Source organism: Bemisia tabaci, chromosome 2 (genome assembly GCF_918797505.1).
Source record: "Bemisia tabaci chromosome 2, PGI_BMITA_v3".
NCBI lineage: Eukaryota > Metazoa > Arthropoda > Insecta > Hemiptera > Aleyrodidae > Bemisia > Bemisia tabaci.
This window is the reverse complement of record NC_092794.1, coordinates 56,843,284-56,987,462: the sequence shown is the minus strand read 5'-3', so window position 1 is coordinate 56,987,462 and position 144,179 is coordinate 56,843,284. Positions and strand designations below refer to the sequence as shown.

The 144,179-nt window shown below is 38.3% G+C and overlaps 6 protein-coding genes and 1 long non-coding RNA gene across 11 annotated transcripts in view; 4 read left to right on the top strand and 3 right to left on the bottom strand.

Moving 5' to 3' along the window:
* The window catches only part of kat-60L1 (katanin p60 ATPase-containing subunit A-like 1), a 27,024-nt gene extending 15,650 nt beyond the window's left edge, over window positions 1–11,374 (top strand). For both annotated transcript variants that reach the window (XM_019040736.2, XM_019040735.2), the window contains exons 3-9: window positions 310–457; window positions 1,845–2,238; window positions 3,532–3,711; window positions 5,694–5,836; window positions 6,658–6,767; window positions 7,810–7,936; window positions 9,055–11,374. In XM_019040736.2, coding sequence (XP_018896281.2) covers window positions 310–457; window positions 1,845–2,238; window positions 3,532–3,711; window positions 5,694–5,836; window positions 6,658–6,767; window positions 7,810–7,936; window positions 9,055–9,253 — 1,301 coding nt within the window. In that variant the 3' untranslated portion in view covers window positions 9,254–11,374. The remainder of the gene's footprint in view (window positions 1–309; window positions 458–1,844; window positions 2,239–3,531; window positions 3,712–5,693; window positions 5,837–6,657; window positions 6,768–7,809; window positions 7,937–9,054) is intronic.
* Window positions 11,375–12,858: 1,484 nt separating this feature from the next.
* Window positions 12,859–18,720, bottom strand: jagn (jagunal). The gene is made up of 4 exons (XM_019041002.2): window positions 18,328–18,720; window positions 17,022–17,163; window positions 16,176–16,391; window positions 12,859–15,333 (listed from the first exon to the last, which is right to left on the bottom strand). Exons 1-4 carry the CDS (start codon window positions 18,414–18,416, stop codon window positions 15,205–15,207), a joined length of 576 nt encoding a protein of 191 aa, XP_018896547.1. The 5' UTR covers window positions 18,417–18,720; the 3' UTR covers window positions 12,859–15,204.
* Window positions 18,721–20,776: 2,056 nt separating this feature from the next.
* Window positions 20,777–48,100, top strand: Rop (Syntaxin-binding protein Rop). Of its 3 annotated transcripts, XM_072295911.1 has the most exons (13): window positions 20,778–20,942; window positions 26,680–26,820; window positions 27,747–27,902; window positions 29,429–29,532; window positions 37,279–37,427; window positions 38,058–38,273; window positions 38,952–39,053; window positions 39,712–39,919; window positions 40,833–41,081; window positions 41,669–41,859; window positions 42,524–42,678; window positions 43,243–43,324; window positions 46,003–48,100. In XM_072295911.1, exons 1-12 carry the CDS (start codon window positions 20,915–20,917, stop codon window positions 43,302–43,304), a joined length of 1,761 nt encoding a protein of 586 aa, XP_072152012.1. In that variant the 5' UTR covers window positions 20,778–20,914; the 3' UTR covers window positions 43,305–43,324; window positions 46,003–48,100. The 3 variants fall into 3 exon arrangements, with proteins under 3 accessions (XP_018896429.1, XP_072152012.1, XP_018896428.1); XM_019040884.2 differs by lacking the exon at window positions 29,429–29,532 and adding an exon at window positions 33,231–33,334 and having other exon boundaries at window positions 20,777–20,942; window positions 43,243–48,100; XM_019040883.2 differs by having other exon boundaries at window positions 43,243–48,100.
* Window positions 23,132–25,552, bottom strand: LOC109030094 (gastrulation defective protein 1 homolog). The gene has a single exon (XM_019040885.2). The coding sequence runs from the start codon at window positions 25,422–25,424 to the stop codon at window positions 23,844–23,846; it is 1,581 nt and encodes a 526-aa protein (XP_018896430.2). The 5' UTR covers window positions 25,425–25,552; the 3' UTR covers window positions 23,132–23,843.
* Window positions 48,101–59,562: 11,462 nt separating the features above from the next.
* Window positions 59,563–102,957, top strand: LOC109030116 (uncharacterized). 2 transcript variants are annotated; one of them, XM_019040918.2, is made up of 14 exons: window positions 59,563–59,700; window positions 65,855–67,850; window positions 76,050–76,201; window positions 86,946–87,074; window positions 87,538–87,728; window positions 88,753–89,004; window positions 90,463–90,645; window positions 91,495–91,578; window positions 92,183–92,350; window positions 92,913–93,090; window positions 94,291–94,586; window positions 95,537–95,712; window positions 96,540–96,692; window positions 101,513–102,957. In XM_019040918.2, the coding sequence occupies exons 2-14, from the start codon at window positions 66,010–66,012 to the stop codon at window positions 101,637–101,639; spliced, it is 3,930 nt and encodes a 1,309-aa protein (XP_018896463.2). In that variant the 5' UTR covers window positions 59,563–59,700; window positions 65,855–66,009; the 3' UTR covers window positions 101,640–102,957. The 2 variants fall into 2 exon arrangements, with proteins under 2 accessions (XP_018896463.2, XP_018896465.2); XM_019040920.2 differs by lacking the exon at window positions 96,540–96,692.
* A 9,361-nt stretch (window positions 102,958–112,318) lies between these two features.
* On the top strand, window positions 112,319–131,177 carry LOC109030036 (serine protease 27). The gene is made up of 8 exons (XM_019040782.2): window positions 112,319–112,500; window positions 116,654–116,852; window positions 121,039–121,241; window positions 122,429–122,637; window positions 125,529–125,583; window positions 127,170–127,269; window positions 129,804–129,993; window positions 130,559–131,177. The coding sequence occupies exons 1-7, from the start codon at window positions 112,446–112,448 to the stop codon at window positions 129,955–129,957; spliced, it is 975 nt and encodes a 324-aa protein (XP_018896327.2). The 5' UTR covers window positions 112,319–112,445; the 3' UTR covers window positions 129,958–129,993; window positions 130,559–131,177.
* Window positions 131,178–136,588: 5,411 nt separating this feature from the next.
* Window positions 136,589–137,888, bottom strand: LOC109030186 (uncharacterized). Its single transcript, XR_011899116.1, has 2 exons — window positions 137,647–137,888; window positions 136,589–136,886 (listed from the first exon to the last, which is right to left on the bottom strand). It is a non-coding gene; the product is annotated as an uncharacterized lncRNA (long non-coding RNA).
* Window positions 137,889–144,179: the final 6,291 nt, after the last annotated feature.

Here is a 144,179-nt window from a genome sequence, read left to right as displayed (position 1 = left end):
TATTAATATATAAAATGAAAAAATAATCGTTATGGTGTTGAATCAACATGACACTGAGAGGTCACCCATACAGAGATAATTATTTTCTCTCCGGGACAATTACTTAGTGCTCCGGAGAAAACTATTTTCTCTTCGCAACGATAGGTTATTGCTGGGAAGAGAAAATCTTTTTCTCCAGAACACTAACTAATCGCTCCGTAGAGAAAAAGTATTTTATAGTATTTTACAGTATTTAAAAGTATTTTGGGGCTACATAAGCTGAATCACTGGGTAGTGAATCCCGTGTTACCGCAGTGGCTCTTTTTTCAGATTACAGTGCTCAGCCAAACAACGCAAAAGAGGACTTGAAAAAACCAACACATTCGCCAGATGCTACCAATGATCGGTGGGTTGCTTCTTTGAGGAGACGAGATCCTGAAATTCAACCAGTCTTGCCTGCTATTGGCAGTAGAAACAGGTAACCTCGCACGTTAAATCATAAATTTGGATCCTTGCTTAGTGATTGATACAAATCCCACAAGTTTCAATAATTTCTACAAGGACTTTTGAAAAATAACTTTCTGTGAAATTGTTGAAAACAGTTGACCACTAGACAGAGTAAGCGTGAGCAAAGCATCACAAAAGGAATTTGTCCTCTCGTCATTAGTTGAAAAAAAGCACGCTGAACTTGTTGAAAATTTCCATAAGTAACTCGTTCATACGTATATTATCCTTTATTATTTACATTAAAATTAGCTGAACCTCCCTCTAGTGAGAAAATATAGATCTACATTGAAACATGCTGGACACTTTTCAATTATATACAAAATTGTCAAATCAGCAATCCATTTTTCTGCGAATTCCAAAGAAAAATGTTGTCATGATTCCAAAGACTTTGCCTAGAATCTGATGAGAGTTTCATACAAATTCTTAAAATATTACTGCTACATACTTGGCGATCAAATTTTGTTGCACTTTTTGATAAAAAATTTAAAGGGAGTTTGTTGAGTTTATTGGGAGTTTTGATAAGTACTTCATGGACACAAATCTGATGAAAGTTCAATAAGAATTTATGTAAGTATGATAAGATTTTGACGAAAATTTTATCGAAGTTCGATGAAAGTTTGATTAGAATTTCAAGAGAATGTGACACGAATTCATGAAAATTTATCTAGACCTGCTCCGTAGCCATACTTTTATGGACTCTTTGACGAAAATTCGATGAAGGTCTCTAAAAAATTTTGAACAGTATTTTATACAAGTTGAATGAGAGTATGGTCAGAATTTGATGAAAGTTTCACCTAAACTTGATGAAAGTTTGATCAGGACTTGATGAAAGTTTGATCTGACTTGATGAAAGTTTGATCTGAATTTTTAATTAAAAAAAAAAAAATATATAGTAACGAATAAAAGCACTATGAAAATTGCTCCATCTGTTACTGATCCATGAAACTATCTTACCGTGAAAAACTTAAATCAGTAATTGAGGAGCTTCCCGGAAAAAGGGCACATAGCAAAAAAATGCGTTTGAGAGAAATGCATTGGAAATTTTATCATTACTCTATGGCCACTGACAGTGACTCTCGTTCGAAATCGGGAGTCTAAGCTGCGATGAAAGGTACCATCGGTGGCCAGAAATTAATGATGGAAACTTAAAATGCATTTTTCTCAAACGCTATTTTTTGCTATGTGCCCTTTTTCCGGAAAGCTCCTCAATTTGATTTTTTTCCGTGCTGTGTTTTCACAGATCCCGATCCCACCCTAACGTCTCGAAGCGAAATTGTTCTCAAACGCCATGTTTTGCTATGTGCCCTTTTCCCGGAAATCTCCTCAATTTGATTTTTTTCCGTGCTGTGTTTTCACAGATCTCGATCCCACCCGAACGTCTCGAAGCGGCCGCGAATCAACAGCTCCCTGGACGGGCTGGCGGTGAGCGGGCGGAAGGAGCGAGAGAGGCGGGTCGTGAACATCCGGCCGATCGTGAAGAAGCTCCTGGCCGGCGCCGACGCCGAGAATCGGGACAAGGAGGCCGACGGGAGCGCCTCCCCCAAGGACTCGATCGCCGGATCGGCCGAGAAGGAGGACCAAAGGGTGTTCAACCCCTCCGGCTACGAGCTCCACCTCGTCGAGACACTCGAGAAGGACATCCTCCAGCGGCACCCCAACGTCCAGTGGAACAAGGTGGCCGGCCTCAACGAAGCCAAGGCCATCCTCCAGGAAGCCGTCGTTCTCCCCATGATCATGCCTGACTTCTTTAAGGTTCGTTCATCTCCACCAACGGGCTGACTATTGAAATCGATAGACAAAGCTATAGTCAAAGAAGACAAAAGAGGTATGGAGGGATCCTATTGGTGGAAGCGGGTGGTTGCAATGGACGGAGGCAGTAGGTAATAGACTAACTAAAGACAGCCCACGAGAAACCCGACAGTTGGTCCATCATTTTCTCCCCTAGTCCATGGGAACCACACATTTCAACCAATAGGATCGCTCCATACTCCCTGTGTCCTTTTTGTCCATCGCTTTGTCTATTAATTTCAATAATCAACCCGCAGCGGGCTGATTATTGAAATTGATAGACAAAGCTACAAGCAAAGAAGACATAGGGGGTATGGAACGATCCTCTTGGTTGAAATGTGTGGTTCTCATAGACTAAGGGAGAAAATGATGGACTAATAGCTGTCGAGTTCCTCGTGGATTGCCGTTAATTAGTCTATTACTTGCCTCTTTTGTCCATTGCAACCACCAGCTTCCACCAATAGGTTCCCTCCATATCCGATTTGTCATCTATGTCTATAGCTTCGTCTATCAATTTCAATAATCGGCCCGCAGACGAGTTCTAGGCATAAGCATATCGTCACCTTCCGAGCAAAGTATCAAAAGCGCCGTGGGACGTTTCAAAATTTCCGCCGCCATTTTATTTTTTTTAACGAAGCTGTCTGAAAATTCACTGAATTTTCATCGTGCTGCCGCTAAAATTCAGTGAAATTTTTAAACAGATTTAACCAACAATTTTTCTGTAAAAAAAAAAAAAAAATAAATAAATAAAATGACGGCGGAAACGTCGCAAGGCGCTTGTGATACTTTGGTTGGAGGGTGACGATATAACACAATCTATATAGACTGCGCATTAGAATCTTTCGCCGAGACGATAGGTAGGCAGCCCGGATTGCATGTGGCACCGGAAAATTCGAGGAATCAGAGGCACCCTCGGGCAAGTACGAACTGGAAGTTGGGCAAAACCTATAAAAAAATAACACAATTTTTGGATTTCTATTACTGCAGAAAATTTAAATGACACTGATTTTTTTTTTTTTTAATTTATTTTAAAGAATCTGCCTAAACCCAATAACACACGTATCGTATGTGCTTGGATTACACTCTCTGATTAGTTTGCTTTAAGTTATCAACCTTGCAAAATAGTTGAAACAAGACTCATGGCGCAAGTTATTTTCGCCTTCTTAGTTTTTTGGGCCATGAGATCACCACTCAAAGTTTTGGAATATTCTTGAGTAATTATTTCACCAGCGAGGGTTGTCTTTTTCTTTTGTTCAGGGAATAAGGCGACCATGGAAAGGCGTATTGATGGTGGGCCCTCCGGGAACCGGGAAAACAATGCTCGCTAAAGCTGTCGCCACAGAGTGCGGCACCACCTTCTTCAACGTGTCCTCCTCCACACTAACCTCCAAGTACCGAGGTGAATCGGAAAAATTGGTACGCCTTCTATTTGAAATGGTGAGTCAGCACAGACATGGACAGCATTTTATTATATAGATCAGCCCGCCATAACATTTTAAAGCGCCCGTTATTATGGGTTAAAATAAGCACGCCTTCACTTCCATCGAAAGAAGAAATATCGACGGTGAAACTACCAAACCACGTATCTCGGTTTGCGACGTCGCAGACTTCCTGTCATACTTTATTTTTTAAATGAAAAACTATTTAACGTCCAGTCTTGAAAATTTCTGTGATTTTTCCTCTTCGCGCGGAGAAAATTCTGTGAAAATTTCAAGGAATGATATTGATTTGGTCTACTTCCAAAAAATAAAATGTGAGCGTAGATTTTTAAACACCGCAAACGAGATACGTGGTTTGGTAGTTTCACCGTCGATATGTAATAAGTGAGCGTTGCATTGCGAAACGCCTTCAATTTTTTGCGTATGCACCAATGGAATCCGTCGAGCTGGAATAGTTGTATCCAACCCCTGGGATCGACAATCGTCCATTCGTGCGTTCGCTTTGGTCGTGTTATGAACCCGACTGCTACGCTAAAGAAGAACACAGTAAGAGCCGTTGGACGATGCCAGATTTCCTTCGATAAATGGTATTTTCCTGGGAGACTTGTGAGTATCTGCAAAATCTAGGAATAGATACTCACAAATTTCTTAATCGGTAACTATTTTACGGGTGACTTTGAAACGTTTGAATATTTATTCAAAATTCTCCCCTAAGGGACGTGGCTTGACGTTTTGTCTTCTTATTCCGGGTCTTTAATTTGCAAATATTGTGAAGTTGTAATTTTTCTTTCGACCTATCTTTTAAGCAAAATAGTTCGAAGAAGGCAATTTTTAGACAGTTCAAATCAGTCATTAGAAAATGTCAAGCAAATTTCAAGAGGGCTCATCATGTTCAAAAAGGAAAATGTGTCGACGATGAAACTCCCAAACCACGTATTTCAGTTTGCGACGTTGCAGACTTCTCGTCATACTTTATTTTATCCATTGGAAAACTATACTCAACGGTCATTCTTAAAAAATGTCGAAATTTTTCTACTCTGTGCGAGGACGATTCTGTGAAAACTTCAGAGAATCATGTCTATTTCTTCTTATTTTAGAGAATAAGTTTGGAGTGGAGATTTTAAAACACAGCAAACGAGATACGTGGTTTGGAGTTTCACCGTCGTTGTGTGTGGTTGACCAAAAGAGACGGAAACTTTTCTCTGCTAACGCTTTCTAGAAAAGGAGAACGCGAAGCGTGTAGTGAATAAAAAGCTTCTCCTGATTTTGAAACAAAGTAGACAAAGAACTTGGTGTACACTGTACACTCGTTTTTTGACGCCTGACAACTCAAGCAACTTCTGCTGCGCTGCCGTGTTAGGGAAGAACGCCGTATGAACATTCGAGAGTTGCCAAATTTCCCTTGATAAAACATGTATTTTTGACAACATTCATGCATACTTTTCATTGAAATTTTCAGATATTTTTGCGCACAATATTATCGCGTACAAAATTTTCGAAAATAATATTCGCAATTTTCTTAGTAATTTCGGTTTTTATCGGATGAAACTTGACAACCTCTGCAGGCTCATACGGCGTTCTTCCTTAGCACGGCAGAATACCAGGGTTGCCTTAGAACTTAGAAAATTAAATTCCCTGACATTTCTCGGATTTTCCTGACACATTTTGGTGAAATTCCCTGCCAATTGACGATACGCTAGATGGTAAAAAGACATAATTATATAATTAGTTTTCAGGCAAAATTTGTCGGTCTAAACTTTAAACCCGCATTCTAAAAAAACAAATAAAGGCAATTTGATAATTATTTCCCTGACATTTTCGTCATTTTCCCTGACCTTTCCCGGTTTTTCCTGACTTTTTAAAAGTCCCTGACGTTTACCAGTTTTCCCGGTACATCTGTAGGCTCATACGGCGTTCTTCATTAGCACGGTAGAGCGGAATAATCAAATGACTGATGTGGTTTCTTTTGTTGGTTGGCAGGCCCGTTTTTACGCTCCTAGCACAATTTTCATCGATGAAGTGGACTCGTTGTGTTCTCAAAGAGGAACGGATTCGGAGCATGAGGCCTCGAGACGATTCAAGGCGGAACTTCTTATTCACATGGATGGCCTCAACTCAGCAGGGTAACTACCATAAAATCATAGAAACCACCATACAGACATTCATTGGATGATTCAATTAAAAAAACACGCTAAGCTGCACGTATTTCTCATTCTGCACACTATAAATTCTGTCTACAAGCCATTCAATTTTTCAATGGATACTTAGCCACCCCTAGCAGTGATTGGGTGAAACTGACGAGTGCTGTAACGCCCACATTTTTGAAATCGGGTTTCCTTAAAAATTTGACTGTTCTAATGTAACTGAACAGACTGATTCAGTTAAAGCAGCAAATTTTGTCTATTTTTAAATAACATGAGTTATGGGAGACCTGGGTAAGGAGTGGGAAATAGCAGGTAAAAAAGGAAATTAATATTTCCGAAATTACAAAAATAGATAATTACACTCACTGTAAAAGTCTCCTCTTGAGATATTACGTAATTTTACTTAGAGCGTTGTTTCTTGTAGACAAAATTTGGTTTTCTTGAATTAAATCGGTGCGATTTTAACATTAAGTCAGATTTTTTGAGTTAAAGAAACGTTGCTCTGTTGTCGTTTTTCAACCTAAACTTAACGATGACAAAAGGACGCCTCTGGGACTCAAAAAAACTGATGTTGAGTTAAATCCGCACGGATTTAACTAAAAAAAGAAAAAAAAACAACCAAATTTTTTCTTGCTCGGAATTACTCCCGACTCATTTTTTTCCTAATATTGTTGTCGGAAAGCATAAAGCTTTTTTTAAAATGGTCCAAATGGTTCATCACTCCAATATTGTACGTAAATAACTTATTTTTCTTAGGCTGGATTCTTCAAATTTGTTTTTTTTTTTTATTTTATTTTCAGGGATGATAATAAAATAATAATGGTGCTAGCGGCAACAAATCACCCATGGGATATAGATGAGGCTTTCAGAAGACGATTTGAGAAGCGTGTTTATATTCCTTTACCTGACAGTAAGTTATATAAAAAATAAAACTAACGTAGCTTTTGTAAGTTCTGAAAGTTGCTAGAAGCTCTCCTTCGTAGTATCTTGAAGTTTGAGCGTTCTTTAGCAAAATCACCAACTGTTTCAACTCGCGTTGATGACGGCGGAGAGATACAACTATTCGTGCTTGATGGATGCCCGTGTTGCGTTTCCAAAATTGAAGGCGCGATGGCGCGAGGCGTCAACTCGCAATGCCCCACGATATCCTGTTAATAAAATGTAGCTCAAATTCGGGAGAAAAGTCAGAAAACGAAGCCCGATTACGTCTCTCCGCATATCCTCTGTTGTGTTGCCCATTACTCTTGATGTACCTCTAAAAATTAAACAAACGGAACCAACACAATATAGAAATGGAGCAAGTGAAAGGGCTCCCTTTGATGACGGCCGAGAGATACAACTATTCGTGCTTGATGGATGCCCGTGTTGCGTCTGCAAAATTGAAGGCGCCATGGCGCGAGGCGTCACGTCGACTCGCAATGCTCCGCGCTATGCTGCCAATGACGTGTCCTGGTGTCACTCATATTCGGCAGAAAAGTTAAAAAATGAGACCTGAGCACGTCTCTCCTATCTTCTAGTCTCTGTGTGGACACTCAATTTTTTTCTTTTTTTTTGATGTGTTATTCTTATTTGTGTATATCTAAATTTTGCGAGTGGGTCACGTGTTTTTAGCAAGCCTTGGGTCAATTTGACCCGGCTTGGTATCGAAGGCGGGTTAAAAAAAAAAAAAAATGCTACATGCATGATATCTACAAAAAGTGCGCTAAACCTTATGAGCCTAGTTTATAACCATCAAGTTTGCTGTTTCCACTGATCAAATTACAAAGCACAGTATGTCGACCGGTGCATTGACACAATAAATCCACTGAAAGAGAAAATGATCGTAGGAGCAAGGAGCGCGGATCGCCCTCAAAGACGATCGGCTGATCAGGGTATTTCCTATTTTTCTCCTCGGCCAACTGCCCCTATTTACAGTTAGATTATATTGTTGCTTTCATATTTACTCTATTCAGATCAAACAAGACTGGCCTTGTTAAATCTTTGCATGGAAACTGTGACACTGGACCCGAACTTGGACTGCACGAAAGTTGCTGCCCAGCTTGATGGATACACCGGTTCAGACATTGCCAACGTTTGTCGGTAAGATCCCTGAGTAAAGAGTACTAAGATTTGCGTTATAGTCACTCTGAGGCGAAATCCAACCCAAAATCAACATGAGTGACAAGCGCGCGAAATTATCATGTGCCTACACGGGAAAAAAAAATTGCTTATTCAATCATTCAATTGCTAAAAGCAGTGAGTGCAATGTTTCATCGCAATTTTTACAATAAAAAAATGCTACTTTAACCACATTGTAAACTAATTTAACTACGGGGGTGGTTAAAGTAGCATTTTTTTATTGTAAAATCTGCGTTGAAACATTGCACTCACTGTTTTTAGCAATTGAATTGTTGAATCAGCAACTTTTTTCCCGTGTAGTATATTCCAGAAAATCTAGATGCTAGAACGAGATTTCTGACATTGCTCGGCGCAGGGTTGGTAAACGTAGCGAGAAACATGATCACCATCGAAAAACATACAATTGACGGTGAAACTTCCAAACCACGAACCTCGTTAGCGATGTTTAAAAAACTCCGCTCTTGTATTTTTTTTATTTATCTTGTATTATTTATACTGTGCAACACCTCTGTTGTGAAATAGTTGCTTCAGGCGCCGCCGCACGGCGGGCAGGCGGCCAGCGCGAAACGCGCTTTGGCGCCTACAAACCTAAGTGGATACTTCAAGCATCATGCAATGCGTGAAGTATCCACTTAGGTTTGTAGGCGCCAGTGAGTCTCTCGCGCTGGCAGCACGCCGCTCCGCTCTGTTAGGCTTTAATTTCTCATTTCCATATTGTCAATATAATTTTACATACCGACTAAAATATAACGCTTGGACCAAGTCACCGTTGCTTATTTTACGTGTGGGCGTGAACTACTGGACAAAAAAGGTGCCCGGACAAAAAATCGTTGACAAAATGTCCTGAAACCGTTGCCTTTAGTTAGTCTATTACCCACCTCCTTTGTCCATTGCAGCCACCCGCCTCCACCAGTAGGATCTCTCCACATCCGTTTTGTCTTCTTTGTCTTAGAGCTTTGCCCATCAATTTCAACAATCCGCCTGATAGCCCATGAAAGTGCTACAACGATCCCTTGATCCCTCTCCTTTATTCCGCCAGTAGAAACTATTAATAACTGAGTTCATGTGTAAATTTTCAGGGACGCAGCCATGATGTGTATGAGACGGAAGATCAGCGGTCAGTCGCCAGAGAAGATCAAACAGATCAAGAAGTCGGACGTGGATCTACCCGTGACGGAGCAGGACTTCGAGGAGGCCATTGCGCGATGTAAGAAGAGCGTCAGCACCGCCGACGTCGCCAACTACGAGGCTTGGAGCAAGGAGTTCGGATCCTTCTAACATTCCGTCAACCACCCTCAATCATCATCAGCTCCCCCGCTTTTGAACTGAAGCCGTGCGAAACGTAACCTCGTCAGCGGGCCGATTATTGAAATTGATAGGCAAAGCTATAGACAAAGAAGACGTAGGGAGTATTGAGCGATCCTATTGTTTGAGGTTGGTGGTTCCTATAGACTAAGGGAGAAAATTATTGACTATTTGTAGGGTTTCACGTGGGTTGCCGTTCGTTAGTCTATTACCTACCTCCTATGTCCACTGCAACCACCCGCTTCCACCAATAGGATCCCTCCATACCACTTTTGTCCTCTTTGTCTATGGCTTTGTATTTCAATTTCAATAATCGGCCCGCTGAAAATGCTAGAGGAACACCGGACTTCTGTGTTCCGAATTCTGACGTGGTCGAACTAGCGTGCGATATATCGTATTGGATCAGTTGAAAAATCTCGGTGGAATTTGAATTTTTCTCCAAAAAAAGGACGAAAGCCCCTCAGCATGAACTCCAAGAATCATTCATTCTCCACTGAAAAAAATCGCAAAATTCTGAAAAATGAAGGAAGAATTCCTTTTGGAAAAAACCTAGCATTCAGCACGGAGCAAGATTACTGTATCTGTCGCAGGCAATTAACAATCGCCGACAGCTAGCAAGCCAATTGATGTCTGCGACTTATCGAATGCAAGGTTCTTTCTAAAGAAGAATCCTGCTTTCATTTTTCAGTCATTCGTTGAGAATGACTCCTTGGGCTCATAGGCAGGGAATATCGTCCTTTTTTGGCCGAGATCAAAATCTGCCGAGCGATTTTTAACTTAATCGAAACGATATATCGCACGCCAGTTCGACCATGCCAGAATCCGAGACTAATCACCCTACATCATTAATTGCGTCTGGATTCAACCCACAGTTGCTGTACGAGTGCTAGCTGCTCTAAAAAAGCTAGAAGAAGACAGCAGGTTGCCACACATTGCGATTACTCGGTAAATTTACTACAGCCATGAGTGTTGTGTATGTTGCGTATCCACTAATTGAAGGGGTCTTTTAAAAGATCAGATACCCATTGCAGTAAAATCAAAGTAGGTTGCAATTTTTCTCTGCATTAGGAGTTGCTTACTTTTCTGACACGTATCCCCTCTTGGCGCCCACAACACAGTTGGTTCAATCACTGCCAGGAGGGACGAAATTGATCACGGCGTAATTGAAACTCGGTCAATCGGCCATGCCTTTTTGTTAAGTGTCTTCTTATGTATTGAGCAGTGCCTAGGCATAAATGGTGTACATTTTTATTTAGAGTCTTATGAAATAATTATTTGTTCCAAAATTTTTAAACTTTATATTCAAGTTGACTGATTTATTTTAATGTTCGCACTAAGTACCAAACCCTTCAAAAGTCTGACATTCCAAATATGCACTGGGAACGGTGAAGAAAATACCAAAACTGCCGACAATGAAAGCAATTCTAAGCTGTAAGTTGCTTTTAAAAACAGGAACACTTACCTAGTCTCAAAAACTACGGGCTTGCAGCGGTTGCCTATACTTAAAATCAGGTATTCGGAGTGCATTGTCTTCATAATTTCGTAAAAAAAATATACTACGGCTTGTAAGGATCTATTTTTATTTTTAGTAGTCACTTTGTTTAAAAGAATCAGCTCTGACGGCAGGACTGAACAGATACAGCTAGATGTATGAATTTTGTAAAAAGTCAGTGAATGCATGTTATCAATTGAAGCAATTATTTTATAACCTTTGTACTTTATATCATAAAAAAAATAAACTATCTTCCACGTGAGGAACTATGCAGAGTATTTTTTGTCCGTTTATTTGTTTCTCCAGACCACCGTTGACAGATTATAGGCCATCCGCCACGGGACACAATGGAAAAGTCGAGCATGAAATTTTGGACTTAAACCGCTTTTGATGTTAATTTTGTCACATTATTTTAAGATATGCCTTGAAAGGTAAATTTTGCGGAGAAACCGATGAAATCACATGTAAACTTCTACATTTCATATTGACGAAGATATAAAAGCTTTTAAGTTTCCATTTCATGTCCGACTTTTCCGCTCTCCCACTGACTCGGCCCACCTGCGCTGCCGTGCTAAGGAAAAACGCCGTATGAACCTTCAAGCGTTGCCAAATTTCCCTTTATATAACACGATTTTCCTGGTAAACATATGAATATTTCCCTTCCAATTTTTCAGATAATATATTGTTTGCAATTTCTTCTAAAGCTCATGAAAATTGTAAGGAAAAACATTCATAACTTATTTCCTCAAAAAGAAACATTTTATTAAAAGAATTTGGCAACTCTCGAATGTTCATACGGAGTTTTTCCTTAGCACGGACGGGTGCCCGACCTATATTAGGTTCCCTTCAATTCAGAGGGTATGCAATTTGAGATACCATCGTATCACGTATTTTAATTCGAGTTTCGAGTCATCGTATTTTTCCCGTAATGTAATTTTTTTATCCTTTTCAGTCACTAAAAGGCCCCAAAATCCCTGGAAATTTGTCTTTTGAGACATGGAAGGTCGCCTAAAGCTTAGGTATGTGATGAAAGGACAGCCGATGAATCCTGAGAATGGGTTATTTTGAAGTTCAAGCACTGAAGATGGAGAATCCAACTCGAAAAATGCCTAAAATTGCGCTTAAAAAGTGTGAAATTTTCAAAATTTACCGGGGGAGGGGCCCTTACATTTAGATCTCCTCCTAACTTTTCGACAACCAGTTCGCCCCTGTGTGCCGCCACTGCAGTTTCGACGGTTCAGGCCGTAGTTTAAGGGCGCTAAAGCCAGGATTGTATTTCGCAAAAAGATAATTTTACCAGAATAATTAAAAATTAAGACGCAGGAATAAATTAACTAAATAATAAAAGGAACTCAAATCTACAATATAATGCAAACAAATTTGGAGAATCTCGTCATTTAAATACGGAAGATTCGAAAACGCCTTCAATTTAAGCGTGATACCTCACGCGTTCCGGAGAGTTCAAATAGTTGTATCCCTGCGCCTTAGCAAGGCGATGGAAGTTTAATATTGAAGCAGCGTCCCCGCTTGGTTTTCTGGCTTTCCTGTGCCGCTACTGCAGTTTCGACCGTTCAGGCCGTAGTTTAAGTACGGTAAAGCCAGGATTGTATTTCGCAAAAAAATAATTTTACCAGAATAATTAAAAAATTAAGAAGCAGGATCTTGCAGTATCTTACTGAGGTATTTTAATAATTTAATGATTTGTAGACAAGACTTACAAAAGGAAAAAAAATTATATTATAAAATAAAAACCAATGAAGTGTCAAGTCCACTGATATCGAGGGCAAGACTGTCGAAACATTTTCTAAATTGTTTTCACATTTTTGCACTGATGAGTCAATGTGGGGAATGTTCTAACACATCCTTAAAAAACACAAGCAAAAGACTGGGACTTAGCTGGAGCATTATTTTGAACTTGCATGACCTGAATGTCGGAAGTTGCCTTCTTGCGAATTGTATTTTACATACATCGAAACTGCTGATGCAATGCATTTCAAAACTCACCAGTAGAAAGAAATGAGCATTTTTATAACTGCACAAAGGTGTTAATTTTATTGAAAGGAAAGACAAATGATAAAAGAGGAGATGAAAACCAAGAAAATTTAATCAACAGAAACTCATTTGAATAATATGCACTTAATGAAAATATTTTAACAATCCATGGGATAAAACACATTATTACAGAGACACTTCATGAAAATACTACTTATGTAAATTCACTACAAAGTAGTATACTTAATTGGTGTATCAAAATTTGGTTCTATCAAATAAAAAAGTTCATATTTACCAGGAGTGTTAGGTAATTAAGAAACGAAACAAGAAATATATCACCAAACTTTTCCTTAATTTAGAAAAAAGTTAAGTTCCTGATCATCAGGAAATTTTTCGGATAGAAAACTCTGTTTAGTTCAAAGCTGACTATGACGAAGATTAAAAAATTTTCTTTGTCATGGACTCTTTAGAAGAAAAAAGTTTCAATAGTCACTTTTACGGCACAATCATCAAGCATTAAAGCATCAGTTTTCGGTGAAAGAACAGAGGAAACTTGCATATGATGGGAGAAGTAAAAATTTACTTTCAATCCACAAGTTAGGAGAGAACTTAACAATTCTTCGAAAAACTTATACCGTTTTCATTCCGAAATTAGTCAAAAATATTCTCAAAGTAAAAAAACTACACAGGTACTGTAAACGCACAAAATATTAAATATTTTTCAATTTTAGATATAATCCTGGATCTTTTTCTGAACGTTTTCAACTGATAAAATGTACTCAAAGGTAAAGTTTCCAATTGCTGGACTCTCTTTTACTGAGCAGTTAATGGCTATAAAAAGTAAAATTTTAGGATGTAAAGAGAGAACAAAACCTTGTCTTTAAACAATTTCTTTGGGTTTCATTAAAAAGGTTTACTAGGAGACTGTTTTGAGAGCCAGACTCATCCTCAGCATTTTTTAAAATTTAGGGTAGGTAAATAAATATTGGGCAAAAAATTTGAAAAAATGTCTATACAAAGGCAAGTCCATAGAAGTGTATTTGTAGAGGGCAAATACAGACTTTTTTATGTTTTACTGATGCAAGTTCATTTCAAACGCGTAGGTTGCGTTTTCATTTTTTGGATGTTTAATCGAATTCTTTGAAATATTTGCATGTTTGTTCAAAAATAAATTGGAAAGAGAGTAGGATTGAAATAGTAAAAAGGCATAAGAAGAAAAAAACAATGAATACTTTAAAGGTTAGAGTTTAAAGGAAAATATACATGTCATTTTTTGGGGCTACAAATGACCGCAATGTTAATTGCGCAGTCAAAATTTATCAAGTTTTACATAAAAATCATTCACATTGATTTACCTAAGACTCCAAAGGAGCAACTAGCATTTATCTCAAAGAGATAATTTGAGTCAGTACCTATTATTAGAAATTAGGAACACTTTTGTGCGTAAAAAAGTACTGTCAGATCTTAGTTCATTTATAACTGACAAAAACGACCCAATAGCCGATGAATTAAGTACATGTTATAATGATTCATGCTTGATAAAAAATAGCTTTTGCCTTACATAATACCCATATGCCTAGGCATTTGAAAAAATGACTAATTTGATTATTGGCCTAAGACATGAATATGATTATGTACATACTTTTAATCGACACTGTCCAGGCTTTCAGTATTTCAATCTTCATTAAACATGTTCTTTAATGGGATGAAAATTGTTGAATACCAAAGGACCATTTCCGATTCAGCAATTTTAGCAGAGAGACTGGTTCACCACTAAGAAAGAAAAACTAAAAATGTTTGGGTGATGAAAATCTGTATTGAATAACCATTTTCTTTCACTGATATTGTTTCTCCTGGACATAGCACGCTCCTAGTGAGGTCCATGGTGACTGATGTTAGATGTAAAATTATAAATTGTTATTATTTTGGTTCAATAAGAACCCTTACTGCTGTTTGGGACACATCATGCATTATAGAACTGCTATTTCTAGCTCATCCACAACACCTATCTGCAAGGGAAAACCAATAGCACATAAGTCGTTTCTGAAATGAACCAGAAATAGTTGTTCTTTATTGCAGAATATGGTCCATCTGTCAGCAGCTAACATTTAGCATTTTGATCTTGGTCCACACCTTGATCAAGGTGTGTGAATTTTTGAACAATAATTGCACATAATGGAAGAATTTTTCAGTCGTCTGAAGTCAAGAGAAGTTCTCAAATTGAAAAACAAATTAAAATTCCAAGTGGATTTTACTCCCACTGCATACTAGTATCCACAGAAAAAAGTACAAAAATCTGTCTTACAAAATTTGTCAACAATTAACTGAACTCATTATTTTAGTAACAGAGACAACTGAACACAAATTTGGTAAGTTAATAAGTATTTTGTTGGAAAAAAAGAGAAAAAAAAGAAAAACAACAACAAGTTCAGACTATTTCCTATTGAGCTTTTTTGGTGCCTCTCGATGTCCAGGCTGTGAGAAGATTTCTTGCGAAAAAGAGAGAGAACAAGTGAACTTGTAGAGCTAGAAGAATAAACGCGTACCAGAGAAGTCCATATGGGTACCCCTGTAACAGTGGTAAAATGAAAAGTTAGGATCAAGTAACTTTCAGAGGAATTACTGAGTATCCAAATAAATGTTGCAGTTTCAAAATATTTTGCTGACAACTTCAATTTTAACCAAAAACAGAATGATTACATCCAAGAGCACATTGCAGCTGTCTACATATTTCTAAAAAGCTTTTCAGAAAACCCTTAAGGTAAATACAAAAAATAATTTATCTAATTAATTGAATGTAATTTTTTTCTTCAGGATGCATAATTTTAACTTTCATCAAAAGGATTTAAAAAAAAACAGCTTGATGTACTACTAAAAGTGATGGTTCCATTTTTCCGTAGAATTAAAAAAAAACCAGAATTTTATCACAATTTGTCAGTCCATTTGTTCTTCTGTCCAAATCTTCAATGCATACATACGCTCTTATGACTCTCATAAACTAAAAGTAGTATTTTGGATAGATGAGCAACCTATTTCTTGAGATACTAGCTGAAATGCTTGTCAGTGCCGACTCAAATAACAAGTTCTCCATTCAATTTGACAAAAACTGGCTATCTTGTAAGAGTTTCAATACTGAGACTGGGGAAAAAATCATAGGAGCATCTAGATGTTGCCAAATATCTGCTGTTATAAATGAAAGTGCCGAGATCTTTTCAATCGAAATGTTCAAAGAATTTTTATTGTAATTTACTTCAGTGCAACTAAAAATTCGAACGAAAAGTTTTTCTTTCTCCTCTTAAAAATAAATACTATAGCAATCGACATTTGACAATGTTTGAATGTTCATTCAGCATTTTTCCTGGGCACAGCAAAATTAAAAAGAAGGTCACATTTGTTCTTTAGGAATATTACCTGCCAAGTTTCAATGTGTTTTGTGTCTCCTCTATTGACGTACGCCCAGACATCCGAAAAATAGTAAATTATGGCATATAGCAAAGGACAAAATCCAAAAACACCTATGCCCATCATGTAGCGCTCCATCATTTTGATTTTGTTTTTCTTCACAGCCGACAGCCCTAGAAATGAGAGGAGTAGACTTATACACCAAGTGTACTCCCACCATAATGGCTGAAATAATAAAATGAACAAAACTATTAGCTGATTCTTCAAGAAACCACGAGTTCAGTAAAAAGATTGAGGTCTCAAATTTTAAATGAAGTATTTAGTGACGGATGCAATACTCTGATTATACCCAATATAAAGACGGTAATTTTGGAAAAGAATCGCAAGGATAAGCTTCACAACTCTAGCAAGGGTAATACTGTCCATCAGGTTAGTAGTATTTTTAATTTTGGGATGGCGTCACAAACCGTTTTGACTCAGCTCCAACCTCGGTGTCTTTCTGAGTGAGAAATGAGTTCAAAGGGTAATAATTACAAGATCCTTTAATTCAGTTTGCAATGTTGCAAATTATGTCATACTTTGTACTGAATTGTTTAAAACAGGAATTCGTTTTCAATGTGTAGAATTTCACAAAACTTTGTAATTTTGCCTATCTGAAAACAGTTTCAAGCAAAATACTTTTTGGTAACCTTTTTTTGGAAAAGTAAAATCAGGAGAGAAATTCTGAGACATCACTATTCAGAGAGAGATGATTTTTCAGTCGCACCACCTATGTCATGCTCAACTCCAATGACCCTTTTTGATTCCACCCTAAGAACTTCCAAGTAAATGGCTGATGCAAATGAAAGTACTCACTTTGGGTATTTCCAGTTCTTCTATTTCAAGGATGAAAATATCTAATTTATCTAAAATATCTGCTGACAGTTTTGCTAGCATGACAAAGAATAAAAGATAATGGAAAAATATACACCATTTCAATCTTGACTTGTTTTGAGCACTGAAACAGAAAGAAAATAAGTATGCTTCATAAGACAATACTCAATTGAGCTACAATTGATTACGGTACGTAAATTAGAAGAAAGAAATTTTAGGTTTAATTTTTTTTTAGAAAAGAAATCTTAGGCCCTCATCAGTCAAAAATATTTCATGATAAACACAGTTGCGAACAGTTTGTTTGCTTTCGTATTCACCCACATGATAGGGAAGTGTTTGCCATGTTGGTATTCTTTAATATTATGACTTTTTTTTTTACTTTTCAAAAGAATCTATTCAATCTAAAGGACTACAAAGAGAATACCTACCAAGAAATTTGGCGCTTGCTAAATTTTAAGATTATTAGATGTGATGTTCCTGACACTCTCCAGAGTAACATGAGCTTCTAAAATTGAATTTCGAAAAAATTGGGTCTAAGAAGTGCATTATTTAGCTGTTAGATACGCATAATCAAGTATAAAAATGTAGATGATAGAAACGCGATCAAGATAAGATAGTGCCAAATTTCTTAGCATTCTGTATTTACTCAGTCTTTTGATCTGAGCTCTAGAACTGGAATGCCCCATTGATCGATTATTTTCGATCATGAATGTCTGTTACAAAGAAAATAAGGGGGATAGTTCCTCTTCAGCTCTAATAAATGACAGCAATGAGGTTGAAGAAATGCTACAGCGTAAAGGTTGCGTTATCTGGTAGTCTCCGCTTAGCAAATATCAAATGGTCTTAAAATCTCCTTAAGAGTAAAAAGTCAAACTTATGAGCTGGGTAAGACACTTTTTTAAACTTCGTCAATTCCCTGGATACAAGCAGTAGACAGATGTGCTGATAAAAGAACACCATTTCATCAATATTTGTAAGACCTTAAGTAAGGATAAGGGTTGCGGGCACATCATTCAAATGTGACTGGTGTTCCTGATCCACATCATTATTCTATATGCCAAAATGCCAAACTGAAAATTACATCGCTGACTTCAAGGCTCTTAAACTAGTGTGGATTCTGGCCTTACCTAGCACACAGAAACGCAATAGCACTGAGCTGAGAGACACATGTTACCTCGCTGCATGTGATAACCAATGAGTATCATCTGCATGGGCACCATGTACTGCAAAAGTATTGGGGTGCTAGATGAATGAGGGCAGACGATAATAAAAGGAAGGATGGTCTCACCTAATTTGGTACTGAGCAGCTACTCTCTGCCTGTGAGCAAAATCTGCACCATCAGTGCCAACTACGTACGGTCCTCCTCTTGAAGCCATCACTAATTAAAACTTAGGAAAAAAGATTAATTTTGAAAACTAAAGAAAGGATGTGCTGAAAGGGTGACCACTGAGAATGGAGATGAAGGGAAGAGGATGGTGCATTTAAAATTTCATAACATCAATCATTATAAAATATCTTATTTAAACTAATAATTCAACAGAACATCCGCATCATATCACTAGAAAACACACACAAAAATAAGAATACCGAGGAAATGATCAGCGAGGTAATAAAAATTGACTGTTCCACATCCACATCCACAGTGTTTTGATTTTAGGTTAGGTGTAGGTTAAGGTGCGTTCACACTGACACTGTTCGCATGAGACGATAGACTGCCGAAGTGCCAAACGGCTTGCGTGTTTGTTGGAAGTTGGCTGAGGCAGTCGTTGAGACTTTCATTTAGATCTTGCAAAGCAATTGAAGAAGATTTCTTCTCCTTTCAATCGAATTTATATGCTTTAAACTAAACGAGTGCTATTAAGAAAAAAATGACTGCTATTATCCTGCGAACCGCTCAAAGAAAGTCTCAGTGCGGAAAGGGTTGAGGTAATCTTTCTGCTTTTATACAGTGTCGCAGAACACCCAACCAAATATAGTCTATAGGTAATCTATTGCACCCAATAATATAAGTATATAAGAAGAGCTGACAGCGTTGAAATATTAGGGAGGTAAATATCTCTGAACCGCATGAATTGAGATAGCCCATAAATCGCCTTCAAAAGAGTGGGTATGCAATTGCGCGACGGCAGTGTTCGAATATTTATCGCTCAAAATACAGTCAGGCGCCGATTGAGATTCTCGCTTGAATGGTAACTTTTTCTCGCTACAATCTTACATTTGGATCGTGTTAAGCAGAAAGGATCCAAGCCACATCAGCTATTGTCAAATTTAACTAAGTAATTTCATTTTTCAAAGTAGAACGTCTGTACGGATTTCTTTGAAAATTTTGAGGAATTTGCTTTGCACTCTACAAAAAATTTACCGAAATTTTCAGAAAAATTCGCACAACCATTTCCATGTAAAAAATGAAATTGCCCAAGTAAATTTGGCAATAGGTGATGTTGCTTGGTTCCTTTCTACTTAACATAGTTCGTTTATCACTAAAGCCCCATGTAGGATTGAAGCACGTTCAGAGAATGCTAGAGATTCGTCTGCAAAAATTTCTCAAAAATATTTTGATTTCCATAGTATATCTCAATCCCATTGCAAAATCGTAATATTTTGATTAAATCGACAACAGCCTGACATGCGGCTGTAACAATCGCTCATTATTCCCTTCGCGTGCAATCTTGCGTATGATGAAATGTGTCCAATGCAGCCAAGAATTTTCTCTGACAAGCCGCAAGAATGGGAGACAAGACAAAGTGCACCATTCTCAGCTGGCTAAGTGCCAGTTTCTCGTCTTAACTCATCGGCACTTTGACAGGATTCCAAACAATTTTTTTAAAGTTTTATTTGTTTATGCGTAACATGTGCACCTATGTCGATGACAGCCCTGGAAACTCTCGTTCAATCGCAGCAGCATTTCAAAACTGCAACGCTATTTCATTTTTTACATACAATGGGAAAAATATTCCTTCGAATTTTCATAGAAGTTCAAGCAATAGAAAAAATCAAAATGTTTCAGGAATTAAAGTTTTCGTGAGAAAAGCAAAAAAAAAAAAAAAAAAAAAAAAATTATTACAATTTGTTTTTTTATTTATAGATATTACCATCACCCACGGTCAAGCGTGCAAAACCTTTTTGATCACCGGAAAAGTGGGTTGGAGGGAAACTTTGTAAGATTTTCCGTTTTTACAGCGTTTTAGCGTCGAGGAGGTCCAGGCAGTAAGAAGTTTTCCTACAAAAATTGATGGTTTCTTGAAATTAGGCGTAGATTTTAGGGATTCTATATATAGGACCTGTTTCAGGTAACTTTATTTGCTTGTGCTTTGCACATAGCAATAAGTTTACAAGTAGATGTAAAAGACTTCAGTTGAAATCATTAGTTTTGCCTTCAATATCAAGATAGGCAACGGCGGTTGCACATACGTTTACACAGGGCTGGGCAGACAGCATAATAAAATAAGTTTTCAGTTGATTTCGCTTCTTGATAGTTTCTGTGAAAACCACTGCAATTTTTAGGGAGCATAATATGTGGGAAGGCACTCATAATTTAAAAAAATGAAATGAGGGGGAGAAAGAACGGATTTATGACTCACGCTTCACCTGCGTAGGAGGGACGGGTAGACGGGATGACGACAAAGTTTCGATTTTTCCCCGTAGGTGTGACGTCAGTAGAAAGCTTTTACCGTACGGTAGTTAGAAAATACCGTACATGCCCAGTTCAGCTGATAATACCTCCCCCTCCCTTCTTCCCCTTTCATGTTTTCTTATCGTTTGATTGGTGGTAAAACAAACAAACGTCTGGTCGTTCTCACCTGTCTGTTAAAATTAATATTGTGAAATTTCTGTTTACTGCAGTGATTGTGAATAGTGAACCCCAATCATCAAGATGGCTTTGAAAACGCTCGTCGGGCAAAGTAAGAAACTTTTCCTCCGTTCCTCTGTATCTTGTAGCCAAGTTGATGGTTAGAACTCTGCCCTAGTTGCTCATCCCTTATCATTCATGGCAACTTCTCATTATTTAGTCTCACTACTTCTTTTTTCATTGAATCAATGTGAATCATGGTATAAATACGGCTGATACGAAGTGTGGCTGAATGGTATTTTAAATCTGCATTCATGTAGGTCAGGTTTTCTCTACTCTGCTTACGGACCTAGTTCGACGGACAACCCGTCTCTATCGTAAGCTTCAAAGAGAATCTTACTTAACTGGAGAGCAAAGCACACAAACTCAACCACATGTATGTTAAGGGATTTGGTGTATGGTCTCTTTCGGATGAGTTTGTGAATTGTTGGTTGATAAATAAAGGGCTGTTACATAGCTTGCGCTGTTTTCAAAGGACCAACGTAACCGAGAATCAAAGCAAGCACTTGGATAGTGTCCTATTGTAGAAACAGATCGGGTCTTATGAGGCCCTAATGGTTGCTTAATCAATGCTGAAGTAAGTACAAGAAGGAGAGTATTGGGATATCTAGTAGGTTTCCCTTCTAAACAAAGTATGTAAGATTTTACCTTGCAAAAACTATGTGAAGTGAACTTTTAACCACTGATAGGCTGACACAGTTTTCAAGATTGGTCATCGATTTGTGGGATATATGCTCAGTTTTAAATACTCAAAAGACTGCAAAGATCCATCTCAATTTTTCTAGCCGTATTGCATCGGTCTTTCATCATCATATCCATGGTGAAAGCACCGAACTAGGTATCTCGGTTCTCATGTCGTAAATCTCTCGATATGTTTCAGTTTTCCAATGATGACAAGATTCATATTGTCACACAATTTTTTGAACACTCTCCTTTGTTCTTTCAGCATTTTCCAGGTGCTCACTTGGGGGGGGGGGGGGGGGGAAATATTACACTATGACATAGCTGAAAGGAATCAAGTTGCATCAGCCATCTCCAAAGTTCATCAGATGATCTAATTTTTAATGGAGAACAATAGTGCAGACTCTTTTAAAACTGTCCGAGAATTTCCTGTGACATTATGCAAATTCCCTGAAATTTCCAAAGGAATTTGCTCGACTGCTCTCCTGTAAAGGCATAAAATGGACCGCATTTAGGAGAAAGGAACCAAACCACATCCGCTCTTGCCAATTTTAATGAGGCAATTTAATTTTTTTCAAGAGAACATTTAAGCTAATTTCGAAAATTTTCCGATTTTTGCCTTGTACTTGGCAAAAAAAATCCGCACAACCGTATTCATGCAAAAAATTAAATTGTCTGATTAAATTTGGCAATAGCTGATGTGGCTTGGTTCCTTTCTGCCTTTCTGCTTAACACAGTCCAATTTTTCAATGAAGTTTGGCAGTGGCTGATATTACTTGGATCCTTTCTGCTTATTGCAGTCCATTTTTTATCTCATCCATAAGAATATTTACTCCTACCTAAAATAGTCTACAAACAATGTCTAGGATGTGAGAATTTGGTTTTATGTTTGTTTTTAATTTTTAGCCATATGGTGTGACTAGACTCAAAATGATTTTCCTCATTTTCAATCATTCTATTTTGATTTTCAATTATTTCAAAGTTTTTCCAAGGGGCTTTATTAGTCCTCTAACAATTATTTTTCTAGAAATCTTGCTATAATTCCAATGAAATACGTATACTTAATTATGAAATACAATTTTTTCACACTCTTTTAATCGAAAGTTCAACAACACAAACAACCTCTCAAATTTTTCTACCTACAAAAATAAATGCTTGGTCCTCAAACATTTTTTGTTGGATTGATTTAAGTGTGAAGTTTCAGAAATTTAAGACAGATTGCATTCAGGTTGTTTTTGTGATCATAAGTTCCAGAGTGATTTATGACTTTTTACACTGTTTACTGTAAAAGACAAGATGTCACTTTCATTTCATCAGAGTCAACTCTTGATTTTCACACAAAGCAGTAACAAAAAATCTCTTGCAAATATATTCATTCAAGCCTGAATTCTCAATTTCTCTTAAAAAATTGCTGCTTTTGAGAACTATTACGCTTCTTCAGAGTATTGAGTACTCCACACCTTAAAGTAGATGATGTTAATGAAAGCAAAAAGAGTAATCAAAAATGACCTCTGCCTCAGATAAGATCTAGGTGGCTACATATTGAATGATAAAACTATGGAAGGTGAAAATTACAAAGTTTATTTCAACTAAAATGTACAATAAAATTGGTGGCCTTTAAACAGTGCCCTAGAGAAGTGATAAAATTACTTCAGAATCTCTCCCTTCTTCAGGATTTATCTCACTGCTCAGGCTTTAAACTTGGATCATTTTAAGTCAAATCTTCTTTTACAAAATCAAAAGTTATGAAACAACTTTCGTCAAACAAACTCTGTGAATAGTGGTGTAGTTCTAGCTTCGTCTACAGGTAGATCAGTAGATATGTAACTAATTGTTTAATATCTACTGAAATTGCCTGATCTCACATCAATGGTCAAAGTGCAAAACCATGTATCTCCATTACGATGTTTTCAAATGTCCGTTCCTTTTTTAAGATAAACAAGCCAACGTTATAGTTTGAAATTCTTGCAGAATACTCCGTTAGCATAGAGATAAATTCAGGAAGCCTTCAAGAAATTATGTTGCCTTAGTTTATCAATGAAAAAATATAAAAGGACAGCAACTACAACATCGCAAAGGGAGGTACCTGGTTTTACACTTTGGCCATCGACATTCAGAAAATTCAATATTAGATAGGAAATTGGAATATGTGTAAATATGCAGACATTTTTTCAAATTAATACACTAGTCTCCAAAAGAAGTCCACCTTTGAACGATATACACAATTTGCCGTCGAAGGTCCTACAGCTTGATTTATCTCATAGATACACTTTCATTGAGACTTCATCTTTTTGTTTGAAGGTTCATCCTCGTTTTCCTCTCCTTCCTCACTTCGGAAAATAGGTTTGGGCTGCGTCTGTGAATAAGCAGGTGCAACCCAGTATGGATTTTCAGCTGCCTCTTTAGCATACTTTAAAATTGCCTCCCTAGGATCTTGATCATCCTCCACCTTCTTACTCAAACCTAAATTACGAATAACATATGAGCTGAGAGTGCTTCCACTTGCAGCGACTCGACCGCCTTGACCAGATTTGATCGGCAAATCCGGACGATGAGATTTAATAGGATCCAGCCTGTCTTTTTCCATCTTCTTACGCATAGATTTTGACCGCTCTTGTTTGAAGGCAGGTAACGCATGAGGTGTGATAATCTGTGTGGCTGCAACCACTTCAACCTGCTTCGTTTTGGTCCGAACTTTCCCTGCGCATAGTTTCGCTCCTCGCATACTTTTGGCTTCATCGTAAAATACTTTGACTATACCATTGCCGCAACTGACGAAAATTTGATGCAACCGTGGATGCCACACTGTTTTAATCACATGGGCGTCCGCCACTATAATTTCTTTGACTGTCTCAAACGTTGTAGTATCGAAGAAGTAGAGTTTTCCTTCAGTTTCACCCTTGTTCAACGAGACTCCTGTTGTCAAAACTGTATCGTCAGGACTGAATGCGCAATCTGTGCTGCCATATCGGGAGAACAAATCATGTTTTACCTGCAAAGGTTTTTTAAATGCCCGCAAGTCCCAAAGTTTCACAGTATCATCTCCACCGCGTGATGCTATCCAATTGTGCAAGTAAGCAAAAGCGACACAGGATGTTTCACTTCCTTGTTGATGAGCTTCACGATTATGTAATGTTGGACTTGTGATGATTCTCCTTGGATCCCAAAGCTGAATTGATCCGTCAACGCATGCCGCAGCCACTAAACTGGCATCACGGTTGTAATTACATGCGGTGGGGTTTGTTTTTAGTCCGTTTTTCGATCGACATTTGATTATCTTGAGGTGGTTGTAAGGCTTATCTACTGTCCAGATTCGACAAGTTCCATCTTCAGCACTGGTCAAGAATTCTTCACGATTGCGAGGATGCCAACAACCAGAAGTCAGAGGTGCTGTGTGTCCTTTAGTTCGCGCCATATCTACAACGTATTGGTCACCTTTTACGCACTCCATTATTTCATGGCCGTCTCTGTCTAGCACTTTAGCTTGTGCCATTCCTGACACTATTAGAACAGAATCGCCAGTCGCTGTGTAAGCTATGGCTTTGATTGGATTATTTCCGCACGGGTAAAGTGAACGGAAACTTTGCAATGTGTTGTCCATTCCAGCAAAGTCCCAGAATTTCACTTGGTAATCGACTGACCCCGAGGCAAGTCTAGCCCCAGCAGGGTCTATAGCCAAAGCGGCGACTGCTTTGGAGCCATGATTCAAAGATATATTCAATTCTGTTGGGATAACCAGTTTCGTTTCCTCTTCACCCTCCTCATCACTAACATCACTGTCACTATCACTGTCTTTTTTGTCCTGTTCATTTATTTTCAAGGTTTCCAAACCACTGTCTCCGATTTCCGACATTGCTTCACTCAATTATAGTATTATTATCACTGTAATTAAAATTTATTCTACTGAAAAATCGATGAACGTTTGGTAAAACGGCAGATCTGCACTTGTGTTTGTTTACAAATGAGCATAACCTACATTTGTTATGGATTAGCAGGGCTACCGCTATTTCAATTTATCGAGACGTAATTACCGTATTCATCGTACCGTATTATTGTACGCTGCATCTGCCACCATTCCGCACACGTAGCACAAATTGCATACTTGAAGGGGCGTCGAGACTTCGACACGACTATTTGTCATGTTTTCGAAAAATTATCCGTTTTCCATTATTTGTTTATTTTATTTTATTTTTTTCACCACCCGATTTACAAGTAGTATTCATATGTGATCGTCGACGGGAAAAGAGCTAGCTTGATAGGTACTTCCATAATATCTGAGCAAATGACAATTATTTGGTTTGAAATTTTTGGGAATGTGCCTGATTCCCAAAATGTCCTTGAAGTACTCCTGCCTCGAGTTCAAATTACTCAATTTTGAGTTTATGTGAATGAAGGTCCTTTTCTCCGTGGGCGGTCACAACAAAATAAGTGCTCTTTTTGATGTTATATTCAGATTTTAAATATTTTCAACAGTCATTAAAAAAGAACAAAATAGTCAAGGTCCGGGGCATCCCCCTCCCTCCCTTTTCTCGTATCCTATTTCCTCTCCCCTCTCCGGCCCTATCTAGGGCTTTTCCATGGTTATTTTTTGACCCTAATCATTTTAATTTACGTTCAGTACATAATCCAATCCGATTATTCTATACCTCTAAAATTATATTTTTTTGATTGGCAAGTTCGCAAATTTTGCCATTGAAGTACATAATATGGATTGCATTTTGCATAAAGGAACCACTAGCATTGCAATGTTGCCAAGATTGTGCAACTTCTTTTGTCTTGGAGGAAAAACCCGATTATCCATTAATAGTTTCTATTTTACTCTTACTGTAAATTTAAGACAAAAATTACCATCTAAATTTCATAGTTTTTCACGATTTCCGCAATTTGACTGCAAAAGATGAAGTTGCACAATCTTAGCATCATTGCAATGCTAGTGGTTCCTTTTTGCAAAATGCAATCCACATGTACTTTACCTACTTATTCTTGTTAAGATTTTTCTTATTGCTATTTCCTAGTCAATTACTTATTTCTCGTGACCTGAAATTCAGAGGTTCATCCAATAAATTATTTAATATTTGCAATTAATCGTACATTGTATCTTAATCCAGAAATTATGAATGAAGCTATCAAGCAGAAGAAGAAGACTGGGAAAGATGTTGAGTGGCGGGTGCTAGTGGTCGACCAGCTCGCCATGAGGATGGTCTCAGCTTGCTGTAAAATGCATGAAATCTCCGCCGAAGGAATCACCAGTAAGTGATGTCTGAACTGAATATTGGTTTTGAAACTAGAATAATACGCATTGCCGTTGCAATTTTTCAAAATTTCCACTCTAGCTTTATTTTTTTCCGAAAAAAAAAAGACCCTATCTTTATTTGTCAACTGAAATATCAGGTAATTACTTGATAGATTAAGGGAGAAAATGAAGAATTGAAAATAAATGAATTAAAATAATATTTGGCAGAAAGTTTGTAATGTTTGAATTTCCAAAGAAATTTAAAATTGTCGAGTCTTGAAAATTAGTTTTAATACTTGATTAATTCTGAGTAAAAGTAACGAATGTTTTCACTTTTTCAAGTTTGTAGAGATTGCCTCGAAGTTATGTACGTTAATATAATTTTTCTTTAACAACAGTATCATGTTCAGAATTTCCTAATTATGGATCATAGGGAAAACTGGAAAAATATCTCCTCTTTATTTACATAAGCATGGATTGATTATTTTTATTTTCTGTGTAAGTTGAGGGAAAAAATCAGTCCCATTGAGGCACTGGATGCGAAAAGGGCACTTCTCGGTTGCAGTGTTTCAGAGTCTCGTCTAATATTTTATTCATTGTAAAGAATGTGAATGAATCCATTTCACCAAAAATTTTACCGAATATTCCTCATGCTCCTACAATTTTCTATGGAAGAATTTTAGAAAAATCACTCATTAAATTCTTCTCCAAGGGATTAATTAGCAACAGAAATTCTGAAACACTGCAATCAAGAAGTGCCCTTTTCGCAACCAGTGCCTCAACGTATAAGGTGTATCTTCTGCAAAATCAAGTTTGATCAATTTTGGCGCTTATTTTTTTTGCACAAACAGTTCGCTCCAGTTTTGTGATAATCTAAAATTAAGAAAAAATTTAAGTTTTCCTAGCTCAGAAATTAATCATTATTTCCTCTTGTTTTTCTAGTTGTAGAAGATTTAAATAAGAAGCGGGAGCCTCTACCAACAATGGAAGCAGTTTACCTAATTAGTCCTTGCGAGAAATCAGTACATGCCCTGATGAATGATTTTAATTATGGTAGCCGTACTATGTACAAAGCTGCTCATGTTTACTTCACTGAAGGTAAATTTGTTACTCTGATTAACTTGTCTGTGCTCTGGATAACATTTTTGTGTGATTAAAACGTATTTCAATGCAGGTACATTTTTTCAGAGGAAGCTGAAGCTGCCAATTTTTAAGTACATACTTTATTTTTGATCAAAATTGCCCTCCCACATCAGGTCAGTAGGGTTGAGTAATTTGACCTTAAACTATAATATCTCAAGATTAAAGTAGGACTCCCTATAACCTGGAAAACTGTTAAGGTTATGAAAAGCCAAAGAATTTTCGGTGGCCAGGAATAGTCAGGGAACCTTGTGAGTAGCGCACCAGCTACCGAAAGTCCTTTTGAATAACTTTTGAAATAAATACTGACTGTCTGTCTCTACAGTTCGAATCTTCAAAGTATAATGTTGTCCAACTTTGAGGAAAAATCAGTGTTCTTTTTAATATGGAATTAATACGGAAGTTCTGTCCGAAGGTGAAGAAAAGTCAGCAAATGTGAACATTTTGGAGTCAAGGAACAACAAGAAAAAAAAATTGGAGAAAAAGCAGAGAAAGTCAGGGAACCCGAAAATGAAGGGCTAGTAGAAACTCTGCTGAAATGTAAATACTGAAAATTGTGGAATTAAATTAATCCAAATCGGTACGCCTGAGGGAGAAATATTTGCTTTCATAATTTCAGCCAAAAAATCCCAAGTTTTTTTAAGGTCATGCCTCGAAGTTCACCCAACTAAACCTTTCTCCACTCTGCTCCCTGTCTGCCCCCAATGACTTTCATTGAGATGTTAAATTTCCACCAAAGAGTAGCTCAGATGGTCACCAAATAATATGAGAAATTTAATCAGTTAATGAATTTGTAAAACTATTATATACATTCAGGCCTTTTTTACTTTTAATGATTGTGGATTTTTCTGAATTCCTCATTGAAACTTTTTCCAGCATCTGAAAATGAAGAATTTCTACCAGACATCCCAGGATTTGAAGACAATGTATTTTTTTCCGATTGTTTTCATTTAGCAAGAAAGAATTTTTATAGCTGTAGTTAGTTAAGTCAGGGCGGGTTTGAAGGAAAATAATCCAAGAATTACTGATCTTAAAAATTCACACTGCGACACCAGAAAAGCGAGCTTATAAACCTTCCAGCCATTTTTTTTTTAAATACAATAAAAGAAGTCAATTTTCTAAAATATCAGATTACTATTAAATTAAATCTGGATAATGATTCACAAATTTCAACAGAGCACCAATTTATTGTTGTTTTTTCTCCGCTCTTAATCCATGACATTAATTTCTGCTCACTGCTATTTCAGTTGATTCCTCAAGGAAAATACTACGATGTTTTTCTGAAATGACTTTTTAGCACTGAAACTGACTCTGCGCCAAGAATGGTGACGAAAGCCAAGCTCTACTTTTATCAAGTTTTATTTGGTCCTTGAGTACCTCTCATACTTTTTATTTAGCCCTTTCTGTTTTTGTTTTATTATCGGATGAAACCTGTTTTGAGTTTTATTAATTTTGTTTGTATTTTTTGAAAAATCACTTTTCAGCTTGCCAAGAAGAGCGCTTTAACAAACTTTGCCATGCCCCAGTTGCCAAATATATTAAAACATGTAAAGAAATTAATATTGCATTTATCGCGTATGAGCAGAAGGTATTTTAATTTCCGTTTCATTTTCATTTTCCTTCTTTTCTGTTTGTCTTTGATATATCTGTCTTGGATTAACTGTTCCGGTGTGATCTCTTGACGTTTGAATCTGTTAAATTAAGTCCCTCACTCTAATCGTTGCTCTGGTTTTGTATAGCTGTAATTATGTGTGTCAGTGTAAATTAAATGTTTCTCCAAATTTAAGGGTGATCCTCCTCCCCCCACCCCCTCATCTTTAAAAGGAGGAACACCTCTTATTACAACAATTCTGTGATCCCCCAATTGTGAATGGTTCAGTGTTGATTAATGCTTAAAAAATCGTGTTTAGTTTACAAAAATTGTGTCATGATGGAGAAATACGAGATGCTGACAGGAATGACAAGTTTCAACTTCAAAAATTTAAGTCTCAAAATTCAATTTCAAAACTACACTATTAAGAAGTTTTGAAGATTCTCAGTCATTATTTTAAAGGAAAGGCTACTGCTTCAATCTTTTTTCTTACTATACGAACCAGTCCTTACAGGAAGACAACAACCAATAAAAAAACATAAAAATGTTCCTCTGACCTAACATTTAACATTTCTTATATTTATTTTTTTCTTTAAAAACTGAGGGAAATCAGTCTCCAGCTAAATTCTATGTTGTGCTATAAAAGTTTCTGTACAGGTAGTTTTGTCAGCTCAGTGTTGTTGCTACATATGCAGCTGGCGCTATTCTTTGTGTATTCATATTTCTCATCCAAGATCGGCTCTCAGTATATAACTCTCTTCACCTTTTTCTTCATGGCTGTATTCACCGGTGATGATATAAAGTATTTTGGAAATTCTGAAATGGAAAGCAATATAGTATGCAGGAGGGGTATCAGTTTTCGTTATAGTCAAAACAATTTTTTTTGGAAGTGTAATATCAATACAAGGTTTCATGTGTTCAGCCAAATATTTTTTTGTATTGGATGGCAACCAAAATTAGCCTAATTGCACTTAATGTTGCAAAATTTCCCCTCTTGGTCAATTCTTTGACAGATAACTAAGGAAAATTGTACCTTGCACCTTCTCTAATTTTTTCCGAGAGCATGAGTTGTATCCAATGTTAGGGAGCTATGCCCCTGACCAATATGTGGCCCAACTCTCATAAGATGAATAGAGGTATAAAGAACTGCTAGGTACTTGTTCATTGAAGGAAGATAAATTGACAGATCAAAAGAAAATACAACAATTGCAGGAAGTGAGGGGAAAAGGTGGTCCTGAAACTTGTTTTTCATCGTAATAAACTTGTTTTATCCGATAAATAAGGTTCCTTTGCAGGGACATTTGTGAGAAAGGTTTGAAGAATTTTTCTTATAATATCATGGCCTTGAAAAGCATCAATGTGTGTTCCAGGCATCTACATGTTTAAAGTTCTCGGGGTAATGCCTCCCAGGTTACAATTTGGAGACAAATATAAATTTTCCACATTGGACATGCTAGGGATGACTGTGTTTAAATACCATTAAATAAATGTTGTCTGAACATTTGAAGTCTTGATGTACATATCGTTAAGGAATCTTTATTGAGGGGAACGTTCCCAAGCAGAAAGGATCTATCTACGAAAAGGGATCAACGGAAACAGCGATCAGTCTGTAATAACGTTTTTCAAGATTCTTATGGTAGATAGGTCCTTTTTTTCTTAGGAACGTCTAAGTAACAATGCTGTGGCATGAAAATTGCTTGGTGTAAAAAGTGAAGCTCGTGTAAATAAATGCATCGGATAGTATTTTCATCCCAAGAATAGAGTACCCTTCACTGTTCTCCCCCGAGTACAAGAAATGAAAATCTAAACAAAGTACCTAAGTGTCTTTAATGTTATAGCATAACTGCTGCTCAAAATTCATCTCTCTGTGCTTTAATTATTTTTCACATTTCAGGAATCCTTCAAACTAATGGATGCACACATCATCGCCTTCCAGTCGAAGTATTACAAGCGCCATTTGTGACATTAAATTGAGATATTTTATATGAGTTTAAATGAAGGATAGTGCCGAGCACAAGTTTTCAGCAGTATCTGGCATCAGTGAAGGCACTATGTTGCCAAACTTCCCAAATTGTTCAATTTTTTTACGAAAAAGCTAACTAGCTTTCAAAGTTTTCCCTTAAATTAATTTTTTTCATTTTCCCTTAATGTCATTAAGATTAATCCTCGACATTTTCATGAAAGTCTGTGCAAAATTTTTAAAGAAAAAATCAAAATAATATTGAGATGTCCAGCAGTATAGTGGCGAATGGTGCTTTTGGTACTTCATGCGAAAAGTGATGACATTGTATACCTTCACTCCAATTCTGCCCATTTTAGCTTTAATCGATCCTTTTATATGGACACTTGTATGCAACAAATGGGCGGGTAATTTCTCATCAATTCTCATGAATCGTTGGTGAAAATGAAAAACCTTAAATCTGGATAATAGTACCTTGAACTTTTTTTTATCTTGCTTCGATTTCTCTGGAAAAAACTCACCATTGGATTTTCTTATACAAGCAAAGCAACATGATGTCAAATTTCCCGAATCAAAGGCAGTTGGTTTTCTTTTGTAAAACTAAAATATGACTGAAGCCAGTAATGACTTCTTTTCCACTGCTGGTTGATGCTGTCTATCTATCGATCGCTAAAGTGCAACATGTATTTCAAAATTTTTGTTCCTATATTATTTTTTTAAAGAAAAATGAGCCAACTTGGTAGCTTGAAATTTTTACAGAATATTTTACTTGTAGAGGAGAAAAATCAAGCTTTCAAGAAATTACGTTGACTAGTTTTTCAAAGGAAAAACAATGTATGTCAGAAAGTTTCCAACATTGCAAACGATGATACATGGTTCTGCCTTTTGGCTATTAGTATGTAAAATCACACTCTTGAGCAGTCAGTACTTAGGCATCGATTCACAAAAAGAGGATAATAACAAACATGCACTTACAATTAAGAAAATCAGAAAGTTGTATTTTTACTGGCTCTGTAAAGTGGAGTGCAAAGCTAATAATGGCAAAATTAGAATGCTGTTGTACTAATGATGCATCCAATGATTCCCTTATGTCACTACGAGAAATTTTGTTCAAAAACATTGAGTTGCTCTGATTCATCGATTTTAGGACTTCATTCTTCTTCTTCTTTAGCCCAGAATTTTGATGTCAATGCAAAGAAAATAACTTAACCCGAGTAAAAGAGTTGTCTCCATAACAAAATTTTACAAGAACTTGAAGAGTTGCAAATATATTTAGTTTCATATACAGTAGAACCTCAATTTCACAGCCGAAATATTGGTTTTTCTGCACATAACTATAATGTAAAGCTGCAATTTCTATCCAATGACTTGGCTGTACGCAAGGTTTGAGTAAAGGAATATCACTACTTTAATACAAACATTGAAGTAGTGCCGCTAGCGACTAATAAACTGAGCTCTATTCCACTGAATTAAAGTAAAACGCAGGAACATAATATGGAGCTGGAATCATGACTCCATTGTATGGTGTCTTTCCATGAAGTACAACTGTCTGCTTTATTAGGTCAGGCAATTGAGGTTTTACTGTATCTTCAAATACAATCTGTAGCTCGTTTTGAAATTTCTTGGCTGAAGAAGTAAATGCTCTGTCCACTACCTTGAAATTCGATCAGCATGATAACTGTGGAATGGTTTTCTGGATGTCTTTCTTCTTTCTTGTGTTTTCGCTCTCGCAAAGTTTGCCAAGAGGAATTATTCAATGAACTGTGCAAGTCCTGCGTAGCTAGATCAATAAAAACTCTAAAAGAGATAAATATTGCTTTTCTTCCGTATGAGTGTCAGGTGCGTTCTAACTTATAATCTAATCTTAACTTAACATCACAGACTAATTTGATTTTTTATCCCTCGTTCGTTAGCTATTCTCTATTTTAGCCCTCTATTCCTTCAGGGTGTGTGCAAATATTTTCCTGTCCTGGAAACTCAGAACTTTGAAATGCCTAACTTAAAATTTACCTGCTAATCAGTTTAATAAAGAGGAAATTTGTATTCCTTGCTTGCTGTAAGGCTGAGTCAGATTCTATTGTGTCAAAATTATGTACGTAATAATTCTCGTTTCCCAAGACCAGGCCACAAACATATCCGAACATTTCTGTGAGTTCTGGTTACTGTAGAATTGGAAAAAAAGTCCCTTATATCTTCAGAAATACTAGTTCCCTGCAACTTTGAACCGGAATAGCAGACAAAATTATTCATCCCAAGCTTCTGAGATCACATTAGCATTCAACGTGTCGTATCAGTAAAGTTTTGACACACAAGCTTTAATGTAAAAATTTCCCAAATTTTGTTCTCAACAGATGCAAAAATTCAAATACCAGTTAGACTTCAACTAGACCCTGGGAGAACCATCCTATGATGTGAACATTATATATTACTTCAACATTCATGAAAATTTTGATCTCATGTATTTGTTCTGAATTTTGGTCAACACCTTGGAGGAATTCTTTGCTTGGCTATTTGATTCTCTCCTATTGCTAGCATTCCTTAACTTAGACAATCTCATCTTTAGCTCTTTTCCACTACATACATTCATAATACATGCACACATTTACCAGCAAACCTCGAATTCCATGCAATTCTTGTTGGTGTAACAAGCGATTAAGGATTGCAGAGTAACCACCTTTGCAAATCTTAGATTCTTGCTTTGGCAACTTTTGAACTTAGTTCACTCAAGCAGTTGTTGGGCAATCCTTGCTTTACATGGTGGTTGCTGAGCAATTCTGGATTGCAATTTGCAATTAACATGTATTTGATGGTGTTTGTTTTGGTGCTACTTAATTCTTATCCAAAGCACTAGATATTTTCGGAAGCCTGGATTGTAGATCAGGTCCTGAAATTTAGAGAAGACATTTGATTTCCGCAACCTTTTGTTTCTAAAATTGGCTTTTAAATGATTATTTATCCATTTATTTATTTTTCATTTTCCTGATTAGTTTTAATTTGGGAACACTATGATTAATTCTCTTTTGGGTTTTGTAGTCATAAGCCTAAAACTTAGCATTTTTGTGCTCCCTAAAAATAACCAATAGAAATAGCTTTAAGTTACTGCCTAGAAATTCAATTTTTTTCCCCTTACTTTTCACTCTTAAGGCTTTTTTTATATTTGTGTTGTCTTTGCCCTTTTCAAAGCCACCATCCTTTTTGTTCTAGAAGTACAGTAGAATAAAATACAAACAGGTATTTAGGACTGTATTTGTAGTTGTTCCTGGATCAGCGAGCCCGGTATGGTTTATAGTGATTAAGGAAGGCCGAAAGAGATACTTACCGTTGCATCATAGATAGGACAATCTCAACAAATCTCAAGTAAAATTCATTGTTAGTCTAGTCCCTCACCTCCACGAATGAACAACCCCATATAGTTCTTCATCTGTTTTGCAACTTTTCACCGAAGTCTTAACTAGTATATTTACATTATAGTGTCGCCGAAATACGTCTCAAGCTGTATAACAAATTGTGGGGCCAGCTAGAAAAGTTGTAATGACTATCGAGAATATTTTTAAAAAAATTGAGAAGTTCGATCTCATAGGACGTATATATTTTCAAATGTTTCTAGTATCAATGCACTGGTTCATCAGTCAGAAGGACTTTAAAATATAGGCGGATATCATATCAGTCAGACAGTCGGTGTAGAATTCTCTGGAAATGGTTTTTCCTTGATAGTTTCTTTTTTTCTTTTATTTTTTATTTTTTAATTTTATGTGTGACCCTGTTGTAGACTTATGCATGCTCTGATTCGGTAGAGTGTGTGCTGTGTTGAGTAGAGGCATTCTCCTTTGTAGATTTATTTTGGTTGTATATTTTACTCAGAGGCTCAAATTACAATTCATGTTTTGTTTTACTCATCTTTCTCTAATTTTCTGAAACATTTACTCAAATTTTTGATAGACAGGTGCGTTTATTCTGACTATCAACCAGAGTAATGATCACCAGATCTTGCAAATTTATGAGCAAAAATAAGGGATAAATAATTTTTGGCACTTGTTGGGCTATTTGCTGAACGAATGGAAATGCTTTAAGGTTTGATATTACTTAATCGTGCTCTGGCTCTAAGGTACTTTCTTACATGTTAAACTTACAAACCTGAAAAAAAGTAGGGCCATTAAAGTCATAGTTTAATTTTTAGATTTAACAAGCATGTAATTTGCTGCCAGGGGAATTTTTATCATTTTATGCTACACCTGTTTATGTTACATGTATATATTTGTAATTTGTAATTCAGCCAATAGTCAAAATCTCAAAATAAAGTAATCAAGTACAAAGTTAGAGCAACTCAGTGCCTACCGATTTTTCCAAGACTGAAGCCTCCAAGTGCCGCACCTGTTTATCATGAATTTATGTTCATCAGTAACCATATATGTGGTCTCTTGTATCATGAAAACATTTTTTATGCAAAAATTCAGCAATTCAAGATTGCAAATTTTGGATTCTCAAGTTTAAATTGAAATCGACTTTTCTTAATAAACCAATGGGCCACCAGACAAGGTACAAAATTAAGTATTCTGATGTACATTTTGTCTCCAAAATTTTATGTAAAACACGATTTGCGCAACAGAAATTATTGAAATTAACGTTTACCAGTCTTGACACAGATATCAACGTGTTTATTTAGCACTGATCATGGAACATTTGAATTTTTCGCTCCCAAGAAAAACGAGCATCCACAGAAGTCAAATCTTGCAATAAACGGTTGGCAAACTTCTTACCCTACCTATGTTGTTCAAGTGTTTACAACGTGCAACAGCTGAGCCGAAGCCTTGAGATTGAGGTCACCATAATTTTATACCCTAGGGACTATTGTGGTAACGTCCATGGCACGACTTAACTTTGGTGGATTATCGTTTTTTTTATGAGCAAGAAGTTGAAATTAATGGATTTAAACACGTTAATATCTTGATTACGAGTTACTTCCAAAAATTTTTATTGTATAAATTGTGTTCCATAGAAAATTTTGATGAGGAAACATGTATCATAATGCTCAAATTTGAGCGTTGTCAAGTGGTCGAAGGTGGAGAAAAATTGAATTATTCTTCAGTAGGAGTTGGGCTGCACTTATTCTCGTGGACATTTTATACCTTTGACGTTTCTTTATTGAAAATACTTTTTGTTCCAATTAATTAAGGAAATAATGAGGATTCTGAGGTATATCATGTATGCAATTTTATGTGCAGTCTTACCAAATTTTTACCCTTGAACCTTAGTAATGTTGAATATTATTACTAGCTGGTCTGTTTGATAGACATTCAATAATGTGGTTTATTCACTTGTTTCATCAAACTCTGTTGTGATGAACAGATGAATTTAACCAAGAAACTTATAAGCTTCGTTTTTTAAAAAAAATTTTGGAATTTAATGGAAGTAATATGTATGAGTAGGAATAGGTCAATGAAAATTTTGTGAGCTCCTGTCATCATGTAACCCATAGAATGAAGTACTTCAAATGGAAAATGTTTAAAATAAAATCTTTTTTAAAAAAAAAACAAATGAATAAAAATGAAAGATTACCTCACTGAATGAGGAGTCAGGAAGAAATTTCAATTCGTGATTCACGCACTTATTGACAAGCATTTCTCTTGTTTTTATCAATTTAAATTGGAATATCTAGTTTGGAATTTTAATTTCTTCAAGTCATGCAATAGATTTCTTTAACAAGAATTTTGGAATTACTGAACTGTGGGAAAATTCTATTGGCATCTCAAATTTCAAATCAAATGTTTCTCCTTCTCTCATAGGTGTTCTCACTTGATACTCCAGAAACATTCCAGTGCTTTTACAATCCTGCATATTCCAGCAACCGCAATGCCAATATGGAACGTATCGCAGAGCAAATCGCAACATTATGTGCAACTTTGGGCGAGTATCCCTCAGTAAGATATCGCAGGTTTGTATTTATGATTTATACTACATAATATTTTAAGCGCAGCTTATCTGTAATCAGTGGGTTTGAATATTATAGAGAAAGCCATTAGCCAAAAAAAACAAACAAACAAAAACCTTAGGCTCGGTTTTCTGATCAGTTTCAGCTGAGATAAAACTAGTTTGTAAAACTGACAATAGGGGCTAAGCTATATTGGATAAATTGTAGGGCAAGTTTGCCCTCTTAGTCAAGAAAAAAAAAATAAATTTGTCATCTTACAAACAATTGTAGGTAACTGCACTTATCTGTTACTTTTTTCAGGCAAATCAGTCTCTAGTCTCTGTTCACTTTATAGTAAAGAAATTTGCAGAAGATTTTTGTTGACTTGGAATCTCTTGAATTAGTTTTTGATAACCATCACTGTCAAGTACAAAAAAGTTCATCACTCATCATAATATCTCTCCAACAAAGTGAATTATTATATGAATTTTTTGTTCCGAGTTTTTTCATTATCCATAATTCTCAAGAATTAATTTTTCATTCAAGTCTAATCCTCCAGATTTTAGTAGTTTATACTTAGATATCCAATTAGATAGGATAAAAGCCTTGCTTCGCTCCTCAGTTTTCCATAAGCCCTTCTGTTCTATTGTTCAGTGACTTCGACAAGAATTTGGAATTGGCGCATGTGATCCAGCAGAAATTAGATGCATACAAAGCTGACGAACCAACAATGGGAGAGGGACCAGAGAAAGCTCGCTCTCAGCTCTTGATTCTAGACAGAGGCTTTGATTGCGTTTCACCGGTTCTCCATGAGCTTACTCTTCAAGCTATGGCCTATGATTTGTTGCCAATTGAAAATGACGTTTACAAGTAAGTAACTCCTCTCTCTTCTTCATCGCAAACCTCATTTTGTTACGGAAAAGTTCAAGAGGTAGAAACATCATGTACAGTAGAGTTGCCATGAAGTGGCTGTCTTGTAAAAGGTTGTTGGTAGGCTGTTTAAAGACTGTTTTGTACTTTTAAGACTAGGGTGCAACAACTGGTGTTGACGCATATGCAAGTTCCCAGCTCCTGAGTTCCGAAGGGCTTCCTTCTATATGTTTAAGTAGGAGACCTGTATAGTTTCTAATTTATTATGGCATAAGTTAGCATTATTTTCCTACATGAGTTGGACTATTTTAAGAGGTGAATTTCTAAAAAACGGACCACTAAATCTCCTTGAAACTTTTTTGATACCAAGTTGCATCAAGTTTGAACTGAGAAAAGGAGGTTTCAAGTTTTATTTCTCCGTAGAACTCAATTTTAAGGACAAAGTTGAACGTATTTTCATGTTCAGAATATTTTCTCTCGCCACTGAATTTTTGAGTGGGTAAAATTTACAACTAGTTAAATTCAAAACTGTGACCAGCTGTTATTTTTTTTTTTTTTTCAAAATGTGACTTGGGGTGCGTTGTTGTTAAATGTAGTCCAAACATTGTTGCACCAAAGCTAAAGCTCTACCGTCTAGCCCCATCCATGTCACAATTTTAATTCTCTTTTCTTTTGCAGGTATGAAGCTACCGCTGGGGCTCCAGAGAAAGAAGTTCTTCTGGATGAAAATGATGAGTTGTGGGTTGAATTGAGACACCAACATATTGCTGTTGTCTCTCAGTACGTATAGTATCTTTTCTTGTTTTAATGTATGAGCGCTTGATTTGATGATTCACCACACCGTATGATGATATTTGACGCGTCTAGCAAACAGGATTATTAGAAGATTTTCTTTACATTATCAGGGATGATGGAAGGGGGAAAATTGTTGTCGAGGCAACTTTCTCCCGGAAGTCAAATTTTCACTCTTATTTTTTTAATTATAGTAAGGCAGTATGTGAGTCTTACATTAAACGTGGTACGCAAAAGCTTTTGCTAATATAACATATTTGTATTGTAAAATTAAAAGCTAGAGCATTTAAAAAAACATTTAAGAGTTATTAAGCAGTTTTTTAATATTCAGAATGTCAGTGGAACATCTTCTTTTTACTTTTAAATTTAAATCAAGTAGATTTCAGCATTTCTGGGTTTTAATGTTTGGACACAAAATATGCCTCATCAATGGGTCCAATTAAGCAATTTACAATGTATCTGTTGCATCCTACCTAACATTTTGATGATGAAATATGGATTGCGGTGCCTTGCTTTTTACCTCTTTGGTGGTTTATTTTGCTAACTTTTCAAATTTTTGAAACTGAATAATTGTTACCTCCCAGAAAGGTACATGATGAAACTTTCTTGATAGCATGACTCAAGATTTGTTAAATTTGTTTTGAAGGAATGTTACCAAAAATCTCAAGAAGTTTATCGACTCAAAACGAATGCCCCAAGGCGACAAGCAATCAATGCGTGACCTCTCACAAATGATCAAGAAAATGCCTCAGTATCAGAAAGAGCTGAGTAAATATTCAACTCACTTGCATCTTGCTGAGGATTGTATGAAGGCATACCAAGGATACGTTGATAAATTGTGCAAAGTAGAACAGGTACCTCTTCTTGATTTTTTGTTCCTTGCATTTTATGTTAAATCGTTCTCAGACTATTTTTTGTATCTGTTTTCTCTTGTTTGTATTTTTTTTTTAAATGTGTATGTATCCTAAAAATCTTTGACTTTTAACGAATTTGTAGGGTGGGAGAAAAATGCACGGATTTGACAAGATGATAAAAATTGTTTAAAAATGTTATCACTCGTACGTGTTAAATAGTTCTGGTTTTCGAAGTGTTTCGGTCGTTCATCCCCTGGCCATCATCAGGATTGGCTGACTGATGATGGTGGCGAACGGCTGAAAAGCATCTAAAACGAGAACTTTTTAATGCAAGTAAATTTCCATCATCTTTGATTTTTGCACATAAATTGACTTTTCAGTTTAAGGAAATATTTAGAAAATCTTTAGAGATATCAATTGGATGTTGATACTTTATGTGTGATTTTTTTTTTTTTTTTTTTTTTTTTTTTTACCAAAACTCTAATGAAAAACTTTTGATGTCCCATTTGTTTTACCGTGTATTTGGTTGATATTATGAAAAAGGAGCAAATCATACATCGAACATTAGTTTCACGGTATGATTATCATTTTTGTAGTGAGTTTTGTGGGCCTCTTGCCTTATCTTTCTCATGAGTCTGACGTTTAATGATACAGGACGAATGTTCGCTTTTTCAAGCGGACATTGTGTAGAAACCAGGGCAATGATTTGCAATTAATTTTTCCAGAGTAGCGGCTAAAGAAAAGACAAGGATAATACCGTGACCAGTACACTTCAATAGAGATGTTAAGGATTTGGATGAACAAAATCTGCTCCAAAACTGGGATTGAAAAAATTAGGATTTTAAAATATTTCCAAAATCCGTGAAACCTTCAATACAGAGCACCTTAATAGCTTAAAATTTGACTTTTTCAGGATCTAGCCATGGGCACAGATGCTGAAGGTGAGCGCATCAAGGATCATATGAGAAACATTGTGCCCGTTCTTCTCGACAAAGCTGTGTCAAATTATGATAAGTTGAGGATTATTATTCTGTACATCTTATCGAAGAATGGTATATCAGAAGAGAATTTGAATAAACTTATTCAGCACACGCAAATTTCACCGCAAGAAAAACAGGCCATTGTAAATCTAGCCAATCTGGGAGTCAACGTTGTAACAGATGTAAGAGCTTTTACTATGATTTCGTTTGTTTGTTCAAAAGACAATTAATATTTCCCATTCATATGATAGGCTTAGATGGTTAAAAATGGCTGCTCAAATTTTCAGAATCTTTAACTTTATCTGTTTGCATGTACAGCTTTTCATTCATGAGCCTCCTTTAACTTTCAATATCTAAAACTACTTCACTAGCTGTCTTAGAAGAAACATATGTAATATGGTTTTGGAACATGGTTTGGCAACTTCGGACTATTGCAAAAAAAAAGTTCAAGAGAAAACACTGGATTGTATTTCCTGGAGAAAATTAAATATAAATTGAATTTTTGAAAAACTGTCAGGGAGACATGAGTGAGTTTTATAATTGGCGAATGTAATTACTTAATATGCTAAAGTGTTTTGAATCCCATCATAGAAGTGAAAAATTAAAATAGTGAATATTTTCAATCACATATGTCTGAATTAATGATGGTTCAAGATAGATACAGCTGATAATGTTTTATGTCAAAAAGTGAAATTAATATAGGTTCAAAAGCAATGAGATTAATAATAGAATTTGAGATGTATGCGTAACTCCCTTATTACCTTTCTAGGGTGGGCGCAAAGTAAAAGTCTACCAACCACCTCGCAAAGAACGGATTACTGAGCAGACCTACCAGATGTCTCGTTGGACACCAGTCGTCAAGGACTTGATGGAAGATTGCATTGAGGATAAGTTAGACCTGAAACATTTTCCATTCCTTGGTGGCCGCGCAGCCTCCTCTGGCTACCATGCACCTACCAGGTAATATTTCAACTGTACATCATTCGAAGGGTATCAAGAATGAATGAGATAAATAATTTTTGTAATCTCAAGAAAAACATAACGGGCTCATCTCCGAATGATTTTGCCTCTAATGAAGCTAGTGCAGTCAGGGGCCGTTCGTTAAATGCGTAACACTCTAGGGAGAATGGATGAGAGAATTACGCCAATTTGTTTTTATTTATTAAAAAATAGGGACCTTTGTCACAAAAGCGTTACAGACAGGGAGGGGGAGGGGTTTGAAAAATTCGAAATTTAGCGTTATGTATTTCCCTCAACTCAAAGAATTTTTATCTCTAAAAAGTTTTTTGACTAAATCCGGCAGAAAAGAACCTTATCGCATTAAGTTAAAACAGAGTCAAAGAAGTGTGAAGGTTTCTTAGAATGAATTTCATGTCTCATTCTTGGGATACTAATTATTCGTTATCGCCCTCGATTTTTTGATTTTTTAAGATATGTACCCATTAATTAAGTTCTAAAATACTCAAGACGCAATTTTGTTGAATTATGACCGGCCTCTTTTTGTCAACGTAGTCTATACGTAGTCTCTTTAGGAACTCTTTTTCAAAAATATGATTTATCTCTGGTAATATTAACCACCATGATGGCTGAAGAATTTTGTTGATTTTGAATGCTCTTATTACAGTGCCAGATATGGACATTGGCACAAGGACAAAGGACAACAGACGGTGAAAAACGTTCCACGCCTAATAGTTTTCATTGTTGGAGGTGTCTCATATTCTGAGATCCGATGTGCATATGAAGTCACCAATGCCATCAAGACATGGGAAGTCATCATAGGTAAGGCTGTGAAGGTTTCACTTTCTTGCTCGTTTTATCTTTTTGTAAAGCCCAACAAGTGTGATTCAGCATTATTACGTATCGGCAGACTTTGGATGTTGGGCAGTAGGGATCTTTCTGCATGCAACATGTTTTGTTCCCACTAGAAATTAGATATTTGCCGAGTGATTAGCAAATTTTGACATTGGCCAGCAGCATTGAGAAAAACATTCAGGGACGCGCTTGCCACTTACTAAACCCAGAATGTTTGTCTTTTAACTTTTAATTTGGCAAAAACTATGCAGTATAGTGCCACTTGTAGTGGCTTCCAAATTATTAATGGTTGTTTCAATTTTAGTATAAAAATTGGACTAATTTAACTGGGTTAATATACCAAGATTTTTTTGGTGGGCGTTTATGACACTGTTAAATCCAATACAGTGTGAACCAATCGTCAAAATCTCTTTTTTTCCCCCTCTTTGATGGAAAATTTCTTTAATATTTTCCATAAACTTTGTTTAAGTTGTATTCCAATTCATTAATGACTTGATATTAATAACTTTCATTTTGACTTGATTTTGACAGGATCCTCTCACATACTAACGCCCGAAGATTTCCTAAACAACCTTGCAAATCTCAGTGCATAAGTAAATTCCTTGGAGACCGAGTAAGTATCGCTTCTCTGTGATAAAGTTCTAATGTCGCAATAGTCCGGAACCGCCGTTCAAGTGTATTCAAGTTACTTTGATGATTTGATGCAAATCCATTGTTTTTACAATATTCAGTGTTGTTATTGTTAATCTATTCATTTTATTATTTATTGTATACTTCATTTATATTTATTTATTTATTCAAATTTTATCATAATTGCACGGACCTAGATCCTAAGTATCGGCAATGTGGATAGGGAGTCAAAGGAAACAAGCGCTTGGAAACTACCAAAACTTCTCGTAAGTAAATTATTCCAGTTGTGTCTATAAAGTTAAATTTGCATTCAAATGCTAAAAAAAATATTTCATGGATTTCAAAAAAAAAAAAAAAACCGAAGTGCAGAAAATTGATTGAGTCAGGTGAGAAATGATTGATCTGTTAGTCTCCCATTGTTTGTTTCCCAGGCTTTTATTCACCTACCTCCACAGCTGCTGATCATTAGTTTAGGTTTTAGGTACTTTAATATTATTCTAATACCATTAAGTTGGTTTTGTTCAAAACCTAGCTTTTGTAACTATCCGTAACGATTAAGTTAATTACCGAGTACCTTAGGTAGTAGCTTTTGTTATTTGCCGTAATCTCATTCATTTTCATGTTAATATCAGCGTACACCCTGTCATCAGTTAACATTTGTCTACTATTTTCTTCTTTTTCAACATAGTAACCAGTTCTGAGGAAAAATAGCCGAAATTAGAATTAAATTAGTTCGCAAATCAGAGAAATGCATACTGTTTCAGTCAAATTACATCTCATATTCTAGTTATGTGCGATCCTACTAGATAAGTTAATTTTCAGCTAAACGTTTTGATAAATTTTTAGTTTTCCACAATATAGTGAAGCCTTTTTCTTCTTGAACGATAACTTTTCGTTGGTTTTATCTGATATATTTTCAGTTAAATCCATTAGATTTAAATATTCCTTCAAGCTATGGACGTTAAGATGTGTAAAAGAGACAAAATAGTTTATCTAGGAAGGCCTGAGAATTTTTAGAAAATCGTAGTGCCTCTGTTAATGCTGATCATTACTTTTTTCTCAGTTGCTGGTGCAGCCCTCATAATTCACCCTGTTCCCAAGAAGTTGTTTCAATTCTTCTTGGGCTTATAACCAATGACATGCTTCATTTCATGATATGCACTTGACACTGAGTTTAAGCAAATGCCTTAGCTTTTCAGTTACACACATGTAATGCACTTAATGATTGATTCACACTTAAGGAAACGCTATAAACAATTACTTTATAAAGTTGATTGTATAATCTTACAAAGTTGATTTTCTAGTATACTACAAGTGAAATCATTTGAGTTACCCAACCATTTGCATCTTCTGATTTTATCAAACTAATGAAGCACTGGTTTATTGACTAGTATCAGATGTTTTTCTTGAAAATGTTGTACTCTGTATAGAGAAGTAAAGTTTTAAACCATGAGATTTTAATGGTCACCTTTGTGATATTCTATTTGATGATTTGCAAGGTTTAATTCTCATTTGTGGACATTTTTCTACAAAAATCTCTTGTCTTCAGCACATATTAACAAAGAATGTAATCGTCTGTCGGAAAGATAAAGCCTTAAAAGCTAGAGAATAAGAAAATATTTAAATTTTTAGAGTGCACAGGAGCTAACTTCTAATGCATATTTAGATCTCAATAGAAATTGAATCTCGAGAGCTTGATGATTTTCTGCAAATTTGTTGTAAAATAATGTCAAAGCATGCCGTTGATAGCTGCGATTTGCTAGAAGCACTTTATAATTTAAGCAAACATCCTTCAAAGGAACTATCAGCTATCAGCAGTTACCTGAAAATCATTATGTGACATATTGTCTCTATGGCAGTAAGCTGCAAGAAAATTGAAATTGCCTGAATTAAGAAGTAGTGTTTAATTTTTCTAATATTGCTTCAAACAACATTCCAATTTTTCAAAAAATTATTTTTGGGCACGGTTGTTTTTAATAGCAATCAACACCGATATGATTTCTTTCAATATTCTGTGTTCAGTTTCTGCGTTAAATTTAAAGTATTTTGTTTATCAGTTGAAAACTCTTAGTGAAATCGCATTTCCTAGTACATTATACCCAGGCAAAATATGCATTTAAAAGGATGTTTATTTAGCGTAGTTAGTATGATGCAGAATTTTTCAGAAATATCTAAAGGTATTACCAAAGAAACCAAAGACAAAGCATACTTAATTTTATTTTTCATTAAAGTTTGGAGGAAATAATTGTACACTATCTCCAAGTATTCATCAAAATTGTAAAGCGGTTAATGAGAATCTGACAACAATCGAAATACAAGTTGAAAAATGTCTCTTATTTTATCTGTATAGTCTTGAATTATATTGAGCGTCATCTTAATTTTGAAATATTACAATTTTTATAAGTATTTAGACAAATGCTGCGTTAGAAATGCTATTTTCCTTTTTTGGAAAGCATATCTGTATGAAATAATTTCAATGTATCAGTTTATCAAGCATAATTTTATTTTGGGGATGCTTCACAATGAAGATTACCTTCGCAAAAAGTAAAAAAAGAAGATGCCTTCTTTGTGTTTTTTAGTTACCATAATTTTCTTTTGTGTTTTTATCTCTAGCAAGGTCATTATATGTATTATTTTTAATTTGTAATATTTTTTAAACAGGTCGAAACAGCAGTTCACTGTAATAAAAGCATTACCTCACATGTTGCAGTCGTAATGTGAGAGATGGGGTTGTGCCGTCATTTTGGAGTAAGGGTAAAATCTTACATGCAAAATCTAACATGATATCGTGGTGGCAAGCGTACAACAGGCCGATTACTAAAATTATGTGTTGGTCTGCTGGACAAGACCAGACTAAGATGGAACAGGACTGTGTGATCAGCTGGTTACGTCAATCAGACTACTAGCAACCATTTTATGTGCTCTATATTAGGCTGAATGATGGACTAGTAAAAGACGCCTCCTTGCTGGCTGACGACCAGTCAGTTATTTAGCCCAATTAAGGGCTTACAATGCAGCTGCCGGCTGTTCACTCGACTTAGGTGATTAATTAATAGCTCCATTCCATCTTCGTTCAGTCTAGTCTAGAAAGCAAACTCATAATTTCAATGATGAGCTTGTAGGGAAGTTTTTCTCAACGTGAAAGCGGTCTAAAGTTAAAGTTAAAATGCTCTCTATCTGATTCAAGCAGCTCTCCTTAGGGTGGGCCAGATTGGGGGGGGGGGAAGACTAAATGTCTTTCCCGGGAACTTAGGCACAAGAAAGCAGATCCATGTCTGATTAAAAAAAAATCGGCCCCTCCAGTTAGTTTTTGATAAAAATCTGCGAATATTATCCTGACATCACAAAATCTGTACATAATTTTCTCTCTCAAACAGGATTGAATTTTTGGTGGCTTCAACAGCTGTTTTCTCAGCAAATGCTCATTGTTTTGTTTAAAGAACAAAAACAGTGAAAAAGAAAAAAAAAACACATGTGACCTCTTTTAAGTACCTTGGGAGAATAGGTAAATAGTTGAAGCAGCCCCATCAGTGCAAGGCTTAGCACTGTTATGTAGTTTAATTGTACTTATCATTTTTGCCTTGCTCAGACAAGGATATTTTATTTATTGATGCATTATGATGCTCGTTTTAGCAGAAAGCAGTCAGTATTACTAGGTTCCTTGTATTAGTATTCACTAGAGTTAATTTTGTAGAATCGGATGCTTGAGAAAATTTGTTCTAAAGATAAATTCGCCTTTAACTGCTCTTTCCTTTATTTTATTTTTTTTTTACTTTTGGTCAAAATGAAGTTTTTCTATTACATACATTTTAGTTTATCAAAAAGCTCCCAAGTTAGCTGAATCGGGATATCCATAGCTAAATTTTTCTTGTCTTATAATGGGGATAGATGAGTGTAACCTACATCATTCATTTATATTCAGATGTCTTATTCATGGAACGATTGTCGAATAATTTTTTTAATAAGGACATTAGTCATTAGTAAGGAAAATTCCAATTTTTTTTCTTGGCCCTTTTATTGTTTAGTATCTTTCCTCTTTCATTCTAGTCTTCAAATTTTTGATCTGTTTCAGCTCATTAATGAAACTTGTACTAAAGTGGCCTACTTTTAGCTGTTGAGTAGTCTCTTTTCCATGTTTTCATCTAACCGAAAATTTTTTATAAATACAATTTTAGTACCTAACATTAACGCATGGTTATAATATCCAGTAGGTTTTTAAAGTGTTCGCAATTTCATTTTCAGATAGTTGTTTATCTTAAATAACTTTTTGGTGGATAGTCCTGGAAACTATAGAAAATTTACCCTCAAAGACTACCATTGATTGCTTTTAATCACCGATGTATAATATTATTTAATGCAAATTAAAGCAAAACAAAATTTAAACTGAAAGAGCACTCAGAATTTTTAAGTGCAAAAGCGGTCCACAGCACCAATCCCCCCACCGTATTTAAATTGAACTTTGCTTCAACCAAATTCGTTTGTAGTATTGATTCCATGAATTTTTTGACTAGCTAGAGACGTCATCAGAATAATGCAAAGGAAATCCCCGTCTGTTAGTACTACTATAATAGAGTTCTAATGACTCTAATAGAGTTCTAAGCAAGAGCCTCGTTAGTCAATTGTATATTGTTTTATCACTTGTTTGAGCCTGTTAATTATAAGTTAAGTAATCCTGTTCAATTTTTGTTTCTGTTGTGGTTCCAGTGTACAGTCATTACAATTGTAAACATTACATCAATAATATTTATTTCTCTTCAAATTTTGATGTCTCTCACTATTTTTTACTCCGAAAATCTGGTTTGAAGAATATCGTTTTCAAAATTCAAGACTTATCCAAGGGTGTCACTGGGGGAGGTAAGGGGTCAATAGCCTTCCTCTCCCTCTCTAATATTAGAGTTGACTTATTAAAGAATTGAGCATTCTTGGTCAGTTTCGATCAATTTTAGAGGAGATTCCTTGGAAGTATCGTTTTTCCTGAAGCAAATGCCGTCTCTTATTGCTGTAGTCTAATTATGTATTATCTTTCCTGCAAAAGAGGGAAAAAATAAGACATAACTTGTATGAGTCGAAGAAAAAAATCATGTAAAATTGCAAAAACGGGACGACATAAATTGAAAGATGAACTCCGTCCTATTCAACAGAAAAAAAATGATTATTATGACCCAATATTATTGAGCTTGACTAGTCGCACATTTTCACCTGGCAAAATAAGGTTGCAAAAAAACATTTTAAGTGTGAATGTAAGCATGTAACTGTATCTCTAACATTGAGACTTTGAAAGGAATAAAACACTATCCTCTTTTCTTGGTTTGATCATGATGTAATGTGATTTCTCTCCGTTAAAAATCAGTCCCTATATGCACACACAGATTCCAATAAATTTCAAGGTCACAGAAAGTCTCAACGTACAGAGTTGCAACTTGATTAATTATTTTAGTGCCAAGGTATTAATTGCATTGCATTAAATTGAAACTGCAGGTTGCCTGCACACAGAGTAAGCAATTTTTTTAAATCAGTTAAACAGAATTGAGGTAGGTTTTATTTATTAATTTTTTTTTCGTTCCAATGGTGCAGATATTGAAATTAAACTGATTTTGAACGGAGAAAAAATTCACACATGCTCCTGTAGAATGGAGATGACAGTAATACACAAAAATAATTCAACTAAAAAACACAAGATAACATGTAACCAAGGCTAAAAAACAACAAACACAAAACCTGGGACGTTTTGGGTTTATAAATATTTCATATATCTTCTTTTTTTTTGTCTCTTGGTCGACGAGGGGGCTGAAACCGACCCGAAACGCCTCAGGCTTTGTGTTTTTAGTTTTTTTAGCCTTTACCCGTTTTCTTGTATTTTTAGTACCACTCTAGTAACGTTCATTAGTTTTCCTTTGAAAAAATAAAAGTAGATAAGAATGTACAACGTGGCAAAATCCAGGTGCGTGTTTTTCGCGACTTTCACCATTGAACTCCGTGCACGGTGACAGTAAGAGAGGCGCATCTTACGAACTGGGTCAATCACAGAATCAGTTTATAATAGACATCTGAAAAGAAGAAGGGAGGGGGGCAACGAGCGATGCAAGGGAACGCCGGCCCCCGCCGCCCCCCGCGAACCTAAACGCGGCAACTTTTTGCTGGTCCATGGGTTGTTTGGCATCTCAGTCTATTATTTTCGAGCCGAAGTCTCGACGTGAATCCGACGAAACTTTACGAGTCGAGACTTTTCCGTTGTGAATGTGCGAGTGTGCTATGCCCGGGTTTTGTGGTTTCCTCGGGGATTAGGTGATCTGTGCTGGTGCTTCGCAAAAATGCCGATTTTTGGGATCGATTTCGCCCAAAACTTTGGGTGAGTACCCTTTCCACAATTTTCCGAGTCGTTTCCATCTTTTTGGGGCCAGAAATGTACTTAGGTAAAGGGTGTGACCCCCCTCCCTTTTCGTAACTTTAAGATTACCTTTTAGAGCCAGAAATCTACTTAGGTAAAGGATGTGATCCCCCTCCCCTCTCACAACTTTAAGATTACTTTTTGGGGCCAGAAATGTACGTAGGTAAGAGATGTGACCCCCTCCCCTCTCGTAACTTTACGATTACTTTTTGGGGCCAGAAATGTACTTAGGTAAGGGATGTGACCCCCACCCCCCTCCCCTCTCATAACTTAAAGCTTTTCTAGTAAACGGTAATCCTTCGCGACATTTAGCGAAATTTGGACCACGTTCAGCAGAAAGGAACCAAGCCACATCAGCTATTGCCAAATTTAAGCGAGAACTTTAATATTTTACGAGAGAACGTTTTTGCGGATTCTTTAAAAATTTTAAGGAATTTGCTTCGTACTGTGTAGAAATTTCACTGAAATTTACGCAAAAGTCCGCACAATCGTCTTCATGCAAAAAATTAAATTGCGGGATTACATTTGGCAATTATAGCTAATGTGGCTTAGTAGAATAAGAATAAGAATAACTTGAGAGCGTCGTCGTATGAAAGTTCTTGCACATAAAGCAATTAAATAGTTCGTAATTGTTGCATATTGTGAAATGAAAGATAAAAAAAAAAAAAAAAAAAAAAAAAAAAAAAAAAAAAAAAAAACACTGTTTTCACTCTGTCGTGTTTGCAGTGGTCAATTGGCGCTCTTTTGAAAACCTAATCCCGGATTAGGTTAATTTTCCTCAGGATTTCACCGAAAAAAAGTGAAATTAATTTAACACTCTGGATGTAAAGTAAGTTAGCGAGAACTCATAAAATGCTGAATTACCCGCTACAGCAGTTACCCTAGCAATGCCAAGATGTTAAACTCACTGCTGTAGCGGATAATTCAGCATTTTATGAGTTCTCGCACACTTTTTTTACACCCAGAGTAAGTCAACATATCTTTTTTTTCGGTGTTGGTTGAAAATTAAATACTCGATTAGTCGTTTCTGACTGGTCCAAAATCTCAACAATGATACAACAATCATCCACTCAAAAAATGAACTAAATCCAGTCGCGGGAATTCGACTTCTGGTAAAAATTTAGATTCTATGAAACATTTCGCGAATTTCTGCGTCGAGTTTCATGCAGTTATGCACAAAGTTTCGTTTATGCAAACTATAGACAATTCATTTCAGGAGAGAGGTCACACGACTCGCATCCTAAATAACGGAAAAATGCGCTGCATTAATAAATTTGCACTTCTCGCGCAGATTTCCCGCCAAGCGATTCTCCTTAGTGCAACGGCCAATCAGCGTTGAGCGCGGTTAGTGCGCGATTGGTGGAGCTCTCGTTGACCAGATATGCGGGAAAATCTAGATTCTATGAAACATTTCGCGAATTTCTGCGTCGAGTTTCATTTAGACACAAAGTTTCGTTTATGCAAACTATGAACGATTCATTTCAGGAAAGAGGTCACACGACTCGCATCCTAAAGAGCGGAACAATGCGCTGCATTAATAAATTTGCACTTCCCGCGTAGATTTCCCGCCAAGCGTTGCTCGTTAGTGCAAAGGCCAATCAGCATTGAGGGCGGTTAGTGCGCGATTGGTGGAGCTCTCGTTGACCAGAAGGCGGGAAAAATTGAAATTTTATAAAATATTTCACGAATTTCTACATCGAGTCCCAGCTCGGTACGAAGCAGCGTTTATGCATTAATTAGTAAACCGTTAGTAAACTATACACATAAAACACCTACTCACTAGTATGAGACGAAAGAACCTCATGCAAGAACAGCCTAATCCACCGTAGCTCTCAATTTTTAGTATGCTATTTCGCTTTGACAAGGAACCCTGTTTCTGATAATATCAAGGCCTAAAAAAATTTTCCTGCGTGATGACATAGCGTTGCCAAATTGTCAATTTAAAAATTTGATACATTGTGAACGAATTAAGTTATTGACCTGCGATTTGCGCTAAAATTCTTTAAGAATTGTGGATTTTTATTTAACGTATGGTTCTCGGATGAAACGGCACAAAAAATGTTAATTTGCCTCTATTTTGGGACTTTTGATTTGTCAGATTGTACCTAAATGTTTGTTTAAATCCAAAAAAGTCATTTTTTTCTTTAAAAAAATTGTCTATTATTAATTCTTTGTCTCACTCCGTGTTTATGGATTTTTTATATTTTTCGGGGGAACGATTATATACAGAAGTAAATTAATTCTTTTAATTCAAGTGCCAGGCGGTACGTTATCCCCCTATTATTCGTTGCTTCAGTCGAAAATAATCTCGGCTTTTTTCCATCTTTCGCCGATCTTTTGGAAAATCGAATATTTGAAAAATGCGTTTCTAGGCAGCGGAGGAGCCTTTTTTTCTTTTTTTAAAAAAAAAAAAATAAATTTTCCAAAATAGAAAAAGAGGCAAACTGAAAAACTTCGGAAGCAAAAAAAGTGGACACATGAAAGGAAAATTACCCTTTCGATCTTTCATACGAAAAAAAGTCGCACACATAGGGGCTCCATGAGGTTCGCACTTATGTTGTTTCTAAAATAAGCTAGAAATAATAGTCCCTTATTTCAGGATGAAGTCCAAGTGTGACCTCAAACTTTGAGTGATCGTTCTCGAGAGTGTTATGACGTGTTCATAATTGAAAACTGAAAATCAATATTTTTACCCCAAACCGCGCGTGCAACCCAATTTTAAGTTTCCACCCCTAAGCAGTTTCTGCCTTGCTGCGTCACATTTTAACTCTTTCGGGCTCCTTTTTGGCCTCAGCTCGAAGCTCTTTCTCCTCTTCCTTCGGAAGAAATCAATCCAAACGAAAACTCCAGCCGGAACATCGAAGATCAGCGTGACGCATGGAACGAAGCGAATGCCTCTTCAAAATAGACAGGGGCTCGCAGACCCTTGCCACGGGACTTGGCAGTGGCGGGGCGTGCTTTGCGATATATCGATTGATCTGCCTTTTAAACCTATGGAAAAGGATCGATAAACAGGGTGTTCGCAACGACACCTCAATAATCGATTCTTCACCGTAGCTTCAAATGGGGAAAGATCGATTATCGATATATCTTTCACGGCTCGCCGCTGGATCTTGGCGCGGAGCGCGGCATGTTCGAAAGCATTCCGGCCCAGCAGAAAGCCCGAAAAATCCCCCCCGGACCCCGCCGACCCTTACCCGCACCGTAGCCGATTCTTGCAAATGCTCTCTATTTCAGACGAACCGATTTCCCCTCATCTGTTCTTAGTCATCCATCTAACTTCGTGCCTTGTGTCGGGTGTTTTTTCCGTTTTATCTCAGTGAAATCCCAGTGGAAACCATTGCTTTCAACGATAGATATGCCCATAACTCTCCACAGACGAAATCTAAAGGCTCCAGGTACGCTTTGTGTCATTCTACCTTATAATCGAAACATTTCTTAACGCTGATCTGTGACCTTCAAAACGGCATGAGATTCTGAGAGAAATCCTGCAGGTAAACATGACATCCGTGCGGGTACTTTTGTAATGTCACTCAAGCTGGGTCCGAAACGTATAGAAAATTAGGATCCGTATATTTGCGGGGGGGGGGGGGGGCGCATAGTCTCCCTCGGTCTTCCTTACATACTACCTACCCCCCAGCAAGAATTATATGTTGTTCGTAAACGGTTCAATACGTCTTAATGATGAGTTTTGCCAAATCGACACATCTTATTTTTTGACACCCTTTACTTAAGTGCGAGTAATAATCATGCCGATATTCTACATCTCCTAGGGGTTGCAGTTCCGGACTCCTCCTCTCATAGAGCAACCCCTCCCACCTCTCAACCTCCCAGGATTATACATTACGCCTCCCCGGGGAAAATTATTTCACATCTTCACTTGTCTCTTACCCGTTTTCATCGTTTCGATTACTATACTAAAAAACTTACAGCATATACTGAAAACACTTAAACTTTCACATATTGCCATGTAATCTCGTTTCTATTTTTGTGTCAAGAATTTCGCTCAGTGATATTCGGTTTGATAAAAAATCACGATAAAATTCTTTGTTCCGATCGTTGTTTAACGAGTTAATGAACGACTGCCTCAGGTGAGCATTAAGTCCCCTGCAAACTTGAATTGACCTCTGGCAGAGACCGCTCACAGACATTTTCATGAGGTATCTTTTGAACAAACACACTTTCCGGCTTTTTCCAGCGGAAACCCGTTGTTATTCGCTTCCTAACATGAATAGGTCCTTCATAAATACGGCATTGTTCTCGCGAATAAGGAACTTTGCCGCGATGCTCAGCATCATGTTGCACAACTGAGGGCGAACTTCAATTCGTCGATACCTACCAATAGGCAAGAAAGAAACACTGAGAATTGTGGCCCAAACTGTATGTATCCAGGTGGTAAAATGGTGCTGAGTCCAGTTTTTGTCAGTCATAATCAGCCGATAAAATAAAAAAATTTGAGCTCATTTTTGGTACTACTCATTATAGTTGAACATTTTTGACTCTAATTGAAAGTTTTGAACTTTTTAATCTTGCTCTCCCCACAAAATAGTGTAGATCCAGCACTATTTACCACCTTGTTACCTATCATCAGGTTTACAACACAGTTTTTCAATCCAATCGAAGCTAATGGAGCGAGATATTAGTGTGTTTTTCGAATTGATAACTATTCGTGCGCTTTGCGGTATGTTTATTGCCTATGCGGCAAAACTGAAGGCAAATTTCAAGTGGGAGAGATCTATCAGTAGGTTTACACATGGTCAGAACTTGTGAACCGAAGTTAATATATATGTTTTTCGGATGATAACTATTCAACTCTGCGGTAGGTCTATCGCCAATGCAGCAAAATTAAAGAGATCTCTTTATAATTTGCTAGCAAAGTTTATTAAGCGAGATCGCGATACGTGCCTTTCGAATAGATAACTATTCTCCCTATCCGGTATGCTTATTGCCTATGCGGCAAAACGGAAGGCGCTCTTCAGATGGACAATATCTACCAAAGGCTAACAACATCGTTCATCGATTCAATCGAAGCTAATGGAGAGATAGAAGCGTGGGTATTACGAATGGATTAACTATTCGCATTCCCCGGTATCCGGTGTGTTTGTTGCCTATTCGGCGAAATCGAAGGCGAGATTTAAGTGGACAATTATATTTACCATCAGAATCATTGGTTCGTTTATCGGTTCAGTCGAAGCATGCTATGGTATATCGACGGTTAACTACCAGACCACGTATCTCGTTTTCGGTGTTTGAAAATCTCAGTTTCATTTTATTTTTTTGTGAGAGAACAAATCACTTTAATTCCTTAAATTTACACAACGTTTTCCTCGCACTGAGAGGGGAAAACGGAAGTTTTCAAGAATTGACGTTGAGTAGTTTCCCATTTAAAAAAATAAGTATGAAAGGAAGTCTGCTTGCAAACCAAGTTACGCGGCCTGGTAGTCCACCGTTTATATGTTCTTGAATGATATGTGCTCTCCGGTAAAGTCGATACTTCTCGTTACCATCGCATTTCCTCCTTCTTCTTTTTTGCTCTCATTCTACTGCTCCGTTGTGATGGCGCAGAAGCGATTCTCGTAGGTTGCCAACACTGTTTTCCCTCCGTTTAAATGTATGAAAAACAATCGATTCATGGTGAGGAAGCTTGCCACACTTAAATCGATATTTTTAATGGATTTAAAAGGTGGGAAAGCAGTGTTGCAAACTTGTATAAACGCTACTATGATAGCACCTGATGCAGCTGCTCCTCATAATCCATGATTATTCCAGCCCTGGCAGAGACAACAAAAATTTGCCATCGATTATTTTTAAATAGATTCATAATTTTTAAAACAGTTCCATGAAGTTGATTACTTTCGGCCAAAAACTTTTCCTGAGGCGCTTTTCGGATGGAGCCAATTATTATTTGTTTTATTTATTCATTCCGTAGTTGAGTAAATGGTCCATTTACGTGGTTCAACCAAACGACCGCCTAACCATCACGTGAATAAGTGAATTTGACGTATTTATGCCGAAAGGGACTATGTCACACGCAAAACCTATGCACATAGTTCCTTTTAGCATAATTTGAACACATTTGAACATTTTGTAGATTCAGCGTGTAACCATTGACAGCAACATGATAAATTAAAAGTTTTCCCATCGAACAGCTGTCGGAGCTAATTTGCCAAACACAGCCAAGTCGTTCACTCTCGAATAAATCGCTGAAAACGTCATCATTCAGTCATTATTCAGGTAGACAAAAACAACAATTTGACAATGGACATTTGCCATGAGACAATTGATCGTATTTGTGCTGAAAGGAACTAAATTGCTCGCAAACCCTCTAAACATAGTTCCTTTCAGCATCAATAACACCAGTTTGTGTTCAGTTGCATTTACGGAAAAAGAACCAAGTCTTGGAAATAAGAGGTTCTGTAATGAGTGTTATCATTGGCAAAATTCCCTCTAAGATTCAATGTTGATCAATGTCTAATATTTAAATGGCCGGATTTACCTACTTGCCGCCCATGGGCCGCCTGTATTTTGCAGCCCCCTTCTCATTCGTTTTGAAACTCGATAAACCATCAAATGAACGTGTCAGCGGGGGAGGGGTGCATAAGACGCATTTTCTTGTGTTGAACACATTTTTTGGGAAAGCCCTGTCTACACTACTAGCAAAAGGCCCCGGAACTTTGCGCGAAAGTTAAGTTCCGTAAACCTATCTCTGTGTGGACCAGGCCTTCCATTTATAAGAAATGAACGAAAAAATTATGAAAGAACAAACATAAATGTGGATCAATGATTTTAACTTCCGCCGCCGCGCCGCGCAGACCGCACCGTGTTTGGCGCAATGCGTGAAGTATTCCGACAGTCTTGTAGGCGCTATGCGTTTCACGCCGACCGCTGCTGACCGCACTGCGTTGGACGCAACGCGTGAAGTATTCACGCAGCCTTGAGGGCGCTATCTGTTTCACGCTGACCGCAATGACCGCACTGTGTTTGATGCAATAAGTGAAGTATTCGTGGAGTCTTGTAGGCGCTAATATGTGTTACATGCCGATCGCCGCGCCGAGAGCTTCTCCTTTTCATCTCAAGTCCTCGTAATAATTTCTCTCTAAGTCGCGCCGTTCCAGGCCAAATTGCGTGTTTGATCTCTCTCTTAACTCGACTTATTGAAGGTGCTGTCTCTTGTATCACTAAGAGACGACAAATTAGAAATTACTATACTCTCAGGAAATGAGAGATTTTGTCTCCTTTGTAATTTTCTTTTTATAAATCCGATTTTTTTTTATACCTACACTTTAAAAAATTGCAAATTTTTGCCGCCCCTTAGATTTGCCGCCGCCATGTGAGTGAGGAACGCATGTGCATGGTGAGCGATGCGCCTTCACTTTGTTACATAGGCCAAAAGCCCGTCCTAGGAGTCGAAATAGTTGCGTGAGCGTTTAGTATGTTGTTTATCAAAATGAAGGGTGTATACTTTGATTTTCATCCACAATTATAATTCAAATAATTTGACCCTGAGCGACTCTTTATTCCACATCATGAAGTCTCGTTTGACCCGAGCTACGAATCAATTGACAGCACTATTGTCTTTCTTATATTATTATAAGGAAGACAATATTATCATAGACAAAGATATTGACATAACGTCACAGCCGTAGGTGCTTATTTCTGCAAAACAGAAATACTCATTATACACGGAGAAAAAAAAAACCTCGTGAGTAGGACCCGAAGTTTAGGTCATACGGATCTCTGAAGTTTTCGGATTGAGCATCTGAACACTTTAGGTCCAGCTGCTGAGGTTTGGATCACACATCTGAAACTTCAGTTCTTACATCTGAAGTACTTCGGTTTTCACATCCGAAAAACTTCGGTTCTTCCAGGTGTGTGATCCGAACCTCGACAGCTAGACCTAAAGTGTTCAGATGCTCAATCCGAAAACTTCAGAGATCCATATGACCTAAACTTCGAGTCCCACGCACGAGGTTTTTTTCTCCGTGTAAAGAGAAAACATGCATTAAGGACACTATTGTCTTTAATTGAGGGGCTTGGAAGACAAGGCGCATAAGTGCAGCTTTTGAAAAAAATTGAGATATCAACGATTTCAAGTAAAACTAGTCTTAGTGGATATTCTGTGAAAAATTCGCTCCCAAATTCAAATTTTTAAGCATCTGAAAGTCAGTTTGAACTTCCTTTCCGTCATAAGGATCCGTGTGATTTCAAAACTTTAAACACGTATTTCTCGAAATAGCAGAAACATGCACTTATGCGCCTTGTCCTCCAAGCTCCTCAATAAACAGTGTAGTTATCGATAGCTTGACCGTTGCGGATGGCAAATGGCAACGGTGTGTCTTGAGAGCACGGAAATAGTTCGCGCATAACCCCTCAATACTTTTGCTGACGTCCGTTGTCCGCTCATCAATGAGGGTGTGGGCTTATGGCAGATGAAAATTTGGCAAAATGGAGCCGAGCCAACTACCGCCGCACCGTGATGCAAACCACCCATCCAAGATTCAATACTTCCTCATTTCATAAATAAATGCCTCTCCCGCGATATTAGAGACGCATCGCTCGTTCGAATATTAATAACCCGTCACCGGAACAAGTGGGAGCTCCCGCAATTACCGCGTAGCCATCTTTGACTAAAAACTGCAATTTTGTTGCAATTTAGTTCTGAATTGTAGTTTTGGAAAGTTTGAACTTCTAAACTTGTAGCTTTAGACGAGAGCTTGTTAACGAATATAAAAAATTCCATCAGACACCTCAGGGGGGGGGGGGGGGGGGCAGAAAGCTGCCACAGCAAGGAATAACGCCGTATAAACACTCAGATATTGTTACAAATTTGAAGATAAAACTCGCATTTTCTTGAAAATTTATGCACATTTTTCTTTGAATTATTCATTGAATTGTATACTAAGTTAAATCTTAAGTGTGAATCTTTAAATCCCTCTCCGGGCAAACCTGAATGCCAGCCTCTCAGAAAAACCACCCGCATACGCGGTAAATTTGAAAACCGTGTAACAAATTATACGCAGATTGAGCGGTGAGGAGTGGATCTCAGACTTTTTTGATATTGCCCAACATGATTTTTGAGCGAATTTACTGTTTGAAAGTATATTCGGTTGGCTGTATGTCCTCTTTGCAACAGACCGATTACGTAACGCTGTAGGATTAGGGGAGGGGGCGGGGATCGAGGAAAGCGTTACGCCATTTTGTTTTTACTTGCTAAAAAATTGGGACCTACGACACAAAAGCGTCAAGGGGGGAGGGGGGGGGGGTCAAAAATGCCGAAGAAATGCGTAACGTAATATAGTAACGGCCCCGTAGAGATTGACTCGCTTATAGTGTTGAGGATTCCCCCATTATGACCTAAACTTTGAGCTATTGAAGCTTGAGAGTTTGTTTCAGAGAAAACCAGTAACACCGTCGTGTTTTTCGCGAGATTTTTCAGAAGTGAAGTATTACATCGCAAATCCCGTTACATGCAAGAGCTTTATTTTATTTCCTGTAATTATTTCCAGTTATCAAAAAGTCACTGTCCGAATGCATTTTTTCAAATGGCAATCGCCCGGAATAACCGACAAAGGCCGAGTAGCGACGACGGGGGGAGGGGGTGGCGGGTGCCGGCTTCAGCCTCGCGTCAGTCCACGCGAAACTCCCGGCTGCACGTGGGCCGCGCGCCTGAAACCGCACCGGTGCAAACCACCCGGCACCAACCACCAAGCCCTTAGCCCGTGCGCTAGACAAGATAATTATTTTTAGACCCCAAATCCGATTCCCAACGGTGTTTTGCTGAAGCTCCCCTTCCACCCCCCGCTCTCCCACGCCCCCTAACGCCGGTCCCCGAGAGCCATGATCTTCTCAGTTTGCGCCATCATGCTGGCCAACGGGCTCCACATCTATCTCAACCTGTTCGACAAATTCGAGTTTTGCATTCCGAACAAGTTCGCGTTTTTCTGTCTCGAACTTGTTTCCCGTGTCATGAAGTAAGGAACCAGTGATCCCCCTAGTGTTCTACCCCTTCCCCCCGCACCATGTGCACTCCCCCCCTCCCCTGCCTCTCGAGGAGTTCATTAACCCCTCATTGTTTATTTATCCCGGCTCATTTCATCGACTGATCAGTTTGATTTTTTGTTTACTCTCCAGTTCATTGAAGAGTTGCAGCGGCGCGATCGCGGGTTTGCTTTTTAAACCGTTTAAAATTGACTGATGCGTCTTGTTTACGCGAATTTAATGGATTCGATCTCTGATGTTCGAGATTTGGAAATAGGTCGTTTGTAATAATGTCAGTTGTGTGCTTGTATACAAATTAGAGAGCTATGCGCTTTAAGTCGATGATTTAGTATCCGCGGTTGAGCCTTGATTATTCGCGCTTGATATATTGGCGTTCGGATCATTCCCATTTTTGATTATTCGCGACTTAGATATACACGGTCTCTTGGCTCTGTTAAAATCTGAAAAATTCATAATGGTATAAGGCACGCTCAAGATATATGCTTATGTTTACAGGTCAGAAATTGAAATATTATGAGTCGATCATTCAACATTCTATGAAACTTTGATTATTCGCGACTTCGATTAATCACGACCTAGATTTACACGGTCTCTTGGCCTTTTTAAAAATTTAAAGGAGAGTCGTAGAAGACATCCAATCGCGCTTATTTTTGCAGGTGAGAAAAGTAGATGCTAAAAAAAAAACCGTCTAAAATACAGTGGGATATCGATTATGCGCGAGTTTGATTAACCGCGACCTAGATAAACACAGTTCTCTAGTTCTGTTGAAAATCTAAAAAAAAGTCGGACAGGACACTGTCATTTGCGCTTAAGCTGACATGCAGGTGAGAAATATAAACTTACTATGAAATAAATTATTTAATATTATTCTATAGGACCTCGAATATCCGCGATTTCTATTAACCGTGATCTAGATTATTGATGTTTGGCTCGGTCTCCTGGACTTCTCCCATGCAGAACTTGAATAAGAGTGAAAATATGATTAGATGAGTGAGTTCAGTTTTCATTTGTTCTCCATTTCAGCTTAAGCTAGTAAATCATTCAGTCTCTTTTTATTTCATTAGATTATTGTATATGAAACATTAATCGTGCAATGATTCTCGTGACTTATTCCATAGTACGTTTATCACTTTTCGCTGCATGTTTTCCACGTTATTACATCTATATGCATGGTTTTTCCCCCTTGAAACTTCTAATCGGCTAGGTGTCCTTAGGTCCTGTGTACTTTTAGCGTGAGTAATCCGAATGCATGGATTAGAGGCGGTATAATGTATATTTAAGAAGAATTGATTTGAAAAAACCAGAAAAAAATGTGTAGGTGGCGTCATTAAAAATTGCATGTTGGCACTATTAATAGTTTGATTTCAGCAGAAAATGATAAAAAAGCGCTATTAGGGTCCAAAATGAGCGTAATCTACTTTCAATGAGCGGGCACTTCGTCGTGAAATCAAATCAAATTAACTGAGCCTCGTCTGGTAGTAGTGGTGAGTGCCGCCTCATTTACTCATGTGTTTCTCTTCACAGACGATTGCAAGGTTCGAAATGAATTATTGAAACTAGTTCTTACATTTTCTTGGGCGATATTAACAATGCTCAAGGATATCGGTCTTTAGAGAGTCGAAGAATGTTCGACAAATTAATAACGCTCCGTTTCCTTTAAATTTTTTGACCCTTTTTACCTTTGTAACGCAAGCGTATCGCAAACGCTGGAACGCGTAAAAAGCGTAATGCAACCTTAAATTTAATAACGTTTTATTGAGAAGATTATTCTCCTCTGATTTTCATTGGTTTTTTGAGGAGAAGTATTCTAATAATATTTTTTGCATAATTAATTGAGCAATTATTCAAAGATGTAAATGGGTACGTGACGCAAGAGCCCTGCCCTGCCCCAGTGCCCCTGGTCTCACATCTCTCCTTTCCTGAGTTGCGTTACGGTTCACTTAGACGCCCTTAGAAGAAAACGGAATAATCCTATTTTTTTGCCTCTGGAAAGAAATTAATGCGAATATTTCATGTAAGTTCACAGCGTATATGAAACGCAGCAAACTTAATACGGCATTCAATGGCTAAAAACATATTACTTACATTTTAGACCATAAGAGAAAGATAAAATGTTAAAATGAAAATTAATACGTAAACTGGCACACGTAATTGGAGCTAACCGATTGATACCAAATACAGAATGAAGCTAAATATAAGTAAATTTAGTTAATACTTTCCTTTGAAGTTCCTTTCACCACGCTATTTTAATATGTACGAAAATTTGAAATGTCGCAAACAGAAGTGGTAGAAATACTTAGTATAAAATTTTATAATTTTTTATCATCAAATTGTATATTCCAATGCCAAAGATCATTACAAGAGTCAAGAGAATGAAATAAAAACATCGCAATACGTAGATTAAAGGGAGCTTTGCGTGGGAAAAAGCAAGCAGCATTGGCACACACTGACGGCATGACACGTTTGGCAAGATTCAAATCCTCCAACAAGGGATTGACAACAGCAGAACCTTTATTACGTCTTATTGTGGGTACCTATGTACTCAAACAGAAATGTACAGGATGAAAATAATTAATACATTGCACATGAGAATACAAAACAATGATAAAATTTCGTAGGTATAGCTGTGACATTTTTAAATTTTTCACACGTGTATGGAACAAAAAATAATTATTTCTCATTTCTGGGACAAAAAAGTTAAAAATGTTACTTCCTGCGCTGATATTAAGTTGAGGCTGTGAGAGATACGAACATACCACGTTGGTTTCGCACCCGATGAAAACTCAACGACTTTTATTTGAAAGCCTAGAACCCTGGATACAACTATTCAGACTCCGCGGATGTCCGTGTTGCATACACACGGAAATGAAGGCGTTTTAGTTCTTCCGGCATCACCGTTCCGCGTCGCCCCGCGCCTCGTGCCGCGGATGAAGTGGTAAGTAGCGCGTGCCTGGAGAATCAAAACGCCTTAATTTCAGTGCTTATGCAATATGGACATCAGTGGAGTTCGAATAGTTGCATCCAGGCGTTTTAAAGAAATTCGCCCGGTGTCTGTTGTTTTTCCCGTCGCTTTTACACCTAACTTAATTCCAGAGTCACCCGTGGCGCCGATAAAGAAAACTATTACTGATTTTTGTCATAACATCGTCAATTTTCCTAAAAATTACATAATTCTTTTAATGTATCACAACATAACCCTTCTTAGATGTGGGCTGAAGCCCTGAACTTCCTGACCAAGGAACACATGAAGAAAACATCTCAGAGCCTGAATCCTAACATATTGCTTTTGCGGAAGGGTTCAAACGAAATTCAGTCAGAAATTTACTTACCAGTGGCCAAGGAAAAACAATTCGTGTGTTGAAAATAAGGTATTCGAGACAAAATTTCCCGGTGAAAACTCCATCCAACGAAGGCGTTAAACTTCGTTTTCAGTGGAGAACGACAGGCACAATATCAGGTTTTGAGTCTCAGTTCCAAAAATGTCCATTTTCTCCGTATAGAAACCTACTGTATTCTAAACAGGAGTAAAAGAAGGGGGGAAAACGGGAAACAAGGCTAAAATACAACAATAAAAAACCCGAGACGTTCCAACTCAAAACTGAGTCATTTTCAGTCGGAAAATACAATAAAAATCAAAATATATCGATAAAAAAACCCTGAGACCTACATGTTGGTGGCCGAGATCCGAAAAAAAACGAATTCTATTCTGAAAAAAGCGAATCTCTATTCTAAACAGGCATTTAGTCCCACCACCTCTACTTTCTCTCATTAAATTTTTCATATTTATAGGAGCATTCCCTCGACTCGGTCACAGATTTAATCCCGACGAGAACAAAAGTAGAACGGAAGAGGGTTCTTTCACACCGCGCCTCGCCGCGGCGCAGACAAAGAGGTGCCTAATATCCATTATTTCGGCGTTATGCTCAAATTCAGCGGAGCCTAAGCCTTGCTGCTTCGTCGTGTCGTGGCGTTATGCTAGAGCCCCGCTTGGGTTTTTCCGCCGTACCAAGGAAAAATACCGTATGAACCTTCAGGCGTTGCCAAATTTCCTTTGATAAAACAAGAATCTCCGGGTAAACTAATGAATATTTTTCTTCCAATTTTTCAGATAATTTTGTTTGTTATTTCACCTTAAGTTCCTGAAAATTTCAAGAAAAAATATTCATAACTTTCCCAAAAAGTAAACATTTTATCGAGGGAAATTTGGCAACTCTCGAATGTTCATACGGCGTTCTTCCTTACAGTTTTGGCGCGGCTCCAGCGACGCGATAAGCGACAATCTCGCTCGTTCGGTGCCCATCCGCGCTCTACCAACATCCTCGGTCCTCACCTAACCTATCATAAACAGTCTGTTAATTATATCACTATCGCCCTCTTCTCCCCATGTAACGACCCCGTCTCCCCGCCCCTGACGCCCTGACATTCACTTTTCTTTGTTTGCATGGCGTAATAACCCCTAGCACCCCCTCCCCCTCTCGAGAATAGGAGGTAACGCGCCGGGTTTGGTGGACATTAACTGCCAAGCCCTTAAAAAGTTCTCCAAGTTGGAGCCAAAATGAAGATGAAAATTCACAGATTTACAGGAGGATCTCGTTTAATCCGTCTGGCAAGTGATAGGCGGTTTTCGTGACTTTTCTTGACGCTGAGTTCAAAATAACGACCGTTTTTTTCAATCGAGGAAGAACTTAACACGGAAACCTAATTGGACTAAATTTTGCAGTTAGGAACTCAAATTTCTGGCTCATTTTAAAAACAACGTTTTCGCCTTTAAGGTTCTCTATGCAGATAAGTGCTTCTATGATCGAGGCGGATATACTACCGTGCTAAGAAAGAACGCCATATGAACATTTGAGAGTTGCCAAACTTTCCTTGATGAAAATACTTTTTCGACGACATTCATGCATATTTTCCTTTGAATTTTCAGATACCATGTATTAAATTGTGTACAAAATTGTCTGAAAATTTTGGGGGAAAATATTCACAATTGTCCCAACAAATTCGGTTTTTATCGAAGGAAATTTGGCAACGTATAGAGGCTCATACAGCGTTCTTCCTTGGCCTGGCAGTATAGTAGTTTATTATTACAAAATATAGTTCAATTCTAGACCAATAAATATTCCAATGTTCGATTCTGACGCCAAACTCCAAATGTTCTAATTCATGTTTAAAAAAAAAAAGAGAGAGACTTGTCTCTGCTAGTGTGGTTTTTCTCATCCGCGGAAACAAGAAAAAAACTCGCGAAAAGGGAAGTGAGTTGTCAACGACGACCTCAGGCGGGCTGAGCGACCCATCGACATTGAAATTTATTTTTAAGTTTTAATCGCGATTCACCAAAGTTCCTCCGTCTTTTTCTTCCTCTGACGCCGGTTGTCCGAGCAGTAGATATTTCGACCCTGGCGCATGGGAAATTGAGGAAGTCTCTCGATCCGTTCCCTCCGTCGGCGATCTATCTTTCATCTTCTAATCCAAACGACGGATGGAAAAATAAGCTACAAGATCGGCATGGGAATCCAAAATATAAACTGAAGACGTATGAAATAATCACTCCGTGTTCGTTCATCTAAACAGACGTTTTGATTCGCGCCGCTCGACTATTTTTCGGCTTCATATTGTCACTGTGAGAGTATTCACTTTTCATCTGATCCGAGCTTTTTCCCAACAATATCCAGTTCCCAGTACACCGGAAAAAAACCACATTGGATCTAGAGTCCAGACTGTTAAAAACATCGACAAGAGAAAATACTATTGATTCAATCAGATATAAGCTTAAATAAAAAACCAAGCCTCTTAATTTGAGCGGATTTCCTTTGGATTTAAGCTTAAATCTGATTGAATCAAGAGTCATTTTTCTTGTCGATGTTTTCAAGAGTCTGGATGGAGTCTGGACTCTAAATCCAATGTGTTTTTTCCCCCAGTGTATACCTTCAATCCATAGACTACATTTTGAAATGAGAAAGTACTACTGCTGACTCATCAGAAACAACGTATGTGCTATTATTATCCCTATGCACAAAGGTCATTTTATGGATGGTTAAAAAATAGTGGCTCTCTATTGCAAAATGTAGTCTAATTGCCCCGATATTCCCTCGAATTGTGAATTAAGATCCTCCTTTGATTTTTTTTTAGAATATTTCAATAGCACGCCGCGACTGAACATTCAAAAAAAACCGACCACCTCGAAAAAATACACGTCTCGGTAAAATTTCGAACCCGAATCGCTGATAAACCCTGAAAAAACGGAGGCCATTCTCCAGTTCCTCCTCTTCGTGTTGTTGAATATTATGTTCAGCTTCTTCCGGCGGCAGAAACCAAGAGAAGACAAGAGCGCCGAATCGAAGCAGGGGAAGGATGTTCAAAAATCAGTGCTCCCAATCCGACTCATCAAGAACAACGACGACAAGAAGAAAGCGTGCAAGAACCACGAGACAACAACTTCTCCGGACAACGGGCACATGAAGTCCAAACTAGCACCGGAGATCGAGGTTCCCTCCGGTGGCACCAAGGAGGAAGCCGACACAAAGAGAGCTGAAACCCAAAATTTGGAGTCTCAAAAGTCGACCGACAAAAGTTCGATCGCGAACTGTGATAGAATCCCCGCATTTACAAAGTCGACGGCGGACTCCTGCCGACTGGCTTTCTTCGAGGACCTCCTCCAGGACAGGAAGAACTGTGAAGACGGCGACTCGGGTGTGACGTCACGGGACGCCCGCCCGCCGGCGCCGGGCGCCGAAACCCACGCCACGTGTAAACGCGGCTCTGATGTAAGCGAGCCGGGCCATCTCAGTAGCCCGCAGACGGCCGAACGCGGCGCCCTTCTCTGTGATAAACTCCTCGCCAATGATACGTCACTCGTGAAGGACACAATAATCTTGAAGGACACACTTCCTGTGAACGATTCGGCCCTTGCGAAGGACGCGCTCCTTGTGAACGATTCAGTCATTAAAAATGATACCATCAATGTGAACGATTCAGTCCTCGTGAAGGACACTCTCCCTGTGAACGACTCATCTGTTGTGAAGGATGCGCACTCTGTGAAGGATTCAGTCCTTGCGAAGGACGCGCTCCCTGTGAACGATTCAGTCCTTAAAAATGATACCATCTCTGTGAACGATCCAGTCCTCGTGAAGGACACTCTCCCTGTGAGCGATTCATATGTTGTGAAGGATTCGCACTCTGTGAAGGATTCAGTTCTTGAGACTAATGCAATCTCTGCAAATGAATCGATCCTCGCGAAGGATACGCCTCCTGTGAACGGTTCACCTTACGCAATTTTGATAAATGATACAGGGAGTACTTCCGACGACACCGAATCACACCTAGTGAAGGATGAACTTTCTGAGAACGGAATCAACGAACGCACGGGAAATGACGTGAAAAATAATACCGGCGCCTCAGCTTCCGCGTGGGATTGCGACACGACTGAAACTGACTCGAAAATCAGGTTAAGTGGCCTCCAAGATTTAAATTCACCCGAAGACTCATCTTCATTCGGTAATTTTAGTCCGAAAAATGCGGGGAGTAACTCTACGGAATGGACGCGTGTGAAAGTGCTCGAACCCAGCGATCAGCCCTCAAAAGAAAACTTGCAAAATCCCCCCGAAGATCCAAATTTCAAAGCTTCGAAGTCAGAGTCGGTCGAATCGGCGCGGGGCCTTGACAGCGGCGAAGCCGAAGGTGTTATTACCGGAAAACCCTGTGATAAACGCATTCCAACCATTTTGATCGAATGTCCGGACGACATGGGAATCACCCCGAGCAGTGTTCCCGAGACGACCGACAGAGAGCGCTGCAGTGAGACGGATCCGCCGGGCGCTCAGACGCGTTGCGATTGGGATCCCACGATGGGCGGGGAGTGCGGTACGGAAGAAGTTAAGAGTGGAAGTGGAAAGTGCGAAAGTTTTGACGCAACCGAGAGGGATCAGAAATTTGAGGAAAGTGGTGGTGCTAAAAGCGAGGGAGGTGTGGATTGTGACGGGAGTGATGGAAGTGATACCAGTGACGAGAAAAGTGAGAGCGATTCGCGGACTGAGGATTTCGTCAGTGGCGAGGATGAGGAGAAGGAGGATAAAGTAGGAACATGCCGGAGTGATGAAAAAAGTCAGGCCTCGACGCAAGAACAGAGGTAAGAAACGATCGGGTGGTTTTCAACGCACTGAAAAAAAATACTCCGGCCGTGGAAGCCGCACTTACGGGCTACATAGACATACCGTCCGTTCCTGACTCAGACGCCGAAAGTTCCGGGCTTAGTGCCCGTAGCAATTGAAGCTACGGCTCCAGCACCCGGAACTTTCGGTCTCTGAGCCCGGAACGGACGGTATGTCTATATAGCCCGTCATTTTTTTTCACTGCGGAAAGGAGGAATTTCTTGAGGCCATAAAAGGGTCTGCGCATTGAAGTATTTCGATACAAAAGTTTAACATAGTAAAAAACAACGAAAGAAAACAATAATTAGTGGGAAACAAGGATGAAATTACACAAACAATTCGGGACGTTCCGACTTGGTTTCCAAGATCCTTATCAACCGAAAAACTAAAAGACAATTTTAAGAAAATAAATAAAGCTAACTCGGCACCTTCCGGCCAAAGTATCACAAGCGCCATGCGACGTTTCAAAATTTCCGCCGCTGTATCATTTTTTCACAGTGAAATTATTCAACAAAGCTGTCTGAAAATTTCACTGAATTTTCTTTGTGCTGCCGATTAAATTCAGTGAAATTTTCAAACAGATTCAACCAACGATTTCTCTGTAAAAAAAGAAAATGGCGGCGGACATGTTTAAACGTCGCACGGTGGTTGTGATACTTCGGCCGGAAGGTAAAGAAATAATGACATAATAAAAACCCGAGCGTGATCAGGATGATCAAGTACGTAGAAGAAAGCGTCTAAAGTTGTTTGTATAGTTCTAGCCTTGTTTTCTGCTAATTTTTTTTCTTTTTCTTTTTGGTGTCATATGTATTTGTTGGGCTGCCATTGCGTTGTAGAGTTTTATTTTCAATATTATATCAATGACTGAAGTCGAGAAATGTGTATCTTCAATACTTGTGAGGCTGTAAGGCTTCGTTTCAGCGAATATTCCTTAAAGAAGACCAAAATCGTCGCTCGTCTGTCGTAAGGGCGTATTTCCTTTTCCACGTGAGTCTCTGAAAGCATAGGGTTTTATGAAGCACAGGGCTTACAGATAAATTGAAATACGCCCCTACCTCAGAGAAGCAATCGTAAAAAGTTCGCAAAATTCTACGTAAAACACGATGGATATTGGATACCTCCAAAAATATCCAACTTCAACTCGAAAGTCTCAACAAAATGCAAAATGATATTACAATGTCGAGAATCGAGATTGATTATTTCGCACAGTTCCATCATCGATGTGTTAAGCTCACTGGAGCATGCGACTATTTCGACTCCTAAGATGACAGTTTAGCCTACCTACCAAATGAAGGTGCATCACTTTTTGAAGCTTCGTTTGTTTCTTTTTTGATACCTCGCGACTTATTAGATACTTTAGTTTGAAGACACCCAGTCGTATACGGATTAATTACGTGCAAAATTAGGCAGAACAGTTCGGTTGTGTTTTGATTTTCGACTTTACTCTGAATTTTTTGTACTGGAGCGCCGTGCTTTTCGCTGAGAGGCCGTCCGTAATTACGGCACGGGTGGCTGTTTCCATTGCATTTACATGCAGCCTCGCGGGATGCAAGGACATTTGTAGAGCATCATTGGATATAGTTTCACGTAAATTTTTATAAATGAAACGAGAAATTAATAGTTTTCCACAATTTTTCCTTGACTTTCAGCGATAGCACACCCTTACAGAGTGTTGTACTGCCGTGATAGCAAAGAGAGCAGTAAGGGTAAAAATGAAGTTTTGAGTAAACGGGCTCAGAAGCGTCTGACCGGAAATTTTATTGAAAGAAGCCTCCGTTCTATGTCAAATTGCCACCAACCTTCCGAAAGATTCCTAGAAATTGTTAGGATGATTAAAAATCGACCATTTTTTTTCAATTATATATAAAAGGTATGTTTATTTTCATGCTAGGCTATTGTTAGGCAATGCTTTTGTGGTTGCGTTTTGGACACACAACAAATTCACATTTTCAGGTTAAAAATTGACAGAAGAGGGCAGCACTTCACTTGAAAGCACTGTTTTCATTGGCTCTCTGAAGGAATAATGTCACTTACTGCTGTCTTGCCTGAAACTACGTCATTTTTGCACACATACGGCTTTCTCATATGTCTCATTTTTATGTCATTAAGATGAATCTTGCTGTTTTAGACATTTCAGTGATTTCATCTGTAAGAGGTGAGACTAATTTTGAGGGAAATTCGATTTCAAAAACTTTACACATACTGCTCTCTCCGCTATCACGGAAGTGTAGGGGATGGAGGGTGGAAAAAACTCCCAAAAATGAATTTTACTACACTTATAAACACGTCTCATTAGAAAGAAGTAAATGCTACGCATATTGCTGTGCGCTATGACAAATCCTGAATCTAGACCTTTTCTTCAAAAAAGAGCTGTGCATTTATGAGCGGTAACCCCTCAGGGCATAAAAATCAAATAAAAAGCTGAATTCCCAACAATCCCTCGTTCCAAAAAAATAGTGGATTGAATTTAGAAACATTTGGATTTACTCACCATGAGACGGATATTTTCTATTATGTCAACTTTTTACGATGCTAATCTTTCACGATGCGAGCACGTCGATAGAGACGCTTTTCAAAGTGCAGCTGGTTTCAAATTCAAACCATGAAGCGCTTTGAAAAGCGATCCAGCTTCTGTGCGGATAAAATTGATTGTTTGACAGTCCTTGGTGTTCTATTCCGAAAATAGAGAAAAATGAGGGATGATCATGACGTACAAGAGGAGTTCACACTTTTAGCTGATTTATATCGAATTTATTGTTGCACTGGAATTTTTCACTAGAACTTAATGAAAAATCCTCTTTTGTAAGTTCAACGCTTCACACTTCATTTCTTTCCATCGTCGTCAGGGCCTCAACAACTTTATCCTCGTTTTTATTCACAAGCTTTATGATTTTTGGAAGAAAGTCGATAAAAAAAAGTATACTCAGAGGCAATATTTTTAGTAAAAAAGCATAGCATTTTATCAAAATGCCACGTCATAACTACACACTTTCATATAAAAAAAAAAAAACTTGCTCTCCATGATAGTGAACTGTTGTCAATTAAACCCTTAATAATACGTTAATAGTCAAAATTCAACAATCGTCAATAAACCGATAGCATTTCTCGTAAAATTAAAACAGCCGTAAATTTTGGAAAAATCAACAAAACATTAAAAAAAAAATGAAAACTGGTAATTTTCCTAGGATAGGAAAGATGGAAAATTAATCGAATTTTGAACCAATAAGCAGCCACTCACAGTCTGAATTAAAAGTATCAATCAAGAACAAGTTACATTAAGTTTCCTCCATTTAACATTTAGATAAAAAAGGATTCACACAGCGGAAATTTTGGAGAACCAAACCCTGAGGGAGACATTAATGCGATCACTGATCAAAAGGACCAGAAAACGTAAATATGACGTCATTTGTATGTTTGCCGTTTGACCAATACTTGTATCTTCCTCAGGAATTTATATCCGCAAACTTTCTGTGGTGCGACAAATTGTTTTTTGCGTACAATTTTAATGGGGAAAAACGTAACAAGGTACTTTAACTCGCACCTTGTCTGAAGTCCACTCCCGCGTACCGTAAATTATTAGCAACACCTTTCACACGGGCAATAATCCAAATGCGCAAATTCTATACGACTTGAAAATAGAACCGCTTATCTCCCACGATTAAGTATAACTAAATTAGGGCTCCACGCAGGTACTTTCCAACGGCCCTCACCTCGCTCGCGATATCAAAAAATAACCCTCTCGCGTCGTAAATTTAATATCGAAAAGACTTAAGCGAAGGAAGTAGACGGTCACTTAAGCGCTTTTGCTTTCAGCGTTAGCAGATTTAGCGCTTTTGGACATCGCCGTTTAACGCTCGAGTCGCTTAAGTCCCTGACAAAAAGACACACGATGGAGAATTTGCACACACAAATTTTATTGCTTCATCTGAGAGTGCCTAATGAGCTGAGTTTGCTGTATTTTCCATAATTTTTTTCTGGCGTGCAAAATAGGAGAAAAATAGATTTTAAAGTGAGAAAATGTGCCGCCAGAAATGTGATGCCATCTGGTGGCATTTTGCATTTAAACACATGTAATTTAGAAACAAAGGATATCCTGTACTCAGTTTTCCTAGCAGTATCATTTTAAATATGAAATTCACAAAATTTTAGACACCTGCAAATTTTTTGCACGCACACACTCAGGTTTAACTCCGAAAGCTCCGTTTTTGAAAAACCGCACAAATTAAAAATTCCACTTCTTTTTTCCGCTGTTGCAACCAAAATGAGCTGCTCCCGAAAAACTGACCATTGAAGCGACACTGGACCCTTCCTCGACAGAACTGATTCTTGGCGACCCCTCTGGAATGACTGGTCATCTCATTATCTGCCGGGCAGATTTGAGCGGAAAAACTCATCATGGCTTATCGCGTCAGCTCCTTGCCCCTATCGAGAAAGGAAACGGGGGCTGCTGATAGGCCCCGGGTTTCGTCCCGTTGACATGACGGCTTCTCTTCGTCACGTCGCGTCGCAACTCCTCGATTGTCAGCGACCAATATTACGGCTGGAGACCGCGCCGTTGGACTCAAAGCTGCCTATTATAAAAAAAATGGACAGCATTAAGTAAATGAGGAATATTTACATCGAGATCTTCGACAAATGAGATAGGAGTCTCAAAGTTATATGTCACACGGGAAGTTGTACAAACTCGGGGGTAGGAGAAGGAAGATGAGAGGCAGAGGGCATTTTTTTTTTTTTTTAAATTTACCACTAGCCCCTTCATGGGCTATTAATTAAAATGGAGAATTTGCACGCAAATTTTTATTGCTTTATCTGAAAAGTGTGTATCCTTTGAGTAACCCAGAGAGTGCGAAAGAAGATAAATCACGTAAAATGTTGTGCGATACAGATGAGCAGTAACCCTTTCGTAATAGAAGTAAATACGTCACAACTTTCTCAACGTCGAAAATTGAGATTAACGGCCTCGTAATTTGGCTATCGATTCAATATTAAAGAGCAAAAGTGTGGCGTATCGTCTCAACGCCATTGCTTATAGTAAGCGTGAGAGGCTATATAGTGTTGAAAGTTTTCGTAATATTGATCAGGGTTGACAGTTGTTCTAATACAAATCGATTTGAATTTCCTGCGTCATTGAGCCTTGGCATGTCAGCGTATTCGTCAGTTGGCATCCACAAACTTTGTCAAAAGACTCCTCCACGAAATCTGTTTATCTTAAAAATAAAAGATAAAATCAATATAATTTGTTATTGATGTTTAATAAACGAATAAGAAAACCCATATTATGACGTCAGAAAGAGAAGCGTTGGATCACTTTTCATTTGTCACATTGATAGAAAAAACATTTCCACAAGCTAGGATTTCCTTGATGACCTTTTCCGGAAGTGTTAGCTGGTGATGAGCGTAGTTTTCTCCGTCCCCACCATCCAATCAAGGGAAATGACGTCATTGTAGCTATCACTAATGTATGTTGACATCATGATTGTTTGAAGAAATATGTTCTGAAATTATTTTTCCCCTGTTATTCGTTCTTTCCCGGATGAAAGAGCTTAGTGCCCACTAGAAAAAAAGTAGCTTGGATCTAGCGTCCAGACTCTTGAAAACAATGACAAGAAAACATACTCTTGATTCAATCGGATTTTTGCTTAAATCGAGAACCAATCCTCTTAATTTCGGCGGATTTCCTTTTGATCCAAGCAAAAATCCGATTAATCAAGAGTATTTTTTCTTGTCATGGTTTTCAAGAGTCGCTGGACTCTAGATCCGAGCGACTTTTTTTTCCATTGATGCAAACTTTGCCTTGGCAAATTTTACTTTTACTAAGAAACCATGAGGCATGCGTATCTATAAATTTCAAGGATTTTTTTTTCCTGACCACCTGCAAAAATCAGCAAAATTTTAACCAGAGGTGTCCTACGTCTGGAGGACGAAGACACTACATTGAAAATGGCTAATCGTAAAATAAAACTGTTGTTTCTGCAGTCAAAATTGTCAGCTCAGTGACCATTACATCGAAATTAGTTTGATCTCAATGGCAACTTGATTTCAAGAAAGTTCCGTGCTCAGAATCTAAGTTCATAAATTTAAATAAGTAAGAAAAATAGGAAAAAAACTTCACGAGCGTTAGTTTCGATCTCGGGCAAGAGGCAACCAGAGATAGCTTATAATAGAAATGTAAAGACTTTCCACCGCTATCTTCCGTGTAGCACAAACGTTATTTTTAGAAGCTGTTCAGATTTGCTTGATGATGACTGATGACCAAAGTGGCGAGCGCTCGGTCTCGCAAAATGGTCTAGTTTGACGAACTGCTCTGCAAATTTCTCGAGGCGACATTTATCTGGCATTTCAGGCCAACTTTATGCTCGTAGAACAGTTGCTCATCGAGAGTTATCAGGCGAAGAATAGCATTACTCTCTGAACTTACCTTTTGTCTTGCCCTAGTACATCATATTCGATTGAATAGTGCGGAGTCTCGCTAGGTAAAATTTATTCCAATTGGACCAGAAAGGAACAAAAAGGAAACAGAAAGGAACCAAGCCACATCAGCTATTGCCAAATTTAACTGGGCAATTTAATTTTTTACATGGAAACGGTTGTGCGAATTTTTGTGCAAATTTCAGTGAATTTTCTCCATAGTATAAATCAAATTCCTTAAAATGTTCAAAAGAATCCGCACAAACGTTCGCTCGTAAAAAATAAAATGCCATTGTTAAATTTGGCAATAGCTAACGTGGCTTGGTTCATTTCTGTTTAACGCAGTCCAAATAGGCATGGAGCTTCACTGAACATTCTATCAGGTTCCATCTCATCAGCCATCAACTAAAATCTAGCCCTCGAATGATCGAATTAAAGGCTGGTGGAAGGCACGGGACTTATTTAGAGCCATCTCGCAAGATGTGCTCAAAATGGACCGCGTTATGTACAAAGGAACCAAGCCACGCAGCGATTGCTAAAAATTGGGCAATTTAATTGTTTACATGAAAACGGTAGTGGAAATTTTTGTGCTAATTTCAATGAATTTTCTGCATAGTCCCGAGAAAATTCCTTAAAATTTTCAAAGGCATCCGCATACACATTTTCTTCTAAAAAATTGAATCGCCCAGTCGAATTTGACAATAGCTTATATGGTTTGGTTCCTCTCTACTAAACGCGGACCAAATAATTCATCAAGGACTTGAAATGCCGCGATTCAACGTTGCTAAAACGGAGATTCAGAACTTGAATTTAAAATTCACAACTACGAGATTCGAGCGTAAAAGCTAGTTTCTAACTTCAAAATAAAATTGACTTCATAATTCGTTGTCTTCTGGCAGCAATCTTATCATAAACACGTTAAAATTATTATATTGGACACTGGTACACCCGACACTTTCTCGCATGACCCTGGGCTTTCACTTATCGCACTCATTCCCCGCCCCTGCAAGTCTATTTTCAGCCTGTATGAAAATGTTCTCCCATAAAGTTGCAAAATGTCAAAAACGTGGTAACGTAGTAGCCACGTCACTCCCAAAGTCGCGTTAAGTCGCCCCATTTAAACCTATGGAAATGTATCGATTCTTGTAGGGGCCAGGTGCTCTGACAAGAATGGATTATTTAACATAGATTTAAATGGAGGAAATCCGGTGTTGCCAAATTGCTGGATCCGTCGCCGCCCTGTGATGAAAAAGCGTCATGACCTATCGCTACTGGAGCACTAATTAAGGGAGAAGGGGGTAGTTTGACGAGATTGATTTCCAATTTTTACGTTGGTATCTTCAACTTTGACTTCCTGTCCATCATTAAACCAGCAGGAGTCAGTAATTTACTTGCAGTGATCATTCTCGGTGCAAGGCCAAGTTGGCCAAATAGTAGGCGTGTCTAGCTCTAGATCGATAAGGGCCACGTTTCGAATCCCTGCAAAGACGACACATTTTCACGGAACTGACGAACGGGTCTGCTGAAACAGATTCTACTCAATCAAAGTCTGTGCATATTTTACGAGTATGTGGCTTATGAAGTGTAATATTACTATGGGTCGTCTAAATTGAAAAATTTTCAGAATTTTAATTTAAATAATATTTATTAACCACTCATCAAGGTATTTCACAAAATACCAGATAATTTTCAGTCATGACAGTGTTACGGTTTACAATATATTGAAATGGATAGAGTAGAATTCAAGATTGTGGGTTTGACTGTTTCAGGCTGAATCTGGTAAACAAAGATGCAAGTGTACACGATAGACTTCATGAGTTGACGACAGAACTGGCCAATAGGGAGGCCGAAACAATCCAACTGCGGTACCAGCTCGAGGAGGCTCAGAAACAACTCCTCAATCAAACTTGGGGAATGGATCGTAAGTTCTTTCGTTGCATCTTTTCATTGACTGTCTTGGTTACCAAGCCTCAATTTTAGGAGCGTTTTCCTAAAGAATCCACCTATATCACAGATCAATGTTTTTGTTACTGAGATTTAATCTCTCCCAAAAACATCAACGGTAGTCCGTAAGTCCGTAACATTGGATTAGCGTGTACATTAAACAAAACTTAGGTGCTTTTTTCCTATTCCTCGTAAATATTATTCTTAAAAAATATCGCACAATGATGTATAAACACCGTATGAAAAAAAAGGATGCTGACTCAACATTCTGAATGTAAAAAAGTGTGCGACAACTCACAATAAGCTGAGTTAACCGCCACAGCAGTTAGATTTACATCTTGACATTGCTATAGTAACTGTTGTGGCGGTTAACTCAGCGGTTTGTGAGTTGTCGCACACTTTTTTACATCCAGGATGTTAAGTCAGCATACTTTTTCGGTGAATTAGTTCTATTTCTATCTTTTTGATTTCAAGAATATGAACATTGATTTCGAATAAGTGCATTCGGTACCTCCGAGAAGTGAATAATGGACCACAAGACAAGGTACGAATTTAAGCAATCTGATACATGTTTCTTAACCAAAATTTCACGTAGAATACGATTCACACTACGAAAATTACCAAAATCAGCTTCTAACGAAGATATTAACGTTTTTATTTCGCACTGATTACGAGGAATTTGAACTGCCCGCTCACAAGAAACTCAAAGCTCTACGTGAGTCAAATCGCGCACTACAACGGTTTCAGCAAGCTTCTCAATCGAGCAATGTTCATTTTCCATCATGTGTTGTTCAAACTATTGGTAATTTGCTATAGCTGAGCCAAAGTGTAAAGATTGAAGTTGAAGATTTTTACATCGCAGAGACTGTCATGATAAACATTTAGCGCGCCATGTGAACCACGTAGAGCATTGAGTTTTCATGAGCGGATGGTTTGAATTCACGCATCAAGAATCATTAAATATCTTCGGAAGGAGTTGACTTCGGTCATTTTCGTCGTGCGTATCGTGTTCTACGTAACATTTTGGTTAAGAACCATGTATCAAAATGCTGAAATTCGTACCTTGTCTAGTGGTCCATTGCTCGGTTTCAATTCGATAAAATCAATATTTGACCCATTGATTCGCTCCTAGTGACGTTTCCAACCAGATTCTTACCTTCGAGCTCCACTCAATGGCAAGTTCCAAGTTTAAGTCATCGGGGTCATTTTTGCATCAGCCTCACGGCGCGTTACGCTAGCAATTGACCGTGACTGAAATCACGCTGGGAAAAAATCGATGCCAACTTAAATGTATCCGACAGCTTGAAGATTGTTTTTTTAAGGACATGTCGCAACCGCGCCTTGAAAGCCGTCAAAATTGAAGCTTGATGACTCATAATCCCTTTGAAAGGGGACCGCGAATCTGGGCGCGTCGAACGAGGTCAATTTTTGCCAATTGGGTTAATGTCACACGATTATATATAGATTAAAAAATAAACATGCGGATTAAAAGCGAGGATTTGAAAGTGTGCTGTAATTGTTTGACTCTTTTCATTGTTAAAGTGGCTCTCTCGTAGCGACGACTGCTCAAAAAACTTTTGAGAACTAGCACGTATCAACCGAAAAGTTGTATTCAATAAATAATCAAGTCCTCCGTTTTTTTGGAAAACTTTCAGTAATGACCTCAATTTTTTTTTTTTTTTTTTTTTTTTTTTTTTTTTTTTTTTAAATGTCACATGATTATATATAGATTAAAAAATAAACATGCGGATTAAAAGCGAGGATTTGAAAGTGTGCTGTAATTATTTGACTCTTTAATTGTTAAAGTGGCTCGACTGCTCAAAAAACTTTTGAGAACTAGCACGTATTAACCGAAAAGTTGTATTCAATAATTTTTTTTTTTTTTTTTTAACATTGAAGAATTCCTTCTTTGAAATTAAGAAAGGTCCGGGACATATTCGTCGTCTGCCTGACATAAGGGCGTAACTACACTCTGCAATGAACCGTGTCCTCCAGGGCCGGATTTAAGGGGTGGTAACATGGGCCACAGCCCATGGCGGCAAATTTAGGGGGCGGCGAATGTTGCAATTTTTTTAAATGTAGGTATAAAAAAAATCAGACCCAGAAAAAAAATTACAAACGAGAAAAGGCGACAAAATCTCTCAGTTCCTAAAAGTTAAAGTACAGTGATTTCTAATTTGTTCGTCTTTCGGTGATACAAAATACAGCGCCATTCATTAGTCTAGTTGAGAGAGAAACCGAACACGCCATTTGGCCTGGAGCGGCGCGGCGCAGAGAGCAATGATGACGAGGACTTGAGATGGAAAGAAGAAGCCCTCGGCGCGCCGGTCAGCATGAAACACATATTAGTGCCTACAAGACTCCATGAATACCTTACGCATTGCATCAAACGTAGTGCGGTCAGCAGCGGTCGGCGTGAAACGCATAGCGCCTTCAAGACTGCATGAATACTTCACGCATTGCGTCAAAAACAGTGCGGTCGGCGTGAAACGCATAGCGCCTACAAGACTGTAGGGATACTTCACGCATTGCGCCAAACACAGTGCGGTTGGCGCGGTGGCAAAAATTAAAATTATTAAACCACATTCATGTTAATTCTTTCATAATTTTTTCGCTCGTTTCTTGTAAATGACAGGCCTTGTCCACACAGGGATAGGTTTACGGGACTTAACTTTCGCGCAAAATTCCGTGAACTTTTGCTAGTGTTGACAGGGCTTTCACAAAAAATGTGCCAAACACGAGTAAACGCGTCTTATGCACCCGATTAACACACACGGATGTGTCATCAGAAAATCCAGAGATCCATATGACCTCAATTTCGGGTCCCATGCACGAAGTTTAGGTCATATGGATCTCTGAAGTTTTCAGATTGAGCATCTGAACTCTTTAGATCTAGCTGTCAAAGTTCGGATCACACATATGAAACCCGAAAAACTTCGGTTCTCATATCTGAAGTCCTTTTGATGTAAGAACTGAAGTTTCAGATGTGTGATCCGAACCTCGACAGCTCGACCTAAAGTGTTCAGATGCTCAATCTGAAAACTTCATAGATCCATATGACCTCAACTTCGGGTCCCATGCACGAAGTTTAGGTCATATGGATCTCTGAAGTTTTCAGATTGAGCATCTGAACACTTTAGATCTAGCTGTCGAGGTTCGGATCACACATCTGAAACCCGAAAAACTTTGGTTCTCACATCTAAAGTACTTCAGATGTAAGAACTGAAGTTTCAGATGTGTAGTCCGAGCCTCAACAGCTAGATCTATAGTGTTCAGATGCTCAATCCGAAAACTTCAGAGATCCATATGACCTAAACTTCGGGTCCCACGCACTAGATTTTTTTCTCCGTGTTATTGCTCTCTTCGGTACAACGCCTGTATTGTTTCGGAAAAATTGCCCGGTTCACAGTGCAAAGAGGGTTGAACGGATGAAAGCATGCGGAAGGAGAGTCTCTGGGCGCGTTAAGCCGTCTGCAGCGTCGCAAGTGCAATGTTGTCTCGGGCTTGGTAATTTGCCAGCAGTGATAGCGCGTCCGCGGCGAAGCTTAGAGGCTTCAAGTTCAACAGCCGGGGCCGCGGCTTATTGCTCCAATTTGGTTCGTCTTATTTTCAGGCCCACCTCAAGCTCCCAACCTCAACTCACTCACTGTCCGCGGACGTGTGGGATACATCCACAGACACGAGAAACTATTCGTCTTAGCGGATTCCCCTTCGTACAATTATACATGACATCGATTACAATAAAGCAACAATGTAAAGTAAGATAACGACGGTGAAACTACCAAACCACGTATCTCGGTTTGCGACGTCGCAGACTTCCTGTCATACTTTATTTTTTAAATGAAAAACTACTTAACATCCAGTCTTGAAAATTTTTGTGATTTTTCCTCGTTGTGCGGAGAAAATTCTGTGAAAATTTCAAGGAATGATATTGATTTGGTCTACTTCAAAAAAATAAAATGTGAGCGTAGATTTTTAAACACCGCAAACGAGATACGTGGTTTGGTAGTTTCACCGTCGATAAGTACTGGCAAATGAGATTAGTATACAACTCGTCGTCTTCATCACGAAAGAACGTAACTCCATTACATTGATGCCAAACTCCCCCTCGCAAATTGTATTTTTACTGAGAGAATCTTGAGAATTATTAACTGAAAATTTCACTGATTTTTCTTTAGCTTTCATGCAAAAATCAGACACATTTTGGATAAAAGTCGCACAGGTACACTTTGTAAAATAAATTAAATGTTTGAGTCGATTTGGCAACATTGGTATGGAGTTAAGTTCCTTCGTCCGGGAGACGACAAACTGTGGAGTGCCACTGAACATCTCTGCCGTGCTAAGGAAGAACGCCGTATGAAACTTCAATTTTGCAAAATTTCGTATATTCAAACACGACTTCCCCGGTAAACTTATGAATATTTTTCTTCCAATTTTTCGAATAGATTTGTTCGCAATTTCACCTAAAGTTTCTGAAAATTTCGAGGAAAAATATTCATAGCTTTCCTAAAAAATAAACATTTTTTTTCGAAGGCAATTTGACAACTCTCGAATGTTCATACGGCGTTTTTCCTTAGCACGGCAGAGCTGTGGATTACCACTATTTTAAACTAATTTTCAAGAGAGAGAGGAGGAATTACAGTTTTTTATATCATCGGCTTAAAGTAAAGGTGGCAGTTAGGAACGTGTGGAGTGGACTGTTTCGAGAGAGTTTCAGATTAGAATAGGTTTTATTCCCCTTCATTTTACGATATAGGCAATATGAGCTCCTAAGGGCACCAATAGTGGTATTTAACTCGAAGACGCAGATTGTATAGGACTCCTCGCGTATGTCAGATAAAGACGAAATCAGCAGTGTATGGGCAAAGAAAAAAAAGAAGAGGGGTGGAGGATTAGAAAGGAGAGAAATGAGAAAGAAGAAGAGGAAGATGAAACAGATAAAGAAAAAGGGAGAAAATTTCGGTTTACAACGTTGCAGATTTCTATTCCTATTTTATTTATTAAAATAATAACTGGAAAGATTTAAATCAAAAAGGACTATATCCATTATGACACGAGCCCCATGTTTTGCACTTATTCTGCCGTGCTAAGGAAGAACGCCGTATGAACATTCGAGAATTGCCAAATTTCACCGAGTAAAACATGTATTTTTGAAGAAAGGTATGTGTATTTTTCCTTGAAATTTTCCGATATTTTAGATTAAATTGGGGACAACATTGTCTGCAAAATTGGAAGAAAAATATTCAGAATTTTCGCAGGAAATTACTTGGTTATTAAAAGAAATTTGGCAACGCCTGAAGGTTCTTACGGCGTTTTTCCTCAGTACGGCAGTATTATTCTTATGGATCTCAGGACCCAAGTCAGGATGAATATATTTCCTTTTGTTTTAAAATACGTCCAACTAATCATGGTGATTGCTCAAAATGTGAGATGATTTTCCCTCATTTTTTAAAGAATAAATCTTGAAAACCTCCTGGGGAAATAACCGGTAATATTCGTTTGAAAAATTAAGAGGGACCGGAAATTAGTATGCATTGTAATCGAGATCGTGGTTTTACCATCGATACGTCGTTTTTACAAAAAACGACTTCATTCTCCCTCTTTCTGTAAACATTGTTATTTTGCGGCTCCTACACCAGTGATTCAATTTTGTTTGGGGGTATTTTGTACCCCCTGGCACCCCCATAATAGTTTGGTTCCCACTTTATTAGTTTAGATCATAGCCTGCCGGTAGTCATCTTTGCTGAGCAATTATTGTTGTTTCTTTTGTCTTCATATCAATACTTCAGTAGTTTAGCATAATTTTTTATGAGTTCTTTAATTAGTGAACTGCTACTAGAGTTTTCACTAAAGTCGTTTGATCACTAATTATTAATTTTTGAGGATTTATGGGAGGATCATGGCTTGGTAGAATTTTTAAGACGGGACATGCGGTTATAGCGTTTTGGGACGAATCCAAATGTTAATCCCTTTCTTAAGCTTCCTACGGTCCTACATTGTACCCTTGGACCCAAGTTACTCCAAAAACTTGTTCACGAAAGTGGATGGATGCAACAATGATGGAAGACGCCCAAAACTAAATTACACGTTGGATTTCGTTCAAATTGTTAACAACATCCCACTTATCGACGGTGAAACTACCAAACCAAGTATCTCGGTTTGCGACGTCGCAGACTTCCTGTCATACTTTATTTTTTGAATGAAAAACTACTTAACGTCCAGTCTAGAAAATTTCTGTGATTTTTCCTCTTCGTGCGAAGAAAATTCTGTGAAAATTTCGAGGAATGATATTGATTTGGTCTACTTCAAAAAAATAAAATGTGAGCGTAGATTTTTAAACACCGCAAACGAGATACGTGGTTTGGTAGTTTCACCGTCGTTATGTAAATTCGATTCTTGCCATCAAAAAACTCAATTTGCGGACACTGCAAGTCAAGAGCATTATGCACGCAATTTTTTGTTGAATTTGGAAATAATGTTGCCGAAACCTCTGTCTTGATAAGAAGAAATGTCTCATGAAGTTTCAGACGTTGCTAAATCTTGGTCTTCCCTTTATAAGTAGTTTATCGCAAATTCGAATGTTAAATTTAGCAACAAGTTTCACAAACCTCTTAGGAGCACTTTTTGTGATCTTGAGAGAATTGAGAACAGGGGTAACATGTTAATAATACTTTTTTCGCGAAATTTATATTTTTTATGTTTCATTAGTAGTTTATGGACGTCATTTTTACGTTTCTTATATTCCTTCGATTTTCCATTTTTACTGCGATGGAGTCCTCCATCCTGATGCTAAAGACGGTTTTAAGTGACTTTTTCCAAACAAAAATCGCTCAACATAATCATGCATGAAACCCCTCAACTATAACAAGTATGTATTCTATCGAGCACTTACAAACAAGAGGCCTTCTTTTTATTTAGTCCCTATCACTTTATCCGTTTTTCGTTTTGTTAATATTTCATTTAATTTTTTTAACGCGACGAGGAGAGTAAATACAAATCCGTCGGAGATTTGGGATTGTGACACTATCGGTATGTCAACAACTGGGCACTTTGATAACGCCATTGTGACAAATGGCTTGAAGCTTGTCAGACAATGAGACGATAAGCATCTTGCCGTGGAGTTGTCACGCGCTAAAGTCCCGGAACATCGCCTTTTTCACACAACCCTTAATAAGGCCGGAAGAAGATATTGCAACAGCTTTTTTGACACTTTTGAACCGACAGTCTGTCTTTCTAAAGTCTCTGATAAATGACAGCTTAAAAAAAATGCAATCTTATCTTCAGGGAAGTCTGTTAAAATGAGTCATATTTTAACTGACATATTTCAACCCCAGCCTTCTCTTAGCCTCGCACTAGACCAACACAACTTGATGGCAAACCTCCAAAATCAAGTATCTCTGTTGTAATTTTTTAAAATTTTCTTGAACACATTATTTTTTCAAAGAAAGAGAGCAAATGGACAATTTGGCTTGAAATTTTTACAGTATGACAAAAAAAAACCCGATTTATTTTTTAGTCACAATGTTGATTTGTATGTTTCGTACAAAAAATGGAACACGTGCGGAAATTGTGAAGCGTTGCAATGGAGATAAATGGTTTTAAGGCCGAACCATCGCGCAATTTTTTAATAAGTAATTGAATGTTCCTAGTTCAACGTGTGTCTAACGAAAGTTATAACTCAGCGGCATTAAGAGATGGTCTAGGTCGTTAAATTTTTTTAGACGCCCGTTGAAATGAGATGGCTGCTGGAAAATAAACCTCTCTCATTCCATGGCTCAAAATATCTCGCGTTACTGCTCCTTATTGCCATGAATTCCTTAATGATCATCATAGGCGTAGCTAGGCCATTTTGCTGGGGGGGGGCCTGGCCCCCCACCACCGGGGGGTCTGGGGGGTATGGAATACCCCCCAGGTCAGCGGGGGGTCCGGGGGGCCTCCCCCGGAAAATTTTTGAAATTTTAACTCTATTTGAGCGCATCTCGAGGCACTTGTGGCGTTAATCTTCCTTCAATTTCTGCATAAAATTCACCCAGTTTTATGCATTTTAAGGTTAAAATACTTTGAAATTGTTGCATTCAACAGGTTATTCCATTTATTTTCTCACTTTTAACCACTCATTTGTGTGAAAATTGCGAAATAAATGTTTAGTGAATGTTTAGTGGCATCCTCTCACGGGCCACGGCGACAGAGACTTACCGTTAAAGATGGTGTTTTTGCACCATCCAGAATTTCTGGGGGGGGCCAGATGATACTATTTCCAATTTTGGGGGGGCCAGGCCCCCCCTGGCCCCCCCCTTCCTACGCCACTGATGATCATGATATGAGTGTTGCATTCATCAATTCCACAGACCAACGCACGTTAAGCGAATGAACGACTTCCCTCTTTTTAAACATAGTCTGGTCTGCACACATGCTAAATGCGTTTAATTATCATCAAGAATAAAGGCACCAAGGAAAAGTAGGGACGAACTAAACAAATTGTGCGAACATGTTCATTAGGATCATTTTTTCAAACAAGTGTCTATGCTAATATAAAGGAACATCTGACGAAACTGCTAAAAAGTACTACTGCTCCTAAGCCGCCCACATTGCCTATCGAGATATTGAAGGCGAACGGGTCGGGACAATTTAGAAACAATGTGAGTGAAGTATTGTAGTATACTAGTATAGTATGAAGTATAGTAGTGAAGTAAGTGAAGTCCCCAAATGGCATAGGGGGCTTCTAATTATTATCGCGCTCCTAACATTTTCGATGCTAATCTGCCCGAAGTATCAAACTGCTACAACTGTGAGTGAATCAAGTTAACGTAGCTGAAATGCAGCGAGCAACTATTACTGCTTCTAATCCGGTAACGTTGCCTTTCACGATATTGAAGGCGCACTGGTTGGAATAAGTTAGAAACAATGTAAGTGCATTAGTCCCCAAATGGCATGAGGGGCCTCGAATCATCATCGCCTCCCAACCCTCTTGATGCTAATCCGCCCCTGATCAATACGTAGGTCTAAACAATTCTAAGACCTTATGAGTTTAGCTTTTGTAACGTAAAATGTTTACAATGACGTCAACTGAATAGAGGGTCCACATTGTACTTGATGAGATTTTATTTGGACACTCTAAATAATTTTCAAACTGAGGATTCTTGGGACTCCCCTCTCCCATCGAGTGAACTCATTTTTTAGTGTATTTTCCGAAGGAAAAATACACTATTGCGTTTTCCCTCATTTCTTTTTCATCTTGTTACTTTTTTCTACATACATACAAGTCGCTTTACAGCACTCCCTCGCGCTCTACGACTCCTAACCTCCACTGCTCTCTTTCAAACCACAAATCTTGGGGGATTGAGCACCTCAACATTTCTGCTTCAATCCCGTCCCTCCAACCTTTCATTGGGCGCCCTCTGCGTCTTCTCCCAGGAGGAACCCAGTCAAGGACCTTCTTCGGCAACCTGTCTCCTGCCATTCTCTGGACATGACCATACCAGATGAGTTGTTTTGTCATAATGTCATGCACGATGGTCTGCTTGGCATCCATGATATCCCGTACCGTCTCATTCCTGACGCGATCCTTTCTGGAAATACCAGCGGATCTACGCCAGAAGTCCATCTCTGTTGCCTCAAAAACCTCCCGGGTCCGCTGTTTCATCGGCCATACTTCACACCCGTAGGTTACTATGCTCTTGACAATCGCTTTGTAAATCCTCCTTTTGTTCTCTTTGGAGATCCTTTGGTCCCAAAGGACTCCATTTAACATTTTTCATTTTCCATTTTTCTACCTTTGGTAAATATATGCTGCTATGACCCTCGACGAGATTTTTAAGTGTCAGTTTTGGTTAGAGTCGAAGATTTTTCCTATTTCTAGGTCCTCTCGATTTTTGTCGTCGAGTGCTAGTATTTGGCCCAATGTGAGTCGAGTGCACTTACGTTTTTTTGATGGATGGGCAGCTGGGACTAGCTGTCGGAAAGAGAAAACCGTTTATTTCTTACGCATGAGTTGAACTTTGAATTTTTCAGTGTGACCAGTGTTTTATAGATACATGATTTTTTGATGAGAGAAGTAACCCATCATGGTGTTTGATTTATGACCCAGTCTAGTTCTGACGTGCTAAAGAAGAGCGCCTAATGAGCCGTCAGACGTTGCCATTCTTCTAATTAATTATAAAGTAATACTTTTTCCGCGAACTTGTGGACATTTGTATTCCAATTTTTCAGGGACTTTAATCTTCAATTCTACCTGAAGTTTTTGAAAATTTTGAAGAATATGATCTTTATCTTTCATAGAGGGATCAGAGGGAGGGGGGATGGCAACATCTGCATGATCATATATACGGCGTTTTTCTTCAGCACAGCGAGCTGTCCATCATAAAAGAATGAAATCAAACATAACGACGGTGAAACTACCAAACCACGTACCTCGTTTGCGGTGTTTAAAAATCTACGCTCACATTTTATTTTTTTGAAGTAGACCAAATCAATATCATTCCTTGAAATTTTGACAGATTTTTTTCCGCACAAAGAGGAAAAATCACAGAAATTTTCAAGACTGGATGTTAAGTAGTTTTTCATTTAAAAAATAAAGTATCACAGGAAGTCTGCGACGTCGCAAACCAAGATACGTGGTTTGGTAGTTTCACCGTCGATAACCAATATTACAATTATTTTCATTGTTCATATAGTCATAGGTACCATTATTTTAAATAGCTTACTTTATTTTACAATTGCAGGTTGTAAAAGCGATTTATTGTCATCACATCATGACTCCGAGGGTGTGAAAGAAAGACTGAAAGGCGTAGAAAACGACCGCAACTATCATCGAAAAGATTCCAATGAAGATGCATATCGCAAAGAAAGAGGTAATTAGACAATGCGTGGTAGTTTTGTCATATCAATGGTCACATTACGTTACCTTGTTTTTCGTTTTCTCTTTGAATATTTAAATTTGTCTATGCTAAAAACGTAGATGTACAAAAATTGTAAATTTTGTTGGAGGAGAAGAAAGCGTTTAGTTAAAAAAAATATATATATATTACATAAACGTCGGGAAGGCTGTTCAATGTTGCTAAGCACTTGAAGAGTGAGTCATGTCTAATCCTGTTTTCATTTTATTACTGAACAACTATGATCATTTTCTTACAATACGTTTCCAAATGGAATGACCTAAAAAGGTAATTTACAGCATTAAGGAGGTGCATTAAGACGGTGCATTAAGACGTGAACCCTGTTATGTATATATCCTTATGGGTCCCAGGGCTCATGTCTTAATGCACATAGTTCTGTTTGGCAGAAATACATTCTATTCATGTTGAATTGTTTCAGGGAATGAGAATGGGGAGCTGTACCCGTGCCCAAATTGCGAGAAGTTCGAGAGAAGTATAGACGCCCTAAATAGAAAAGTAAGAGAATTGGAAGAAGAACTGGCCACGGTGAAGCGAGAAAGGGATAAATTGGAGGAGGAGGGCAACAGCTGGGAAGTGGAGCGAGAGCAAGAAATCAAAATAATGCAGCAGGTAAACACGTTTCTGGGTGTCCTAAATCAACTTACATAATGGACCACTCTAGGTACCAGCTAAGAACTGAAGCATCGCAGACCATGTTTTCTCTCACCAAAAGCTCATGCAAAAAGCGTTAAACATATTGAACATGTTCAAAAATAAATACACGTTAAGAGACTGTATGTCGAACACGGACAATACGGACATATTTCACAGGATAGTTCAATTGTCCCGCGACATTCCTGTATTTTTGAACAGATTGAGGTATGGACTTGAATTTTGAAGAGTGGCAATGGCCATGAGTGAAAGGAAACTGCTTATGGAACCCATCAATATATTGAGGGGGGGGGGTCGTATCCAGGGAAGGCATGGGCTATAACTTTTGACGAAAAACCATTTAAAGAACGCAAAAATTTCGGGTTTTTGGTCCAAATTGCAAGTTTCTGACTTCAAAATGACGTACAATCTAAGTGTTACAAAATTTATCATCATTGGGCTTCCATTTTGGATTGACGAGTTTTTTTTTCTTTGAGTTGGCAACCTCTGTTTTTTGCTGAGAAGTTTCATTTTCAATTCACTTTCGCACATGAATCTCCCAAAATTTTATATTCACATTTCAATTTATTTCAAATTAATTACAAAGGAATGGTGCAAGACTTTTGGTTCACCCTGTATTTATGTAATCTTTGTAGAAATGAATGAATCTATGTGAAATTAAGTCCAACGGTTCTAGTGTCTATCAACTTTCTCCCTAAACGCTACCGAAGTTATCCAAGTTCACTGAAAAATAGTTAGGGCTATCGACATACCGTTATTTCCGGGCTAAGAGGCTAAGAGGCTCGAAGTTCCGGGTGCCGGAGCTATAGCTTGAATTGCTCCGGATGCTACGCTCGGAACTTTCGGCCTCTGAGCCCGGAACGCGGACGGTATATCTATACAGCCCGTAATCACGGCTTCCACAGCCTGAGTTTTTTTTCAGTGTCTAATTAATCAAGCCTATAGGCTTTCCAAAATTGTATTTTGTGGTTTGATTTTCCAGACTTTGGCGGACGCCCAGCGCGAGAAGGAGGAGCTTCGGAAGCGGTTTGAGAAGGAGTTCGAATCCCTGCGGACGGTGAACACGGATCGGGAGCAGCATCTGTTGGACGACTTCGAGTGGAAACTTCGCGAAGTAGAACAGGCTTCCAAGAAACGACTTCAGGCCCGCGAAGAGGCCGTCAGGAACCAGTGCCTCGACCAACAGATCCAACTCAAAGATCAGATTCAAGAGCTCCAGACCAAAATCAAACTGGTTAGTTGGAACTTTGTCCACAGGGAAAGGCTTACCTTTCATCTTAGATATAGGTTGCTATATTATACATGTCGCAGACAATGGAGATGTTGCATGTGTGAGGAATTTGCGATTTGATTGTTGATTCTTATGTAAAAGTTCGCGAGAAACACGATGGTGCCACTGGTTTTCTCTGAAATCAACCCCCAAGCTCAAAAAAAGCTCTCAAGTTGAGGCCAAAATGGAGGGGATATCCCACGCTATCCTGAGAGTCCACCTCTACATCAAGACAAACTCCCCATGCAAAGATAGGGAGCAAATACAATATGACAGGACTGCCACTTTATTTGGGGACTCCAAAACTGAAAACACGGCAACCCTGCTAATTTGCTCCCTATCTTTGCATGGAGAGTTTGTCTTGATGTGGAGGTGGACTCTCAGGATAGCGTGAGATATCCCCTCCACTTTGGCATCAACTTCAGAGCTTTTTTTCAACTTGGGAGTTGATTTCAGAGAAAACCAGTGGCGCCATCGTGTTTCTCACAAACTTTTACATAAGAATCAACAATCAAATCGCAAATTCTTCACATATGCAACATCTTAATTGGCAATCGCTGGCAATTTGCGAACAGTACAAATGTGTTTTAGATAAAACGCATTAATCCGCATCTGCATAGCGAAGGTTTAATAGGTAATGGCCCTCAAAATCATGATCCCGGCTTCGAGCGCCTTCATTTTTTGTGATACTCCACGCTTTGTCAAGGAGCTAATTTAGTTGCCTGTCTGGTCTGAACCCAACTGAAAGACAACGAATTTCACCACGAAGTCTCCTGAATGTGGCTGTCCGCATTTTTACGGAGGAGAAAGTGTCTTTCCACATTAAAAATAGAAAAATTAGATCTCTAGGTAATCTTGATCCTTTATTTCTGAATGTTATGCTTTTCTAACTATTCACAAGTGGCTTGTAAATTGCCGGCGATTGCTGATTGCCTGCGACATATAGAAAGTTTACAGATATCGGTGTTTAGTATTTTTTTATTGATATTTTTATCTTCATTAAGATCAACATTTTGAGAAGTTCTCGGACCTACCACATTTGAAATCCCCTGGAAAATTCCCTAAATAGAGGAATTTCAATATGTATAAGAATAAATCGAGGAGATTCCAATTTAAGGAAGTTTCAATGCTCAAGATTCCATATTATACGGAACATTTCCCCCACCATGTTAACATTACTATGAGCTCTCTGGCCGTCTAAAAAAAGGGCCACTAGCAGTCCTCAGAGATACAGGCCACGGGCGGTCACGGGGTGTACCCTTTAGTTTTACGCAGAGGAATAAAATATATACATTGATTCTCATGTCATAGAAAGATTGAGAACCGGGCATTGCTTTTAATTGAACAGGTCTTTTAATAATTAAAGAGGTTTGAATCAGCAAAATCTGTCTGTATACTGAACGATTTTTCTTTATTTCTCAGCATCATTCTCACGAAGCAGAGCTTAGTCAATTAAGAGGTCTCTCAAATGAACAGCAGAGGTCTCTAAAAGTCGCAACGAGGCAAGTTGAACAGCTCCAGAATTCAGAGAAACTTCTCAAGGAGGAAATAGATAAGCTTAAGTCCTTATTGCAGAAAGAGAAAACACACTTAGCAACAATGCAGGTAACAACGATGAATTTTACTCTCTCTTGGATCTTAGTAAGTACTCAAAAATCCCGCGGAAATGGCTGTATAAAAAATAAACGATTTTTTTTTTTGACTTGAGTGCTAATTTTTGTAAAGCGCACTCTCGGTGATCAATACAATTTAATTAGACAAAGGTGAAATTTGAGGAATCGAGAATATATAAAAATTGAGCCTGCATATTTGAAGGCTAATGTGCTCCTTGCGAAAAAGGGCATTTATGGATGAACCTGAATAGGCAGTTCCTAATTCTAAAATGTGCACCAATTATTTTTCTACCGATGGCTAATTGATTTTCATTGGACAAAAATTTGCATCTGTTCAAGTAAATTCAAGAGCCACAATTCAAGTTAGCTCGTGGATATTTTAGATCTGAAGACTCTTTTCACACCTATCGCTGCCCATAGAGTTAAAAATTAGAGAGTTCTTCAACATTTGAGACTGAACAGGAGCTATCGTTCAAAATACGTGTTTCACGATGTTGCGGTATCTATTCCCTTTATTACGTCATTTGGTGATACAATTTTGAACTGATAATTTGCAGACCGGGAATGACACAGCTAAAGTTCTTTATTTTAAAATAATAATAGGATGATGCGTATGCTTCACTTAAATCATAAAATACGTTACCGTTCAGTTGAAAAAGATGGTTGATCTTAATTGAGTTGCCTAACATACCGTTTTGAGAAAAAATAGATCAATGACACACATAAAAGAATACTTAAAAGTAGCCAGTTTACGGGGTTTCTGAAGAGCCATTATTTATTTCTGGAATGGATAACCCGAAAAACCTCTACATAACCATACCATGTCTTATTGTGCTTACAGGGTATTCATAATCGAGAAATAGCCGAAAAGGAAAGGAAATTCCAGTTTAAATTAGATCAATATAAAACTGAGGTCAATTCTCAGGTAAGGACTTCTTATTGCTTCTTTTATTCACATTTATTGTCCTTTAACTTCAAGGGTTTAGTGATGAATCAAAAGGTGCCTCTCGTATGCTCTTTAATTTATACGCTTCATAGTTTCTTATAATTCGGATCAATTATATCGATAGTGAAACTACAAAAATGCGTAACTCGGTTTGTGGCATTGCGGACTTCTAGTCATACTTTATTTTCTACACGGAAAACTATCAAAAGTCATTTATTGAAAACTTTGGCAACTATTATTCTCTGTGTGATAAATATTCCATGAAAACACACCATCATATTAGGTGGGTTTCCTTTTAAAAAATAAAGTATGAGCAGATATTTTGAAGCACTGAAACCAAGATATACGCATTTTTACAGTTTCATCGTCGATATGTAGTTCCTTCAGCATGTTACGCCCATTGAATTCAATATAACTTCAAATTTATGATCTCAAACATCGAATTCTCATGTTTCGGAAGGGATTCTTCTTCTATTATTGTAAAGATCATTTAAATAACATTTAGAATAAAATGCAAGGTTGATCATCTCATTGTGTTATGTGCAATGTATTTTATTTATACAGTTCATTTGATTTTATTCAGGTAGACGAAAAAGTTCAGCGTGAATGTGCGCGGCTTCGGATAGAACTAGAGCGGAACTATAAAGAAGAAAGGCGGGCGAACGTGGAAGCGGCCAAACAAGAGATGGAGAAAGAATTCCATCTGAAAAAACAAAACTGGGATAGGAGGATGCAAGAGTGCATACAAGAGGTAATGCCCAAATAATAGGGCAGAAGGGGAATAGCCAGATAGGAATGGCACGATTTTTCTTAATTTTATGAAAAAAGTCTCGTTCTTTCGAAATTGACGAGTATTTCACGAATAGCATTAGATAGCGATACGAAAACTGGTCTTATTTATGTCGAAGGCGATTGCAATCGCTGGAAATGTGCAGGCGGCTTACATGATGTTCCTATAGATGCATTTATGCGTACCGCCATGAATTCCATAGCGAGATCACAGCTTGGAGCGCCTTCATTATTTGTGATACTCCACGCTTCTTCGCGGAGTTAGTTTAGTTGCCCTAAGAAGTTTAACCGGGTATAATGGGGACTGAAAATTGAATTATTTGAGGTTTTTTTCTTTACAAAGAAAGTATTTTGAACTAACTCTGTTCAAAATTTTAATATCTGAGTCTCTTCAAAAATGTCACTGATACTTTTTTTTCAGTCAGCGGAGGTTTTAAAAATAAGATTTATCACCTCATGTAACATATTTTCATTATGTTCAATTTTTACAGTAATCTTTATTTTTTGGTCCTCTTCGTTTACAGCTGGAACTTTTACAAAAGAAATTAGCAAATAAGGATAAAGAGTATAAACAGGAGTTAGAGAAAATTCAAACGATGTCCGATAGGGACATGATGGAACTCAGACGGAAATTAGACAAAACGGAAATGTCCTATCAAGAGAAATTAGAAAAAGTTCAAGAAAAGTGCGACAAAGAAATAGGTGAGTGTTTTCCTTATCTTGTTGAAAGTTGTTGTTAGTTAAGAAGTGTTGAGAAGTGAAGTTGTCAGTTTGATGTTACAACTTCTCAAAAGTTTTACATGCATGCGCCTACGTAAGCACAAAGTTGATAACTACGACTAGAAGTTTCTTTGCAGTCAAATAAGTGGCTCGGCTATGGAAATGAAGGCGTTTTTACACGTTCTAAGACTGCAGTGCTGCAGCACCGCACCCGTGTGTTTACAGCGTGTCTGAGTAAAGTCAATTTTCACGAAGGCAAACTGCGCGCTCCCGAACATGAATTATTTGATGCGTTTAAGTTGCTATTTCTCAAAATTACGATAGGTAACATTGGAATGCTCATACGTCGTCAAAACACAAAACACGTCGTCATAAGCCTTTTAAGCCCCATTGTTCGATGGCGCAATTATCCGAACGCGAGTTCAAATAATCGCGCCAAACGCGGTGCGGTCGGCGTCAAACTCATGTATCAGCGCCTGCAAGACTGCATGAATACTTCACGCATTGCGCCAAACAGTGCGATCGGCGTCAATCGCATACTAGTGCCTACAAGACTGCATAAATTGGTTTATAAACCCATAGATTTTGCTCCTTGTGGTAAAATTTAGTTTGGGATTTGACTCACGTAGACTATTGAGTTTTCATGAGCCGGAAGTTGGAATTCAAGCGCCACGAAACATTAAATATCTTAGTTAGCAGTGGAAAAACAAGGGGAAAAACGGGAAGCAAGGCTAAAATACACAATTAATAAAAATCGAGACGTTTCGACTCACAACTGAGTCATTTTCAGTCGGAAATACAATACAAATTTAAAAAAAAAAAAAAAAAAAAAAAAAAAAAAAAACTTAAAAAAACGATGAAATAATTAAATTTTCATTGTAATTCCGACTGAAAATGACTCACAATCAGTTGCGAGTTGAAACGTCTCGATTTTTATTAATTGTGTATTTTAGCCTTGTTTCCCGTTTTTCTCCCCTGCTTTTCTGCTGTTATCATTGTCTCGGGCTGCTCTTAAAAATTTGTATCTATCTTAGTTAGGAGTTACTCTCAGTAATTTTTGCTGTGCAAATCGTGTTCTACGTGAAAATTTGTTTAGGAAATACGTCCCAGAATGCTTAGCTATGGACTTTGTCTAGTGGTCCATTCTCATTTTTTTTCATTACGGTGTGTAATTGTTAACAGAGCGAATCAATTGCGAGCGCGAGAAGCGATTGAGCGAGCGGGAGGAGGAGGTGCGGTCGGTGCGAGCGGAGCTGGAGGAGTTGGAGTCATCGCGGGCTGAGGAACTGGAGGAGCGATTGGCCGAGAGCAGGGCCAAGTTCGAGGAGCAGCTCCGGGAGCAACGAGAGGAGCTCCTGAGGGAGCGAGAGGAGGCCCTGGCCGCCGCCGAACAGAGACACGGCGTCGCCATCGACAACCTCCGCAACCAGCTCGACAGCATTTACAGATCCCGTCGTCACACCGATTCGCCGCAACAGGTAATACGATATCAATTTCGCCTTCATTTTATGAGGTAGGCAAAACGAGGCCCCACGAGCGGTAATAGTGGTATCTAAACAACGTCCATATAGAATCATCTTTATTTTATGAGTTACAGTTAAGTAAAGACTCTAGCCTCTTAGTCCAAGCAACTAGGGAAAAGAGCTTGCCAAATTCCCGGGTATATTTTTCCGGTGATTTCTTTGTATTTTTTGACACTGAATCTGAATTTTAACCCTGCGCCAAAAAATTTACACACACTCCGCAAAAAAGCCCATTTTAGGCCATTTTTGCCAAATTTTTTGTTCGAATATTCTGGGGCAAATTTGGATCCATCGTCTTAGTATACATAGGCTTCACTGAGGACATACCTAGCTACCCAGGATTTCTGCAGACTAGGGTCCCTTTTATAGACTATTTGCCTGGACTAATTAGTACCAAGAAAAATTATTCATATCATGTGCATGTGAATCAACCTCGTCTGAGTAGGTAAGAGAAACAAGCAGCATTTGTACGTATTTATATGCTAAAAGGGACTGTGTTGCACATGAACTTTATACAAAAAGTTCCTTTTAGCACAAATACTTCCAATTGTTGTACTTGGATAACAATGAAGAAGTAACAAAGAATTGGCAACGAAGAAGCATCCATCCAGCCGATAGCAGATCAAAGTTGATGTCTGGGGTGGACGAGCCCCTATACCCCCGTTCCGCTCAAATACCTAACATTTTCGACTCAAAGTGATACCGGCTGTTTTAGCCTCCGCGCAGAGTAATCAGCGGCCCGATTCTTGAAACTATGTCGGTCTGACAAGACAAAGCCCTATCTTAACCATGCAATATATCGCAATTCGATGTCTTATCAGGCTGCTTTAAACTTTCAATAATCGGCCCGCTGATTTGTCTTTTAGCTCTAGTAGATCCACTGATGTTCTGGCCTTGAATTACAGGATTCACTGATGCGCCTTCATCAGGAGCTCTCGATAACCTCCGAGAGCTCGACGACAGATGAAGGATGCATACGAGGAATGGTTCAAGCTTCCGACGACGAATTCAGTTGTCTCCAGTCTCAAGAAGAAGAAGACCAAGTGGCACCTCTGCCCCAACAGGTCGAAACAAATAAGAGGTCAGTATACTCATCACCTCTCGGCTGTGTCCCCCACCCCATTTTTAAGAGGTGTGATATGTGTTATCTCCATTGGTGGGACCAGGAGGAGCCAGCGGATCATTCGCCTATAGAAATCTGCCCCGAGAATGTTAAGGATCTTGCTCCCGATTCGACTTCATTGGTCTTATGCAGATCGGAGAGGTCGGGGAGAAAATATTCAATGGAGCAGCGCAAATCGGGAAATCTCAAAGAACATCTTGCTATCGGATTGACCTAGGTCCATTGACCTTTGACTACGTCACTACCAAATAACTAGCAATAGGTATAAGTAGCCTAGAGGGACAGAAAAATGTGTGCCCATCTCAGCCCTAGTTGATCTCAGGGACAACAAAACAACAGGAGGCACGGATTGTGATGGAGTCGGACAAAAAGGCCCTCCCTCATGGTTAAAACTCTAATTCTTGACTATTAATTTTCAGTGCTAAAAAAAAACCTACCTAAGGTCAACTTAATAATTATTGCCCTATGAAAGTACTCTAGTTTCCACCTTCATTGAATTCCCTATCTCCCAGAGTAAGTATGGGGAAGGCGAGTATTGCCACTGGTAATTCTTCTAACTACCGATGCTTGTGGAATCTATGATCATGAGAGAGAGTCGTTGCAGGACATTCTCCAAAACTGAAGCCGAACTTGTCGAAAGCATGCTTGCATTAACAATGCCAGAGGAAATGATAGCGATAGGTAGATCTACGTGTGAAATTAACGGGAGCTTAGCTAACGACAGGTTTGTTTTTTTTTTCGTTTTGGCCTCTGGGCCCGCCCTATCACTCGATGAAACTGCGCAGCAAGTGGAAGGATAAAAAATTTAGTGCAGCAGAGGAGGGTTGCATCCGGGACTGTGCTGCCCTCCAGTCTTCTCATTTGCCTCGCTTCAGGGATGATGACGTCAGGGAAGATGACGTCAGCTCCGCTCTTTTGTCAGCCATCCTATACGCTCAGTAAGTAGTATTAGAGGAGGTTAAATGGTTTGCATCAAATAGGAGTTAGAGCACCGAGAAAATGTTCCATTTAATGATTTCCAGAAAGGTATTCCTCTTAGAAAAAATTTAATGATTCTGTTGTACACTAAAGATATGGCCAACTGAGTTGCCTTTTGGTGGTGAAGTTACACGAAAATTAAGTGCAACACATAAAAAATGTCTACTATATGCTTTAGAATGCATAATTAGCTCAATTTTCCAATTTACTGCAGCCCAGAGGGCTTTTTTACCTCTGTTGCCAGTGCTCAGACGAAAGAAAACTATAAGTACCTAAATGATCAAATAATCTCTTAAAACGTTGTCAGCTTCTCTCACATACACTCTAAATTGTTTCAAAGCCACCTTATATAGATAGACTAGCAATATCAAGTGATTTTAATTGATTGATATCACAAGTGAGAGAATGTCATAACGGTTTGCATAATTGTTTGTTACTTAACATTTTTTTTTACATCCCTCTCTGAGTAAACCTGATCGCTAGGTATTGAGCAAAAAGTGCCGTGGACCAAAGTGTAGATTTTAGACTCTACTTTGGATAGTCCCGATGTGCTCAACGTTTACACATAATATAAACTACTCAATCAGCTACATACTGTGTGTGCAACTGACCCATTCATTTTAAAATAAATTAACTTGTTTTAAAAATCCGATTTTCTTTGAATCAACTGGAATACCTTTTAGGAAAATATTCAATGGGAATAGAATAGAGTATTCTCTCGGTGACGTCGGTCTTTTTGGCTTTGTAGCAGCACGGTCCCTCTCTCCTCTCCCTTAAAATCGAGTGATCCGGAACGAAGAAGTCGTCTGCCGTGATTGAGGAGCTGCATAACCTCAGGTTTGAAGGGGCTTCCGGTTTCGTAGTCAACGCATGCCCAGTACTGTACATAGGCTTTGCTCTTTGGCGTCCATGCATTTGAGAAAATGAAATACTTTTGCTTGTTTAAAGAAGAGGAGACTTACAGGCCAGTAACTCAAAAGTGAGTCACTGTCATCAATTGAGAGAATACCAATCGAGAAACTGTGCTCTTTTTTGATTGGTATGCGAATTTTAGACTTTCATGGAGTTTCTGGTACCAAAAGTAAACAGACAAGAAGGTAACAGAATTCTAGACAATACAAAATTGTTCAAACTTCAACATCTACGTCTCAAATAAGTAATGATATGAACAATTTTAATGGATATTTTTAATGAAGATAAAACTTTTCCTATATGATGTCGAATATGATGTCATCTATGACCTCCGAGATCTGACGCACTTTGATATTAGGGACGGGCCGGTCTTCACTAGAAATTCCTCTTGTTCTTTTTCAAAGTTCAATTATCAGAGGACTCCATTTAACATCACAACAGCCTGCCTTTCTAGGATTTTGCATCTTTAATTTTTAAATTAGGCAACACGTGTAGGTGTAGAGCAAGGATAATTGTAACAAAAAGTTTCTTAGGGAAATCTCCTTCAATTTGTCGCTCATACTACAACACGAACAGTCTTAGACTAAGGGACACTGGGGCAGTTTCATATGATATTCCTGCATAGTTTCAGGAATCGCTTTAAATTTTCTGCTTCCATCAGGAAAAGTTATGAACCATATATAGTTACATCCAAGCGTTGTTATTAGAAAATACGTGAGTGTTATTGTGTACGCAACAATGACAACCGCATCACGGGAATCGTTCCACTCTTTTGCAGTAGCACACAGTTTCTCACAGTAGTGAGAAACGCCTTCAATTAGTTGCGTATGCAAAGCGGACAGCCCCCCAACATAGCTGCATCTAGTCAGCACCATCAATTTGGTGGCGTGTTCGTGCATGTGCGTTATTGAACTTTCAGCTTACTTTTACCGAATATTCGCCATTGGTAAGACGCAAAATATGAATATCAATTTTATAATCGGTAACACTGGTCTGTATCAGAAGAAAAAAATGGGGGATTTCATAGTAGATTTCTAGGTCATTTTTAGCACCAAGTCCGTAAACGACCTTCGCCTCGAGCTCACCGATTTTCTGGAAAATTGATATTTTCCTGAAGAACGGGCTTTCCCGAGGAAACGTTCATTTTCCGGGAAATTTGTGTATCATATGTGGTAAATAAAGATCCACTAGACACCTGTGTAGAATAAGTTTCCGAGTAAGTTAGAATAGTTTTCATCGTGATATTTGGGCGAATTATGCTATGTGATCAGAAGCAACTTTTTAACAGACACAATATAAGACATTTTCCGACCTTGCGGTACTCGCCGCATTTATCTTTGACTGTTTGATTCGAAAATGACCTTGGTTTTTCAGTTCAATGAGCCAAATTCCTAAAAAATTAATGAATAACTAATTAATTAACTAATTACTAATTAATTTTCTCAGAAAAGGTCGTTTTTTGAAGAAAATCTAATTTTTTTGGAAAATTTGTGAGTGCAGGGAAGAAACGAACGTCATTTTTGGACTCAGCACTAAAAATAAAGGATGGAAGGTTTTAGACTCCCGAAGTTTGTTTTTTCCCAATCCGTGTGGTATAATAATTGAAATTATGAAATTAAAAGCCAAGCGGTCATTTGTTGCGGTCTCCAATAGCTAGGGGAGCAAATAGAATAGAGAGAGAAATAGGACAGAGGAAAGAAGAGTAGGGCGAAGCGATCTGGCAACCTCGGAACGACGAGTTCCGAGCCTATCATAGATAGCGCATGGATGGAACCCGTCGAACTCAAAGCGACCAGTCCATAAAGCGAGAAAATGGGGATAAATCTACATGACAGAGAGAAAATGCACTATAAAAATATGAAAAATAAGCACTCTAAGCACTCACCGAAACACATGACGAAAAATTGGGAAACAGGAAGAAAAATTGGGACCAGGGTTAAAGAACACCTAGCCAGTGCCCGTCTTCAAAAATCGGGTAAATCGTCGTTGGCAGATCATTTAATAAGCACTAAACATGACCCGGAAGCCACGGAAGTACAAGTAAAGAAAAAATGCGCCAAAGGAAAGAGAATGAACCTTTATGAACAATTTTACATAGAGTCCCAAAAAGGTGACAACCTGCTCAATAACCAACAAGAGAGTGAGGTGGCAACACTGGTAGCCCCTCCAATCCTACTCAGAGATATGCGCACGCACCAACAACGAACGGGCATCTCGATGACGCAACGGCCGGAACGCCGGTGATAAGAACGCGTTCGCGACGGGTGCACCCACGAGTTTTTAAAGTGTTTTATAGTAAATTTTAGTAAATCTTAGTAAATTTTAGTAAATTTTAACAATATAAGATGTAACTGTTTGTGTTTACCGAAGTCGAAGTCGAAGACCTGATGATGATGATTAATATCATCGAAATAGCTATCGTCTACTGAGAACCGGATAGAAAGTGATCGGGAGAAAGGTAATTTCATCAACATAAAAGCCAAGCGTTTGAACTTTCAAGAATCAAGAATGCTTTGCGGACGTGTCATGTTATGAGTGGATTGTCTGAGAAGTACTGTTTTCTATTTGTTTTTTTTAGATGCTCTTATGCAGACGGAATTGCATCTTCTTTGAAGCCTTAAATGCCGCAGCGCTCTTGTGTAATTTTTGTTGCCCATCTTTCTCCGCAACTTTGTCGCTTTGCAAATCTTTTGGTTTTCAGTTTTTCTTTTCATCTTTTTAGTTTTTGGCACTTTCCATTCTTATATATTTTTCTATCTCCATTGTTTTGTTTCTTTAAGGTTACCTCACCCCTTCGGAGGTTTTAAAATTGGTTTAAACCTACGTTCACCAATTTTCCTTTCACTTTAGTCAAGCCGGAACTAGAGTACCTGAATAGGGAGAATATGTACAACTATGAAATCTTGTACTTCCATGAGGCATTCACTGTTGCCCTCAACGGACGTGAAGTCCCCTATCCTTCCAAACTTATCGAAACATGCTAGGGCGAACAGCGTTACTGAAGATAGCAAAAGAAAAGAGGAGCCAGTACGCTGTGTTCATGATTATTTTACTTACATAATTTTTTAGCCGAGGCCTTTCGATCACACACAACCATCATCCAGGGCACAAATTAGAATTATACAAACTACATAAATAAGCCAAAACTACAAACATGCAAAACAAAACCAGCTTACGACTACATTCTGAAGGGAGAAAATGTCTCCTTGTCTCTGAGTTCTTTGTCTCCTTTCAGAATGTAGTCGTAAGCAGTGTTCGAAACTCACCTTTGAATTTTAGGAGCCAAGTGGCGCATCAAGCCCGATTTTTAGGCGCCATTGAAGATTTTTTAGGGGCCAAATTGACTTTTTGCCTATATATTACGGCGCATTATTTAGTGAAAAGGTAGATGCAAGATGTTTTCGTAACAGAACTAGTAAGTAGCTGTGACTTGGGGAAGACAAAAGCACAAAGGATGAAATCGTGAAGAATAGAAAAAGCTTCCACTTGTAGTGCTGAAAATATCGAATAATATCCTGATATGAAAATTCAGATTTTTAGGAGGCAATTTTGAGGGGCCACGTTGGCGTAGAATCTTCATTTTTTAGGCGCCATGGCCGATTTTTTAGGCGCATTTGGCGCATTAGCGCCTGTGAGTTTCGAACACAGCTTGGTTTTTTTCTTGCACGTTTGTAGTTTTGGCTTATTTATGTAATTTGTGTAATTCTAATTTGTGTCCTGGATGATGGTTGTGTGTGACCGCGAGGCCACGGCTAAAAAATTAAGTAAGTAAAATAATCATGAGCACAGCGTATTGGCTCCTCTTTTCTTTCGTTATCCCAAACTTAAGTTTACTTTGTCTACTTAATAATTTAATTTTGTCGAGCAGACTGGATGAGAACCGAGAGCGGACCGGAAACACGCAGGTGCTCCAGACACGTTCCTCCCGTCGGAAACGGAGATCGCGCGGCCAAAGAGGAAGGATGAACCTCAACTCCAACTTCGCACCAGCCTGAATCCCTCGTTCATCCCCCGGGACGGGATCTCAGAATGCCCACCATCCGACCAACATCCCCGTGTTCAACCGGAAGTGACCAGAAGCAACCAAATCATCCGACACCTCCTTCATCGAACACGCGTTTTCGATTCCTCAGAAACGTCGTATTGCATCCAAGTGTGACGTCACGTAAAGTTGCCCTGCTACGGAAGACAGCCAGTATGTGAAAGATGGACGTACCTATGTGTAGACATTTTAAATTATTACTCTTATACTTTAGAGACTGTTCAGTAATAGTTTCAGACTGCAAATTTCGAGGAAACAGAATTAACACAGAGGGAGAGGGGGTTTGGGAATTATGTACATGATACTTCGCCTTCAATTTTCGGGTTAGGCCAGAAAACGTTCTCCGTGCAGCAATAGATAAATATCCGGAGATTTGTGTTGATTGATTCACATTGTTTATTTCTACTTGAAAAAATAAAGCAGAGAGATTTCGAAAATATTGCAATGTGGGTATGCATTTTTCCATCCTGATTATTGATAAAGATGTGTCGTAGTTCAAAAGCCGCATGTTGGATATCCACGTAGGTACGTAGGTTAATGCAGTAAAGGTGGCAATACCCCTTTCTTCCCTCAAGAAAACCATATGCATATAATTATCATTAAGCTTTTACGATTTTCTCGGGAAGTTACAAAGTCTTACTCTTTGCACGTACAGCGATCTTCCAAAAAGTGGCAAAAATACGCCTCACCTCGTTTCACCTGTCGTGACAGCAATCTCTAGCCCCTTTTTCATTGATGTACAGTAAATGCAACTTTTTATTTTTTATTTATGGTCCTAAAGTGCGATCCTCCTATGAAGCCATGAAGTGGAAGGGCAAAAATGTTGATAATCAAAATAAGAAATGTACAATTTTTTTCATTTGTACTTTCTACGAGGAGATTTACATTCTTTCACTTTTACAATGCGTGGAGTGCATTTTTTTTTTAAAAAAAAAAAAAAAAAAACTTGATATCCTTTGAACAATCAGGTCTCTTGGATGAATTGGAAGACATTGATTTTGACATTCAGATGAACCCTCGGAATATTGAGAAATGAAGTTGTGTATGGGACAATTTATTTAGTTGCTTCACACTCTCACACACGTAAAGTACTACGATTTACGCCGCCCGTGTGTGTCCGTTGGCTTTTGAAGCCATTTGAATAAGTGCCCGCATGCGATTTTGCGTTATTGAACCGTGATTGTTTTATTATAAACCTGTTTTTTTACGTATCGAAATCCAATGTTTTGTTGTTTATACTCGTAAATAAAGATGCTCTTGAATTTCTTGAAGTTGAATTCTTTCCCAATTTTCCCCATATATTTCCGAGATATTTTAAACATGTTTTGAGGTTGCTGTTTATTCTTGACATAGGTTGAATCGTCATACAATTTTAGAGACATTCCTTTAATATCCACCAAAAGAATTTTGATCAAACCACGGCCAGAAAGGATCTCAAAATATTTTCAAATTCGTCTCCTGATAATTATACTGCCATAAAGATGTTTCTTTGGTTTAAAAAATTCTCGAAATAATATTGTCACGAATAATATCTCGACTGTCTTAAGATACACACACACACGCATACATACACACAAGTCGCTCCCACAACGCACTCCGGCGCTCTGCAACACCTAAACAGCTTGTGTCACACTGTCAAAATATTCCCTCAAAATGTAAATAAGGTCAAGTGCTGTGATTGGTCCAAGTCATCGAATAAGCCAATCACAACACCTGACATCGACATTTTGATGGCTAGCTTTGATAGTGTGACACAGGCTTATGTGCCTTCTTATCTTATTCTCAAAGGTTATCGGGAAACTGAGAACGCAAAATCTCTTCGTCAACGCCCTGCCGCCATCCCTTCATGGGACGTCCACGTCGCCTTTTCCAGGTGATACCCAATTCCAATACTTGTTTGGGCAAACCTTCGACATTCTTTGCACATACCACAATTTTGAGATTTTTTTTTAAAAAAATTCAAACGGTAGCCCATAATGGGACAGTCGGGCCGCGTTATACAGAAAGGAACCAAGTCACATCAGCTATTGCCAAATTTAATTGGCTAATTTAATTTTTTACATGAAAACAGTTGAACGGATTTTCGTGCAAATTTCAGTGAATTTTCTCCATAGTACGAAGCAAATTCCTTAACATTTTTAAAGGGATCCGCACAAAGGTTTTCCAGTAAAAAACTAAATTGCCCAGTTAAATTTGGCAATAGCTGATGTGGCTTGGTTCCTTTCTGTTAAACGCGGTCCAGTTAGAGTTGAGGGAAACGACATCATGTGAAAACGCAGACACTTCCCTCCGACCCTCCCGCTTAATTCCAATCTAATAATCTCACCTTTCTCCTTGCATCATGGGAGCAGACAGCCAAAATTCGCTGTAACAGTCGAGACCATAGCGGCCTTGCTGCTTGAAAAACTTACGAAGATACTCGCGCCGAAGGTGGCAGCTATTAGCCTCGCATATGCCACGTCGGTCATAGAATTCGGCCGATTTTCAATGAAAAATAATGCCGAAGAGATATTGCTCGATGCCGTAGCCATCGTCACACTTGCAGTCTGCCTGTACAACATTCACGGAGAAAATGGACAGTCTGCGCGCATGCGCACACTGTCAGAATGCTGAGTCGGGAATGTAAGTGTGACAGTGGCTTACTCCTACTCCGAGGCATAATGATTGACCATTGAACGGTCCGTTTCGTAATGCGTTCTTTACGTCCGCCCTTCGAGGCAGAACACTGTCGCCCAAATCACTGACCCGAATATCCTCGCGGGCCCTCATAATCGGCGCCGAATTCACTGCTCACCCCCAGCTGTATTCATCAAAGCCATACGTTCGCGTTTCGCACTGTCTGGTAGATGATCAGGGGTGATATCAAACCCCACTAAACCCACGCTGGATATGACTAGACTATATGTTTGACTACATTTTGCAATATTCTGGCTCATCCACGAAACCTTCTATCTGCATAGGGAGACTGATGACCCGAATGTTATTTCTAAAATGAGGTTAAAACTTATTGCAACATTTAGTTCAATTAAACTTCCGCAAGCCGTGTTTCTTTTTAAGAATTTCAAGCAAGACGAGCCATGGACGGAACTATCTCAGAACTTTATGTGGTGGGCCAGAAGAAAACCTCAACAAGGGGAGGGGGCTGGAGGGGGGCACTAGAAGACATCTCACCAAGATGGATCTCTGGGACTCCTTCAGTTCCAAGGAATGGTTCGTGGGAAGTCCTGGGCTAGGAAGCGGGGGGTGGCTCAAATGCAAAATTTAGCCACCCTAGGGCCAGTTGTTAGTTGTTATCACCGAAAAATGGATCAAATTACGAGTTCAAAGATAAAAGATACGCTACGCACTATTTCGCAAAATCTCTCACATTCCGTCGGAGGGGCCAAGTTGATTTTTGGGGGAGGCAGTCCCCTCTGATCCCCTGCTATTTCCGCCAATGCGTTCAACTCCTTGGAAATTTCGGCATTAAGTTATGAGTGAAAAACGAATGTTTGTAGTTTACGTTAGAATTCGGTATGGGCAGCAGCCATAAAATTAGTTATATCTACATTCAAAGTTTTGAAAAAAGATCAATGTGCATCATTATTGTAAGACCGGTTCAACTGGCCACCAAGTTGATAGCACACTCAAAAAAAATTCTCGGCGTTTTTACCAAGGTCCGTTGGTACCTTTACCATCTCACTTTTTTTTACCAATTCTTGGTACCAAGTTTTACCCTGTTTTACCAAGACCGGCCTTACCTAAAAACCGGTATTTTTACTGTTTTTTTCAGGTAAGAATATCACTTTTATTGGTAATCGATTCCCGGTAACTTTGCCATTTTATCTCGGTAATTCTACCACAGTCGATAAAAAATATTGGCGTTTTTACCAAGGTCCAGTAAAATTACCGAGAAAGTTCACTAATTTTACCGAGATTTCTCGGTAAAATTACCAATTCCCTAAATGGCAATTTTACAAAAAAAAACTGGGATCAAATAGAACCCTGAATTCTTGGTAATTTTACCCTTTTCTTAGTAAATATACACCGAGATTTTTTTTTTTTCAGTGTGGCCCGACCACGCCCGTTTTATTTAACAAATTCAAACAAATAAATTACAAATGAACGAGAGAAAAAAAATAGGAATAAAAAGTTTTACACCCTTACGCACGCCTGAACGCTCAAGAGGCGGCGCATTGGCTGAAAAAAAGGCGAATGCTCATTGGAGCATAAGATTTTTAATGGACCCATGCGAGGGCACAGGGCTTAACTTCACTGGCCTGTAGTCACTCGCCACGTCCACAAAGCTCTTAATCGCTCACCGATAATAATATTATGTAAATGCACACAAGTGTTAATGCATTCGAATATGCGTGCGGAAACATATTTAGCCTGTGCGGAGTCTGAATCACCGTCGTTCCGTAATCATTATTGATGGGCATGGCGAATTCATTTTAGAATTTTCAAACCATGGGTATAGTCAGTGGCGGATTCAGAGAGGTTGACGACAGGCTGCACTGCTAGAGATCTCGAAGTATGAAATCTGGGGTATACCCTTGATCCTGGAGCCCATTTTGCTCCTTAAAAACCCGAGTGCACGGAGAAAAAAACTTCGTGCGAAGGACCCGAAGTTGAGCCGAATGGGGGAGCGTCAATTTCATGAGACCAAATTCACTAAAACTCTCTACACCTCTTTGGTGTAACAGGACTTAATTATTATTCAAGAAATTCCCACCTTATTGTTATACCAGAACCGGATAAACCTCTATATTTGCCGCAGCTAAAGGCTCTTAGATTTTTCCTGTGTACGATTAGTATCTTGATTTATTTTGCGAGGAAAGATCTGTACTTTTAAAGGATGCCTGTCATTCTTAATACGTTCAAGTTCGTATAATACTGTGCAACACCTCTGTTTTGAAATAGTTGCTTCAGGCGCCGCCGCACGGTGCGGCGGGCGGGCGGTCAGCGCGAAACGTGCATTGGCGCCTACAAACCTAAGTGGATACTTCAAGCATTGTGCAATGCGTGAAGTATCTACTTAGGTTTGTAGGCGCCAGTGAGCCTCTCGCGCTGGCAGCAGTGCTCGCCGCGCGCCGCTCCGCTCTGTTAGGCTTTAATATTTATACTCGCATGGTCAGCGTTTTTTAACTCATGATTCTGAAATGTTAGCACACTCTGCATTGATTATTCTCATTTGAATTGATGGGGAAAAAATATGTATGAATTTATCAAAGGAGAATAATAATATAATGTGTGTTTTTTAAATATTGGTAGTTCCGTGTCAAATTTAATGATTTCCAAAGCACTTTAATTTTATCTTTTACATTTTGTGCTTTGATTGTGCTGCAGCGAGGTGTACGCGCAACTAAACGCTCAAAATTTGCCGTATTTGACTCTAAAAGATCGATGTACAAATGGGTTAAAAATGAAGATTGCATGCTTCTTGGTTTTTCTTCCTCTTTTGTTCATTTTACCAGTTTCTGTCGGCACAACTGCGGCTCATTGAGATTAATGTCGCTTGGAAAAGGTTTTACAAATATTTGCCCCGTTTTAAAAGTATAAATGTTTTCAAAATGGAATAATAATTTCGTAAAGAAAAAATAAAAAAAAATACCTATGCATATATAAGGTATATTGTACATTCAATATTTTAAGGATAGAAATAAAACCAAATATTCAACAATGACAATTTAAAAAGATGATTCAAAAGGAAAAAGTAATAACATTTCATTTAGAAAATGAGCAACCATAACAACACATCCTTCCCTCTCAATTTCTCATTTCCATATTGTCAATATAATTTTACATACCGACTAGAATATAACGCTTGGACCAAGTCACTGTTGTTTATTTTACGTGTGAGCGTAAACTACTGGACAAAAAAGGTGCGCGGACAAAAAATCGTTGACAAAATGTCCTGAAACCTTCATTGCTCTTACGATTCCTTAAAGGTAAGAATATCTCAGATAATCCTTGGGCACAATTTCCTTACTTCAAAAAATTGTCACAAATTTAAGCACAAGTTGAGCCAAAAATTCTCAAAAAATACGCTTGATTCTCATGGTTTTCGTCTAACTTTTCCCCTGAAAGGATTAGACACAGAGCTAATCTAGGGCTTTGTAAACCAATCAGTGATTCATATGAAATACCACTAATAGTCGTAAATGAACTATTGATTCTCGGTCTGTGAACCACACTTAGGTATATATGTGCCATCACTGAGGTATATGTGCTATTATTGTATGTTGCCTTACTACTATTGAAGCCATATGAACCACTAATTGGTTTATAACCCATACCTTTTTCTCAGTGTATACATAGAGTACATAAAGTCGTAATGTAAGTGGGTGAGCTGGCGCCACTTTTAAGCATTTTCCAGGTCCCGAATTCCGAGACTCCTGTGTGACGCCGGGTCACTTTTTCGATACACAATCGATTGTTTGCGATACACGGGTACCCGGCCAACCAATGTAAACAAAGAACATAGAAATCACCACGTATTCCACACCGCCATTTTGGATCGAAAATGTATCGAAAAAGTGACCCGAACTCGGCGCACACCGGGCTCGGAACTCGTCGAGCAGAACATGGCGCCAGCTCTTCCATTTACATTACGACTCCATGTACTCTAAGAGTGTATAGCATGCCATCAAAGAAAAACACATATTTTCACGGACTAATTTCCTGAGGCGACGCGCGCGCCGAGGCTCTCACGCTTGTGCATTCTCTGGATCCCTGGGCGGAGGACTTTCTTGCGCGCGCGCGAAGAGCGATGGAGCGCGGCGATGCGTTCTCTTTGTTTCCCGGGCGGCGGGCGTCAGGCATCAGGCATGAGGCCTCAGGCATCGCCCGCGGAGTGCGAATCGCGGACGGGAAGGATGTCATCGTGGATCAGCGATGCTGTCGCCGATGAAGTGTGCTGGGTCGCCGGGCGTCCTTGACACGATTACGGCACTTCGCAATCCAGGAATTTCAATAATTCTTCGGCCAATTTCGGCCGCGCTCCTGCCCGCGCCTTGGCTGGTCAACCGCGCCGAGCGCCCAGAGGCCACCGTCACAGGCAATCAAATCATCGACTCCCCATTATCACGAGCACTCTTCGGGGCTCGGCCCCCCTCCCCCTTCCTCCCCCTCCGGCTCCTTCGATATTGCCCCTGAGGCTCCATCCTTGCCGAAATTCCGAAAAATTACGCGGTAATAATAATACAGATGTATTATCTAACGATACTACAAGATACGCGGGCTGATTACTGGAATCGGTGGACAAAGAGTTAGACAAAGAAGACACAGAGACTATGGAGCAACCCTATTGGTTAAAATGAGTGGCTCTTGTGACTGAGGGAAAAAATGATGGACTATTCCTGATTCCTCAATTCTGGCAGTGCTTCGGCTGCATCTCTTGGGCATAGGAGATCTGCGGGCTAATTGTTGAAATAGATGGACAAAGCATTAGACAAAGAAGACACAGGGAGAAAGGAGCGACCCTATTGGTTGAAATGAGTGGCTCCTAAAGACTGATGGAGAAAATGATGGACTAACTACGGGGACTCGTGGGGTGCCGTTAGTTAATTTATTACCTACCTCCTTTGTCTATTGCAACCACTTGCTTCCAGCAGGAGGATTCCTCCATATCCATTTTGTCTTCTTTGTCTAATATTTTGTCTATCAATTTCAATAATCGGCCTGCTAGTATACACAGAGAATGCCAGCTGACAGGTTGCGAATTAAGGCACTAGATTTGGTTCCTCCTGGAAGAGGGTGTGGAGGGTGCCCAATAAGCGAATTATCGCGTTGAGTATGATAAGTCATAGGAATTCAAATTTCCTCTTAAACCAGAACCTCATTTTAGGGGTTTACCTAATGAATTGCTGGATTTCAACCTGCGTCCCGTGAGGTACCAGGGACTTGGTGAATACGGCGGGAAGCTCTGTGATTAGTCCGCACTGATGGACAGGGCAGGATTTACCTACTTGCCACCCATCGGCCGCCTGTATTTTGCCGCCCCCTTCTCATTCGTTTTGAAACATCAATAAAAACCATCAAGTGAACGTGCCAGCGGGGGAAGGATGCAGAATACGCGTTTACTTGTGTTGGACACATTTTTTGGGAAAGCCCTGTCAACACTACTAGCAACAGTTCACGGAGCCTTGTGCGATAGTTAAGTTCCGTAAACCTATCTCTGTGTGGACAAGGCATTCCATTCATAAGAAATGAGCGAAAAAATTATGAAAAAACAAACATAAATGTAGTTTGATGATTTAAACTTCCGCCGCCGCGCCGCGCAGACTGCACTGTGTTTGGCGCAATGCGTGAAGTATTCCAATAGTCTTGTAGGCGCTAAGCGTTTCACGCTGACCGCACTGTTTTTGGCGCAATGCGAGAAGTATTCATGCATTCTTGTAGGCGCTATCCGTTTCACGCTGACTGCAGTGACCGCACTGTGTTTGATGCAATGCGTGAAGTATTCGTGCAGTCATGTAGGCGCTATAATATGTGTTACATGCCGACCGCCGCGCCGCACGGTGGATCGAGTCAATGGGAGGGGTCGGTCATCGCGCATCACGCGTCTTATTTTCTCTGATTACGGAGATTTCCCACCCTTAGAATAGAGAAAATTACACTCATCTATTGTATTTTTCGTCGTAGATTCCATTTTTCATCATTTTTCAGCCGAATAACGAGTTTTAATACGAGTTTGACACACTTTTTCATGACTATTGAAATTGGGATCCTTGATAGCTGTTTTTTCACGTTACTTTCGGCGAATGGGACCGTAAGCATCTTCCTTAAAGAATAATTTTGCAGAACTTGACTCAAGGACATTACTTGAGGAGTGAGGGAGGACGGCTTTACAGCTCCCTCACTAAGGAGGTTGCCATATTTCTTTCAATTTCTGATAACATCGTTTTTTGTTCATGTTAATTGGTTTCTCGCAATTGCGTACTGACACATATACGGAACATTCTGATAATGTTCATTTTTCTTCTCTTTTCCTCCAGCCAGTCAATAGACGTTTTCATTTTTATGAACTCTCTACTCTTTCAAATATTCAACAAATATGCATATTTCAAAAAATAGATCAATATATTAAAGAAATAAAAAACAGATGTATATACTGTAGCTTCTTTTTATCGAGTCATCCTAGAAGATTATTATAGGATTATTAGGTATCACCAGATAAAAAAATTGAATGTGCAGAGAAAAAAAAATAATTATATCATCTTCCATTATTTCGTTTTGTTCCTCAATGTTTGGAGTGAAGTTTGAAACATATTTATTAAATAAATATGAAAATAAGAGGAAATTTATTTTTCATGCAAGTTCTGATCCCTTGAAGAACCTCTGAGAAGGACTATTGTCTCTTGAAGAAATTTCTTGTATTTCTTCTTTTTCAACCCACAACCAATTTTTACTTTCTCGCTACCCTAGGGTAGAGAAAGTATTGTCATCCTCCAAGGGGGGGGGGAGTTGAAATTGTATTTGTATGGAGCTCATGAAAGAGTTCTAGGTATGTTGAAGACATTTTGGAAGAAACGGGTCGTGTGAAATATACAATGCGCAAAACATACACCTTAAACTTTATCGCACAGTATAACGTTGATCGAATCAACTTCAAAGACTAACAGAAGGTTAATGTCTCGTCCAAAAATATCAACAAATAAGCCAAAATCAGTAATCAGTAGAAAAATTATCGAGATTGAAGGATATCGTGTGATGCACGATTTTATTGATGGAAATAGAGCAAGATCGGATTCCCAGCAGGCGCGACTTCCTATCATTCAAATGGACCGTTTTCGCAGATTAGCGGATATTAGCGGCTAATTATTACATAATATCATTCCTGATAGTGTACAGGAGGCAACCCAACAAAGGATTTTGCGGACACTTGTGGACATTTTTTTATCGAGCTATTTTAACATTTTTTGGGGCGTTTTTTTTAAAGCAAGCTTTGGAGGTGGTTTTGGTCCCCTAAAAATATGCCAATGCACATTCATGATATACCAAAATGTTCCTTAAAGGGAGGAGAATAAGCATGTTTAATTGAAATTTTGATAAATCTGCCACAGAACTCATGCAAAAGCGAAATAAAACCTTGAGAATTAGACGGCAAATTTGATACCACCTGCAATGTCAGCTTTAGGCAACCCGCATGTCAAAGCGGAAGGGTTCAAAGATCCTAGAACCGTGGATACATTCATTTTGGAAACTTAACTACTAGAAAACCAAGAAAAAATATTTAAAATCAGACTTTTTTTTTCGTCGCCCATGACCGACCTCTACCATTGACTCGATCCACCGTGCGCCGAGGGCTTCTCCTTTTCATCTCAAGTCCTCGTCATCATTTCTCTCTCAGTCGTGCCGTTCCAGGCTAAATTGAGTGTTTGGTTTCTCTCTTAACTCGACTATTTAAAGGTGCTGTCTCTTGTATCACTGCATAGATTTTGTTGCCTTTTCTCGTTTGTATCGTTCGATCGATCTTATATTTCGATCGATTCTTATCGGTCGAATCCATATACCCTCTCTTTTGTCCGAGGAGCAACCAAATGTGACTCAGTTCCTTCAGAAGATGACTCAAGAGGGGAGCAGAAAGCAGAGACCCCGAAATTTGAATAATGTGACCGAGTGGGGGTGAAGGCAATGGAGAGGAGGGGGATTTGGGCCGCTGGGGCCCCAAGGCTGCCCCTAGGCGTGGAAATGGACCCGGGGCCCACGGCGCCACGCGACGCCGCGACGACAGAGACGCCACTCTCGCCCGGAGCGAGTGACTTCCTCGTGAGTGATGCGGCCTCTCCTCTTGATTTTGTCCGTCGTCTGGGGCCTACCTAAAGCTGCAGGTACATATTTTTTTTCTAACTATCGTCGAGAAACACAAAAAGCACACGATTTTTTTTTTTTTTTAAGTGCATTACCGTCTTGTGTGGCAGGTGTCGCCAACTGGGTGAAAGTGCGTATTCAGTTTGTTCGTCGTTGATTTTTCCCCTCGTCCTAAGTCTTCCTTGGCAGTGTTCGAAAATGTTCTACTTCCAAATTGCTTGTCCGTTTTGTCAGTGCTATGCTCTATGCATGTTTGGAATTTTCTTGGGTGAATATGTGAAACCGTGTTCGAGTTAAAAAGCTGAAATTTCGCGACATTTTTTCTAGAAAATGTATTATGTGTACGTGAAGTAAGTATGCGATTATACTTAAAATTCCGCCCACAGTGTCAACTTTGGAGGAAAGTATTTTTGCACGCACTATGCTCAGTTCTACAATCGGTAAGCAACTAGCAATACATTTTTTCGTATGCGAGTTTAAGAATAGAACCATCGCGAGAGTTTTCCGGCGACCATGCAATATTTCGTTATGTATTAACTTAAAAAGAATGCGTTTTTGCACCTATTTTGTTTAGTTTTGCAGTCGGTAAGTAACTAACAACAGGTTTATTTCTAATGTGCGGCTATTTATGACGTCATAAGTTTGATTAAAACAGGGAGCACTCTCTCAAATCACAGAATACGGTAAGAGGTAAAAATGTTTCCTATCTGTGGGTGAACAGTGTATGCCTCTTTGCTGTTTGCGTCTTTGAAGGCGCTTCAAAGCAAAGGTGCTTTGGAGTAGCAGTCACTCTCTTCCAAATCTTTAGATGTTGCAGGAGAAATAACTCTTACGTTGTTTAGTCACTTAGAAATTTTAGGTTGAAGTACCTCCTATAATATAAAAGTAAACTTTGTGAGGTAAAAATCGTGTTCCTTTCCACGACCGTATCAATTAGTTGACCGATGTTACAACTTTCAATTAAAATAATTTGACCCACATTGTCCTCGTTTATCACTACCGCCACATACAGTGATAAAAAATATGTAGTCAAGACTTTTATGTCCTCAACTCTAAATATAATATAATTCTATTAATTATTATAAATATTTATTCAAAATGTGCATGCATTAGGATTAATTCATTTTTTTAAATAATATAATGCAAGCAAGAATTCCGCTTTCAATTACCGTAGGTACCATTTTATTATTTTTATTTTCTATTTTACTTTTTTTATTATTATTAAACGACGCAAATTTTTCCAATCAATTTTTCATCATTACCTTACACTAAAACTCAGACTATACTTTTGTCAGTAGCCTATATTGCCCCCAAAAATCCGAGGGATATGTGTAAGGAGTGAAATCCGCTGCGTGGGGGAGGCGCTAACTCCACAAACAGACTTCATAAAAAGTTTTTCCTCCTCCAACATTCGAAGATTAGGACGAAATTGAAGAGGAGCAAAAAGCTCCTTCAAGGGCGCAACCTACAAGAGGTATATATTTGGCCGTTAGAGTAGATTCGACTACGCCTTTTCATCACTCTAGCGCTTTTGGGATAACACAGACTCCCGAAGTAGAGTGTACTCCGGATTTTACTCCAAAATTATTAATGTTGATTTTTTGCTCGAACTTCCTATATTTTTTGCCATACTTTTCCTGAAAGATCTGCCGAGTAGCGAGTTGATCATAGGAATTGATAGACAAACTGATAGACCAAGAGGATGAAGAGCAAATGGAACAATCCTATTGGTGGACGCGGGTGGTTGCATTGCAATGGACAAAGAAGGTAAGTAACAGTCTAACTAACAGCAACCCACGAGGGATCCTTTGGTCAATCATTTTCCCCCTTATCAACCACCCGTTTAAACCAATAGGATTACTCAATTTCCTTTTTGTCTTCTTTGTCTATAGCTTTGTCTATGATTTTAATAATCAGCTGGCAAAGTCCCGTGCTTGCAATCGGCAGGTAAATTTTGACTCGGATTGTAGGTCGTCATAAAGCTAATCCCTAGGGACGGCGAGCGTTGATGGGGGGCTGAACCTTATGACGACCTGGGAGGTGCTCTGTCGTGCTAAAGAAAAACGCCGTATGAACCTCCAGGCATTGCCAAGTTTTCTTTCATAAAACGAAAATTTTTGGTAAACTTATGAATATTTTCCTCCCATCTTTTCAGATAATTCTGTCCGCAATTTCACCTAAAGATTCTGACAATTCTAAAGAAAAATATTCATAACTTTCCTCAAAAAATGACATTTTATCGACGTAAATTTGGCAACTCTCGAATATTCATATAGCATTTTTGCTTAGCTCGGCAGGACTCTGGTTAATTATATATTTCGTAATGTTTCCACTCGATGAAGTAGATTTCTAATAATGCGAAGAACAGATGAGAAAGGTGTGGGCTGTTCGTGTTCGTGGGGGGAGAAGCGCTGGAAAAGTGATCCCATGAGAACCACCAATAATTGATGAAATTTCGGCCGGTCCGGTTATTGACATCTCTTTTGCTCATTTGAGCTTGCGATATGGATGATTGGCCACAATTTAATTATGAAAGGTCGAATTAATGGATTTGATTGCGGTTTTAGCAAACGTTGTACGTGAACCGGAGCCTATTTTCTACTGGACAAAGATTGATAGAGTCACCAAAAATTATTTTTAGACGCAGTGTTCGAAACTCACCTTTGAGTTTTAGGAGCCATGTGGCGCATCAAGCCCGATTTTTAGGCGCCACTGAAGATTTTTTAGGGGCCAAATTGACTTTTGGCCTATATATTACGGTGCATTTAGTGAAAAGTTAGACGCAAGATGTTTTCGTAGTAGAACTAATAAGTAGCTGTAACATAGAGAGGACAAAAGCACTAAGAATGAAATTGTGAAGAATAAAAAAGCAAGCTTTCGCTTGTAGTGCTGACGATTCTGAGTTTTCCCAATTCAAATAGATTTATTTTTCTTCCTTTATGTGACTTTTTATGAAAATCCAGATTCTAAGGGGCCACGTCGGCGCAGATCCTTCATTTTTTAGGCGCCACGGCCGATTTTTTAGGTGCATTTGGCGCGTTGTAGATTTCAAACATGTTTTTTCAGACAGGTGTACTCCATGAGATTTTGTAGTCAAGAATTTAGCTTTTGATCAAGAACCTTTGTAGTCAGTTGTGTTTCTCTGTATACTTACGCATTATAGTTTCGCTAGGATCACCACTTTTGAGAGAGTATGGACCCTGGGTTCTAGGGAAACCACTGGGAACAATATAAATGGCGGCCTCAGCTGGTGGGAGGGGTTGTTACCAATCAAACCTCGACTGTTTTTCCCTATTGAATTTTTACGAAACTTCTCATCATGGAGTATTAAGTTAGAAATATATTTTTTGGAATCAATGCACCGAATTGGTTTCAAAAGTGAGTGAGTATGCTTAGCCATATCGACGGCGCGACGGAAGTCCGCAATCGCATATCTCCGCCTCTAGGTGATTTTTTTTAAGGAGGACACATTGACATCACTCCTTGAAGTTTATGCAGAATTTTCTTTGCACAGAGAGGAAAAATCGCGGCAGTTTAAAAGAATTGCCGTTGAGTATTTACCCGTTAAAAAAATAAAGTGTGACAGGCAGTCTGCGACGTCGCAAAGCGAGTTATGTGATTCCCGACTTATACACCGTCGATATGTAATTTGAACAAATTGTACGATAATACAAATAAATAGCGCCTTGTTCCCTCCCATCTTGAATCTTCTGCATGCAACGTCCGCCGTTCTTATTTGGACGTATTTCTATGAATCAAAGCTATGTGCATTATGACGTGAGCCCTGTTATGCTCATATGCTTATGGGTCTCAGGGCTCATGTCTTAATGCACATGGTTCCGTTTGGTAAAAATACGTCCATTTGTTCCTGAGAGCTCTTTGTCGTCCTACGATGATACAGCACCTTCAATAAGTCGAGTTAAAAGAGAAACCAAACACGCAATTTGGCCTGGAGCGGCGCGGCGCCGAGAGCAATGATGATGAGGACTTGAGATGAATAGGAAAACCCTCGGCGCGGTGATCAGCATGTAACACATATTAGCGCCTACAAGACTGCATGAATACTTTACGCATTGCGCCAAACACAGTGCAAGGTATCCTGGTTTACTTTTCTACACGTTTTTTTTTTTCTTTTTCTGTAATTTTTAATAATGGATATTTTGATGAATGTAGTTGGGGCCCAGTGTGGAGTAGCGACGGCGGATTTCAGCCGACTCAACAGCCGGGTGGTGGGTGGCGAATCGGTGGGCTACTTCCGATTCCCATGGTTCGTGGCCCTCAGTAGAAGAGGCAAGCAAGGTGTCGACGTCACTTGCGCTGGCTCCCTCATCACCGATCGGCATGTCCTCACAGCTGCGCACTGCTTCAGAAGGTACCATGTTCATCTATTTTCAACTCTACTGCCGCGTTACCGAAAAGAGCATTGACCAGCAAATTTTTTAGGAAGAATTTTCTTCAAAATTGCACCAAGCCAGATCAAATTAACTGAAGACGCCCCTAAAACAGCAAAATTCGTCATACTGTCACCTTCCGGTCAAGGTATCGCGCAAGCATCATGCGACGCACAATGGATCGAGTCCATGGGAGAGGTCGGGCAAAATTTGGAAATTTTAAAAGCTCATACCTCCGTTTTTACAAGACGTTGAGGTCTTATAAATGGACTGCATTTTGCAATTTGGATCTATAAGTTCTGGCTCATCTGAAAAAACACTTATGTGCATAGGGAAACTAATGGCACCTACGTTGTTTTTAAACTGGGCCGGAATTTATAGTTCCAAATTACAAAATGCAGTCCAAATGATGTAAATGATCAAATTGGTTTTCTCATAGAATTTTCTTTAAGAATCACCCCTCCACATTTAAAATTTGACAAAATAAACATCTTTTGCAGTTTTAGTAAAACAATTCATGTCCGACTTCTCGCGTTTACTCAATCCACTGTGCGACGTTCCATAATTTCCGTCACCATTTTATTTTTTTACAGAGAAATTGTTGGTTGAATCTGATCGAAAATTTCGTCGAATTTTATCGGCAGCACAAATAAAAGTCAGTGAAATTTTCGGACAGCTTCGATGAACAATTTCTCCGTAAAAAAAAAAATGGCGGCGGAAATTTTGAAACGGCGCTTGTGATGCTTGCCGGCAGGTGACGATACTTGCAGCATCTGAGAGTTGAGAGATAACAAACAGCAGTAAGTATGCAAAAATTGTTATCATTTCTGACTTATCAGCAGTAAGTTCACATTATCCCAGGAGACAGCTGTACTTTAAAGCCACTGTGTGCAACGTGTACCGGACCCTCATTTGCCGACGTCTGGCCGTGGAGTTCGTATGTTATTTCGTCGCTCCTCTGGCGCAAGGGCGTATCTCTAATTGGACATATTTCTATCAAACGGAACTATGTGCATTATGACGTGAGCTTTGCTATGCACATATTCTTATGGGTCTAAGGGCTCATGTCTTAATGCACATAGTTCCTTTTGATAGAAATACGTTCAATTCCACGTGAGCCCCGGAGAGCCTGGAGTTATATGGATATCAGGGCTCACGTGAAAAAGGAGATACGCCCTTACGTCAGAGGGGCAACGATTTGTCGAGAACGTAACCAAGTAAGCCTATAGAAGATTGAACCTAAGATATTTTCTAGCATGCCTAAAACCAGAACTGGTTCCAAATATGCTTCACGAGTTAGGAGCGAATCCAGTCCCAAAAATCAGCTACAGTTCTCATCCCTGGCTGGGATGGGAAAACGATCCAATTTTATCTAGTATCTACATTTCATCCATATGTGATTAAGAGTCATTACAGACCCGAAACAGAAATAAACTTAAGGCCTCTTTGGTCCAAAATTAGCCCCACTAAAGCAGGAGATGTAATCATCTTTACCAATGTTAGCTAAGTTCTTTTATATAATAATGTATTTAATTTTAACATTGAATATCGTATTCCTTAAATATTTGTAGGAGCTTTCTATTGCGAACAACACATCGATGAATAAAATACCATGGCTACAGTGAGTTAGCAGCTCATACATGCAATGAATCCTTAATTTATCACTGAGTCAAATTACCACTGCGACGCAGATTTTAATTTTTGGCGGTACAAGTGCCTACATGAGATAAGGTTTCTTTGAATTGCAGCGTATTTTATTTTTGGAAATGACCTCAAAGTCTATATACAACATTTTAAGATAGTGGTTATCTTAATTTCTTACCCAAACAGTGTGAATTTCGTACAAATTTAGGTACCACTCGTCAAATAGCGTTGTCCGGCAAACAGTTGAATTTGCGCTTAATAAGGCACAGAATGTAGATAGCCCCCACAATGAATTTAAAAAAATAAAAAATTACAATATTCGTATTTGGACTGTATTTAAACCTTTATAGTTCCTCTCAACTTTCAGTTTAGTTTTTTCATGTCCCTCCAGTTGTTTCCCTGTAATACATTTTATATCTTTAAGGGTTGGCTGGTAGACAAACGGGCCTTCTAGAAACCTTGAGAGAAGTTGCAGTCTCACAGACTTTCCGTATAGAGTCAGAATAATGTTATTTATGGGACATTTGGGGTCCATTTTTGATGGGCTCGGCTATATGATAAGTTTTCATTTTGGACTTTTATTGCTGAAATATGGCGAACGAAGCTTTTCGTAAATGCATTTTGGAATGAGTAAAAACTTGACTTTACTTCCTAACTAAAGATTTAAAATCCAAACTTCACTTTTTAGTGCGTTTAATTGCTGGAAATAACTATTCCGGACAAACATTTTAAGTAAAAAGTAAAGCATTATGGGTGAGTTAAAAAGTTTTCATGTATTGGTAGCATCTGTAATTTTACTTATATGATAGTGAAGTTAATTTATCTAAAATTACATAATATAAATATTAAATCGATTCAAAGACGGATTCAGGCATTTAAGATGAGAAACAATTTTTTCAGCATATCTTAGACCTTTTTATGGCAATAATGACAACAAAAGCTGAAAGTAGTAACCGTTAAAAGTCGGCTTTTGATAACTTACCAAAAGCCGCTACACGGTTATTTTAAGCTTCAAAGCAGCCCACAGGGCTGTACTCTGCGGCTCCTCTGATTCAATATTTATTGACGGGATTCATCATAGGCAACACAGGAGCTGGCAAGATCGGATTCACTGAAGCGAGCAGTTAGTTGTACGCTGCATTCAATGCAGCGCCCAACCAACCGTATTGATTTAATTAGGTTTAATCGTTCTCAGGCGAAATCTCGTCACTCTGTGATTCCTACAAGTTCGAATCTACGTTAGTCCTTCCAGTTATGCCGAAGTCCTGCTAATACCTCGTCGAAATATGAAGAAGTGATGTAAATATACCTACATCACATGGTGCACATGTTACAGTAGGATTTTTTATTTCATTATATCGAGATTAAAATTCTGATAGAAGGAAAAGCTAAAAAACTAAAATAACTAATGGTAAAATTGTCAAAAAAGACTCCATAACTTGATTATCTGAACCACATAGCTTGACTAAAGATCCAAATGTCAGGTAGAACATTTTTCATGTTCAGGTAGAACATAGAACATTACTATACACAACAGCGGAATGAACTTTTTCTTGCTCTAATCAAAGTATGCTACCTTTTTTGTAACTGAGGTGGTATTCGCTCAGGATCCTCAAATAAAATTCTATCATCGGAATTAATGTTTTGTCCTCTGTCTTGTTAAAAGTTGTTCTTCGGGAATGAGCATATTTTATTTGCAACAATAAGAAAAAGCGAACAACTAAATTTTTAGACTTACACAGGTTGTTCTTTTGGAGAAAATTAAATCTGAAAGAAAGATCGAGTGGCTCCCAGAAAGTGAAAATATCCAAAATAAACGGGAAAACCGAGATAAACGTGGGCATTGAAAGTATTTTGACGCAAAAAACGCAATTTTTAAAAAAATCAGATTAGGCCAGGGTTGGTTGGTTAATACATTTCTTTACAGTTACCTTAACACTACACAGTCATTAATACCTCAGAGAAGAGAAAAAAAAAGACAAGGAGAAAATAAATTAAATATGAAGCTATTATAAAGGGCAGCTATTGATATGTGCATAGAATGAAGTTTCTGAGTAACTAGGTTTCTCGAAGTAAAATATGGCATGAGTTTGATAGCATAAATTGTTACATTGAGTGATCCGGATCCACTAATCGAACCTTCCGCCTTCATCTCGTGAGGTAGGCATAACGAGCTCCTTCGAGCAGGAACGGTGGTATCTAAAGAACATGAAGGTGCAATAATACGAATTGTACTCACTTATTGAGTAATCCGCATCCAACAACAAGACCCATCGCCTTCATTTAACTACTTAGGCAAGACACCTCTTGCTCTCTCGAGCAGCAATAGTGGTATCTGGAAAAGTCTTGATGCATTTACCTTTACCTTCGCTCATCAAAAATTAGTGGACTGGCTGCGTTAATGACAACAGCATCTATCATACTTCATGCTCATGCATCTATTAGAGCATCTATCATACTTCATGCATCTATTAAAGCATCTATCATACTACATGTTAATGACAACATGGCTATTGATTACAGGACGGACCGGCCGGAGCTGTTGTACCGGGTGGTATTGGGGATGGTGGATCGGTGCGAAGCCAAGGAGCATCGAAGAATAGAGATGCTGACGTCAAGGGTGTTCATCCACGAAAACTATACGCCGCGAAGCACCGCCCACGACATCGCTGTCATCGAGCTCAGCGCTCCCACACACTTCATGCCTATCTGCCTCCCGCCCCAAAGTAAGTTCTTTTGACCCAACAAACTAGTCAGGTCAGAAAAGACTACAATGGAACAAATCTACTCTACAATATGAAATCATGAGAGTAACGCATGACGCCTAAGGCGCGAAGCGCCTTTGGGGGATGGACGGCAAAACAGTCAGGGGGCGTACCCCCCAGTTATTCTCTATGACTCTGAATACATCATCAACTATAGCTACGCCACGCTCCGGAGGAGGGTCGTAGGTAAGAATGCCACTAAGCGGAACGACATTGAGAGTTTTGGAAAATACTTTTTGTGCGGAATGGGTTAGTTGTGCTGGTTACGGAAAAGCTAGGTTCTAGGTGATTTGATGGACACCATATTTTGTGTCAGAACGGCATGCGATATATCGCATCAATTGGTTCCATTTTTTCAGCTACTCGTCATTTTTCTCCAATTTTGAGATCGCAATTCTGTTGTCAGGAGACTGAAGCACTCACTTACCAATTTTAACAAAGAAATTCACCGTATTAAAGGCGTGGTTTTTTTAGAGAGAAAATATTGCATTCGATACTGATATCGAAACTGCACTCGAATGCAATATTTTCTCTCTAAAAAAACTACGCCTTTATTACGTTGAATTTCTTTGTTAAAATTGGTAAGTGAGTAGTCTCCTGACAACAGAATTGCGATCTCAAAATTGGAGAAAAATGACGAGTTGCTGAAAAAATGGAACCAATTGATGCGATATATCGCAAGCCGTTCTGACACAAAATATGGCGTCCATCGAATCACCTTAAGCTTATATTGGAAAAAACTTATCAAATTTGTCCTATCGCTAAATATCTGAGTGCAATATTAACTGCGATGATTGCCTGTCGAAAAACACGGTGTAAGACGTCATATAAGAATATTTCTTGACGGTGTATAAGAATAAAATTGAATTAAGATCTCACCAAAGAGGACAATTGTTCTGTCATTACTCAGTTGCGTTGAGACAATATAAAATAATGACAGCGTTTTGTTTTTCGTCAGATTTATATACAGACTTTCTATTTTAATTTCACTTTGCCATGCTATGGAATTCAAAGATCGCCAGAAATTGTTTGACTAAGAATCCAGAAGAAAATTCAATAAAAAGTTTTGTAAATTTGACAAAAAACGATTTTTTCCCTTAGCTTAGCGGGATTTTATTTCGAAGGACCTAACAATCTTATTTTTACAGGCATTAACAACGCGGGGAAGAGGGCATCGGTGATCGGGTTCGGGTCAACGCAGGTGCGTCGCGCGAGGTATCCATGCGTTTTGCAGGAGGCCAACGTCACCATCATCACACGAAGAGCCTGCCGAACATCTCGACTTCAACCAAAGAACTCGAATGTGGCCGGCACCCTCTGCGCGGGAGTCTACGACGGTGGCATCGATGCCTGCGATGTAAGGAAAATTCACCCATAATCACCAAATCATCACTATCGTATATTATTATGATTGTGGAAAAGGGATTTAGGTCCAAAGGGGTAAAATTTTTATTACAATATTGCGAAAAATCCGGGATTTCAAATCAATTTCTACGTCTAGTTTTTTTTACGCTCATAAACGAGTAGATTTCATTCCCATATTCATATCAATCGGGAGAAGGGGATCTTTCTTCCTTCCTTTCTTTCTTACTTTCTTTCTTTCTTTTTTCTCCCTTTATTTCTGATAGGAATAGCTCTGGCAAGTGAGATTCACTTTGGATATCACTCCAAGTTCCCTATCTGAAATCGCATTCCCGATTTCGATAGTCTCCACAGCATGATCGCTTTCCCCGTAGTCGGTAAAAAACTTTTTTCAAATTTGAACTAAATTCTCTCTGAATTATAAAACTTTTTTCAGGTGAAGAAAATTCGGTTTTATTTCAAAACATTTAAACGAAAGAATTTGTTCATGAGTCACATGATTTTATGATTAATTTGAAAGAAAGAAAAAAAAAAAACTAAAATTTATCAACGATGACAATATATAATTTCTCTGTGTTAAAATAAAACTAATTTGAATTAAACATACTGAATAAAAATGGGATAGCATATCAAAATACGCGCATTATTATGTTAAAATGTATTCATACACAAGAACAGCGTGGATACATTTACCTTAAAAAAATTCCATACACTAAAAAAATCAAATAAAAACAAAATGTCTTGACCACAAAATGTCTAGTAAAATCAAAGAGAATTTCGTTTCAATTATAAAAAAAAAAAAAAACTGTTTCTAACCATTTTTCAGTGTAATATCTGAGTTAATGTTAATGAATCTTTCCTCCGAGTGAATTTCAAGCCGTTCGTGGTTGGGTAGGTAGGGACCCGCCAAAATTTCCGAGCGACAGAGCAAACCACCCGTAAGCAAAGGCGGGGGACCGCAGAGTGCCGAAATTCGTCGTCCCTCTAACGCAAAGGGAGTATCCTAATTTTCTCGTGAGCCCTAAATTCCGTAAAACTATATGTTTTCAAGGGCTCAAGTGAAAATACAGGGACGCCCTTACGTCAGAGGAGCGACAAATTGTGCGGGCGGAGGGCGAATCAAAATAAAGCCGGTCATTCCTATAAAAACTATTTGTTCAAAGCGTAATTAGCCGGGGTCTGAGCAGCAACCGCTACTGCGCCGCGGAAAGTTCCGCGGGCATGAATCAGTGTCGCCAACCCGACGAATTACCACGCTCCCCCGCCTCGACCGGGACATTTTTCGCTCTCCCCCGGCATCGCTGCGTTTAATTTCGAGAGCCAACTTGAGCAAATGAACGACTGCGAAATGATACCCACCACCTCCGGGTCTCCGTCAAATATTAAACTATGAATAGTTAAAATTAATAATAAATCATTATTGCAGTCGTCTTTCGCGGGTAAACATTTCCCTGTTACGTGGATATTAATATTTCCCGGGCAGCTTTGAAGTGCTTATTGCTGGACAGTAAGCGTTAAGCGTTTTTGTGAATTGGGTTGGGGGTGGAAACGTGATTCCGAGTCATATTTATATTGCATTTTGCAAAAAGGAACCACTAGCATTGCAATGATGCTAAGATTGTGCAACTTCATCCTTAGCAATAAAATTGAGGAAATTGTGAAAAACTATGAAATTTAGATGGTAATTTTGTCTTAAATTTACAGTTTTTAGCGAGTAAAATAGAAACTATTAAGGGATAGTCGGGTTTTTCCTCCAAGACAAAAGAAGTTGTACAATCTTAGCAACATTGCAATGCTAGTGGTTCCTTTTTGCAAAATGCAATCCATTTGGGACTGGGATACTTTGCTATCGTCAGGGTTTCGACATTCACAACATTCACATGGACGTGGCACGTGGCTAGAGTTATTTTTTGACGGGTAGCTCGTCCCTCACTTTTTTAGGAGGGCCTAGTAAATTCAGTAGATGAGAGGGGTTTCATTGCGAGGTGTCCTTGAAAAAATGTTGGAAAATAGGCACCTCTCAAAAATGTATTTTGAGGCTGTTCTCACAAATTATTCTGAGGCTATTCTAACGAGAAATGTATAGCCGTATGCAAACTCAAAGTTCACCTCTACCATTAATCCTTGAAAGGCATTTCACACTTTCCTTTTTCCTTTCTTATTATGCACGAAAACGCGGTACTGGTCTTATCCCTGTAAGGTATGGTATAACGATCTTGTTACTACGGATTCGTTCGTTTTCTAAAAATTGAATCATTCCTCTGCGGCATGATGCTGCAAATCAGTGTTTTCGTTTTTGAATATACATGAATACCAAAATTTTGAAATTTTGATCGAAAAAATTCGAACTTGATGTATAGCATAGATTGGCGTACCTCAGAATTCAAAATACATAATTAGTTCATGCCATAGAGTACTACAGCTATTTTCCATTGTATGGCGAAATTTCGCACTGTTCAACATGTTGTTCATATAATGTTTATACAAGGGTTTCCCTCAGAGTGGCAGTATTAATTGCTGAACGTTGTATGTTTAGTGGCCTATCTTACAAATTGAAGGCGAACTAACACTGCGCGTATAACTCCTCCTCGTTTCAACTTTGCTTCATCTCTTCCGGTTAGGAGATGATACTGAAAACAAGCAAGGTTATAGCAGAGAGTACATAGGAGAGAAGTCCATCCGTCGATTATTTCTCTCCTTCCTCCCATTGTTTATTGATTTTTTTTTTTTTTTTTTTAAATTAGAATTTGTATCTTTAAACTCCGCTGACTGTTGAGAGCTTCTTCAAAGCACACGAAGTATCCAACTCCTTTTTATTTCTTTGCTTTTTTTTCTTTATTATGTGTTTTCCCCCAAAAACTAATCTCCTTTGTTTGTTGGATTCAGGGTGACAGTGGAGGACCACTGCAGACGCAATACGGTGGCTTATTCACCGTGCAAGGTATGTAATCAACACACTTTGTGACCTCTACTGGTTTTACATTAAAAATTACAAAGGAGAATTTTAAAAACCTCGCACTGATTAACCAACAGTGGTGATTCTTGCAAGTTGGTATTACTGGATTTCGTCCTTTAAAATCTATGCAAAACAATCAATATCTATCGGGACAGACAACTTTGTATAGAATTGATTATTCATAGTGGATTTAAGTGGAGGGAATATTTATCCCTCAAGATTTTGGTAACATTCTGAATAACTGATCAAAACTGAGAAAATTATATCCACATAGAGATCTTCATTCAAAATTTCAGAATTTGCCGGCTTTCACAAAAATTAAATCCTCCAAAGCGAGTTCAGAAGTTACTTCATCAAAGTTTTGGAACTAAAAGAGCTAAATTTAAAAGAAATTAATAACGATGAAAAAAGTTAGAATCTATGAGGCTGAACTCAATTGAACTACATTTTGCAATTAGAAACCACGAATTCTGGCCCAGTTTAAAAACATCGCATGCGTCATTAGTTTCCCTGTGCACATGAGTGTTTTTTCAGATGAGCCAGAATTTATACTTCAAATTGTGAAATGCAGTCCAACTGTTCCCAAGTAAATCCACGGAATAATGTAGAATATGACCTCTGAAATTTTATACGGTCTTATCACACTGGTCCTACGTTTTAATTATGGCTTTGGCTACCAAAAATTCATCATGCCAAAAAGAGATACGGTTTTCTGCCGTTCTCTGAGAGCTTGTAAAATTTACTTTTTGCCCTTTTCATCAATGTAGTTCAAATATATTATTTGATTGGCTTGGAGAACAAGGCGCATAAGTGCAGATTTTGAGAAAATTGAGATATCAATGACATCAAGTAAAACTAGTCTTAATGCATATTCTGTGAAAAATTCCCTCCCAAATTCCCTTTTCTCAAGTACTAAAAAGTCAGTTTGAACTTTCTTTTCGCCATAAGGCTCCGTGTAATTTCGAAACTTCAAGAATGTATTTCTCGAAATAGCAAAAACTGCACTCATGCACCTTGTCCTCCAAGCCCCTCGATTATATTTCTCAAAGCAACAAGAGAGAGGCTGAGAAACTATGAACATCCGTTTGATGGTGAATCCTATTTTTTGAGTGCACCCCAGTGGCGTGGCGTGAATGATCGACTATCGATATTCCTCCATTTGAAGCTGTAGTAAAGAATCGATCATCAAGGTGTTCGCTGCAACACCTTAATAATCGATCTTTTTACATTGATTTAAATGGCAGATCAATCGATATATCGCAAAGCACGCCACGCCACTGGTGCACCCTTGTTTTTCGGCGAATAATTCGAAGAGGGAGAGACCGCAAATGGATTCGTTTATGACGGCGCAAAGCTAGCAACCGGGGCCGGAGAAGAAGAGGCCGAATGCGAAGTTTGTTTGCAGTTGATTCAATTACCTGCCACTCATTGGCGGGGGCTGAGCAGAGAGCAGACTAATTTCCAGCCGCGCAAACAACTTATCTTTCCGGGATCTTAATTTAAGTTTGGGATTCGGCTCGAAGTTGGCCCGTTACGAAATGCCGGATGTTTATGCGTTGATTTTTATGCAGGGATCGTTTCCTTCGGAGAGGGCTGCGCTCGACGCAAGGTTCCCGGAGTCTACACGGATGTGTCTTATTACAGGAGTTGGATTGATAGACAAATTTCCAAGTAAGTTCCTTATCGAGACTTATACTTTGCTTTTTCCCGCAGCTCACAAGCGCGCCTGCCTTTTATCTCACCCACGTCTCATCCAGGGACCCAATTTTTGAGGATCTTAAGTTCAACTACAGTTTGCTCCAAAAATCCTCGCTTCTACCCTCCGAGCACGGAAGCTCCCTGTACTAAGGGAAGAAGTTCGGTCGTGTGAGTTGAACATTCGGTGCCCCATGTAGGTCAAACTTTTCGGTCTGCTTCAGCAGAATCTTGCGCATTTATTTCAACGTGAGAACTGGAGCTGAGTATTGATGGTGAAAGTACAAAACCTATACCTCGGTTTGCTACGTTGCAAATCTTGAGCCAATTTTTTTTAATTTTGTTTATTTTCATCCTCTCTGCACAATAATTCTGTCTTATTTTTCACCCCTCTTTCAAAAATGTTCTCCGAGCAAAATTCTCCTCTCAGTGAATCGGGCCTAGTCTAAGAGGAACGTATTAAAAATGAACCGAGAAAATGAAGTTCAAAATTTCATTCCTTCTTAGGACGCAATGCTGAGAAAAAAACGTTTTTATTTCATTTTTGATTTTTTTGATTTTCATCTTTTCTGCACATAATTCTGTTTCATTATTTTTCTTTCTTTCAAAAATATTTTCCGAGCAATATTCTTCTCTCGGTATTGGGCCTAGTTCAAGGGAAACGTATTACGATAGAACTGAAAAATGAGGGTCAAAATTTCATTCCTTCTCAATTAAGACGCAATGCTAAGAATGCAGCTTAACGACTGCTTTAACATTTCAAAAAAATTCTCGCGACTTAAAATTTTTAACAGGAGAAAATTTACACCTAGTTGCATTTGTAACTGTTCCTAATTCATTTTCCCGCCAAAATGTGACTTGATGCGTTTGTGTACAATTCGATCCAATTGGCGTAATTTGACTTATGCACTGGTACTTACGCTTTTCCCCGCCCTCCATCACACTTTTCGTCGCTCTCCTGACATAAGGGCGTAACTGCACTCTGCAATGAACCCTGTCGTCTATACAACGCAATGCAATTCCGGGCTCAACTCAATCAGTAGTTACGCCCTTATGTCAGCCAAGCGACGTTTTAACCCCTCATCCCTCTCTCCCGGAGAGGAAAGAGGATCATCCTCAATGAAATACAATGAGAGTGGTGCTGGAGGGACAGCTAACTTTCGAGCAGGGTGTAACACACACATCGATAAGCACGCGCGAACGTGTGTATGTTGCGCGAAACTTACGTAACCTTTTCTGCCTCAGATGTCAGTCAATTTCGCCAGCTCAAGCAAGCGTGCTCACACGAGGGCGCCGGCGAGAGGAAGGTGTGCGTGCATTAGAGAGTTTAATGAAATTATTGCCAATTATGAAATTTTAGGGAGGTGAAAAAAGTTCCTCTCCAGAGCAAGTTGGCGAATTTTCTCGAGGAACTTTTTAAGTTACGTCTTTCGAAACTTGCTCCTTCTCCATTGTCGACGCTTCTCGCTGTACTGGGAACGTAACTTGTTTTCTTACATGCTGTGAAGGACCTTTGGTGTATAAACTTGTAAAATTGGCTGCTGACATTTCAGTATTTTTTGCTACAGCTAATCTAGAAAAGTGGACGAATATATACTAACAGGAGATATGTACGAATGATGGACATCTTCTGAGTGGTTTCTCTTTGCATAAATACGTCCTGTTGTTCATACGCTCATAAAAATGGACGTGTCTCTACCAAACGAAACTATGTGCATAATGACGTGAGCCTTATCATGTATATATTCTCATAGGTCTCAGGGCTCGTGTCTTAATGCAGATAGCTCCGTTTGGCAGGAACACGTCCAAATGTCTTGTGAGCATTTGGATGTCACCAAGTCTCAGCTCATGTCATACGAAAGTTTCAAAAAAATATCATGTTATTTTCCCCCTGTTTTTCAGGGAAGTTAAGTCGCAAATACACCTAAAGGTATTAAGGAAAATATCCATAGTTTTTCTAAAAACTAAATATTTCATCGAAGCTCTGGCATATTTTACCATACACAGCAAAAACGCCATAACTCCATCCTAATTTTTAAATTTTCTCCACACATATCGCTCTACTGCAAGAAAATATAATTTCCATAAGGTTTCTTTTTTTTTCATTTTGAGTTCATAACATTAGGTATACCAGAATCGACTACAAAAAAAGAGTAATGAGGTCTGTAAAAAAAGAGTAAAAAGGTTTGTAAGTAAAAAAAAGAGTGATGAATATTTGTATTCTCTTGTAAAACAGCGTTTTCACAGAAAATAATTGAAAAGTGTTGAGGGGATACAGAGTGTTTATTTTGGGCGGCAGTTATGTGAACTTTCTAAGTTTGTCTCATCAGGGCATTAATTAATATTGACTCTAATTAAAATTTTTGAACTTTTTAGCCTTGTTTTTCCCGCATAATAGTGTGGACCCCGCACTTTTTTACCACCTTGTTCCTTGGCAGTAATAGACCCTCTAATAACGAGTGTTCCTTTTATAGCGAAGTTACCGATATTTGAATGGGCAATGATTTCAGGACGCAACATTACACCGCCCCCGACCCTATTTTCTGGAACAAGGAATCCGATTTGGAGACCGTGGAACCGGACGATCTGCAAGTTTGGGGTGACCCTGAAACCGCCATAGATGATAGCAGGGATTTAATTCCTATTGTTGACCCCCAATCATGATGAAGAATCCTAAGGATCACTCTATTCTTATGGCAGGTAGTTTGTTTTTTTTCTCTCATTTTAAATATGTTTTACTGTCTACGGGCTGAGCAACCATGGTTCCCGGAGGCAGATTTTGGGTACAAACATTTTTTCTCAAATTGGATAAAAATATTGAACTTTGAGCTTTCGACGAAAACCAATTTCTAGTGTCACGCTATTGAAATAAGCTGCAAGTTCCTCGGTTTATTTTTGTTTCAAATAGAAACTGACTCTGCATTAAAATACAGAAATTTTGTGCCCTAAACATGGTATAGACTAATCTTTTAGGTAATTTTTACTCGAAACTACCTTCTCTGAACACTAAACTTCAAGCTGCCATAATTCCATATTGGCTGGACATTTTTATGTGTGTTATGTGCCAAAATTTCTTGTAGATCATCTCCCTATACTTTGATATCAACGACTCAATTTTAAACATTTGTGGGCCAAGGTCTCTTCCTCTTACATATATCACATGTTAATTGCGTACCTACTTTACTGCTTTAGATCATTGTAATCTTGATCTCCGATTTTGGCTTTAAGCGTATAATACAATTTTACTTCATCTTCCAATTTTCAGGAGCCCCTATAAGAAGCTCAAGATTAAAAAAATGAAAAATGGAAAGTGGAGAGTCTCAAAGGATCCTTTTCGTCATTTGAGACTGTAACAAGAGGAGGAGTCTAAATCAATGACTCGATTACAAGTTCATGTCGCCGTCATTGGAAAATGGTTCATCTGATCCACATTTTCACCACTCTTAGTTTTGATAAAAAAAGATAAAAACACTGGAAAGAAGTAACACGATGGATTTGACAGTAAGAGTTGCGGGAAAGGGCAGTAAGAAAGGGAGATGTCTTTTTGCGTCTGTGCGTCGATTTGCTGAAGCCGTTGGCTTAGTTTTTCCACAAAAGCAATTTTCATATTTTTTTCAGTGCAAATATAAAGCAACCGAGTGTATCATCTAAATCAAAAGAATTCATTAAATTTCATAACTTTTTAATTTTCCATACAAAAACACCACAAAATTTCCCAGAGCGCATTGAGCTTAAATCTAAATTTGCCGCAGTTTACCATTAACGTTAAATTTTTTTTCATGTAGAATGACAAAAAAAACCCTGATGATTACATATACTGAAAGTGTAAAATAGTTGTAAATAATTTTGCTCAAAATGTTTCTTTGTAAATTATATAATTTATGAACAAATGATAAAATATTTAATATAGAATTTCCATTTTTGTGCGATTGATTTCCTTATTATTAACGAAAAATGGTCGTAACGCAATTGAAAGTATTTTCTTATCGTGTGATGACACTGATATGCACGTTACTTGCATTATTTACTTATTTACTTATTACTTTATTACTTTGGAGAAGAAAAAAGCAAAAGACATGAGTGAAAGGGGTATTTTCCTGATCTCTATGGTGTGTTACTTAGTGCCTACCCAACTGCACCTACTACAGCACTATTTTATCCTCACGAAAAAAATAGTTGCTGAAGTAACCTCCTGGAGGTTTGCACGACACCTCTTGAATGTTGTAATGGACACTTCGGCTGTTAAAGTAACATCCTAGCTACATTTAATTAACAACTATGGCGTTCAAATCAATATCTAAGGGCTGTCGCGTAGATTTTTAACATCCGGGATGTGACTTTAGCAACTTTTTTTTCCGTGCTGCTATTATGTTACCGAAGAAAGTAGCAACTACTAAAAGTTCAAACTCGAGTTGTCTTCAAAATTCCACAAAATGAATTTAAATAGACCAAACAATTTTACTAAAAAAGCAAAATTCTTCCAGTTTACAGAATACGACAGTCTTCAAAGAGCAGAAAGTACGCAAAAGATGTTGGTTTTTTTTTTTCGACGAAATAGCAGAAAGTCCACATTAGCTCGCGAGAGAGTTGTACTTAGATAGATAGATAGATAGATAGAATACTTTATTTTTTATCCTGGGGAGGATTTAACAAAGGGGGTTAGGTTGGGAGATCATTTACAAACATGAGATTACTTCATTATGCTACACTTATCTCTAGGATATGCTGGGCTTACAATTATGTACATGAAATAGCAGCGTTCATGATAGGCAAACTTTGTTTTTTGATTCAGTTATTCATTTATTATGAACGATCTTATACTCAGAATTGTCGCAAAATAATTATAAATATCTGTAAGCTGTTGCTCGTTTGAGTCTTTACTAAGAATTAGGTTTATGTCTTTGTTAAGGTAGCTGTGTAAGTAATATTTTCGAGTGTTATGGTAAATGGGGCAGACAAAGAATAAGTGGTGCGCATCTTCAGGTTGTTGAGTATTACAAATTGTGCAAATTTCGTTAGGGTTAATTCTATGGTTCATCTGATTGATAGTGATGTTAAGGGAGTTAACATTTCTCGCTCGTAGTTGGCTGAATAGTCTTTTTTTCGCAAAACTCACTTTACGATATAAATAATTATGGTTGGCATCAATATTCTCAGTGTTAATTAGGTTGTAATGGGGGACAAACTTTGTTTCATTTAATTTTTCTTTGTCTTTTTCCATGGTAAGTTCTGATATTTTTCTCTGAACTTCATTTACCATTTTCCTGATCGCAGCTGGCTCTGTGGTTTCTCTAAGAAATAGATATTCTTGGTCAATTTTATGTAACATGGCTTTTAATTGAGAGAACCAGTTGTATTTAATTATATTGTACCTACTTTCATCTAGTTCTTTGAGTCGGGCCAAGCATATTTTAGGGTACCTGGACTCGTGCATATTTTGTACTCTGTGGTACCAATTCAGCGTAGATTTCAATAAATTTGTTTCTATATTATCTTTGCCGGTTTCTTGTCTTATGACATAGTGGGGTGTGCATCTTTGCCATCGAAAAACGGATTTGAAAAATCTGCTTTGAGCAGACTCAAGCATATCACAATACCTGAGAGCCCAAATTTCTGCCGCATATAGTAGAGTTGCTAGTGTGACCGAGTCCCATAATTTTAATACGGATTTGAAAGAGTTATTTTTCGCTTTTTGTAGTATTTGTATCACGGAACTTCCGGCTATAGCTGTGCGGGATATTGCGTCATCAGCTTGCATTGCAAATAGTCCGCTGCTTGTAAATTTGACACCTAAGTACACGTAGTGTTTTACAACTTCAATTTCTTCGCCTCCATATTTGAAGCGTGGGAGTTTACCTGGTTTTGCCTGAGTTGTCTTCAAAATTCCACAAAATGAATTTAAATAGACCAAACAATTTTACTAAAAAAGCAAAATTCTTCCAGTTTACAGAATACGACAGTCTTCAAAGAGCAGAAAGTACGCAAAAGATGTTGGTTTTTTTTTTTCGACGAAATAGCAGAAAGTCCACATTAGCTCGCGAGAGAGTTGTACTTACTGCTGGCTTGAGTAAACTGGTGCCTTTTTCTGCTAATGTCTAACTTCAAAAGTGGCACGTCATTCGTTGAAAACGTAATTCCAAGCAAACATGTGGTAGATTGCATTACGGCCGTTTTGGGTGTCTTGCCTAACAGAAGATAAAATCGTCGCTTCCTCCACAAAAGAACATAACCACATTTCAATGTTGCCAAATTCACCCTCTCAAATCGCGATTTTACCAAGAGAATGAAGATGTTGCATGTGTGAGGGATTTGCTATTTGACTATTGATTCTTATGTAAAAGTTCGCGAGAAACACGATGGTGCCACTGGTTCTCTCTGAAATCATCTCCCAAGCTCAAAAAAAGCTCTCAAAGTGAGGCCAAAATGGAGGGGATATCCCACCCTACCCTGAGAGTCCACCTCTACATCAAAACGAGCTCTCCATGCAAAAGATAGGGAGCAAATACATTAGCAGGGTTGGCGTGTTTTCAGTTTTGGAGTCCCCAAATAAAGTGGCAACCCTGCTAATGTATTTGCTCCCTATCTTTTGCATGGAGAGCTCGTTTTGATGTAGAGGTGGACTCTCAGGGTAGGGTGGGATATCCCCTCCATTTTGGCCTCACTGTGAGAGCTTTTTTAGAGCTTGGGAGATGATTTCAGAGAGAATCAGTGGCACCATCGTGTTTCTCGCGAACTTTTATATGAGAATCAATGGTCAAATCGCAAATCCCTCACACATGCAACATCTCCACTGTTGGCGTTTCTTTTCCCTGGTGTTTTTTTCTAAACTTATCCAAAAATCGAAAAAAATTTTGGGGAAAAATTGCAAAGGTACATTATTGTAAAAACTCGAATCGTTTGAGTCAATTTTGCAACCTTGGGATTGAGTTACGTTTTTTCGTCGGGGAATCGACGAATTACCTAATTCCTCTTTTCACAACCATAGGTGAAATTCGTAGATCCTCTAATCTCTACTACTAAAACCATTCAATGATACCGATTCTTTAAAATTTGACAGATAAAGTGAGGAATAATTTAATAAAATTCACTTCTCGAATAGTACTAGGTCAATTTTCGCAAAACCTCATTTGAACCGCGTTAAGCAGAAAGAAACCAAGCCACATCAGCTATCACCAAATTTAAATAAGCAATTTAATTTTTTACATGAAATCGGTTGTGCGGATTTTTGTGCTTTTAGTGAATTTTCTGCATAGTACGAAGCAACTTCCTTAATATTTAAAAAAAAAAAAAATCCGTTCGAACGTTCTTGCATAAAAAATTGAATTTTCCGGTTAAATTTGGCAATAGCTAATGTGGCTTGCTTCCTTTCTGCTGAACGCGGTCCATTTTTGGAGGTATTTACAGCATCTTTTGGTAACACGGCAGCTTGGAGCATTGCGGCAACGTTGCCACAACATTCCCCCGCAAAATTGGTGGTCGTTGCGTCGGTTACGAAACCGTGCCCTGGTTTTATCGTCGGAATAAGGGTGGATTGTCAGAACCGTCGAAGGCCGTTGCGGACTCACGGCTGACCACAAACGTCCGCCGTGAAATAAGCGGGGATATCGTCCATGACACCCAAGTGGCCCCCACGGAGCAACTCATGTTCCTGACAGCCGGAGTTGGCAAGTTAAGCAACGGCGTTTCTTGGATAACTTTGCTTAATTGAACGGTTTGTTTTAAGAGAGACGGGTGTGCGGACTAAATACGGCATATACGCTCTTCTTCAAAAACGGGCTGTTGGCGAGAAGTGGATAGCCATTCGAAGTTCTATGAGATTGGTTCATGGATTTGGAAAATCCTGCATTGTCAGATCAGTAGTAGTAAAAAATTGATCAACAATTCGTCACCTTTCGGTCAAAGTATAACAAGCGCCATGCGACGTTTCAAAATTTCCGCCGTCATTTTATTTTTTTACAGAGAAATTGTAGGTTAAATCTGTTTGAAAATTTTACTGAATTTTGTTGGCAGCATACAAAGGAAATTCCGTGAAATTTTCGGACAGCTTCGTTGACACATTTTTCTGTAAAAAAATAAAATGGCGGCAGGAATTTTGAAACGTCGCATATGGCGCTTGTGATACTTTGGCTGGGAGGTGACGAATTGTCGTAATAAGAGTGAAACTAATGGGAGTTAAAACAATTTCTAGAAGAGATACTACCGTATGGATGCATTTATGGTAAAAATGTGCCCTGGTAAAAATTGGCGATAAGAGCTGCGTTTCAAAATACCATAGGAATTCTTACAGCCGGCTAAAGAATGCTACAGAAAATCATATAGCTGGCTGTAGAAAGTGGAAAGTAAAAATCATACGGCCGGGCTATACGAAGCGATAAAAAATTATGCAGCCGGGCTATAGTTCCTATCGCCTGGCTGTTGCTTTTTTGCCATCGATTATAAAAGGCTATGAGAAATTGTGTAGAAATTCGTGTGCTTTGGAAATCATTAAGTTTGATACGGAACCACGTACCTTAATATTTACAAAACACACATTATATTTTCCTTAATACATATTTTTCTTCATCAATTAAAATGAGAATAATCCATACAGGATGTGCAAACATTTCAAAATCATGAGTTGAATAACGCTGACTCCGCCAGATTAAATATTAGAGCGTAACACAAAAAGGAGCGGCGACGCACTGGCGCCTACAAACCTAACAGCGATACTTCACGCATTGCGCAACGCGTGAAGTATCCCTGTTGGGTTTGTAGGCGCTAAAGCGCGTTTCGAGCTAGCTGCCCACCTGCCTGCCGCGCCGCAGCGTGCCACGGCGCTTGAAGCAACTATTTCACACCAGAGGTATTGCACAGTATCATACGAAACTGAAGGCGCTCTAATATATTAGGAATGGCAGGCATCCATCAAAAGTACGGAGCTTTCCTAGCAAAATAAATCAAGATACTACTGCCGAAAAAGAGAGCAGTAGTCCATAAATTCACTAAGTCCTAGCATCCGTAATTAGTAATGTTTAGCATACACTTTATCGCCTGGCTGTTGCTTAATCGCCATCGGCTATAAAAGGCTATAAGAAATTGTGTAGCCGGCCATAGAAGCTATTGGAAATCTTACATCCGGCTGTAGGTCTATGGTATTTTGGAACACAGATTCTACTGCCAATTTTTACCAGGGTGCTAATTTCGTACAAGGAACGTATACTTAAAGACTGCTGATAAGTCGCGAAACAGCGTACGTATCTCTCACAGGTATGTTACGGAAAAAAGATAATAACAGTAACGAAAACTACAAGTCATAAACTTTTTAAATTGCCTTGTTTATTTATAAAATTGGTTTTCGTGATGCCAAAATAGTGTCCTACACAGATAGACAGAGAAAGTAATCATTTTCTTTGACAAAGATTTGGACTGCGATAAAATGGTTTGCAAGTGTAAGGAGGACAACATATTTTACAATCGGTGCAGAATTCATATATATCGACACATTGGCCTAATTTTCCGGGTAAGATTTCATCGAGGCCGACATTATACGACACTGACGGTTTTGCTGTTGCAAAGTGAGCGAGAATGACCATGAAGGCGAGGGAAAAAATGACCTGAGCAAAAAATAAGGAACGACATTAAGATAAAAAAGAGAGAGAAAAACAAGAAGAAGGAAAAAACAGTTTTGAACTTCAGCAGGGTTGCAGATGAAATAAATCAATTTTGAAATTAATCAAATACGAGTAAAATTTCGCCAGGCTGTGTAATTAATCAAATCTGTTGGAATGTAGTCATGAATTATCTTGTGATCGCATGTTTGGGAGACTATTCGCTCGATATGAAGAGAGCTAAACAGTCAGTTTGAAATGCCCCAAAAATTTTTCAAAAGGTAAATATAAGCATGAACGAAACAATTCACCTTCAAAAAATTGGACTATATACTTGTACTGATTTCTCGTGCCTATATGTTTTTTTCAACTTTTTCGAGGAAAATTTGGATCCATCCTTTTTCTGTACAAGCATTTAAACGGGAAAGAGGACCTTAGTGATGGAAAAAAAAATGTGGTTGCACATCAGTGAAAAACGGTTTAAAATCACTTGGGAGCAAATGAAAAATAATCTTCAAAAATATATGAAACCAAACCAGAGTGATGAATATTTGAGGTTGAGAACAATAAGTTGAGAAAATGTCATTCATTGACGTTTTTACAGATCTTACTCAAAGCTCAAAATCGTTATATCATACTACACTATTACAGCCTCTTTAGGCAAGAAAGTGGAATAAACCGCTTTGAACTTATTAATTAAATGTGATATATAAAATAAAATGGAATAAAACACGAAAAGAATCATAGTAACAAAAAAGTGGCTTACGAAAACTTTTGACGGGCACATTTCGAGAGACTTAGTCGATCGGATAAGAGGCTGAAACACTGCAAAGCTCAAAGATTCTGTTAATGCAAGTGTCCAGTTGGGTTTTTGCTTCCTGCTGAGATGCGGCAAACGACAAGCAACGTACACCACGGAGTGTCACCTCTCAACTATCGTAACGTAAACACCGCGCTTTTGAAATTGATTTCCTCTTATCACTACTATTGTATTTTTGTAATGTAAATCATTGTACATTCTACATATTGTTTCTTTATCTACATGAGCTACGTCATTTGAATTTTTGTGAAGCTTCTGTTTGTGTCAAAACAGAATGCTTCCAAGGATGCAAGAAGTATCAGTGTATGAATGTGAATCTTAGCCAGCAAGATCATAGTACATACCCTTCCTTGCCATGTAATGAACGCTGATAGATCTCACTCACTCACTGTCATTGACATCTCCTTCCTTTCTCTTCTGTTACACTACTATTACATACTTTACATTTTGCAATGTTATCCAAATATCATGATTTGGCCCTGGTTATGATGGCCAGATTAGTTCCACTTTTCTTACCATTTCATACATGTTGCTGAATACCTGATAAAGTTTGAATTGAGAGCAGCAAATACCGATGCTTTCCTAATAAGCAAACTGGATTTGCAACCAGCAAATACATAATTGATCAAGCAATATTGATGCTGAACTGCTGACAGGATCTCGATATCATTAGACTTGATATTGTGATTCAATTTTGACTCATGTGCCTTAAATTCCTAGAAATTTGTGAGCAATATCGCATTATCATCATTTGAACGAATACTTTGACAAAAATGCAACAAAGTGCGTTACTAATAGTAGGAACATGTGAATACAAAACGCCAAGGTGTTAAGAGAGATACATTTATTAGATTATAGCTGAAGCTTTTCGATCCTTGCGATCTTTATCAAGGCTAAAGGTGCATTAAGGAAAATATGACTTTGGAGTAGTTTGGCATTAAACAAGAGCCTTAAATTTTTCTCTGTCAAAATATTTTGAACGTTGCAAAAAATCCTCAAACTTGGTCCTCATTATTATGGAGGAATAAGACTTTGAATCTCTTTCCTATGGTTCAAGTTTGGTGCATCTACGTTACCTAAATACTTCGTCCATGTGCACTTGTGTCCGGCAGAAAAGGACCTAAACTTTTAATTGTACCTATATTCATGGTCATTCCATCAAATACCTGTGGGTCATTTTTATTTGAAGAAAAAGCTTCTGGCCTTGGCCATTTGATGACTTGATTTGGTCAAGAATGCCTAGACGTCTTTCAAAGGGAGACTGTCGATCATATTCAAAAAAAGCAGAGATGCCCTGCTTTTATTTTTTTCTGAGAGTAAGTCAAATCTCATTTGATTTGTAATTTTTCCCCAATTGCAGAAACAGTAGGAAACTGATCAGCAGCATCATAAAAAAATTTAAAGCCTTATGTGTCACTTTTCTTACGGGAGGTCAAAGAAATAAAATGATATATTACGTCAGCTTTTTTCAATGATGCCCATACATAGAGGGAAAATGTGTCATTGGTGTTATTCACGAGATTATCCGTTTAGTTCCCAAATTTTTACAATCACTGGGGACGAGTCAGAGTTTACTAATTGGATGAAACTCATTTTCCTCCCGAAGAGAAAATTGTGGATAGTAAAACAATTTTTGGCTGTAAAGAAATTTCTGGGCGAGATAAAGTTTGGCTTACAGTATCCAAGATTATTTGCTTTAACGCAGGGAAAAAATTCAACATTTTTGTATACAATTATGATGTATTAAAGTCAAAAACTTGTGGACACACTTGCAGCATAGAATAATAAATGCTAGTTATTATTCTATGCTTGCAGCATCAATATGACCTCTCATATTTAATTGAGGGTGGCTGAATCCTGTACTGATGATTACTGAGTGAGTTGTAGGTGAATCAATATCAAGAATTGCTGGTTGAATCTTTGGCTCATAAAAAATGTCTCTCATCAAAACATATAGATCGTGAATATTACTTAGGGCCCAAGAAGGCGAACCTCCAGTGACAAACTCCTACCGAGAAACAAGAATGAGCAAAAATTTATTCATTGAGGATTGTTGAGTTGAAGTGACAGGTATTTTGTAAATGCAATTAAAAGATTTAAGTTTCTATCTGAAGAATCCGATGATTCAACTCCTCAATTTTTAACCACTCATCAAACAGCATGATATAAATTCAAGTACTATGCAGTTTGAGAGTAAAGAACAAAAAATTGATTGATACCGTTCGGCTGTAAAAGAAACACGATGTGATAAATAGGGATACAACTTTTACATAGACTTTCCTCGTTTTAAATTTTAAACGATGAAACTATGAAAGTGACACGAAAATTAGAGAACCTGGATCGACTGAATAGCTTTGGATATGAATTTCTAGTACCGAACTGAGCTTGCTTCGAAAAATTAAATTATTTCATGAAATTTTAGGATTCTTACGTCGTCCTAGCAGTTCACTAGTGTTATCAGCATATCAGCCCTTATCTCTGTTATCAAAACTGTGTTTATAACCTCAAAAGCAGCTTTGCAACGGTTTGTGGTTAGTGCAGAAATTTGAAGGTTTTTCGGTGAAACTCGTTTGCCGCATCTCGGCAGGGAGGGTCGTCTGTCCAGTTGTTTATATATTTACGGTTGAGTAGTTCAGATAGAGAATAGGATTGCAAATTCACTCGAATCTAAATTGTTTTGCTATGACTGTATAAATTTTATTTAGAATATGACAACTTACCTGTCTTGAAGTACCTTTCATTTCTTGGTATTCAATCGAACATTCGATACTCCATGGGGTCTTTTTCTGAGGTTACATCTTGACATGAATTTTTTGAGTTGCTGGTAACTTTATTTAATTATCTGAGTCCAATTGGATCGTGACACCTAGGGCAAGTTGCTCACTGCTTGTGCTTCATGCAGCAGTGCTTCATGCAGCAGCAGAAAGTGTCGTGGGTTATTCGGTGAAAATATCGTGAGGAACCAGTGAAATGGAACTGATGAGACCTATAAACAATGAGGGCCAAAGCCCTGTCAAGTGGGAATCGAAGAAAAGGTTTGAAGTTTTCCTCTATCATGAGATTTACTATAATCAAAACGCGTGACCCCTTTTTTACGTCGATGACAGCAATAGTTTAAAAAATATATTTTAAAATACTATCAACCTGCTTGTAAAATTATTCTTTGAAAAATAATGAAACAAATATTGTTTAAAATTATTCGTAAGACATTTTTAAAGATAGATTTATAAATTTTTAAACATTCCCAAGCACATTACTTACACTCAATTAAAACACATTAAACACATTAAACACGTTAAACATAATTCTTACGCCATTTGAGACTACTTTGAAAATAGTTTAATTTCCGATCAATTAGGTGCAGAATTTAGATTTGTAGAATACTTTTGAAATATCATTTTAATTTACTTATAAAATGCTATAGAGTAATATGTGTGTGTTTTACCAAGAACTCTTCTTATTTTCATTTTGTATCGCCCGAAATTCGGATCTTGAAATTAGTTGTGGTTTAGAAACCCTTACGCAACGACTTATTCATTTGGAGGCTAACGCAAACTGGAACTTCTGTAAGGGGAGGGATAATGTTTCAAAATGAATGCCTCACAGGAGCATTATTCTTCTTGACAAAGAATTTAATTGCGTTGTGTGCACTGTTTTAAGAGGAACGAAGTTGAAGCGCCTTCAATTGTTCGCACATGCAACACGCGCATCCCTCGAGCACGAATAGTTGTATTCAAACATTTTAATCCACCCGTCCGATAATGAGAACGCCTTGTTCTCGTTATTGCATTCTAATTTGCAAGGTACGCAATTATGCATCTTTTTTTAATATAAAAAGATAAGAGCACACGCTTGAACCTGGTGTTTATAGAAACAAATAAAATTCACAAAAAAAAAAAATAAAAAAATAAAAAATAAAAAATAAAAAATAAAAATAAACATAAAATTCTAAGATAGTATTCTGGTTGTCATAGCTAAGTATCTGATGATCTCTAGATGCTAACTTAATTGTCCTGTCAACTATGCAGTATGCATTCGCTAGGAATGCAAACTCGAATGTGGTGGGAGCTAAAAGCCAGCATCTAAAGATCATCAAATCATAGTTTTAGACATTTTTTACAGCAAATTATTTTTTCGATGCGGTCCTCAATATTGTTGGCTAATAATCCATCTATGCACCCCTTATTGATACAGAAATCATCTGAGCCGCTTAAAGTATATAATCTCTAGATTTTTAAGGTGTTTTCGGTTGGAAAATCATATTTTAAGTTATTAAATCACTTTTTTGAAGTATGAGCGTCCAAGTAAAAAGGAGCCCCTGCCACGGAATAACTATTTTCAGTAATGCGAGTTTTTTTAGTTGAATCGGAGAATCGTACTTAATGATTTCGACATAATACTTTATCTGGTAACCTTTACAATAAATTTCGATCGGGTGAATTCATTTTCATGCCGAAAAAAACGAACGTTTCAACATAATTTGAAAATTTTGCACCATATTAACATGACACTCGCAAGGTACATGAAAAGATAAATCCCTGTATACTGATGAGAAATGCTTTATTGAAATAATCAAGCATTTTTATGTCTTTAGATCTCGTCATCAAAGTTATACAAATATAAAATGAACAGTATTAACAATTAAACATCAATTAAGTGTCAAAATAAAACAATTAAAATTACAATGGTTGTTTTTATGACATTTTGTAGTTTTATCAATAAAGTAGTAAAGGCATATGCATCTATGCACTCGTCTCCTCATGCACCTACTTAAATCAATCCAAATTAAAGCGATTCAAAACGTAATAGACTAATACACTAAGTGTAACTAATAGTAATAGTGCAGGTGGGCCAACGTGGTGATGAACTTATTCTTAATGGTACCAATGCCACGATCATTGGTTAAGGTAACTATTAATGAGAGTTCGTAGGGATTACCACTAACTTCGTGATTTTAATCATACAGTTTTTCTCCCCAGCGCATAATAAGAAGAAGAAAATAAGAGTTTAGGCGCTTGTTGATGCAACTAAGGAGAATTTATCAAGAAAAGAAAAAAACAATTGACGTAATATTCTTAGTTAAAGTTTGTAAGTTTGGGGCTCCTTGCGCGTTGGCCATATGCGAGTTAATCACAACAAATAAGATTGTGAGGAACAAAAAAAAAAAAAAAAAAAAAAAAAAAAAAAAAAAAAAAAAAATTATACCAACAACTTCTGACAATCATTTTTTTCTTAATGATATGAAACGTTACGTATCCAAAATTTTGTACTTAATAGCATAGAAATAGAAAATACTAGGGGGCCACGCCCCCTGGCCGCTACGCGGCCCAACCCCCTGGAGACGCTTCGCGGCCCTATTTTTACCCTCCTGTCAGTTTTAGTTTTATTTTTCCCCTAAAAAATTACGATATGAGGTATACTTTAATTTTAAACTTTACTTAAAATTACTTTAAAATTAAAAGGACGCGTTTTGGAATGACTGCTTGTTGAAATATTGCAGTAAAACAATGAACAATGATAGTCAGGTAATAAATAAGATTTCATGAAGCGGGGATCGAACCCACACCGAATTAAAAGTGGACGTCTTCGACGTCTGAGACGACTTGGCCACCTCTCGACCTGAAGTCGCCGGTGCGAATCTTGTGTAGATAAGTGTAGAGCTGATGCGCAGGCTACACAGCTACTGCGCAACCTCCTCGACCACTGCGCATCCTCCCGCGCATAGCGGTAGCAGTCCCGGAGCATTCTGTAAACTCACTCACTTTTATAACGTGATTTTAAAGTAACCTGGGCCCTTTTTCCAAAATCTGATTACAGCGGGCTCATCTAGGGCCTATTACCTGTCGATTTACGCAAAAATCATGAAAATCGGCCCGGTAGAACGCTCAAACGAACTACGACAAAAAGTATAAATGTACATTGTTTAAATGGGAGAATTCGCAACTTTACCACGTAATATAAAAAAACCTGGGCCACATTTTGAAAATCTGAAAAGAGTTGGCTTATTTAGAGACAATTGTTCGTCGATAGCCGCAAAAATCATGAAAATCGGCCCGGTAGAACGCTGGAACTAAGCGTCACCAGTTTCGCAAAATTAGGAGGTCTCGGAGCTTATAGTATAGATAAAAGATAATCTATACTATAAGCTCCAAGACCTCCTAATTTTGCGAAACTGGTGACGCTTAGTTCCAGCGTTCTACCGGGCCGATTTTCATGATTTTTGCGGCTATCGACGGGCAATTGTGTCTAGATAAGCCAACTCTTTTCAGATTTTCAAAATATGGCCCAGGTTTTTTTATATTACGTGGTAAAGTTGCAAATTCTCCCATTTAAACAATGTAAATTTATACTTTTTGTCATAGTTCGTTTGAGCGTTCTACCGGGCCGATTTCCATGATTTTTGCGTAAATCGACAGGTAATAGGCCCTAGATGAGCCCGCTCTAATCAGATTTTGGAAAAAGGACCCAGGTTACTTTAA

Excerpts from the sequence above, each read along its gene's own strand:
- jagn (XM_019041002.2), bottom strand. The coding sequence starts at position 18,416 with ATGGCTTCAAGAGGAGGACCGTACGTAGTTGGCACTGATGGTGCAGAT. Across the intron at positions 17,164-18,327 it reads GCTGCTCAGTACCAAATTAG|TGCTCAAAACAAGTCAAGAT; the intron begins GTGAGACCATCC and ends TTTCTGTTTCAG. Across the intron at positions 16,392-17,021 it reads AAGAACTGGAAATACCCAAA|CCATTATGGTGGGAGTACAC; the intron begins GTGAGTACTTTC and ends TTATTATTTCAG.
- Rop (XM_019040884.2), top strand. The coding sequence starts at position 20,915 with ATGGCTTTGAAAACGCTCGTCGGGCAAA. Across the intron at positions 20,943-26,679 it reads GAAAACGCTCGTCGGGCAAA|AAATTATGAATGAAGCTATC; the intron begins GTAAGAAACTTT and ends ATCTTAATCCAG. Across the intron at positions 33,335-37,278 it reads TTCTTCCGTATGAGTGTCAG|GTGTTCTCACTTGATACTCC; the intron begins GTGCGTTCTAAC and ends CTTCTCTCATAG.
- LOC109030094 (XM_019040885.2), bottom strand. The coding sequence starts at position 25,424 with ATGTCGGAAATCGGAGACAGTGGTTTGGAAACCTTGAAAATAAATGAA.
- LOC109030116 (XM_019040918.2), top strand. The coding sequence starts at position 66,010 with ATGTTCAGCTTCTTCCGGCGGCAGAAACCAAGAGAAGACAAGAGCGCC. Across the intron at positions 87,729-88,752 it reads AAATCAAAATAATGCAGCAG|ACTTTGGCGGACGCCCAGCG; the intron begins GTAAACACGTTT and ends TTGATTTTCCAG. Across the intron at positions 92,351-92,912 it reads TGCAAGAGTGCATACAAGAG|CTGGAACTTTTACAAAAGAA; the intron begins GTAATGCCCAAA and ends CTTCGTTTACAG.
- LOC109030036 (XM_019040782.2), top strand. The coding sequence starts at position 112,446 with ATGCGGCCTCTCCTCTTGATTTTGTCCGTCGTCTGGGGCCTACCTAAA. Across the intron at positions 112,501-116,653 it reads GGGCCTACCTAAAGCTGCAG|TTGGGGCCCAGTGTGGAGTA; the intron begins GTACATATTTTT and ends TGATGAATGTAG. Across the intron at positions 125,584-127,169 it reads TGGCTTATTCACCGTGCAAG|GGATCGTTTCCTTCGGAGAG; the intron begins GTATGTAATCAA and ends ATTTTTATGCAG.